Raw genomic sequence first — 144,179 nt, 5'->3', positions numbered from 1 at the left:
TGTCTGTTCTGCTTTTTGAAGGCTTCGTCTCACAACTCAGAAGGTAACATTTTCCTATTTTATTGTCAGAGGTGTTACGGATTAGAGGACAAGCCAACATTTCTTGGTAAGCACGCCCATGTTCTAGTGGCCTGCTTTACAGGCATTGCAAATGCTGCAAACGCTCTTTCTTGAGACTGAAAACAGTACTGCTGGTCTCTGCGCTTTCCTTCTCCAGCATTAGAAAAAAGAGGGGAAAAAACTGGTTTGAGGCAAACAGGTAAATGTGAAAGATTTGGGTGCAGATCTCCAGATGTTGCAGAGCCAGCAAGGAGATCCATGAGAAAACCCACCCCTACCTCACAGATCCCCAGCTGAACGATGGCCTTCAGCCACAGGGGAACACTTCCCACGCAGGATGCCCCATAACCAACCGGCAGAAGCCTCATCACCAAACCACGTCATGGAGGGATCTGTGGGGTGCCACAACCTAAACCCTGGCACGGATCAGCTCCGACAGACAGATGTGGCTCATCAGCAGGCTGGAGAAAACACCAAAGAACAGTGCAGCTGCTGGAGCAAGCCCCGTGCCACAAATGGCCACGAAACCACCGAATTGAGGTGGAGGAGTGAGGCTGAAGCCAACGGTGTGAATGCTCAATAGATGCGATACAACGAGAAGCAGACAAATAGCTGCAAACCTTTCTCCCCTTCCCCACGTCCCATGCTCTTGGTTGTGGAGAAGGAGGTACTTCCTATGCTGCTGGGAGATACTGCTATGCCACACATCAACATCTGGGATTTGTTGAAGCCCATTCTGGATTAATTGGATAGCTGCCCTCACTACGCAATCCCAGAGAAACAAACACAAATAAAAAATCAGGGTTACATGGTAAAAATGCCATTCCAAAATCAAGTTATGAAAGATAAAAAGAAAGGTTTAAATGAATTTCTGAGTTAGAAGCAATCAATTTGGTGGTGTAGTAGAAAAGCTCTTTTGATTGGTTTGGTTTTTTGTTGTTTGTTTTCGTTTTTAATCTGGACCATCCATCAATCTAAAGCTCCGTGCAATTCCTACAGTATCTGAGTGGGCACTGGTGATTCAAAGCAAGGATTAGTAACAAATCTGTGCCACCCCAGAGCCACTAAAACTGCAAGTTAGTGGATGGGAAAAGGGCAGATGCATCTGATAACTAAAATGATCTTTCCTACAAACTTGCATGTTTGATTACCAGTATCTTTTCTGGTTATACAGATCCGCTGGTACACTGTAACACCAGAGCTCTTCCTGAATTGTGGAGATGAGAAGAAGATAGTCTTTACCACCAAAACAGGAGAAGCCTCACACAGTGCAATTCAGTACTGCATATACAGTGCAAAACAGTGCAAAACCACCAGTACAATTTTATTCTTCTGAATAGTGAAGATACTTTAATAAACCCTATTAAACCCAAGCATCAGTAGCAGTCCCAGCATTAAATCGTTGAATACGGAGCAGTCTTTCCGTGGGAAATTTATGACCAGAGGACATGTTCTAGCCTTGGTATTTTTATAGCATCCATTCATTTTTTAATGGAGGAGGGGGTGATCCAAGATTTCAAAGGCTATTCAAAGTGTCCTCTACCTTGAAGAAGGACAGTAACCTGCATCAGGACACCTGCCACAGCTCCCAAAACATGAGATGACAAGTGGGTACAACTGCTGTCACCAAGGCACATTCATTTAGTCAGCTACCATTCTCCTCAACAGACTAGGAAAGTATTTGCAAGGTCTCACTAGATTCATCCTGCCCATTTTGGTTATAAAACCAAACCATCCCGACCTTTTCTCTCACTCCTCTGCCCAGTGTCATTGACGCCCATTGTCAAAGCCATGATGCGCAGCCCCAAGGCCAAATGGCACGCAGCAAGGGGTCCTCAAGCCCTTTCCACGTGCTCGAGAAACAAGGGGACCTTGTTCCTCGAGCCACCCGCTGGCCCGTCACCCCAGCTCTGCCCCCTCCCGCGGGCGGCTGCCTTTCCCCAGGCATTCAAGTGAACATCCCGCAAACTCAGCACACCAGACGAGAAGTACAGACAGTTCGTGAGCTGTTTTCTGGCAATTTATTACCAAATGCAGCATGATCCAAGAAAAAAAAATAAAATAATTAACTGTTATTTTTGTTCCTCTAATTTAGAAAATGAGGGTGCAATTTCCTCCAGAAAGCAGATGCCACAGAATTAGTGGTGGGTTTTTCCTGGTATTTTGTTCACAGCTTAAACATTCAAATTGGAGTCTCAATAAGTGTTTGTTGAATGTTTAGCACAGTTAAGCTCTATTTTTATCTAGGGAAGTATCATTTCAGATGTCACAGTTCACCAACGAATGCTGAGCACCACGTTCGTGCAGGGTGGCATTTCTCCTAGGATCTACAACTCCAGAGCTGTCACTGGAAATGCCTTTTTCTCCTGAGCGGCAGCTTTTCCACTGAAACATAATTAACAATATAACACATCACTGCAGCTCCTCTGCAGCTTCCACTTGCAAACAAACTGGTGGTAATCTCTGTCAGATCCCAGCACTGCTCTCTCCTCAGCTTCCCTTCCTCCTCACCCTCCCCCCCCTAAATTCAGAGACACAAATCTACAGGAAAAAGTGTGAAGACACTTTCTGAAGAGATATAAAATGGAGAACAGAGTGTCTGCTATGTTCCTCACTCAAAATAAGCCTATGTGCCTTTTATACAGTCCATATGCTTATTTTCTTAACAATTTCTGAAACTCCCATACTGATACCAGACATGACCATGTCGTAATATTCCTTCCTCAGCTTCAGGTTTTTTTTCCTCCCGAGGATTCACTCCTCTGAACAAACCCAGAACAGCTCCAGCCGCTCCCAAGTTAGGTACTGGCTGTGCTGGCACTGCAAGCACAGCTCCAACACCCCGAGCCGTTTTTAGCTCCCATGCTGCCTGAGGCTGAGCATCTTCCCCCTCATCACATCCCATTTAGTGAGGAGCCATCTATCCTCATGCTTTTGAACCCTACACTCTCTTGTATCAGATCGAGCTGTAAAAAAGTCTCCGTCAAAAGACCATGTCTCTATGTGTGCTCCTATCAAGGCCTTTGCCCCAAAACATAAGAGAGGTCAACACGGATACTAGAAAATCAGAACTAGGTCTTATCCTGCACGTATTTTATTCAGCTGTCTAGATTGGCTCCTTGTCTGCTGGAGCAGTTCAGACTGGCACAGGAGTGGAGCCAGATCCCCCTGCCAGCTCCTGGTAAGACATCTGAACAAACATCCCCATTTTGGGAAAAATTTAATTTCAGATGGTAATTACGTCTCACCTTCGATGGGCTCCTGCTTTTCTAAGCCTAAACCGCCGGGCTGCCTCACTTGTCACAGACACAGCTAACCGACCGCTGCCATCTATACATCAAACGTGACCCTGTCAGATGGTAGCTTGGGCTGTCAGCCTTGCTTTTCTTCCTCTATGAAATACTGACATTGGAAAGTCTTAACAAGGAAACTGAGATTATGGGAAGCGTCCTTCGCTCCAGAGATGGCAGTGCCGGCTGTTATCTCTGTTCTCCAGTTCTCAACCAGGAATAGAGCAGGAACAAATGTATTCAATCCTACCCTGAATGGTAGCTCTACAGAAAGGTCTGGACTGGAAATCCCAGCTTTTTGATGGCTTTAGTCAAATGGAACAGTATTGGGAGGAGGGGGGGAGTGGTGGTGAGGAGGGGCTGCGCCATCCAAAATTTAAATTGACATTTTTTAATCTGCTTTAATTCACCTCTAATCTTACACACTTTTTGCTAAGTTCTGAAAAGGTACAGAAATGAGACCAAGATGCAGATCTAAATAAATAAATTACTATTTCCTTTCAAAATGTGTGCTTAGAAAACCTACATATTTAAAATATTTACAGTAAGAGCTGATGAAGCAATTAAGTATACTTTAAAAGTTCCCTTTTTAAAAAAGTACATCTCTGAATCTCATCTTTCAGTTCTTCCAGGGTATAGACCTTTATTTAATTTTAATTAATAGAACTTCAGGTTCAGAAATCTAAAGAACAAGCAACTTTTAAGATCATTATGGTGTGAAGTTTTAATTGATTTTTTTGGTAGTCAGAATGAGGAGGCAGATATCATTCCACGCGGACTTACAAAATAGCTCAGCCAGGTAAATTTGTTCAGCTTTCTTCTACGCTCTTTAGACGCTTCACCAACTACTATTTCTTTCTAAAGTGGCATCCAAATTTGTTTGTTCTCTCTTTATATGACATAATTTAACTCTCTACAAAGGATGGCTTGTTAGCCAGTCACTTAATTAACACAGTGAATATACAGTTGAATGTCTGATTATATCCACTCAAGACAGCTAAGTTTCTGTAATAACATCTGATTTCCATGGTAAGATGCAGGAGTTGGTATATCACTCAAAGCAAGAAATTGTCTCCACTTAAATGTGATTATAGCAAGTAGGTTTCCATTTAGGAATTATTTTAATAATCAGTAAAGGTGAATGAATTAGTATCATGAATTAATATATATTTCTTCCACTTTCATAACTTGCTAGAACAGAAACAATTCACTGACTCTATTGGGAAATCTGTTTGAGAAACACATCGTCCCATTTATTCTGTTTTACTTTGAAGTGCTACTTCCAGCTACCTGTAAGTAATGAGAATCTGGAAGGAGAGAAGGAACATAAAAGTGTGTTAGCCCATTAATAAAAGGAACTGCGTGGACAGCAGGTACGCTCTCTTCAAACTCTAAGTGATAAAACTACAAATTCAGAACAGAAAAAACTAGCGTTGCCTTTTCAGTAAGTCTTCTTCCTAAAGGCATCGTGCTCTGGCTCTATGCTATACACCTTCCACACGTTCAAGCGGAGAGCTTCCAACCACATCAATAACAGGATATTTCCATTAGGAATCGTCTGAGATTTAGCTTTATTCAGTTCAATTCCTTCCACAATTCTAGCTTTTCCAGCAAACAAATGCAACTTCAAGGGGAAAGAGAACAAATATTGCTCCAACCCTCACACGCTCATCTTCTTAAGCTTTTTTAAGCTCTGCAAGGTAAACAGCAAGCACTTTTAGTGACAGTTTCTGAGTAATGATGGGGAAGAGCAAGGAGGTGGTTGAAAGCACCACTGGCTTCTTAATGCAAACTCTTTTATACTGCTCAGGGAACACATGTTCAATCACTGCTGATGAAACAGCTTTGACAACACGGAGAGGAGCTTTTTGCTTGATGTTTGTTTAAGTGAGACTATATCTATTTTAGAAGCAATTGCTTTTATTTTACATTTTTTTAACTTTTTTTTTTGTTAAACAGAAGCAACCCACAGTCTTAATAACAGATTAGTGAGTGGCTGTCTTCTCTGGAGACTTCATTATCATGAGGTTTCACTGCACTCCAGCTCTCCTGAGAAGATATTGAGAGAAAACATAAGAAGGGTAGTAGAGAATTTCTAATACCTGAGCTTCGCCCAAGAAGAAAAACAAGCGAGACATATTAGAAGAACCCCATCCCCACTGAGGGACCTTTCTTTAAAATGTCAAAATCAGGCCATTGCACGATGCCTACTTCCAAGAAAGCAATAGGATCAGCGTTTCATTTTTGAGCACAGAACATAAATATCAAGTTAACACTTTAGCAAAACATGTTTACAGAAATCCCTGCATATTTATGGTACTATATTGTGCCTTGGAGAAAGCTTTTCTTAGGTGAACAAAAGCAGCAGCAAACTGCATTAGACTTGGAGCCTGAAACAGAGCACGTGCAGCATTAAAAATTATTTTACAACATTGAATTTAATCATATTTAAGACAGATTATACTGGCAAGGTATTTAAGGCAGGGACTGCAAACCACTAGGCTGTTGTAAGCATCTGTTATTTCTTATTAAAGGTACTGTCACTGGATTACTTTCAGTCTGGGAAATAAGGGTCCCTCTTCCCTGTTACATTTTTCATGCAATGGTAACAAGGACTCCGCAGAAACTTTTCGGAGGCTCAGCTTTGAACTTGGGATGACAGGGTCGCAGGACAGCTCAGGCTGGACGGGAGCTCGGGAGTCCCTGGTCAGCCCTGCCGCAGCAGGCTCAGCGCTGAGGTCAGACCGGGCAGCTCAGGGCTGTGCCCCGTCCCAGCTGGAAGCCCCCCGGACGGAGCCGGCACAGCCTCCCTGGGCAGCCTGCGCCTCTGCCCCGCTGCTGGCCCAGGGAAAAGCCTTCTCCTTGGGTGCCCTCCGAACCTCTTTTGCTTGGTCCAGCTGATGCCCCTTGTCTCTCTGGCTCGCTCCTCTCGACCACCTCCCTGCAGGGACTGGGGCTGCTGCCAGCCCCCCCGGAGCCTTCTCCGGGCTGAGCCAGCCCATCCCTCAGCCTCTCCTCACGGGGCAACTGGTCCAGCCATGACCATTGTGCTCTTGATACTCTAGAAAATGGCTCCTTCCCCAGAGGAAAGTGCATCCTATTTTACAGGGAAACAGGTAAGGTGAATCGCACTGACAGCCCTTGTCAACTCCACACGACTACTTGTGTCAGGGGTCGAGCCGCGTTCCTGTGTCCAAGCCCAGCTCTGCTACAGGCAGGATTACAGCTGAACCAGCGTCTCGTCTTCCAGTTACAAGCTGTCTCTGTAAGAGCATCCCATTCACGCTGTGGAAGAAGTGGCAACAGAAACGCAGAGCTCTGCTCTGCTCCTCAGTTCCAGCGTGGCTTCCTTTTTTTGCAGAACAGTTTATAAAGCCAATCCTCCAAATTTTTATTCATACAGCAGCAGAAAAGCTCCAGCATTCCCACTATATCCTGGATTTAAATTAAGATGAAGTGCCATATGATTGCTTAACACCTTGTTATATCATCTGCCAAAGCTAACAGTGCTATTCACAACTGGCTAAGCCCTGAGAGATGTGTATACTTCAGGTATTAGGCAAACCACATCCTTCTACTTGGTACCACGGGGGAAATTCTGGTTACATTTCAAATACTATTTTCAGAACTGCTTGTCCACTCAGAGACAGAATTTCTAGACATCATCTTCCTGTCTTCTGCTTCCCTTAGTCCTCCTATCTAACCAAACCCTGTCCACAACAGCCAGAAGAGATCTTCCAAGGTCTCCATATAAATACTTACACTATTTAATGGAAACTCTCTTAATTAAGGACTGCAAGATCCACCTTTGTAGATACGAATTGCTTACGAACAAAGCATACCACATATTGCCCAAGAATTAAAGCTATTTCTGATGAGGCAGAGGGAGGGCGTAGACTCACCTTAATGATAATCTCTTTGGCATTACACAGTGATATGTCACAGCACTTTCATTAGTTAGTATGAAAGATGTAACGGCTGCCAACGCTTCTGCTTCTATCTAAGCAAAAGCAAGATACCTTGTAATGAAGAATGTAATAAAGAATGAAGAATGAAGAATAAAGATGGGTGAGGTGCTCAGCTGGAGGATACAAATGACACAGGTTTCAAAACTAGGCAAAACAAAACTTAAAGGAGGGGTCAAGCCTGAGCAAATGGGAATACTTTATCCAGACAGAACGCATAGTTGCGTGAATTTTATTAACGCCTGTCTGGTATCTCAGTCTCAGTCACTAGACATCATACAGAGATCATGAAATACCACACCTTCCAGATGTTTTCTGTAGTGTACATGAACATACACACGGCCACAGAGCTTCCACATAAACACTCTCTAGGATATAGGATAACTCCAAGATGTTTCCTAATCAGAGTATGTTATGTCATGGGGAAAATGTACATGCTTTAATGCAATATTGTGCTGAAAGTACGAAGAAGTAGCACTATTAAAAGCTCTGGGCACACAAACTGAAACTTCCTTCTTCCCTGGTTTTCCTCATTTTCACTTTTGTTGGTTCCTTTTCTTTTAACGCCTATCACACAGGTACTGCTAACCGTTCTGTATTCACAACTAACTCAAAATACTGTGAAGAGTATCCTAGTGACATTACCCTTCAACAAGTCAGCCTGCTCCATAGGGAATAATAATCACAAAGACCAAACGCAGAGATCTGAAGGCATTTGGGTTTGTCTTGTAAAAATGGCTTACATTCCAGTGATGTTCGCTTTAATACTTGTTTTTATTGACCTGCTGGCTTCTCTTTAGGCAAAGAGAGTTGCAGGATGTCAGTCCGATCCAAGGCTGACTCCGAAGGAGGGATTTTCATTGCGGAGGAAGAAGCTGTCCCTACCCAAGAGGTGTTGAATGCAGCATGTCTTCCAAGGACATTTCAACAACTCTGCAGCTGCATTACTGAACGCAGTTACAGGTTACTCAGGAGCCTATGGACAAACTCGCGGGTTTCCCGCAGAATTTTGTAAACTGGTTTCAAAGGTAATGGAAAAAGGCTAAAATAAAAGGCTGCCCATTTCCCATGAAGGCTGGAAAGCAGCATAAATTATTGCCCTATTCTGCATCAGCAGGTGTTTAGATCTGCAAACATAAACAGTACAGTTTACTACAAACCCACTTCACCTTCCTTTGTCGGATGAAATACGTGGGCAGGATGGGGAAAGCCAACCGAGTGGAAAATAATGCGTTGCTGTCATTACGTATGCAGCAAATACTGCTTAATCTGGATTAAAGAAGAAAAAAGCAAGAAGCGCTCCCTGATCTGCAGTTGCTTCTCTAGGATCTTTCTAAGGACACCACAGCAAAAGGGAAAGTTTTTAATTAAGAGCTGCATCCTTGCAGCACAACCTAGCACAGACCTGCCCCCCTTTCTGTGGGGTCAGCACGGAAAGATGTGTGCTACAGACCAAAGCAAGCACATGCAGAAAAGCTGCTGCTGTGTATATTCAGTGCTTACTGCACCCTGGCAAGCTAGCTGAGCACCCCCTGTCCAAATGCCTCAGCCTGGGTACACCTGACACAGCTCCACGCTCAAAGGCTGCTCACGGTACACGTCTTCCCTTACATAGTGCAAACCTGACCCAGCTGGTAAAACTGTCATCTCCCTTCGCTGACACTGGTTTTTTAGGCTGTAGTCAGACGTGCTGCCTCGGCCGCAGCTGAACCATGTTAAGGGCTCCTGCTCTCAGCCCCGCTGCTGGCTTTCCCACCCCAGCCCATCCCCCTGGCCTCCGGGCAGGGGCCACGCTCCCCTCTCTGCAGGATGTCACTGCCCTCGTAAGGGCAGGGGTTTGCACACCCTACCCCATCAGCCACAGCGGTTCAAGATAAACACTTCTGCTGGCAGGGTTTTACGATCCCTTGGATGCATTTTAACCGAAACAGACTGGGTAGCACCCACGTATGATGCTACATCCCGCATTTCTGGGAGCGATGCAACTGCTGGTGAGGTGTGGGGGGTGAGAAACCCCTGTGGGAGTTGCTTCTTAAACCAGCTGGGAGGCACCCAGCCCAGCACGCCTGGCGGCAGCTCCCCGGGGCGCAGGGAGAGCCCTGGGGGGCTGCCAGGAGGGGCCAGGTCCTTGCGGCAGGGAAGGAAGGATATTTGGCTCCATCGAAGCGCAAGAAGAGGAAGCAGGGCAAGATGTGACATGAGCATATGTGCTTGTTCCCAGAGAAAAAGACAATCTTGTGTGCCTCGTTCCTCCTCTTGCTAATATAAACCGGGAGAGTAAAGTCAAATGTAATGGCTATACAAGCACGGCGCTCCCTCTTCAGTGCAGAATGCAGGCTTTAATAATATATAAAAAATTTCTAAAAGATGTAAAGGAGAGCTTCGTGCAACTTGAATGCAGATGAATATTTAAAAAGAAATTAACATTACTCACTAAGCACTCACTAAATTGGTTTCATTTATATACGTACGTTCATACCCAGACAGCAAGTCCAGTTGATATGATTCCTACAATAGGAAAAAAACTAGCAAATCAACTTACTATACTATTAAAGCTTTTTTAAAAAGCAAAACAAAACAAAAAACCACCCAAAGCAATTTTTTTAGGGAGGTAATGAAAGAGAGAAGAAAGGAAGTGTTGTGATGGTATTAATGTTGGAAAGACAAGGGAGGAGAAAATGGGCAATTACCCATAAATACAGCTCTTAACTTTAGTTATGTAAGAGAACAAATAATCAGAACAATAACCACCACTTAAAAGTCAATGAAAGCATCATGTATTTATAAAGGTCTTGCTAGATAAACTCACAATACCTTTTCACGTTTCTCCCCCATTATCCTCCTCCTGTCATGACGCGGGGAGGGTGCTACAGCATCCCGCTACGCAGAGAACGCAAAGGAGGATGTTCGGATGCAGCCGTAACCAGAAGAAACAGCAGTGGCAGTAAGAAGTAAATTAAAGTCTAATCAAAAACTTGTAAGCAATTCAGAGTAACTGATTGCGGAAGAAAGTACGTTTTCTTGTGACGACACTAATCCCGTGTTTGCACTGAGTCAAGGTAACAAAAGAAAATTACTGCGCCATCGGCTATCAACCCTGTATCCAGAAGTATTAAATAATGGGCTAGGAAAGCAACAGGTCAGTTTATGACGTTGAGGAACAACAGCATTTATATATATATCATTATCAGAAATATCTCGGACAAATAGAGCTTATTTTGAGGGGACTATGGAGGAGAAAAGGCATGATCAAAACTTCCAAGACTCTGCACTCCCAAGGAGCAGAGAAATTAAAAAATATAATCACCAACCCTGTGAGTAGCAGCAGCTATGAAGCTCAGCATCCTATGGAGCACCCACACAAATTTTCTCATGTCTGATAAGCTGAATGCTTGCTACAGCTCTTCCCTCAGTGGGGGCATCAACCTCATCTCTCTCATCTCCCTGGTCGCCAGCAGTCTTGAGGTTTGCAAGAATTCTGTCACTTTGAAATCTCTACTCTTCTATTTATATTGGTTGAAATTGATCCCCAGGGGCAAAAAATAACTCTGCAGCAATGAGGGGGTCTATCAGTCTAGATGGCATTATTATTTTAGCTTCATCTCGTTAGGAAAACAGCTTGAAAAGAATGTAGTCAGGACAGAGGGGAAGAAATAACAAACACAAATCTCAAATGGGAAAAACTTCTAAAACCAGAATTATTAAGTCAAGTACAGAAGACATCATTTCACGTGAGGAAAGCCAGATTTTGGAGCTTTTCACAAACAGATCACCATTCCTGACTTTCTAGGATTTCTGCTAAGCCATACTCTTAGGCTGCAATGAAAATCTGGATGATCCCCTTATAAAAATGTAAATGCCAGAGTCTTAATCCATTCTAACACAGATGCTTGACTGTCCAAATACTTCTACCAGACAAGATTGCTTGGATTTATTTTTTTAATTCTCCCCTTTCAGTGCTGGTGGCGATCCCATGGGTCTGAGTGGCCAGCCTGGATGCCACAGAGTGCAACAAATCAAGCCATCAATCCTAAATCCTGCTTACAAAACTGTTTGAGAGAACAAGGAGCACACTAGGGAGACGCTGCAGCGAAAGAAGGCTCTCTGGCCATCAAGATATGGAGAGAGCACAGAAATTTTCCTCACTCTTCCTCCAAAGCCAGTCAAGAGGGAACCATGCCCAGAGAAGTGAGCAAGGTCCTGGAGCATCTTCACCAGAAAGAGAAATCTATGAAGTCCAGCAGAAAGCCCAGCCGGAGTTCAGGGAACGTACAATCTTCCACTAGAGTGATCTTTAGCTGATGGAGAAAACCACACATATGCTTCCTCGCAGATTTTCATCCCAGGTTTTAGAAATCAAAGGAAGCAGGTACATTCTGAATGATTTGTTAAAAACACTCATTGTTATGCTAACAGAAAATATTCTTTGAACAGGATAGATCAATAAATGGACACAAGGGAACAATTTTGCACTTCCAGACAGATTAACAACATGACCTGACTGAGTTTCTCTCTCTGCATTTCATGATTTGCATCAATTTTTTAAAAATTTGTCATGATTTTGAAGCTCATGTATATTTTTACAGCATACAGATGTATGTTACGCTGTTTTGCTTAAATTTGTTACTGTCATGACATGTCTAAGACAAAATAAAGTAGACTGGTCTCTATTCCAACAGGGTGTATTTCAAAATCAACCTATAGAACTAAACCTTCACTCTAATGGTACAGTAAAGTGATTGCTTTTGTAAGTTATTTGGATATTTCTAGTGAATTTATATTACTTCCATATAAGTAGCTTTATCAACCACACTGTAACATTTCATAAACATCGTAACACAAACATTTAAGTTCAGCATTTCAAAAGGAATATTAACAATTGAAGCAAAACCCTCCACATTTCTTCAGTGAGGAAAGGTAAACAAAGTCATGGTGTTTCCTGCAAGGTCTCTGTTCTGATCAAATGTTTCATCCAAACTGTTTTTTCCTAGCGACAAAAGGTGAGGAAGTTACACTGGGTAAGCTAACACGCTGTATATATTTTCACATTCATCGATCCTAACCACAGTGCCCCCAAAGACGGCTAGGATTGTCTTGGAATGACCAAAGTCTCATTATTTTTCAAAATTCAAACCTTTAAGAACTGGGTGTATCTGTACCAACCAAACAGTCAGCCGTAGGTCATTTTATCTATCGCTTCTGGAGTATTTTGAATACTCTTTTTACTTCTTCCTTCACTAAAAGCACTTGCCTGCTCTTTGGAGTCCACAAATAACTTTTAACAAATGCAGAGGAGCATCCATCATAACTGAATTAAGAAACAATTCTCTTACTGCCAGCATTGTTGCAATCAGAAAGAGAAATTCCTGCCTTGCGAGCGATCAAAGTACAAGGACACTCCTTGCAATCACGGAAAGATGGAAGTCAATACTGTATTTTAAGTCATTTTCTAGGAACACCTTTTGCATCAACAAACTGCATGTTAGTTGTTCGTTATCTCGTCCGTGCAACTTTAATTATGGACTTCATGCACAAAGGTTATTTTTCAGAAATGTATTTTAATATAACTAAGCTGTGTCATTATGTAAATAAAGCTGATGTTTTTACTCCTTACTCTTCATGTTCTTACCACTGATTAATTTGACCATACAAACACAATTTCGGAAAGGAGTTGTAGACGAAAATTGCACCTGGAGCACTTCTGATTGCTTTTCTGCTGGAGAAGAAATGATTTTAGCTTTCTTCCTGACGAGCGGCAGTCTACTTATGACACCTATTAACAGTTTCCTTGAGCACTTCCTAAAGGTTAATACCTAACGTTCAGAAACACTAAAGCCGGCCGGTCAATCGTACGGAAGCATCTAGGACAGGCAGGCAGGGACAGATTATCCGTGACTTATCCACGGTCACGCACAACACCTGGGACACGGTCGGACACTGGACCGCACGTCCCCAGGAGCACCCTTCGCAGCTACTTCACCGCTCCTCTCCCGGAGCATCGGGGCTGCCCGTCCTCTCCGGTAACTTCTCCCCGTCGCTCTCCCTCCCCAGGAGCGTGGGAGCCGCTCACAGGGCTGCCCACACCACACGCCCGCTGCCGGGGCCGGGGTCGCGGCGCCGGGGGCCGGGGGGACGCGCACCTTACCTGGGCCCTCCGCCCTGCGGGGGCTCGGCCGGCCGGCAGCTCCCCGCTTCGCAGGCGCAGGGCGGGCGTCCCCTCCCGCGCCCCCCGCCGCGCCCACGCCGCCCGGCACCGCCGCCGCCCCTGCGGGGGTGTCCCCTGCCGGCAGCCCCCCCGGGCGGCCCTGCCGCCCCCGGCGGCCGCGGCCCGGACGGCAGCGGGACGTCGCCCTGCGCCGCTCCCCCTCCGCCCGACCCCAGCTTGCCCCGCCGCCGCCGCCGCCCCCTCGGCCCCCCGCCCGCCGCCGCCGCCGCACTCACCCGCGGCCGGAGGTGCCGCTCCCGCGGCCGGCGGGTCTCTGCCCTCGGCCCGCGCTGCGCCGGGAGCCGCGGCCGCGCAGGGAGGCGGCGGGCTGCCGTGCCCGCCCTGCGGCCGCACCGCCCCCCCGCCGGCGCGCCCGTCCCCGCCGCCCGTCCCGGCAGGGAGCGGCGCGGGGGGGGCCGGGGCCGGGGCCTCCCCGGAGCGCATGAGGCGGCGGCAGCGGGGCACCCCGAGGGGCTGCCAAGCCTGGAGGGGGCGGGCCGCCGGCGTGACCCGACCCTCGGCGCTGGCGCGGGGCACCGCTCCCCCAGATAAACGGGTGTGGGGCGGCCCAGCTGGCTGCCCCCCCGCTTGCCGCTGCAGCCGGGACCTGGAGGGGACCCGGCCGCGGACCCCCCCTCGCCTCCAGCGAGCATGGAGGGACATGCCTCCCGAGGGTCCCTGTCCCCCAGGACAGCGCTGGCCCCGTGGCCCTGCTGGGGCACAGAGCTGTCCCTCTGCAAACTGATGGCGGCGCGGAGAGCAGGTCCCGGTGCCTCCGGGACACGCCTTTACTCAGGAGCTTGAGAAAATCCGATCTGGGCCCGAAATCGGCAGTCTTTGCATTCTTCCCCTTAAAATGTTTCCCTGTGAATAATATAGCAAGTTCTGTGTCTTAATTATTGCATTTCAGTGGGAACACAAAAGTTAACATCTGGCATCTTAGAGTATATCAAGGGACAATCACACTCCCTACAGCTGGATGCGTAAGACCATATTATACCAAACTGGCTCTGAAAGCTTTTTAAAAGATCTAGAAATTTTAGGCATTGATTTTTAACATAGTGTCGTGGTTTAACCCTAGCCAGCAACTAAGCACCACGCAGCCACTCGCTCACTCTCCTGGCGGGATGGGGGAGAGAATCAGCGAGAAAACTCGTGGGTTGAGATAAAGACAGTTTAATAGGTAAAGCAAAAGCTGCACACAAAGCAAAGCAAACCAAGGAATTAATTCACTCCTTCCCATGGGCAGGCAGGTGTTCAGCCATCTCCAGGAAAGCAGGGCTCCATCACACGTAATGGTTACTTGGGAAGAAAAAACGCCATCACTCTGAACATCTCCCCCTTCCTTCTTCTTCCCCAGCTTTCTATGCTGAGCATGACGCCATATGGTATGGAATAGCCCTTTGGTCAGCTGGGGTCAGCTGTCCCAGCTGTGTCCCCTCCCAGCTTCTTGTGCCCCCCCAGCCTACTCGCTGGTGGGGTGGGGTGAGAAGCAGAAAAGGCCTTGACTCTGTGTCAGCACTGCTCAGCAATAACTAAAACATCCCTGTGTTATCAACGCTGTTTCCAGCACAAATCCAAAACATAGCCCCATACTAGCTACTGTGAAGAAAATTAACTCTATCCCAGCCAAAACCAGCACACATAATTTTTCTACGTTGTACCAAAAGGACCCTAGACTATCTATTTTGAAATCCCTTTAAAGTGTTTTGAAAATCTCACTACAGGCAATCCATATTTGTCTGAGCCTTTATCCAGCCATTTCCCTAGAGCCAGTCATAGGCGCATGACAAGGGAATCTGCACAGAGGTTTTCCATTTATACCTGATATTCTGAGTACTGGACAGATTCAGCTAAAGATGGGTATCATACCTGGGTTTTTCAGTGCTTACACTACAAAGTATGTCAAGCTTTTTATCATATTTATTTATGATAACAAATAAAGGGAGTCGGAGAGTTAGAATTTTATTTCATTTTGAAACTGAAGTTGGCGTTCCTGAACCTAAAATCCCTTGGCTTTATTTGTACATTTTTCTGGTGTGACCTAGAACACTGAGGATCTATTTCTAAGACTATTTAAGCCACATTATTACAGTAATCCAATTTACAATGGGAACTTTAAACACCTAATAACTCAGGTGACGGCTTAGAATTGGTTGATTATTAGATCTTTCCAAATGTCCTCTTAAAGTATAAGAGCCATAGTTTGGAGTCATGCCAATACTCCCTTTAAAATATTTTTCTTAGACTATAATTTACTATATCTCCTTTAATGATTAGTCTCTTTGTCATTTATTTTATTATTTAGGCAGATGGCTTGATTTCTTAAAAAGCCCTTATGACTACTACTTTTAGCTTAATGATGAAAATAATTAGCAGATGTCTTTCATTTTCTGGGTTATAACGCAACTCTTTATTACAGTGTTGCCTACCAAAGAGCTTGGAGACATTCCTATCCACACTGTTTCTTTACAAAAAGCAGGTCTGAAGAGTTCTCTCACATTGAATGGCTGGAAGAAAAAAAATAGCTCAGGTAAGTGAAAGGGATAATAAAATCAGCTGGCCTAAGGCCTATTCACCCAGAAGTTCCTAGAGAGGTCAGATATTGAATAGCTGTTCCACTAACTGAAATTAGTGGATATGTGTGATATTAGTGAATTCAAATAGTTTTTGACGTCAGCCAAATAGAAGGTACCAAATCTTAAAAAGGGCTCCAGAGGGTATTCGTATTTGAGGCAATCCACTTTAAAATATCCTAAAGAATAGTATCAGTTGGCACATGAATAACTCTGAACTAATGGGGAAGCACCAACATACCTTTTGTGGAAGGAAGCCATGCCTCCTATCCGCTGAAGGCTTCATCAAGCTCCTTCGTATGTACATGATCCAGTCTATATGGGACTTTTAAATACCATTAATGCTTCTGTGAAGGTCTTTTAGGAAAGACCTATAAAGACCTTTATAAAGAAACTCAACTATCTCGAGATGAAAAGGATTAATAACTACTTAAAGGCCCATCATGGGATATTAAAGACAATGGTCCAGATGCAACTTCTGTCTCACAACACAAGAAAAGAGGCACTGAATGAAATCCTCAGACAGTGGGTTTGGAACAAATAAAAGGAAGTACTTGTTCCAAATGGCACGTTATTAAATGACACTTTGCCCACGTAATCAGAGAATTATGTAGAAACAAAAATCATAAACGGGTTACAAAGTGCAAATTATGGAAGAAATATCCATCAGGTGCAACTAAACACAAAAATTTTCATTTCCAGTTCTTTATATGTGTGAAGCCTCTAATAAATCACCGAAAGCAACAAGGCTTATAATAGGTTACAGAAACAGAAAAGCAAGTGGATCATCTGTGTCTCAGCTCCCCACAGCTTTAACACCTGCAGTCTTCGTGCTTACTTGGGGAAAGCTCAGCCTCTGGAGACATTCAGAAATCTTCTTGGGGAGAATGTTAGTTGGAAAAGCTATTTCAGTAGGAATACTAGATTTTTTATTTACTTATTTACCAGTATTTTTGTTAAAATACTGACAGCATGAGCACTGCATGGAGCCCCTGCTAGTTTGCATAGCACAATTACTCTAAGTGGCAATATCTTTTTCTTGTTACCATCGTCCCCTCACGTGGATCAAAACCAGGAGAGGGCCTCCAACATATTGGCCTCCAGCAACTGGCCTCTAAATTAGTACGAAGCAAGAGTTAACTCCACAGAAGTTGAAAGCAGGTATGAAGCAAAAAACAAGCTTCTGATTCATGAGATTACATGTATGCATCCAAATACATGCAAACTTCCACATGCAAGCATCCTGTCATCTGTGATACAGCATCAGGCTTTCCATCTCGCTGCGACCTAGAGCAGAACTGACAGCTATATATGCACTTTGAATTAAAGCACTCGAAGGAGAAGGGAGCAGATTACATTGCCTAGATTCAGAAATGTCTGCCCAGAGGATCTGCAGCTGAAATGTGTGTTCGTTTCGGAATGACAAAGCCAGGGTTTGAACAGAGATGCTGCTTTTTCAGCCCGGAGTTGGCCCTGACAGGTTGCATGTGAGATGTGCCCTGCAGATATCCAGCTCTTGCCTCCTTCCCTTCCTCATCTCCAGGCTCCCACACACTTTCGTAAAAGGATTAGAGAATTTAAATAGCCTGGTTACAAAATTGTATTGAAACATAGATACTGATGCAAATTGTACAGCCTGTTGGCACTGTATGAATCATGCCAGGCCTAGAATGAGTCTACATTAATTCCAAGTGTGCTGTATTTCCATTTCCAAACTAGTTCTCTTTTGATATTCATATTGCGAGTTGCCTTCATTTAGATTATTTTCTTTCTTTTTGCAATTTTCCTTTGCATCTATTAATGCTCTTGCCAAGGCTCTGTATACATAGCTAATTTTCAAAACTTCCCTCATCCTGTTCTGTGTTTGATCTCCAGTTCTTCCAAAGGAATGTAAACAATGGCAATCAGAAATTGAGATAAAGAAAGAGGCAACTCTTGAGCTAGCTTTAACAAACAAATCCTTACTAGAAACAGAACCAAAAGGATCAGGAAAGGGTCCATTCCCACTGTAAAGTTGCTTTTTTGCGGCCCAGATATACATACAGTTGACTTGTGTCCTATCATTTTGGTCATCCTGACTTCTTTAATATGAAAAACATGTGCTACCCTTTGAAGCCTGTTCCTACTTTCTAAGGGAAAGCGAGCTGTTCCCCTGCGTCACCTCCATGGAGAACACAGGCACACATGGAGCCTCACCAACAGCACATACACCATGCCATCAACAGCATGGTATGATGAATGGCCATATTCAGATGACACATTTGAGAGTGGCTATAAAACACCTGTCATTAAGAGTTTGCATTTATCAAGTCAGACGTAACTTGGGTGAATCTGGTACCCATGGGGATTAACAGGCAAAATACGCGCAACCCTGCACGCTACAGCAGCTACCGCAAAGTCACCACACTGTTGTTTGATCCTTGCTACCAAAAATTACAAAAACACTTGTAACAAATACAGTTGTTCATAAATCTCTGGAACAGCCTGCTGGGTGAAAAGTTCATTAGAAGTCACATTCAATTAACAAATGACTGTCATCGCCAGATGTGTATATCCTGAGGTACAGTTTAATATATGTCAGACACAGCCAAAATGACAGGCTAAATGGTGATTAATGCTTAGCTGACAATCTCACAAAGCATCACACTAAGCAAAGAAATACCTCTGAAATAAACAGCCTAACCTGCATAACTTAAGCTAACTGAGGCGAAAATATGGGAAAATAAGGGAAAAAAGATGATGTCTGAAAAATACAGAGAATTGCAATGTGTTTGCAGTCATTCCCCAGGCTGTGTTTCCATGTTTCACCCAGCTGGGGAGGAAACATCTTTTCAGATCAATAAATAGACAAACTTTTTGTTCAGAAGTGATAAACCACAGCAACAGAGCTCTAACTCTATTCCCAAAAAGACAATGAAGGCAAGGTAGAGTCTCAAATGTGACTTGCTGAGCTTCTGAAGAGAAGCAGCATTGCATACAGGCTCAGAAGACCCCAAGTGGTGGTGTTCATGAGCCTTTCCAGAGCTTTGTGGAATGTCTTCCAGGCCTGACACGTATTACTGCGATGTTACAACTGAAACACAGGCAGCTAAGACTGTGTTTTCAATATATGAGTGTGCTGGCAACAACACTGAGTTAAGGACTTCTTCTGCCCCCCACACCTACTTCACAGATGGCCAATTTTAGCTCCATGAAATGGTGCATCACCTCCTCAGTTGTCCTGTACAACTGGCTCTGGGGTCATGCTGTAAACTGGAGCAGCAAATGGGGTGTAGGGTGGGCCACAGGCACTAATGAATATTGCCAGAGTGGTACTATGAAAGCACGGTCTCCACTCAAGCTCTGCCATACTTGCTACCACCTACGGGTGCTTAACTTAATTGTTGGGTGGGTCCTCAAGAACTGGGGTTGACTATGCAGAGCTATGCATTACCAGATGGAGTGTGCTCAGACACTGCCCTTTGCTGGGGTGAAATGTCCAGTTTATGTATTAGCATTTAAAAAGAAGACACTGATTCCTTTCATCACACAGCTCCAAGTTCGTAGTACAACAGAAGCAGTGCAGAAAAGTTGCCAGGCCGTTACCAGTCTCCTAATAGTTGAGTTTTGCAGCATGAGGCACAGGAAAGGTACAATGCAGGCACTGGAAAATTGCTGCCTGCTTGCTTTAGAGCGGTGAGAAAAACAATGCAAATCGCTTTTGTGTTGTGAAATAGTTTCTTAGCACTCTTTGGTGTGCATGATTTCATCTTGTCTACTCAGTGACCCCAGGCCCTCTGTTGATAGAAATTATTTAGCAAGTTAGCTCAGCTGGAAGGTTTACACAGTTTCTGATCTCTGGGGTATCAGATTTTGATCCAAATACACCTTCAATGCAGCAGTTCCTTTTAAATTTATCTTTTTATTAATTTTTCCTCATTCTGTTGGAAAGGTACATTGGATGATATTTACTTGTATGGCTGTCTGCAAGGTGTTTCTTTATGGCTGAAGTCAGTTCAACATTCCAGAGCTGTGGCTGCTGCAGTAACGTCACATCCTGCATGAATTCCTGGGCTGAGCATTTTCATGTTTTCTGAGCTATCTGTCCTCTGCACACCGTAGCAGTTAGACTAAATGATCATATGGAATGAGGATACCAACCAGTTCCAGCTGGAAATGCTGGGAAATTGTCCTACCAGGAAAAATCTTGTCAGATGTCCAGAATAAGCTGTAATTACTGAGGAAAGGTGCTAAAAAGGCAGAGAACTGAGAAAAGAAAGTTGAATACAAAGAATAACCTCCAGTTTTCTCACTCCAAAAGGGACAGGTTCACAACATCCCTCTTGTCCCCTTCCACGTTTCCCTCTTCCAAGGGTGTTTGACCTGTCCCTCAAAGCTGGCCAACATGCCTGTCACAAGCACACGGTGCCCAAATGACAGCAAGGCAAGTAGCAGCAGGACATCCCTTCTGCCTGCACAGGAAGCACAGATGTGATACAGCACAAAATACAGCATATGCAGTCTAACAGCAACCACAGTCAGCCAGCGCTCCTGGCATCAGATTAACTCCACCAGCAGTAAGGACCTCTTGTATAGCATTATATGGTGAGTGAGTTGCATGAAATAAGGCTGGAAGAGTTACAGTGCCTGATTCTCTCCTATAATCCCCAAATAACACATTTCTTCATTTCCTCATCATATGACTGGACATTGTGTGTTGTCATTTGTTTATGTTACGAGTACACAGAATACAGTGATGTCTGTCAGGTCTTACTTCTCATGCAATTTATAATGTATTTGATACTTCTGTAACTGCTTTACGACATTATTCTCTCTCTTTTTCCTTTTTTTTTTAAAGCAAAGCAAGTAATAACTTCTCTTTCAGCTATAAATTCCCAGGGCTTTGGAGCACTGCTCTTCTCAGAGTGCCAGTCCCAGCTAAGTGAATGCCATGTGAAGGTACCCAGCTTACCTTTGTCGTCTCCAAAAAGCCAGGTTCTTCCTCAGACTTTTATGAACTAGGGAGCACTCTTCAGTAAGCATTGCATAAAGGAGCTGGAGCTTATAAAAGGATATAAACCAGCCTCTCCATGGCTGCAACAGCTAGAAGAAAAAACAACTCCTGAGACTCATTAATGAAGACTTAAGCACAAATCAGTAGAGAGACAAAAGATGAGAGAAACAGTGTTGTGGAAAATTATCTGCATGTTTGTCACAAGGTGATCATAGAACTAAAATTATTACAGGCATTACAAGCACATGACTGTCTATTAATTTGGCATAGTTATTTTAATCTGGTATCTGAGTAATCTGGACTAAAAAGTTCCAAATAAAGACGACACTTAATGCAAGTAATTTGGAATAAAAAACTCAGAGAATAGAATGGACTTGAATCTGAGTTCTCACTTCAGTGGTAGAGATCATTAAGTAGGGATGATTGTCGTGGTTTAGCAAGCAGCAATGATGCAAGCAGCAATAAACTTGCACTGTGTCTTTCTGGGGGGTACTGATTTCATGGCTGGCTCAGAGAAGTCTCCAGGGAGAGAGCACATCAATACTGAAAATCAGCAAAAAACAGTTCTGAAGAGGAGTGAAAGGACATTTTGTCTTAAAAAAAAAAAGCTGAGAGAAGATGTTTCATGAAAGAACCTCTCAGAATGAATCAGCTCTTTGGAGTGCGTCAAGTTAGGTTTACAAAACAGACTGTTTCTGTGTATTCACCATTCAGAAACCTTCAGTGAATCAGTGAATTAATTTCTTTTGGGAAGTTTCTCAAAAGTGCCTCGCCAACATTACTGGAGAATTAACTTCATAATTCATCTGTCAAGCACTGTGACTGATCACCTATAGTCTTATTCTTGCTCCCTCATTAAATGGTCTCTGCTTTAAAAAGACTTTTTCCCCTGAAAAAAAAAATCCTCACCTAGTCACAAAATTAATCTCAAATTTAAGCAGCCTTGAAGATCAAGGTTCTTAACTTTGTGTTTATTAGTCTCAGCCAGAATTATAATTATCTGATAATAGTAGGAAAGCAAAAGTTTTGTTCTTTAGAAAGCTTGGGGGGAGAAGATAACTAAGGCATAGACGATGGATTAGAAGATACAGGCTGACCCTCTTAAATAGCCTTGTACAAGACTCTCTGGGCTGCTGTAAAATGGGAATATTAATAATTCAGAAAATCATTAAGAGAATGATCACTGTGGACTTGGAGGCCCAAAACATTATATCAGGTAATGAGACCGTAGGGGAAGAGATTAAGGACGGACATATCTGAGATTTGATCAGTTCTGAGGGAAGCAGTTTGAGCAAGAATCTAGCCGACAGAAAGACCATCAGTGAAGGGCTGGGAACAGAGATGAGCTTTGAGGAAGCAGAACTGAAGTATTTCTCCCCCAATGGTAATTAAAATGTGGAATGTCCAACCAAAACTACCAAAACAGTTGCAACAAAAAGTCATATTCAAATAAAAGTTGTATGTAGTCAGATGGTACCCATTAAAAATCATATCTTAATCCAGAACCAAAGAATGGGTGTATCTCCAATTTACTCATATGTTATTAGGATGCTACAGCAGCACCTCTGTTTGCAGACTTTCCATGATTGTGAGAACAGCTCTAATCATTCACACAAAAGTTCGATGACTGCAGAAATGGTGCATGTGGCCTTTCCATAATTCAAACTTACTACGAAGTTCCTGCCATGACAATTTAGCAACAGTAAAGAGCTTGGTTATTGCAGAATGCAAAATTTTCAAATCATCACTATGTAGCAGACACACAGCCTGAGGTATTTTCCACTCTCATAATCCCTGAAAGATATGTTTCCTCTAACTGTCCACCAGAAAACATTATTTCCTCCTCAGAGTTCTAGACATACCACAGGACAGTTCACAATATGCAGAGATGGCTGGTCTTCTAAATTCATAACCAAATGATTTGGGGGTTGTCACTGGGAAGTTTGTTTGCTATGTTATTTAGAGGTTGTGCAATGTTTACTCACTTGAATGTGCTTCTAAATTTAAGAGAGCTGCTCCTATAAGTAAGTCTTCACCTGGAAGACAGAGTGGTCCTTGCTGTACGGGAAGTGCCAGACATTGACTTACATTGCTCCTGTTTTGGTTTTGTGCAACACAACAGAATGTGAGTTCCTTCTACTACACTACAGATGTGAAACATAGAAATATTAGCAAAAAACTGCCACTCTGAAAATCTGATTTTTAAAATTATTATTATTTTAGTTTATTTAAGTCAGTTCAACTTGATCATGAGGGAATAATATTTGGAGCCAGAAAGTGACAAGCGCAAAAATCATGAGCCTGGTACTGTAATGTTGAAATATGGTTCTGGGTATAAACTAATTCTAGCACATCATTCACAGAATTGCAGAACAGCCCAGATTGGAAGGGACCTCAAAAGGTGATCTGCTCCAGCCTTTCCTGGGAAAGGGAATTCATCAATTACAATCAGTTACATGGTGCATCCTTTTCTAATTTTCCATGAATGTAAATTTAGTGAGTCCCATGGAGTATATATTAGATACATAAACAAAGCATGCTGTCGTGGTTTAAACCCAGTCAGCAATTAAGCACCACACAGCCGCTCGCTCACCCTCCCCCCCACCCCAGTGGGATGGGGGAGAGAATCGGAAAAACAGTAAAACCCATGGGTTGAGATAAAGACAGTTTAATAGGACAGCAGAGGAAGAGAAAATAATAATTGAAATAATAATGATAAAAGATCGTACATAAGAAGTGATGCACAATGCAATTGCTCACCACCTGCTGACTGATCCCAGCCCGTCCCCGAGCAGTGATCGCTGCCCCCCGGCCAACTCCCCCCAGTTTCTATACTGAGCATGACGCCCTATGGTATGGAATAGCCCTTTGGCCAGTGGGGGTCAGCTGTCCTGGCTGTGCCCCCTCCCAGCTTCTTGTGCACCTGGCAGAGCATGGGAAGCTGAAAAGTCCTTGACCAGTGTAAGCACTGCTTAGCAACAGGTAAACCATCAGTGTGTTATCACATTATTGTCATACTAAATCCAAAACACAGCACTACACCAGCTACTAGGAAGAAAATTAACTCTATCCCAGCTGAAACCAGAACACACACAAAAGCAGAGATTTCAACCACCACTTCTTATGCTTTTGTCTTTTCAGCTTTCATAAGCTAAACAATATGATATCCTTAGCCCATACCTTTACTTTCATTGAAAATTTTCTAATTTTGTTGAAAAATTGTAAATTATGCAAAAAATACAGGTTTTGGGATATTCTGGCTTTGTTGGGGTTTTTTTAGTAGTTGCCTAGAGGCAAAAAAAGTCTGGTACAAAGAAAAAAATACTTTTCTTTGAAACACTAAAACATAGGGAAAAAATATTTTCCAAACTTTTTAGTTTTAGTTAGCACCCATTAAAATACAGCCCCATATGCAAAGCAAAAGTATGACAATATCTTATTCAGAAAAAAAAAATGCTCATGGCAAGATATAACTTCCACAGGGTTTTCCTCCATTTTAAGGAACTTCTAAGGATGTTTAAGTGTGTATGAACCTTTTAATTATTTTGCTCTTAAGTATTAACTGGATAACCAGGTAATGCTACAAATATCAGAAGCTGAAAATAAAATATATGGTACCAAACATAAACACTAAAAACTAGGTGAAGCTAGCTTAGGCTGGGTTGTTCTGATACACATTTTTGTTGTAGGTGGTCCTCCTCCATATTCATTATATATTCTTATTTCATCTAGGTTTTCTTTCCCTCCTAGATGACACAGTGCAAATTAAGGAGGCATTGGTGCCCTAAGACTCCCTTCCACAAAATCCCTGTGAGATGGTCATTGACGTGCCAGCGTAGGAGTACAAAGGATCTATAGTTTGCTCCCTTCTTTTGATTCACCAGGGCATGAAAGTTTCTGGGACTGACCTTTTTCCTTTCCTGCGGTCAGCTTTAAAAATTCTTTTTCTAGTAATGGCATATCAAGCCTTGACACAAGAATGCCAGAATGGTCTATAAAATGGTTCCCAGTCCCATAAGGTTGACCATCTGTGGCCCTTTCTTTAGAAAGATGTGTGTAAACACTTGTACAAACACAAGTTTCAGCAAGAATCAGCATTTATAGTGCTTGAATATGAAAATATCTGCTACTAAATGAAATGCTAGGGATGTTACCTGGGGTCCAGAATGGCATCTGTCACTAGCTAAGACAATAAGCATAAAAACATAACACTGCAAATTCAATTTATAAGCGTGGTATAAAAATATTCATCATGGGCTTAATGTATTTCTTTTGCACTAATGTCTATGTTTTATATATAAAGATACGCTGCATATTTATATGCCCAAACCACGTCACACATGCTGGGACACCAGAATGCTCCTGCTTAGATGTGCAAGTCCAGATTCGCCCCTCCCGATCGCACTCTGCAGGCTGCTCTCCACTTTCATTCTCCATCATCTGAGTTAGGATATACACGCAGGAAGGAGCTCGTCTGCCTCCTGAAACACATCTCAAGTCCTGAGGCTTGGAGTCCTGTCACCAAGATGCCAGCGTCCAAAGCCCTCTCCCCCCGGATTCCGTGTTTAAGTCAATGAGAAAAATATCAGCGGGTTAACTATCGTCCACTTGCTGACCAAGGAGGGGAGCTCGGGGAACCAGGTATTTATCTGGGGCACATCATTTAAGAAAGCATTAAGAAAGCTTTAGAGTGGCCTTCAATTTTGCATGTTGCAAGAGATAGATGAGGGCATTTCTGGGCCTCTATTCTACCCAGGATGATGGACACTGGATAGTGACCTTCAGTCCACTCCCAGCACCACTTGGACCAGCACCATTTGGACTTTTCTCTTTCACCATCCACATCACTCTGAAACCGCCACTGACCTCCTTCAGACCTGTTATTTCATCTGCCTTGCTTGACACACTGCTGTCACAGATTTTTCCACCCTGGAAAGAAGGCAAATTACATTTTATTCTTTTTCTTGGAGCATCAAAATTGGAATCTGCCTCTATTGTTGAGTAGCCTGGAGCTGGCTCTTCTTACCTGGATATCAGGTGGGTAGGCAAGAACAACATCTTTGTCTCTGAGCTCTGATTCACTGCTCAGAGCTGGCAGAAAATCTCATTGCCTTTTTTACGAGACCTTGCATGCCCACCTGAGATAGGTTTGCTGCATGGAAATAGGCAAATGCTATTTGCAACTTGGTCAGCCTTCACCAAATTACTTTGCCCAGAAACAAAGCTGGTCTGGGGGCATTCCAGAAATGGTGGGAGGCTGCTGAAAACCGTAGCGCCAATCCCCACTAGGAGACAGCACAAGCCAGGCCTCACTGTCCTAGCTTTAGCCCTAGAATCAAAATAGGAGTTAATCTAGTTCAGCATTGAAAGGTTTGTGTCAGGGTAGGTGTGAAGCAGTCCGGCTGATTAGGACAAGCTGTGGTAAGACGAGTGCAATGAGGAGCTGGCAGAAGCTGTCCTGGCCGTGCTGCTGACTACTGCAGGTTCTGGAGAGCCAGAGGAGCTGGGAGTCACCGGAGGCTAGAGCCCTGACAGCCCAAAGAAGGAGGGAGGTCAGGTAGTATTTCCTTTAGATGAACACTTTTTCCCTATGGTTGCCACACATTGCTTATGGCACGCGTTGTCATTGAAGACAGATGTTTTCTAGGATAAAAGTTAAGCTACCATGAAAGACAAGAGACAAGGTAAGAAAAATACTTTTCAATCTGGATCTGAAAGGATATCCATATAAAATTAATTATTTATATAAAATATAGAGAACATATCAAGCAAATCTGCCATAATAATGATATGCTGGGAAAGCCTGGAAAACCTAAGAAAGCAAACCTAGACCAGACAGTATTTATGTAATAGCTCATCAATGACTTTTAAAATCAATGCTTATAATTCACTTATGTGAGATAGATGAAAGACCAAAAATACAGTTGCACTAGTATGAAAAAAGTACAAAATCTTGTGTTGGTAGAGAAACAAAAATTACAGTGATTCCTTTTCCTGCCTTAGGTTACAATAAACCAATCTGCAACTGGGATCAGGAAGAAATCAAGAAGCTACTAGTAATGAATACGATATATTGCCACATTCATGGCAGCAGACTAGATAGACCCCTCCTAAACTCTTGCATGGTTAAATGACCCCCTCTCTTGTTTTCAGACATCAGAATTTTTATCTACAGGAAATGGATCCTATAGGGGACATGTTGAATTCACAGTAAACCACGTAAACTTTTCCTGACACCATTATCATTGTATGAGATTTGACCAGTGTCCCTCCTTGTTATAAATGCTTCAAGAAGAAAACAAATCATTTGTCATAGTTAGAGAAAAAAATACCAGTAAAATGACAGTCTAAAGACAAAACAGTTAAAAAAATGGGAAAGAGAAGTCTTAGTGCCCCCAAACAAAAGCCTCCTTGTTGCTAAGTTATATCTGTGAAGCCATGTAGATTGGCCAGTATATTATCCAGTAGACCTCAGTCAAGAAATATCGTTTATTTGTATTGAATTAAATACCGCAAATACATTTTCCTTTAATACCTGCTAGTACTTACATCTTTCTTGATAATGTCTCATTGTCAATGCTTGACCATCAAAGGTGATTATCAGTCATGATTTAGTACCTGAGATGCCATCATCCTTGTGAGCTTGCTGGTCAGATGAGTGGGAGCAGGGCATGCCATCGAGATCCAGGCTTCACCATGCAGTCATGTTATCCGCCAGTTCCACCCACCCATCAACTGGGCTTTTGTTGCTTGCAAACCAAAAAGGGTTCTGCTCTGGTGCCTCAACGGCACTTAAACTCTTTGAAATTAGTTGTGACTCTGCTGATAGAAAGTCTCTATTAAATAAGTAAGGAAAATTACTGAGATTGCTGTGTTTTTCATGACCACAAACTTCCACATGCAGAGTAGTGAACCAAATGCATGCAACAAAACCTTGCTGTGCTTGGTTAATTTCATACGCGTAAAGGGGAAATCAGTGCTGAACGTATTCCAAAGCAGTCATAGAAATACCAATGCTTCTAAAGGATTCCTCTGGCCTGTGGCTCTTCCATCATTATTATAAAGCAACTGCTTCAATACCATTATTCCAGTGCAGAATACCATGAATGATGAAACTCAGATTTAGCAGTGCAAAAACACCGTTCTTCAAACCAACCTGTCAAGCCAGAGAAGAAAAATGGCAGAAGGAAGCTTATATTTTTCAATGTGTTTTTTTTCTTTCATAGTATTAAATCAGTTTAACTTTGGTTTCTGCAAAATAAGTTGCCCATCATCACAAATAAGCAATTGTTAAAAAATAATTCTGGTTCTAAGCATTCTCTCAAGTTTTTTTTTTTAAACAGGGACTTAAAATTAGGCGTGATTTCTGGGTGGCCTGAATGGTCTGCTAGCTGGAGGTCCAGAGAATCAGCAAGTTCAGCTGAAGTTAATGGGATTGCAGAGACTTATTAACATATTCATTTAGGCATTCATCTCTGAAAATGTTGATTTTTTTTCTGTTTAAAAACTATTTCCATATGAAGTCAAAGGATTCAGAAAATAAACACTGATTTACTTCCTTTGAACGCATTGATCAGTATATCTGTGATGTCTTTTACTATTAGGATATACTTGCACACAGGCAATTTGTTCCACTCCACAAAAACAGCAGTGAACTCTTCCAGCTTGCCAAGAGATCATACCGACAGCTTAACAGATTGAGAGAGCAATTTGTCTGTTTAGTACACAGACATAAATCTTTTCTGCTAACAGCTTTGTTTAAGGACAGGACTGCTTGCTTCTACACCTGAACCTGCCACTGACATATATATGGTCATGCTGGGAGAGAAGCCGTAGCGAGGGAGAATGCTTCTATTTACAAAAGTTGACTTGAATAGTGTTGCTCTCTCTTATGTGAGTTTATACAGATGCAGAGTTCATGTTGTAGTCCAAACTTTCCTCGTGTTGAGTACTTCAGTGCTTCTGGCCGTGCGAGTTACTAAAGCACATGTGTACAAATTCCACCTTTGCTTTCCCTGCACAAGGGCAGCTCTTGGGTTGAAGGATTATGGTTGACTCGTGTCCTTGCCGGTCTCGCAGGGCTCTGCTGAGGAGGTCTCTCATCACAACTCATCAAACTGCAGGAACCATGTTCCTTTCTCCAACATCTTCTAAAAACAGTAAGAATGGTAGATTTCTGCATCGCCCCCTATATTGTACTGCAGCAATTAAAAAAATGGACAACAAGGGCTCAAATTTTGTAAGTTTGATATCCTCCATAAAAGAAGCGATTGATGTGGAAATTGTTGCTCTATTTTTAAATAAAATTATTAAGTTACATAAGGAAGATTCCTTTTATCATTAAAAAGAGGAAAATATAGATACTTGTTATTACTCAATGCATAATTTGACACTTAGCTAAGAATATCGGAAAGGCTGCACTAGATCAGGGTAAAAGCCTTCTTGCCCAGCATTATGTCCCTGACAGAGGCCAATAGCAAATGCTTCAGGAAAGAGTGTAAGTGAAGGATAAGCAGGTGGTGATAGCTCTGCTATCCCGGTCCCAGCAATTACCCTTTTAAGGATTTCCTGAATAGAGGTTGCAAGTGGACAATTATGTTTAATAGCCCTTGATGGATCTTGCTAGTAGCTATTAATCGAAAAGGGAGCCTCTTTTGTCATTTCATGACTGATTAGTTGCTTTGAAAGCTCTTAGTGAGGACCTTGTGTAAGGCTTTTTAGAAATCCAGGTATACTGTAGAAGCCAAATCACCATTATTCACATGCTCGCTAACTTGTTGAAAGAATGCTACTAGGTCTGTGAAGCATGCGTTCCCGGGAGGCTAAGCTGTGCAGGTGCACCTGGAGCCTTTGGAAAAATTGGCATCACATTTGTTGCCCCCTGTCTTCTGGGATGACTGCCAGAGCCAGTTAAATAACAGCTAGTGGCTCAGCAATTTCATATCTTCATGTCTTAAAAACAGCATCTGATCCCACCAATGTTATTAATTTCTTCAAAATCAGCCATAGTGCCCGAAATATCAGTCCTAAAGGCAAAATGATCCCTAGCTGTTGCTCTCGTGTTGCTGCAACAGGTGAGTGTTTTTATGGAGCAAATACTAAAATCCTACAACTTTGCCTCCTCATGATTACATTTTAAGAAGATTAGAACCTCTGCATTGCCAGTCCTGACTAGTGAACTTTATGCTTAGCCGAAACACATAGAGAGAAACGTGTCCTCATTGCCTTTGAAAATGAAAGGAAGGTCATTAATAATAGAGACCAGTAACAACTGATGTATATCAGCGTAGCTCCAATAACATCCCTGCAGATTAAAAAAAAAAATCATTAAAAAAATTAAATTCTCCTCTCTAAAAATATATCAGCTTTCTGTAACAGTTTTGCTTTTTGTATGTATGTATGCATTTTAAGAGTTATTTAAAAAAACTTATTTCAATACTCAAATGGCTTCAGATACTGCTATCCAGAAAAGCAGATACTGTCCAGACCACTGTCTTCTTCTAATCCAGGCTTTAACTATGAGGTACGAAACTCTGAGGCCATTTAGAATTAAATTGTCTAATTTAAAACTTGCCTATTAATCCTGAGCTAAAAATATCTAGATTTCTTGGCCTATTTTTAGATGAGACAGTAGTTACATGCATTTGCCAAAAGAGACACAATTAATAAAAATGTTACAGCTCATATAATTGTATGTGCTGCCTACTATATATATAAAAATCATCATATTTTTAGTTAATGTTGGGGCACATACACCTCCACTAAATTCAGTGGAGAGAGGTAACATTGTGCCAGTTAAGGTTCTGGCCCAGAGGTAGATTTCACACAGAAGTTAAGAGGTATTTATAAAAATTCAGGAAAATTATTTGGCTCCAAATTAGCCATTACTAACAAAAAGAAATAAGTAAAAACCAAATGGCTGTGTATCTACAGTGTTGAAATGAAGACTGAAGTGCCAACAAATTCATTGGAGATGCTGGTACAGCGTAAAGATCCATGGCAGTTCATTTCAAGTAACATATTAATGCATACAGGTCCGTATGTGTACGTGTTTGTGTACACATATATGTACATCAGTGTGTAACATGCAGATATGTAATTACACACATACATATTTACCTATATACACACATCTACATGAAAAATGAGAAACAACAAATATTCTGTGTGTGTCTGTACCTATGCAGGCAACTTATACCTATATAATGAGATGGTGATAGCATGGCTTTCAGTTCTGAACTAGTTTTTGGTAAATCTGCTCAGAGGAAAAGCCAAGGAAACCCTGCCTGCCCACAAAAGAAGAAAAAATAATCCAGTGAAGAGAGGCAGTTACCATTTAACACTGAACATGCATGAAAGATGGGTAGGGGCAGCTTTCAAGGCACTTTCTCTCTCTGTTCGTGTTAGGCTGTTGATTAGTGTTTATTCATGGGGCGGGGAACAGGGCACCAGAGCAGTCACAGCCGGCCAGCGTGCACCCCTGGAACCCTGAGCACAAGCCTCCCTTCAAACCTGTGCTGAAAGCTGCCTTTGCAAAGCCACTGTGACCAGGTCTCTGGTCACTGAGGCTTGAGACTGGAGGCAGCCTAACGCAATGCCACTTATGTCCCCTCAGGTCCTTGCAGGCACCGGGGTGAGCCCTCCAGTACACAAGACAGGATGAGTTTGAAGAACACAGATGAACCCAGGTCTTCTAAAATCTCACTGGCTGACAAAAAATAAGGGGGAAAAAAACCATTCCTTGATGAATTCCACGGGTTTCTTTAGACTTATCCCCCAAGATGAATAATACAAATAAAGCTTCTCACGGTTGGACCACTAGGCAAGATGGGAATAGACTGAAAGTTGTCAGTATTGGGTTTTAAAGGCATCCATCACACGCTGGTACAACGCTAGCAGCAGTCTACAAAATGACAATTATTTAGAAACACTGAACCATACTGTGCTACACAAATTGAAGCGCTTTGGTTTTATTACAAATATTTCTGTCTTTTCCTGTTAAGAACATAGAGCATTATGTAGTGATGTGGAACTGTCTTGTTAATTTACCCTTGGAGAGCATTTTTTCCCAGGCAAACAATAACAGTAACAGAGGTAGAAATTAGTTTTCCTCTCTCACTTGCAATGACTGTGATGGGGCTTAATAGGAATGTTAATAACAATCTTGACCCAATCTGCATTTCATCTTCTGTTGCCAGGAATGGAGTGACAGCAATTTGCACAATCTGATGATTTTTTGTTCCTTGCTTCATGACAGTAGCTGTATAAAACAGTTTCACATTATTCAATCTTTTCAAAAAAGGATGAAATCCATACATATTTACAAAAAATATGTATATTGTTCATCAGTTTCTACTCAGGAATGTATTTTTCTAGATGACAAAGCATAATTTTATAAACATACATAATAATGCTTTACCATTTAAATCCATTGCATCATTTGACTTTGATCTACATAAATGGGTATTGTTAGAACAAAAAAACTTGCAAGTAAGAGATAAGGAGAAATATTTATTCTATAGTCTTATCTATTTACTTGAATCAGTATTAGATTTACATCTAGGTCAGTACTTAAAAACTTGGCCTCTGAATTACATTTAATTTCAGATCTCTCTATTAGGAGTCTTTGCACGGTCCATCAGAAACAAGAATTTTATTCTTTTGTTCTCCACTTCTCTCTCACAACAGAGACATAACCCTGGATATCATAATCTGTTATCATAGACATTACTTCAATATTACTTTTCATTTAGAGCGTCAAGGGAAAAAAAAAGGGATTTTTGTAGATTTCACTTAAATATGGCTTAAAGTGAGTAAAATATAGAGTCGTACTGTGTATGATTTATTCCAGAAAAATACATCCCTGTAGACTATTTTTCTGTTAACACTGTCGATATAAAAAACACATCTTCAAATTGCCGATTTCCATTTAAACGCCGCCAGAGAGACATCTCCATTCTTTAAGTTGCACTGCCCTCTGGGGGAGATATCTTCAGATATATCCATGTCGATGTCGAGAGAACAAAAGCCTTCCTCGTTTTTCTCCTTCAGTTTTGAAGGCTGAACATTCTGCTTTCTCCAAATTTTATTCCAATGCTTGGTATGATTTTGGCATCATAGCACAAAGATGAGAGAGGCCCCATTACAGACACCTTTTGTTTGCTCTTTTATTCCCTTACACATGTTCTCTTTTTTGTGTGTGTGCTTGGAAATTTTGTCTGGGAAGGCCTGGAAGTGCTTTTATGTTTGTCTGAGATTTGTGGATGTAAGGTAGTCTATCCATGGTGAAAGGCCTGCTGCTGCTGTACCATAGTGCTGGATGCTTCACGAAGCAATACCCTCGGTTCTGGAGAAACATGCTCACAGCTTCTGCACAACTGAAGGTGGACAGAAAACATGTCAGGTTCAACACTTTTCACAAAATGTTTTAACTTCTGCTTATGCAGTGCGCATTGCTAACACATACGTGGGCACTGCCTAACTATACGGAGAGCTGCTGGGCTTATGGTGCACATGCATGCATGGTCACTGTACGTATACCTGGCATTTCCTGCAAGCCTTCGGGTTTATTCCGTGTATGCCAGGCAGTATATTCTGCGCATTGTGTTCCCCACCTCCTACTGGCTGGTTCCTTCAAACAACAAATGCAATGAATGGTAATTCAATTACTGAGGGCAGGAATTCATGGCAAGAAGTGCAGCCTCCCTCAGCATGAGGCAGGCAGGCAACTTGTCCACCTTCCGCCCAGAGTGATTTTCAGGATTCTCCCTCTCACGCTGTTTACCAGTGTGTTGAACCACTAACAGAGAACTATGGATTTGGAAAAGCCTTGCCTAAAGGATAAGCCTGTTTAGTGTTTCTTGTTCTGTCTAGCTCGCCCTTCCTCTCAGTGGTCTGAGAATACGAATGCAAGAGACAAAATGGTCACCAGGGCTTTTCTTCTGCAGGTTAAAGTGTGCATAGTCATGTTTGGGATCCCCCACAATGCAGCTCTGGGCTCTCTGCAGACATGGTGTTCACTGAAGGAGCTAATGGAAGTTGCTTGTGCAGACCATGGAACTGATGGGTGGTCTCTTGTCTGGAAAATCCTCATTTTCCAATAAGCGTCTGACAAAAAGGCAGTTTTTAGTAAGAAGCTCCCTAACACAAACAAGAAAAAAAAGCTATTTGGGTGATGTTATTTTCTAAAAAAAATCAGAGAGCTACTCAAATAACAGATGACTATGGTTCTCTTGTCCATACAAACTCAAGAGCCTCACAGGGAAGCAGGAGATCACACTGGGGAAGCCATCTGAGACAGGTATCTGGGTATGAAGGATGGCACCCCCTTCAAACTGAATAAAACTGAAGCGCCACAACGAAAATAAAGGACTCAGACCTAGCAATGCTGCAAAAGGCTTTTCCAGTGGCAAGCAGACTGACAGCAACTAGTTAAAAGAAACTCCAGTACAAAGGAAAGTATTTACCATCATGGCTGAACGTAAGCAAACTCCTAAGCATTTCCACAGCAGCATATGAACAGCCAAAATAGACCTCCAAATTCCTGAGGAACAATGGTGAGAAGCTGCTAGTTTCTACACAACCGAGATTTCACAATATGATTTAAAGCTGTCAGGCAAGCTGTATGAGTTGAAAGTGAAATAAAACTCCAGAAGAAAAATTCCTGTAGCAGATAGGCTCTCTCTAACAATTTCTTAGAAAAGATGTGTGATGAAGGAGGAGAATGAGGACTTGGTTCAGTGAAGTGTATGTGGTGCTTCAGTATCTTTCCACACTAGATTCTCCAAATAAGACAGCAGAGAGAATGAAAGAATCAGAGAACAATGATGTGATTTAATATTCTGAAAGAAAAGAGATCAGGTTGGTCTCTCAGAAATAGTCTGTCTTGGCTATCAGAGGTTTTTGTAAGGAAAAGAGCACACTGTGAAGATTGCAGGAATACTGAAGCAGAAAAAATCTGTAACTAATGAAAACTCACATTTGGAAAAGAGTAACAGCTTCTCAAAGGAGAGGGAATGGACTCCTGTTTTGAGAGATTATGAATTCATCACACAAAGCAAGCCACGGCGCTAGCTCTGAGCTGACGTTGAGCCTGCAGGATCTTCTGGCGATCATGGTCATGCTATGCAGAAGACAAACACAGCACACTTTACTGGCTCAAATAAGTGCACAAACAGAAGTGATCATTAAGAGTTACTGTGGTGGATCTACTGGCCGAACTAAAGGGACACCAACATTTTTCCCCACCCCCTGCCCTCCCGTTGCCCTTCTGAGGAGACACGGGATGCAGGAGGACCAAATCCTTGTTCACCGCCAGCCCCAGCCTCGCACTCCTGTGATAGGGAGCAGGAGAGAGAGCAGCACTCGCTGCCTTCCTTTCCCCATGTCTTTTCTCCTCTTTGCCACAGCTGCAAATCCACTTCCATTACCCTGGCTAACATGGGGGAAGGTCCAATTACACTACAGTGAGTCTTGCGGGGGAAGATGGCTCAGGCTCAGACCTCGGGCTCAGACCTCACGCTCAGATCAGAGTTCATCTGCACATTGCTGTCTCAGTCCAGGACTAAGAGGTGCTTATCGGCAACAGACTGAGGAGAGCCTGGTGGCCACTGTCAAGTAGACTATTTAGCTATGGAGCAGGTGTACCCCAGCTAACTGTCGATCCCATCTCCCACCCTCAAGCGCCTTTACTCTACCAACATTTTTACTTTCATAGAGACGTTCAAAACCTTTCTTAACCTTTTGGTAAGGACAAGCATGCCACATTTTATTTCAGTTCAGCACTCAATCTCTACTAATTCTGTGTACTTACCTTTCAAACTAATAGCTATAACCATTTTGTTAATTATTCCCATTCGCTCTTTTATCACTGGGCAACAATCACAGCCTTAAACCTTCAGGCTGCAAAAGTTCCTTCTTAACTTTTTCTTTTCATGTTTGATTTTGAAAATAGGATTGCCTTTAAAATCAATTATAAGTGATAGATTTAGCAACTTTCATAGATAAGTCCAACCTGAGCAGTAGCTCAGTATGCAGTACTACAATAACTTCATATGTTAGTAAGAAGATAAACTTGTGACAGTCAAAAATGTTTCTTAATTTGTAAAGTTTTTACATATTGTTTACTCAATTTGAAATGTTCCGTCTCACACTGCTATTTAAAAATTCAATTTAATTATTTATCCTTCTTAAGTGCTTACTTTTCCATATTAAAACACATTTGACAAATGAAATGGTTGTCTTTTTTCAGCTGAGACAGTATCCTCGGTATTATTATATTATTAAAATTTTCTGTTCCTTGATTGTCCAAGTATTTTATTTATTAAAAAGATTTTTGAGGAATACTTTTTGGACTATTTTCTTTTTTGGACTATGTTCATCTTCTACATAGCACCACCACAACAGCCAGAAGGTCCTGCAGGTTCAACGCTCTTATTCATACTTGTACAAAATGTGGTCCCTAAATGAGATTTGATGTGGTGAAAATTTTGTATGGTTTTTATGGGATGAAGCCTACCCTTTAGCATTGCTCAGGTAAGGGAGACTACAGCCACCCAGCTCCAGCCCGTTAGCTGTTTCGGGAGGTACTAGGAAGCAGCACAGCGAGCACGGCAGCTGTTGCAGGAGACCGGCCTCTCGCCCCTAGCGACATCTTCCCGCTTCTCGGCGCTCCCTGGTTTAGGTACACGCGGGAAGGCAATGAAGAAGGACAGGCCAACTCTTAACCACTTTCGATCCTTTTAACACATCAGCGGAGGTGACCAAAACGCGATGGCGACGGAGGCAGCTACAGCCGGGGGGCCGCCATTCCAGGGGATGCCGGAGGCCGCACAAGGGGCTGTGACCAGCGAGGCCGCCGCCGGCCTAGGCCAGCCGCCAGCTGCAGAGGTACGCGGGGGCAGGCGGGCCGACCAGCGCCTTTTCCCGTCACAAGCTGAGGGACGACAAGCCTGGGCCTGGGCCTAAGCGGGGGCCGGGGCCTGGGCGCGGGCCTGGGCCCGCACTAGGGGCGGGGCCGCCCGGTCTCCGTCCACCGCCGCCCCGCCCCCTGCCTCCCTCCGGAAGTGACGTTGGCATCTGTCGTCACAGCAGCCGGAAGCGCCGTCGGGAGCAGTAAACAACCCCGTCGGGAGGCCGCGGCCGCCGCGCTTCCATCTTTGAGAAGCCCGAGCCCGCCGAGGACCATGGGCAGCGTCCTGGGCCTCTGCTCCATGGCGAGCTGGGTAAGGTGGGGGCGGGCGGCGCGGTGGTTCCCTGTCTCTCCTTGTCCGTCGCAGGCCCGGAGCCGGCGGCCGGTGCCTCGTCCCCCCGCCCCGGGCCTCGCCCGTCTGCTCCCCGGGCCTTTGTCTCACAGGCGCGGGGGCGCCTGTGGTGCTGCCTTCCCGCCTCCTCAAGCGGGGGAGGCTGCAGGCCCCGTCCCCGCTCCCACCCCGGCTTTTTCCGCCCCGAGCGGCCGCCGCCCCCGCTCCTCCGGGACAGGGCTCTCTCCCCGACAGGCTGGAGGAGGCGGGCCCTGGGGCGCGCCCCCGCGGTGGTTCCCCCTCGCGGGCTTCTCCGGGGGCTCCCCAGGGATCTGCCGAAGCCGTTTCGCTGGGGCGATGGGGAGCTTCGTACTTATTCAGGCAGGCCGGCCTGCTGCGGTGCCGGTCGCTGCTTAATCCGCGTTACTACGAGGGAGGCGTTACTGTGTTTGCTAAAATTCCCCCTCCCCAAATCTGTAAAGGAGTCAGAATCTAATTAAATGCTTATAGAGTTCGGCGTTTCTTTCGGGAAAAGTAAAACTCGCGTGTTTACCTGATCCCGACGACTGTATTTAGTTCCTCTTTCTTACGGCTTTGTCTTGAGCAGCTCCACCCTTTGTAGCATCTTTGTCTTACCGAGGCATCGTTTTCTCACTGCACAGTAGTCTGTGGTGATGTTTCACCACCATGCTGAGCATCGTCAGGTGATTTTTTCTTAATGGGAAACAGTAGTTTGAGGTGGTTTTAAAGCTGTTGGCACTATGCATAGAAACATGGTGTAGATCCTGCATGGCAATCCTCTTTTCAGTTGAGGCTTTACTGTCTTATCCTTAAGTGATGTGTCTTTCCAAATCTAGTCCCTCTGCAAATAGACAGAATCAGATGTATTGTGAGTCTGTAGACATTTGGGTTAAAAATATCAGTTGGGTTGTGAAAAGCTGAAATTTCCATACCAAAAAAATCGTATATTTAAACAGGAGTTCACACACACAGTTTAATGGTCTAACAGAACCTCATATTGATTCAAACTATCTTTTCTGCTACCTATATATCAACTTTGGTTCCCCTAGTACAGAGTGATATTTAATTAGAGAGATGATACTTAACTCCTTAATCTCCTGTACAAATTCTATGAAATGATCATAGAAGTAGTAAATCTATATGAGCTAAGCTTCCAGGCTGATATACCTGTAAATAAGTGCCTAGACGACTGATAATATCCTTCTAATGAAGTACTGTCAGTGTTCATTTTGCCTTAATTAACATTTTAAATACTACTTAATGGATTAGCCAGTTAGGCTTTAATTACTAGCTGAATATAGTTAACTTTAACATTTTTAATTATTGTCAAATAATAAGCGACAGTATAACTATAGGTTTTAATTCAAATACTTGAGTTAATATGTACTGCATTTTCAAGTGTATAAACAGCCTTTCTGTTAACTGGCTGGTGTTTGTAGTGCATGAAGAGTCCCTGTATACTTGCTCTTGGTCTTGAGTGTTTGTTTCTGTACAGATAAATTCAAATCAGGTTGTTTTGGTTTTCTTTTCTTCCCCTCCCCGCCTCCCCCAATGGCTTTAAAGTGTTGATTTTCTTTCCACATTTAAAACCACAGCTAATCAGCACTTAAAGCCTATGCAGTAGTTCTTATAGGAGAAATGTGTCTGCGCTGGTCTCTAAGGATATGTCATTATAAACACCGTTTGTGGCTCTGAATGAGAAACAAATTGTGAGGGTGAGGTAGCAGGGGAAACAGATGTAGCGCAGTTTGTGCTAGTGCAGACTGTGCCACGGCCAGGAATACTACTCCTCTTTTGTCTGGAAAGATGCTGCTGCCCGTGCTGCTTCATGTTGTGCCATGCAGAGCTGCTCTGGGTAACTGACCTTGGCATCTGGCCTCATACCTTTATTTCTTCTGGATTTTTTTGTGTGGTGTTACTGTGGTTGTAGCTCTGCCCTACTGTGCGCTGATCAGGCAGTGTTTCAGATAAGCGTTTTTAAGAGAAAAGATGAGCCTGTCGGAGATGGGGGGTGGGATGGGGGAAGGCCTCAAGAGCACTGTCATCTCGCCTGACCTAGATTGATCAGGCAGTACCGTTTTCATGCTGCTGGGTCTTGCCTCTATTGCATTGTTCTCTGACATAGCTCAGCTGCTGTTTTGCTCACTTTAATACTCTATCAAGGAAAAGATCTTGATTGAATTGGTTCCTTTAAGCATATGAGTAGGGATGATGTAGCTAAAACCTGACTAGGCCCAGTGGGGGGCTTAGTGTTTTTTGTGAATGCTTAATTCAGTATATAATGATTTAGTCATTACCCCAGTAAGAAGATTATGTTTGATATTAAAAACTTGTTCTGTGTGCATCAGGGCAGTAACACTTGACTTTCAGTGGTTTTGTGAGTTATCTCTCTGCTTCTCTCTCCCACAATATTCATCTTGTTATGTGTTCCTCCTGCAATTTCCACTGCCCTAGAGAATGAAGTGACTGGTTTAACAGGAATGAATTAACTTGGCTGCCCAGCTGGCTGCTCGCAGAATAGGTGTGTGGATCGTCTTTTTTTATTTTGCCTTAGTGAACACCACTGAGCTGCTTATTTTTCTCAAAAACATGCAGGTATGCGAGTTGGTTGGTAGGTCCAAAAGTTACTGGATGGCAATAGGTTTATGCAGTTGTGACTTAGTAACTGTTGTCCAAGCTTCCTTAAGAAAGCAAGCTCAAAACTAATTGCAGAGTAACTCTTTGTCTGCATCTCTGACTAAGCTGGGCTTCACATGGGGAGTTAATATGAAGCTTTGGTCTGTGTAGTAGTATCTTACTGTTTGTACTGTAGTATTTTTTTTGTAGGAGGCATGCTCTGAATTTAGGAAGAAAGTAAGCGACACAAACTGTCCTTGTCTCCTCTGCTGATAAACTAAATTCCGTGGCCAAATGTTCTTATCTGTTCTTTTTGAAGTCTGTTACTTGTTGAGAAGTGTTTTTGCCAATAGTACAATATTATTTTATTGGAATGGTATATATTTTATTCTGTCTTGCTAAAAGAAAGAGCGACTTGGACTGAAATGTGATTCCTTGTAGAAGTGGCCAACTTGTATAAATAGTATCAATTATCAATAGGTCTCTTGTTCAGAGATGTGCATGATCACAGCTTGTAAGGATGAGCTGTTTGGGGGAAAAATGTTTTAAAAGCTAGTGTTGGAGCTCAGACACTTCAATGAGGTATATTGCCTCGCTTGAGGCACATTGTTTCCCAGTGAGGGGAAGACAGTCATCTTTATTTCTGCCGCCTCTTATTTCTGCCGCAAGCCACCTCCGTGTCTAAAACCATGCGTTCCTCTGTGTTCCCCTTGATGCACTCAGGAGGAAGCTGCTTGAATTATTTAGGTATTTAACAAACAATTTAACACTGGGATTCTCTGGAGAAGTGACTTTTATGCCAGGTGGTTCTTGCACCAAATTTTCGGCAGCAGATGAGCCTAGGCTTATATTCTGCTTGCCAAATTCAACCTTTTATTCAACAGTATCTTTAAAGATATTAATGCAGAGAGAATTAGTTCAAGAAAGTAATTTTCTGAACAGAGAATAGAAATATTATTCACTAGAAAGATTATTTGTGTGTGTGGAGGAAATAGTGTAATACATTAGGACTATAAAATCATGATGCATCCTAAGCCAATATTTGCCATACGTTTCCTGCTTACTAAGCGTAGATGCCCCTGATGTAGTTCCTTGCAGTCATAGAAGAGCCTCGAAGGATCATCTGGTCCAACCTTTTGTGGGAAAGGGAGCCTAGATAAGATTATCTAGCACCCTGTCCTGTTGTGTCTTGAAAACCTCCAGTGAAGGGGACTCTACCACGTCCTTGGGGAGGTTGTTGCAGTGACTGATTGTTCTTGCTGTAAAAAATCTTTATCGAGACGAAACCTCTCTTGGAATCAACACCTTCGTACTCTTTGTGCTATAATGATACTGAGTGGAGGAGGAGGTAAAAAAGGGCAATGTAATATCTTTTACACACTGAAATAGTTATAATGGGAATCTACCTAGCTTCACTTTTTTATCAAGACAAATTTAATGTGAAGTTTGCTAATTTAAAAGTGATTCTGTAGCATAGTGGAGTGAAAATTCTTGGCTCCTCCATCCTTGGAGAGGAACACAAGTACAGAAAGAATAGAAGGAAATTATTTAAAAGACCTAGTTTGTGGATCCACTGTGTGGGTCTGGTTGAACGTGTAAGAACAGATAATCTGAGCCTTTTCCTTAGGGCTTCTCAGGAGGCTGCCCAGAGTGTTGTGGCAGTCTGTCTGTTCTTCCCTGAAAGCCCTGGGGCCTTCCCAGTAGCAGCAGACTGCTGGCATTTTTGTTTGTCATATGACTAAACTTTTAACAAGTTTCTCTGACACATGGCAGTCATACTGGATGATTGACATGCACTGCTCATGTGGCCGTGTAACTAGTCATGTTCTTATGTGACTGGGTGTTTCTCATGCGGTGATTAACACCTATGGCTTTTGTCACATGGTGGAGGTGTCCCTGTGTGTGTGCTGGGGCAGAAGCTGGGTTTTACCGCTGTTCAGTATCTTTGTCAGCGGTTGCATGGTCTGTTGTAGCTCAGATAGAGCAGCACTCGCTTGGTAACTTTACCTTAGCTGAAAAATATGTGGCCTCCAAAACTTAGCTGTTAACTGCTCACTGGGATTTCCCATGTCTTCTATGCAAAATAATTTTTTTGTAAATTAAAACAAAACAAAAATGCCAAAACATTTTTTTATTTCTTCTTTTGGCTTATGTTTACTTGTGAAACCTTGCCCTTCTTTCGTTTCCTGAATTGTCACTCAGCAAGTGGCAGAAAATTGCGAAGGGGTGAAGTACATTTCCTGCCTCTCCCCCACCCCCGGGTGAAATAGCACTATCTGCTCCCTTTCCTTCTTCCCACGATTTTCTGTTTAAGAATTAAATACAGGTAAATTTTGTCCTATTTTTTTTCCCCTCATAGTATTACAACTGTACAACATTCCTATCCACTTTTGCTGTTGATATTTGGTAGCAATGATAGTGTACTGTGTGTTTGCTTTGTTCTTGTGTTTTGTAACTTTTACATTGCATAAGTTAATTTTGCCAGCTAATAGCATTGTGTGATATGTGAGTAGCTGTTAAATACACAATAACTTGCAATCTAAGCTTTAGGCTATTTTACCTGTTTGTGCTCCAGTAATGTTTATGGCCCCAGGGAGGATTGTGGCCCAACTCTGCCAGATGCTGAAAGTGTACCTAGATGCCAGTTGTGCTTAAATTTTTTTTCTGCAGTCTATTTGTTTAATCTCTGCAGCTGTGGAAGGAAGGATGTAGTTGTTAACTAAAAGTAATCCTTGCATCTCATTTAGCTGAAATGAAATAAAATTCAAGAGAACAAATGAGCCTGAATCCAGGCTTTATTTCCTCTGAAGGGATAAATGATTACTTTTGATATAGCACTAATTTCACTGTACAGTGGTGCATTAGGAAGCGCTGCCAAGATTGTTAGGGGCTCTGTAACATGTTGCAGTGACTTAGTCTACACTAGTGATGAGATGCATAGGATGAGTAATCTTCCATCATAACTTCTGATGATCTACACAGCCTGATTAAATATTGAAATCTAGCAATGCAGACATTTTTAAAGAATTTGTTTTATGTTCTGTCTGTCAGATACCGTGCTTATGTGGAAGTGCCCCGTGCCTGCTCTGCCGATGCTGCCCCAGTGGAAACAACTCCACCATAACTCGGCTGATTTATGCATTCTTTTTACTTCTTGGCGTGAGTGTTGCCTGTGTGATGTTAATACCAGGCATGGAAGAGCAGCTGAAGAAGGTCAGGTTACTTCTTTGCTAACATGTTTGGTAGAACAAATGTCACAGATAATTGTAAATGACATCTTGAAAGCATGGGTTTTATTTGGAAATATGTAATTGTCCTGCCACCTGTGCTTCACAGTCACCATTAATTTGATTGTAGATCAAATAAACAAAGAACTGGTGGGACAATCACTGCATAGATGAAAAGCACTATTTAGAAATAAAGTTGCACCTCTTCTTTAATAGCTCAGAGCAGAAAAAATAAAATCTTGTATCAAACAAGAAAATGTAATTTATATATGTGGAATTTTAAATTATATATTATTGAGATGCTTGTATTTGTGGCACTTGATTGATTTTGATTGCTGTTAATAAAAGAAAAAAAATAACCACAGTCAAAGATGTCTTCTAGTTTCATTGTGCTGTACTAGTTAAAATTTTAAAGTCTGCAAATGCATAACAAATGTTTTATCACTAATGATAGTAGCATATTTTTCACTAAAGAAATTAGGAAGTGCTTCTAGGATTTTACAGTTTATTAGTTTTAAGACACGATAGTGCATGCAAAATCAGAGTGATAATTTGAGTTATGGGAGAGCTTATAGGTTCACTGAACTTGGGTTGCATGTGCTTTGGTTCTGTTAGTCTTCGTTTTGCTGTCTTTAATTTTTTTTTTCTAATGGATAGTAACTTCTGTTAGGCATGCTTTTGATTTTCTTCCCCCCAAATGATTAATCTGTAAATGTTTATTTCAGTGTGGTATAGTAACCACATTAGAGCTTCAGTGAAGAGCCATGTTAGTCACCTAAGAAAGAAAATTACAGCCTTCTGGAGCATGATTTGACTTCAAAAAGATTTTGCTCATGTCCTGGTAGTGACTGGAAAGGATGTTCTCAGCTGTTTCATGTGAAAGTTACAGATACTTGTAATTGATGGTGATGTTACTTTTTGGGGGAGGCTGTTTCTGTTTTCAAGAGATGTAAGCAGGCTGCCTTCTCCTAGCTATGTCATGAACCTTATAGTAACTATCAAGTCAAATTTACCAAATCCCAGATCTTTTATTTATCTCCTGATTCAGATCAACAAGTGAAAACTGCATTTCTTTGAGAAGTTCTGAAATTCCTAATAACAAGCTCCCCTGTTAATAAGATTTGTTTTTGTTTTTGTTTAGAATTTGCCTATATGAGATTTTTTCCTTGTATGTGTTTAATATTCTGGTTGGACTGTAACTAACAATACAGCCCTTCGGTATCATATTTTCTAGCAGCGTTAATAGTTGCATAATGTTGTAATAATGAATTGAATATTAGTAAATTTCTAATACAGATTTACTCACAGGAGGCCTTTTACAGATCACTGAAGTGTCTTGTATTTATCACAGATTCCTGGATTTTGTGATGGAGGGATGGGAACAACTATTCCTGGTGTGCATGGCCATGTGAATTGTGATGTACTAGTTGGTTACAAAGCCGTGTACCGTGTGTGCTTTGGGATGGCCATGTTCTTCCTTCTCTTCTCCTTATTGATGATCAAAGTGAAGAGCAGCAATGACCCAAGAGCAGCAGTGCACAATGGGTAAGATGCAGAAATGAGAACTGAGATAGGCGGTGTGTGCATATGAGATACAGCTACTGTGAAAATAAAACCTGTGGCTGACCATGCTGGTCAAATTTACTGTTCTACAAACAAAGAATTTCATAGTAGCTAGAGGAGTGTTGTTGCAGTAGAGGGCATTCAAAGTTATTAGAGTTCTTGGATGTGACAGATTAATTTTTGTAAGAGGAAAAGATACACATGGCTGTCACTTCTCAGAGCCTGAACTATGTCAGTGGATAGTCTGTCCAGAGGTTTCCCAAGATTAGAGATTCTGCTTTTGTCCACAGACAACAAGATTCAGAGATGAATAATGGTACTAAGTTTCATTCCACTGAGATTTTTTTCAACAAATAGAAAGATTAAAAAGCCTCATCTGTCCTCTAGGAATTACATTGCTCTTAACTTTGATGTTTGTAAGGGCTTGATCTTTTCTGAACAGTTTTATTTTAAAGATTATAACAGTTATATATATCTCTCTATATAGATATATAACATCTCTCTTCCCCCTCTGCATAAAGAAGAGTGAGTTATGTATTTAGTTTCTGAGCTTCCCAGTAAATTTTTCTTTCATATTTTGTTATAGTTAGGTTTATCCGATGGAAGATAATAGTGGAATTTCAGCTTGCGGGTTGACCTGAGTGGTAGTTTTCATCCAGGCTCAGCCTCTGTGTAATGTAGCTTCTTGAGCCAAGGAGATGTAAATATTTGTAATAGGGCATGGCACTAAAAAGCATAAAACCATTTATGGTGCCTAGTCTTGGTGATCACAGTGAGTGCTGAGCCTACTACTTTTTCAAGATGCCTATATTTAATGGAAGCTGTGATCAGCTAAGCCATAAAAATGAAGAAGTTATTTTACTTTACATTCAGTATAATAATATTAAACATTTCTAGCATAACATGAGAAAAAACTTCAAACTATTTCTGTAGGAGAAGAGAAGATAATTAAGACTGAGCAGAATATTGCTTTGTTTATTTCTTTTGTTTTGGCCTAAAGAAAAAGAGGCTGGGTACAGTATTAAGATGCGTTAGCAGCACTAACTCAGTTCAGCCTTTCCCTCTGCCCTGCTTTGTTCAGGAGAGCACACTTGTTAAAAGCAAGAAGAAAATGGTTCAGGTACATTCTATATCAACACTTTGTGTTTTTTACAATAAAAGACACCTTTTATATGATGTGGAATCTTTTTACCTAAAACAGCTTCTTAAGTGTTTGGGATCATCTTGATACCCTTATCTGGAATTGTGCTCTCCAGTACAAATTTTGGTACTATTTATGCAACCCATAGCAGTTTACTCTTCTTAGCCAATCTAGTGTCAGCACTAGGATAAAAGGTAAAATTATACTTGTTAACTGTTACTGGTAAAATATTTAATAATGCTACTTCCAACACTTCTGTAATAACTAGTTGCTTCAATAGTATGCATTACAGGTAGCTTTATGAAAACCTCAGATTTGATTTTTGAAATTGTATGTATCTTCAGTAATATTTTGCAATGTAATCTTTCTGTCAGTGATTTGAAATATTCAGAATATTAAGTTTTCCCATGTATGTGTACTAACTTTTTCATACTTGCATGCAAGTTAAGCCCAGTAATGTGGTCCAGTGCCAATGTTTACCTTCTTTGCTTTTGTAACAGCAGTCAGAATAGTTTTTTGCCTCAGGTTAATAATAATGATGGAAAAAATCAGTTACAATGTATTCACAGGATTGTTCCTGGCTTGCACAGAATGCATAGCAACTGTAGGTGTTATTTCAGATGACTAGTGTTTTCACTGTGATGCATGTTATATGAGTAGAGTGTGAAGATCCCTTAAAGTCTGGAATTAGAGATGAAATGTATACAAACTTGAACCTGTTCTTATTTCTGTAATTGAGAATGACCTTGATTAAAAAAAAATAAAATTCCACATGTGGATTCAAAAACTAGTTTTAGTGGGGTCTGTATTACCCCATAAATATTATAAGTTAATTCAGCTTTCAAGCTGGGTTTAGTCACTTCTCTGTATCCCAGTGAACTAATCCATTTTTCCCATATTCTGCACTTCTGTCATCTCACATAGTTCCCCTCCACACAACTGGAATTTGTTCTTCTGGTCACCATCACCTGATTGTAACAACCAGAAAGACAGATTAAACTTGTTCATTAACATGTACATTAAAGTATGGGAAAAAATGGGAAGGGATAGAAAACTTGAAAACCATGCAAGTGTGACATTGTGTGGGTGTAGTACATGTCTTTGTGCTATATTCAGTTTGAAGTATGTATAGATGGTACTGTGCCTATATTTGGAGCTGCCTGTCACTGTAATCAGAAAAAATAGTCTTCACCTGCTTACAGTTTGGCATAACTTTTTGATTTGAAGTTCCTATGCAGGGTATATTTGTACACAGTCTGCATTTGGGGTGAGTTTGGTGAATCTTTGGTGGAAGGTGTTTCCTTGTCTGCTTTCTAGGAAACATCTGATCTGTTTTGTTTGTCCATGAGCGCGTATCTTTTACTGGGAAAAAAAAAATCCAATGCTACTGCACTGGAACAGGGACTTAGAATTTGATTGTGTCCTTTCTGTGAAGGATAAATCCTTTGCTTTTGTTGTTGTGATAAATCCTCATCAGATGTAGGCCTAAAGAGTCTGAAGGTAGGTGGGAAAAATCCAGGCTTTTGCACATCTCTCTTGTAGGAAATGAATTGAGACTGGAAGGGAACTCCAGCATAATGTTTTCTGTCATTGTAGGCACCAACCAGATCTTCTACTTTTTTGGTTTTGATATAAAAACAGGTGGGGATTTTTTTAACCCATTGTTCTGATATGCAGGCAGTTCAGTAATCTCACTGCTCTAGTTAAAAACCTTCTTTAAAAAAAACCCCCAAAACCTCACAATTATATTCCACCCTGGCTTCCTTTGTAATACATGAGTGAGATATCTCTGGGAAATGTGTCAAACGCTGTGTCAGTCTAGCAGAGCTTAAGCATAATTTTCTGGAGAACAAAAATCTTGGGCAGATAAAATAAGATTTTTATCCTACTTCAAAAGAAGTGAGTTAAGAATGAGTGAATTAAAAAAAAAAACTCTTAAGGATGTGCATTTTGTGTACTTTCAAGTTTTTGTGAATTAGATCAGACTTCAGCAGTTGCCTGACTTTTTTTAATTTCTCTTTAGATTCTGGTTCTTTAAATTTGCAACAGCACTTGCAATTAGCGTTGGAGCTTTCTTCATACCAGAGGGACCATTTACAACTGGTAAGGGAATATTGTCTTCCACTGCATCATGGTGCAATTATAACTGGTTTTAAAACAAAACTAAGTGCATGCTGATGTCTTAAGTTTTAGTTGTAGCTGTGTAACTATAGAACTTTTCTGTGTTTAGGGACATTAAGACAGGGTGGTAAATTATCTGTGGTTCTGAACTGGTTTTGTTTTATTTCTCTTTTAGTGTGGTTTTATGTAGGTATGGCTGGAGCATTCTGCTTTATTCTTATTCAGCTGGTCTTGCTTATTGATTTCGCCCACTCCTGGAATGAATCTTGGGTTGAAAAAATGGAAGAAGGAAACTCAAGATGCTGGTATGCAGGTAAAGGACTGTACTACAATCAAGTTTTACATTTCATTGTGCATTATGTTAAATAAGTTATTCACTGAGTAGTGCATTTTACCAGAGTGCAGAAGGGGGCTGCTTTGTGCATAAGTATCACTTTCTCAGACGGTGTAGTTCAGCTCTGTTGTTTTGCTGTTGTTTTGATGTCAAGTTAAATAACGGGGGGGGCAGGGAGAGGGGCAGCAGCCTCTGAGTAATAAGATCTAATCCCTGGGAGCAGAGCATCTGTTTATGGTGGCAGAGAAGTAGCAATTGTAAGTTTTTGGGTTTTTTTCAGCCACAGGTTTTGTTACACCGTAGTGCTGATTAAAAACGAACTAGCCTGTTACTGCTTTGTGTTGAGCATAAGCATCTCAAATAATTATTTTTTCTTTCTGTCTGCCAGTCAGTCATTCTTTGAAGGTATATGCTGAGTGAAAATGCAGGATAGTGAAGGAGAGTACAAGTCATCTCACTGGAGAAATGATACGTTAATTTTAATAAAGAGTTTCAGATGTGATAATTTAGGTGTTTCAAAAGACAGCACAGCCTGGCTTCATGCAATGGCCACTTCACTCTTTAATGTTTTTAATACGATGGAATTTGGAAATAAGATTTTGTTTTTCCTTATATTGCAGAAATAGTTCTTCAGTTTCTTTTTTAAGCTTTTAGCCAAAGTGTATGTAGTATAACTGTATTCCTTCATACTTGCTGCTCCTGGTTGCTGTTAGAGCACTGGAGAATCAAGTATGGCTTCAGGCTTCCCATTTATGATGATCTTTCTTTTTAACACCTCAGAGTATTGAGAAGAACTTATTTCCTTTACACTTCAGTGCGTAGAGCTGCTCTCTAATTGTCATTGCATACCGTATCCAAAACCTGATAATCACGCAATATTTCAATTTTAATACTCTCCATTTATTAACCAGTTTAACTGTTTTTGTCTCTTTTTCACAGCTCTGCTGTCAGCTACAGCTGTCAATTACCTGCTGTCTCTAGTAGCTATTGTCTTGTTTTATGTTTATTACACTCATCCAGAAGGTTGTTCTGAAAACAAGACATTCATCAGTGTTAATATGCTGCTGTGTATTGGTGCTTCTGTAATGTCAATTCTGCCGAAGATTCAGGTATACTTTTAATTCTGTTACCTTTTCACGTTTTTTTGTGTTGTCGCTCCCAGAAACCTATAATATAATTGTGCCTGAGACTTTTAATTGCCTAACTGTGCTGTTTCATGACTACTTTGTATAGGAATCTCAGCCAAGATCTGGTTTGCTGCAGTCTTCTGTGATCACCATTTATACAATGTATTTGACTTGGTCAGCTATGACCAACGAACCAGGTAAGTGTAGTAGCAATATATGGTGTTTTGGGTAACCGGTTCAGCAGTAAATTGTATCTTCACCTTTTTGCAAGGCAGTATTAGAATGCGGTACTGTAATGCATGCAAGTTAGAGGCAGGACTCATTAGTTTCTGTTCTCTCCCCCCACCCCAACTTTCTGTAATAATACCAAAGAAATAGTTCTTCCAAAGATAACGTGTTTTTCACTTGCTCTTATGTTTATCGTATGGAAGAATTTCTACCTATTATTGGCAGGATTGCAGTATTCTAAAGCTTAGATTTTGCAGATTACCACAACTCTTCCAAGGTGTCTGGCAGGTTCATTTCCCTACCAAGTTTCAAGTTTCTTACCTAGTGACTGAGATGCTACTGATTGTATTTTTCTGAACTGAGGATTTAAAAAAAATGTATTAATGTTTTCAGTGTTTCTTTGTCTGAAAACAGCTGAGCATCTCTAAAAAATAAAAATAAATTTAAATAAATTCAGAAATTCTGGTGATTAAAATAAACTGCCAAATACTGATTTTGGTGTTTTTAATTGGGTCTCTGGCCCTTTTATCTTAATTATGGACAATCTTCTGTGCTTCTGTGTAACAGCATACATATGAGTCATATCTAATTCCTGCAGTAATTATGGGGAAATAAGATTGTCTGCTACTTTCAGCTGTTTCATCTGTGCTATCTGTGGATGCTGTGGGTTGGGAACTGTTGACACGAAACTGACTTTGTATCATTCTTTTCCAACTCTGTGATGACTCTGGTACCCCATCTATAGAGTATGTTTGTCAAACTTATCTAGAGGTAGAATTTCTAAAGCTTAATATGCAGACCACTTTTATTTTGTTGCATCTAATTATATGAGATGGAACAGTAAAGCAGTGGATGCATATCTTACATAAATTTAAAATCCTTTTATCTGCTTAGAGACTGATTTTTATGCCACATACTGTCATTTGCCTGCTTTAGAGAGACTCCATAAGCTAAAATTAGATTCAAAGCTTTTTTACTTCAAGACTGTCACAGTCACAAAGTTCCTTTCTATTACTGTGCATTCAGTGTGGAAATGTACTATTAAATATTTGTTCTGTTCTTGTTTTATGTAAGTTCTAATGTAATTTCCCTTGCAGACAGGCGCTGTAACCCAAGTTTGCTGAGCATCATTGGTTACAACAGCACCACCATTCCAACCCAAGGTCAGGTAGTTCAGTGGTGGGATGCACAAGGAATTGTAGGACTGGTTTTGTTTTTGCTGTGTGTTCTCTATTCAAGGTAAGATTCCTTTAAAAAATTCCTATTAACTTGCATTACTTCTTATTGTCAGATACTAAATTGTATTTATTTGGGTAATGGTGCTGTGTCCTTTCCTGTCAAATACAGCATCCGAACATCCAACAACAGCCAAGTTAACAAGCTGATGCTCACCAGTGATGAATCGACACTGATAGAGGATGGAATGCCCAGGAGTGACGGCTCCCTTGATGATGGAGATGATGTTCACCGAGCCATAGATAACGAGAGGGATGGAGTTACTTACAGTTACTCCTTCTTTCATTTCATGCTTTTCCTGGCATCCCTGTATATCATGATGACACTTACCAACTGGTACAGGTATTTACATTTGATAATATATTGTTCTAATCACCAGCATACAAGATGTTATCTTTTGCTGGACAAGGCGGTGGAAGTTGTGTGCTGTGAGGAATGTAGGTCTTGAATGGGACTTCTCAAGGGAAGTATACTGTTTGATCTATATTAAATGAATTGTATTTGAAAATTGGAGTAGCCAACCTTGTTCACAAGTGCCTGTCTTATTTTCTAGGATAATTCTCATGATTGACTGGACTGCTGAAATATGTCCTGCTGAAGTGAACAGGATAGAGTCTTAAATTCTATAACAACTAAAAATAACAAAACACCAGGCCTATGTCTGGTACAGAGAGCTGGAAAAAGGAGACGTAGGACATGTTATATCAGCAGGTTGAGGGAGAGGTGATCCTTCCCATCTACTCGGCACTGGTGACACCACACCTGGAGTATTGGGTCCAGTCCTGGCTCCCCAGTATGAGAGAGACATGGACATACTGGAGAGAGTCCAGAAAGGGCCACAAACGTGATGGAGGGACTGGAGCATCTTGCACATGAGGAGAGGCTGAGAGAGCTGGGACTGGTCAGTCTAGGGAAGAGAAGGCCCAGGGGGATTTTATCAATGCATATAAATACCTGAAGGGAGGATGCAAAGAGGACAGAGCCAGGCTCTCTTCAGTGGTGCCCAGTGACAGGACCAAAGGCAGTGGGCATACACTGAAACACCAGAGGTTCCCTCTGAACATCAGGAAACATATTTTCATTGAAAGCATGATGGAGCACTGACACAGGTTGCCCAGGGAGGTTGTGGAGTCTCCATCCCTGGAGATGTTCAAAAGCCATCTGGGCATAGTCCTGGTTAGCTGGCTCTAGGCGTCCCTGCTTCAGGAGGGGGGTTGGACCAGGTGACCTTCAGAAGTCCCTTCCAACCTCAGCCATTCTGTGACAGGGTCTGGTGGAAGGAAGTCAGGTTGTCTGCTCCCTGAAAAAATCCTCACAATAAAATAGTCCTCCTATGTGTGAATTGTTATTACGTTAACAGCTTGAGCAGATGTTCTTCAGAACTTTAAAATATAAATTATGGTCTCTAATAATTTGTTAAAGGACAATTTGTGTCAAAATAGCAACACTAGAAAGGTGTTTCCTTCAAAAGTAACTCTTAATAGATAGTCCTGCTGTGGATTTGATTTGTGGCCTTGCTTGGGTCAATATGACATCAAGGTTATTAATTCTTCTAGGTGGTGTCTTTTGGCAAGGTAAAATGCATTATTTGTATCTGTAAATGCTACCCATTTCCTGCCTTTCCACGGATTTGCTGAGAGATTCCCTGTAACTATTTCTGCTTCTTGACAGCTTCTCTTACTAAATATTTTTTGGGCTGCTGTTGCTTTCCACCTTCCTGTGACACCAACTTACAAATGGTGTTCTTGTACAGATGGTGGGAACTGCCTGGAAGAAGGGTAGAGATGAGATGTCCTTTGAGGTGTGGAGCTGAAGTGAAAATGATCCCCTGTGAAAACAGTGTTGAAGAGTGGCTTACTACACAAGTATGTCATATTGAAACAAAAATTGCAAATTACCTTTTTTCTTTTCCTTCTTTCACAGTCCGGATTCTTCTTACGAGACAATGACCAGCAAATGGCCCTCTGTCTGGGTGAAGATATCTTCCAGCTGGATTGGCATCGTGCTGTACGTGTGGACTCTGGTTGCTCCGCTGGTTCTTACAAACCGTGACTTTGACTAAGCTGTGCTGCTCTCTAGGGAGATTGTGCTAGCTTCACCGTGTCTTTGAAACAAACAGTATTCCAGATAATAATAGTGCAGTTGTAAATACGTGTGTGCGCGCGCATGTGTGCGTGTGCTATCCATGTAGTATACCCTGCTTTACTCTGCATGATGACCTTGAATCATGTCTTTTGTCATTTCACTAAATGACTTTTTCTAGCTGAGCTCAGTGACAATTACTATAATGATGGTTTTCATAAGATTACTCCTCGATTGAGTGCTTTGGGGGCATTAGATGCAAGATCAAGACCTTTTGGAAGTAGGTGTTTTTCCCTCAATTGCATTAGTTGTAGGAAAAAAGGTGCAAGTGTTAGAGTAACAAGCCAGTATTAGATAAGGCTTTGCAAGCAAAGGAGGGGCTGCCTTTGATGATCCCTGTTGCCTTGATTCCGAAGTAAGTCTTGAGCAAGCACCGCTAGACTCAGGATTGTGCATGTTGGAGTTTACTGGATGTCTTGCACCATTTTGGCACTAACAGCCTGACCTTTTCCTGTCCTGAGGGCAGCAGTACCTTTTAGCATAGATGTTAAATGGGGAAACTTGCACCTGAAGCTGCAGAGGAGCCGATGTCCTCCTTGGTGCTGTTGGGTCTGGTGTGTCCCATTGCAGACAGGAGGACAGACACCCTGGGGAAAAACATCCTGGTATCAGATGCTCGGAAGCATGTTTTTAAGGCACCTGTTTACAATGTGCATCTATGTATTTTTTTTTAAAGTAGTTTAAGTGGGATAGCTGTGCTGTAGTTTATTGCTGGTTTGTGTGCCACTTTCTTTCTTGGCTAAGCTACAATCACAGAGTTTGCAAGGAGCTGAGCGGTGAAAACTGTGTAAGCCCTTTAGAGGAATTTTTTGAGTATTGTGGTTAAAAAAGAAGTGGAAGAAAAGGAGCACTGAAATTACAGTAACTAAAGGAGGCTTGCATTAACTGAGGCTTCAACAAAAGTGTTTCTTAATATATTTGGGGCTCTACATTTTGAAATCTTTTAATGTATTAAGTATTTTGCTTGTTGTCCATTGCCAGAGATGGACGTGAGCCTAGAAAGTCTAAATCTAGGCATGAGGGAAGACATTAATCTGTTTGATTAAAATACTGTATAGTTCCTGTGCAGTTACAAAATCTTAAATGCTTTTGTGCTTGCTGCTTTGTAATTGAAGTATGTAAGCTGCATTATTTATCTCTGTTACTTGCTACAACTAACTTGAGACTAGAGCAGCCTGACTGGGAGCGACCTTAGAGCCTTCAGCAGGTGTCATGCTGATCTGTTACTGTGGTGGTCATACTGTTACTTCCTGTTGCTAATTATTCTCTAAGCTTTTATTTTAATTTTGCACCTAAACACTGACATTTACTGCAAGAGTCTGACATGTCAGTCAAACTTGAGATGGTAATGGAAGGATTAGTAATGGCTTGTCATAATTTGGAATATGTTGTTACCTTATTAATAAATAAATTTGGATGAAGATGTCCAATGACTTTTGATGACACATACTACTGCCAGACATAGATGGTGTAGGGTTTTATATTGACCTCACTTCTGTTCCTGGGATGTTTTATAGTACTTGTCATCTGAGAAGTAACAGCTGACAGCGCTGCAATGTACACCTGCAAGGCAGTTACTTCCTGGCTCTTTGGGAGATCACAGGTAACCCCGTGTCAAGGTTTCTGACAGTTACTTCTCTCTGTGCCCTTTGCATCCACCTCTGAAAACACGAACATGCTTCACACTTGTAACTGCACTCCTCTTCATCAACTGCTGCTGCATTGTATTGCACCTGTGTTTAAGTTTGGGTAGAACACCTGAGCACCAGTTTAGTCCTGTAACAAATAACTGGTCACTGAATTAGGAAGCTCTGTCCATGGATTCAGCTCCTTGTACAAGTGGCTAGACTACTCCTTAAAAAAAAAAAAAGGAAAGCCTGAGTGCAGTGCCAGGGTTGTGGAAGGTGTTTTTCCTGTTGCATGTATGAAGTTACTAAAATCCAGTTTCTCCCTTCACTGGAACATCTTATACACTGGAGCTTCTCAAAACTTCTGATCTATCTGCAGCTTTGAGGGTAGAGAGGGAAGAAAACTTTTATCTTCAGTTATGGTTTAATGTAGTGTTTATATTAAATTAGGAGCTTGTGGTGAGATGACTTAGTAAAGTGTGTCAACTGCACCTTCACCTGGTGTTGCAGTAACCCCTCTGGCATTCAGCTGTGTAATACAACCACAGTACGTTCACTTGAATAAACATGGAAGACTTTGGTAAAAGCAACAATGGGAACATGCCTTTTGAGTTAGAGGTAGGGCTCTGCCACTGGAAGGAAAGCCACAGTTTTCAGTAAGAAAACAAAGGAGAAAACATTCTTCTGTGTAGTACTAAAGGCAAACTAAAGAGTTTGCAGCATCAGCCACGTGTTTTGGAGGCTTATAAATAAACCTTGACGATTGGAGGTAATGAAACTATTTTCCAATAAGTGTGCATAGAAGCAGACCTCATTGCACAGCTACCAAGGCACTGAAAACACAGGCTGTTCAATCCACATCCACTTGGCACAGAGTAAGAGCCAACCCTTAACAAGTACCACACTTAAGTAACATTTATTTTATCAGAGTAGATGGTCCAAGTTAAAAGTACTCATGCAGTCAAGGGGCCTGGTGGCTTTAAAGAACTTTTCCCCAGTTTGTGCTATGTGTGAGCACTTCCACTGAAGTGAAAGTAAGGCAGAACCAAGATTTAGCAAGGTACAGGCACTTTGTTCCCAGTTCAAGCAGGGAAAAAGAAAGCCTACATCAGGTCCTGGTCCCCCCCACCCCAAAAAAGCCTCATGTTTGTTAAACAAAATGTTGTAAAAAATAGAAAAAACCCAAGCTACAGAAAGTCAGTGCTCCCTAACTGTACACTACTAGTTTACGTCATCATATGTAAGACCAGAAGTATAAGAAATCATAAGTCAAAGCTTACTATTAACAAGTGTTCAGTTACCTGGGATACTTAGTGATATGTATAATACCAAGTATCTGACAGCAGTACAATACCAGTCTGACTTGGTATTGCCAACCGTGTGTAACAGCTTGTCTAACCATGTAGTTAAACAGTTGCTTCTAGGAAGTAGCATAGGAAAGGTATTTTAGATTCCACGTTATCTGGTTACATAAAACAGTGATTTACAAAAAACTCATATACCAAACAATATTCTAAATAAATAGTTCATCTTCATAACTATATACAGAGTCCCCATTACATTAGTTGTCCAAGAACGGCATGTCTGTGTCCATGGGTGCTGGGGCAAGTTCACATAGATAGAACAGCGTGGCTTCGCTCGCTTCTGCCTCTGTCAGCGGCTCCAGCCGCAACAGCTTGCTCTGGGTGGGCTCAGGATCCAGGCTGCTCTCCAGGAGCTCATCCACTTCCAGGGGTTTGTCCACAGAGGAAGGAGTTCCAGCTGCAGAGCTCCCACTCTCAACAGCAGAGCCTGGGTTCCCATCGAGGAATGCAAGGAGTGGAAACGCAGTGTACTGTATGAGCTGCTTATCTAAGGGGAAAAAAATTCCCAAAACATTATCAGTCCACATGCCTTTCTACATGCAGAAGGTAGAAACAAAATCCAAGCCACAGAATTTATTTAAAGAATAATTAATGAAAAAAACATGATAGGTGTTTGTTTTAAGTGAGTGACTAAAGAATTGTTACATTCATGTATAACACTATTTGTTCAGATTCTCCTGCAAAAACATCAGTTTCTCTGCACCTGGTGCAGTGCCAAAAACCTAAAAAGCAAATATAGTATTTTGTTTTGGTTATTTGCTTATGAGCATGACACAAAATCAGACGAAGAGCAAATAACTGAGATGGTTTTTAGAACAATGCTTGTTCAACTGTTAAAACTGTTTCAACAAAACACTACAACTAACCTGATTTGGGCTTAGAAACTTGTGTTTCCTGTGAAGCCGCTGGACCAGCATTACTCTTGGTAGTTTCTATTCCCTTTGTCTCCATCTGGAAATGAAAGCGAAATCTTAAACACATGCTTAAAGCCTTTTCCAGTGCCACTAGAACGCAGCTGACCAGCTATTAAAAAAAATTAAATTTTTATTTGCGAAGGGATGCAGTGGTATCAGTTACCCATACTAAATGACCCTGGCTGAGAACACGTGAAATGGCAACACAGGCTTACTCAAGCAAGAACCAAAACTAATGCTGATAAATGAACAGGACGAATTCAAAGAGCAGGATCTTTGCTCCACTCCTTACTCTTGTGTTTCTTTTCCCACCAGACAGTACAGCTGAAACCATTCTGACAAAGCGTGTATGTTTGCAAGTATGTTTGTTTGCAACGCTTGCAAGTCCTGAAATCTTAGAGGATACAGAAGTTAAGAGACTGGTACAATGTGCAGGTATTGGCCTCAAGGTAATACGAGTTTTACAGGACATTATTAAGTAAGTAGTGTGCTTTTCCCTTTTCTGTCTAAAACCTAACAAACAGGATTAATTCAGCTGCAGCCTTCCTATTCTCATGGAAGCCTTCAAAGCCAGAGCATGAAAAAAGTGCTATTACACCAGTAAAGAAAGCAGTAAAGGATGAATAAAGTTTGCATCTCTCGTGACTGTGTACACTGAGTAATGGATTTAAGACTTACTTTGGTATTAGTGATATGATCTGTGGGATTCATCTGCACGGAGCTTGTAAAAAGCTGAATAAGACAAAACACATCAAGTTTTAGGTATCTCGATGTTGCTATTAAGAATACAAGAACATCGCATCTGCATGTGTGAGAATAATCCCTGTACTTAATGTTTTCACCCTCTATCAGGATTAGAGTTTATTTACAGGTAGTTACCACTTTTGCAAAGAAAACCTAGCTTTGGAGCGTAATGGTTCAGAATTCCACGAACCTCAGTCACAAAGGAAACAACTACATTATGTCTAACTTAGACTAGCATGGTTTGCTGCAGTCTTAAAATACCGATTCCTTCTTACGTTGCTGCATGGAGAACTGTGTGTAGAGTAAGGAAGAACACACCTTGATCAAGTGTGCAAGTGACACCAAACTGGAAGGAGTCATTAATATATGGGAGAGCAAAGCTGCTGTTAGGAGGGATCTCAGCAAACTGGGAGAGGGGCCAACAGGCACTCCATCAGGTTCAACAGTCAAAGGCATTTAGGACACAACCACCTCATGTGCTGGCCCGGGTTAGGGAAAAAACGGACAGGGCGCAGCTCCTCAGAAAGGGGACCGGGGAGTCGTGGTAGACAACACCCTACCATGAGCCAGCAGCATGGACTTGCTACAGGGAGGCACGCTCTGCTACAGGCAAAGCACAGCCAGCAGGTCACTGGAACCAATTATTTCTCTCTGCACAGCACCTGAGGCCACTTGTGGAAGAGTGTCCAGTTTTAGGCCTCCCAGTACAGGAGTTTTCAGACTAGAGGGTGTCCGGAGGGCCACAGATGTTTGGGGGCTTATGATATACAAGAAGCTGAGGGAGCGTGACTAATCTTGTCCGGAGAGGGCAGACAAGGGAGGATAACTGCACTCTTCCACTGCTTCTAAAGAGGTGTTATGGGGAAGACAAACTCCACAGAGGTGGACAAAAGACAAGAGGCAAGAGCTATAAGCTGCAGCAAGGAAAATTATGACTGTCATAAGGAAATTCTTCACCAAAAAAAAAAAAAAAAGAGTCAAGCACTGGAACAGGCACCCGAGAGGCTGTGGAATCTCCCATCTTTGGATATTTCAGAATTTGAGTCAAGAAGGTCCTGAGCAACATAGTCCAACTTTCAAGCTGGCCCTGCTTTGAGCAAGGGGGCTGGACTAGATGAGATGCACAGGTCCCTTCCAACCTAGACCATTCTACTTGACATAAATCTGAAGAGAAATTGAGAACATACATATACTCCTAAGAAATAACCTAAAATGGCAGAGAAACTTGTAAAATAAATGCCAAGAACCTTTTTAACCCCAGTTCATTAAGAAGACCACAGATGATGTGCTGGGCCATTTCAAAACAAGGGTATCAATCTAATTGGTGTCTGAGTTCATGTAGCAACAAATATAAGCATTATTTCATTAAGAAAGCCATTCTTCAATCAAAAACTTAAGCATTCACTTGAGCAGTGGCATAGCACTGAGAATTATACCAGTGCCCCAGAAACACATATTCACAAATATTTATAACTTTCCTTTTTTAAAGGGAAGAAAGGCAAAAAAAACCCCCAACCTGTTGTGTTTTAAATCTATTTTAAACAGTAACAATGCACACAAGTATTTTCTGTAGTGTATTACCAAAATACTTAAAATAAACAGTGCAAATTACATCAACCAGGAGATCTGGATCTATGCTGAACTGTCGTCCTGATAACATAGCTTGGAAGTCCTCTAAACTGCAGTCGATACTGTCGAGATAATCCAGAAGTTCAACTCTAGAAGACAAACAATATTTTATTGCTGTATCCCTTAACAAAAGGAAGAGAAATCCAGAATTAAGCTTTACACAGATGTACTACATGCATCTAAAAATCTTCACCAGAACTAGAATGAACTAAGTCTTTCATTATAAACAACCTCTGGAAAAAAAAAAAATGAAAACTTTTAACCTCTTTAGAGGAGAACCCAAGTAAAGCAGACAAGTGCTCTGAAACAGATACCACATCAACATAACACCATGACGTGACATTAGCAGAGATGCGATTCTTGCATCCAGGTAGCCCTAATGGGTCCCAACCACCTGCAAGAGCTACGCAGATAAATCCTGACAGTTTAAACAATGATATCCATAACATTATACTGTCAGATTATGCACCCTAACTCACTCGCTTCACTATGAAAATCAGAGGTCCCATCTTAAAATACTTAAAATAGAAGGATCTTTAGAAACCAGCTAGAATAAAGGTGACCTATAAATTTGAAGTTCTCAATAGAAACTACTATTCAGTTCTTTTTATTTCAGTCAAACAGTTCTAATACGTGAAAAAAACAAAAGACCAGGCTACTCACTTTCCAAGAAGATTTATATTCTGTGAAATTACTCCATTCTCATTGAGTATGGAATCCATCATTGAGACCGGATCTTCTGCAGTTAAAGTTGACTGGTTATTCAGCTGTACAGCACTTGACATAAGTGGGCTTGTACTGTCACTGACAGGGCTGAGGGGATCATTAGCTGGGACAGCAACTGATTCTGTGCTTTTATCCCCTTGAATTACAGGGGCATATTCTTCTTCGTTATCATCTTCCACAATTACAATATCGGGAGAATGACTACAGCTGTAATATGAGACAAATTAATTAAAGCATTTCATACGCTCATTTAAATTGGTACTATTCCACAGGTTTAGTTACTTCTCATTTTAGTCATGCTACTATAAGGAAGTAAACTTTCCTACTGCTTTTTAATACAAAATACAGCAAGATACTCTAAATATCTATTTTCCACTGATATGGTGCTGTAATGCTCAATACAGTTAATGCAGCTCAGCTAGCAGACACTGACGTGCTAGACTACAATAATAACTACTAAAAAGATATAGGAACACTGATATTTTTTGCATTAGAACAACTATAAGCTCACATATAAATGTAAAGTATGTACACAGTGGACCAAAGCATATGAGGCCATCAAACCAGACAGACAATATATATTTTGCATCTTTCCTGTCGAACAGAATCAACTCTGGAGCTTCCATAACATAAACGATCTCTGTCAACAGTGTTGTAGTTAATTAACCTTGTTATGTATACTAGGAAGGCAGCCTAAAAACCCAGAAAGAGTCTCAAATAATTTGCTTTCATCCATATTCTGGTTTTCTTAAGTAGCTGTTAGTTGTGCTGCCTCTCTATCACAGCCTTATCTTCATGAAGCTTTTCTATCAGAGAATGTATTCCCAGACATCAGCTGAACAAGAACAATGGTACTAGTTCAAGTATAAGCTAGAAATATCTAAGTTTTATTCCTTGAGGCATAATACAGGCCCTATCAATACAATGCAACTCAGGAAGAGAGTTGTATCTCAATCCCTGGACCAAGTTTCAACTGCTCATAGCTGAAAGATGAAGGAAGGAACACAGTCACAAAACACGGGATTCAAAAAAACCCTCTGAAATTAACTGGCTTAATAAAGTTCAAAGACCACACCAATGCCTGACAAACAGGCACATGCAAATTATTCTCCATAAAAAAATCTATAAAAACAAGGGAAGTCATTCCTGTCTGTATTCATAACCAAAAGTAAGAAGACATCGCTTACTTGTCTTTTGACAAGTAGTATATTTAACAAGAGTGCAATAATACAGATTGCTTCTCACTAGTTTCTATCATCTGTATATTAAAACTCCAAAAGCCAATTAACTATTTGGAACAAATCCAGAGGTCAATAAATCAGAACCTAGTGTGAATTCACAGATGAAGCTTCTATATGTGCAGGAGTACTGAATAATTCTGACCACTTCATTAAAAAAAAAAATATCTAAGACATCTGAATTATTGCATATTACACAACACTGAAAGCCATTCATCTATACAGACTTCCAGAGACTTCTTACTTGGAAGAATCTGAAGTGGTATCTTCATTTGCTTCTGGTGTAATGGGAAGATTTTCTTCATCACCCATGGGATTTTCTTCATCACCCACATCCTCAGTGACATCATAAATAATGATGTCATCTGAAATCTGTTCCCTTTGTTTTAAGCCCTCATTTCTGTTGAGAGGTACCTGAGAATTATTTTAAAAAGAGTCAGGGGACAGAAGGACAATGAGCTTCAGCATTCTGACAGTTATCATTGTATCTTACAATGCTTCAATTCTAAAGACGTGTAAGAGCTTTCCTACACCTTGGAGATTACAAGCTGTTTCTATAGATCTACATTTAATAGAAAAAACATACAAATAAATGAACAAGCTGGAGAATAGCAGCTACAGAAAAAAATGTTTGGCAAATTCTACAGGCATAGAAATACAAATACACTAGCACTGTCAGCAAAAGCAACAAAAAAGCTGCAACAACAGGACTACACAGGAACTAAAAAATATTAAAACCATGACTGCTGTTTAAAAAGTACTTTGTTATAAAGTTATTAATTCTAGTACCACGCTACAGCACTCATTCTAATGACTCCCCCACCAACCATTATTTGGACAGCAGAAAATAACTTCCAGTGGTGTGACACATTCAAATGGCACAGGAACTTGACATGATTTTGCTGGGTTTGATGCTGCCTTGCAGAGCAACATGCTGGATCCTTGTCCCTGTATGGGGCTAGCGGCATCTAACTCCCAGACATAACAACACAACATACACATGCTATTTCTAACAGTACTATTATTAAAAGCAAACTGCTTTCAGTAGGATCACATCAAGCTGTATTTAATACACAGGTAACTGGTTTATACATGCTTATATTGAAAAGTGAATGGTGATTATCAACACACTTGGCTTCTGAAGGAAACACAACATAGCATATCGCTTCTAGAAGTTGATAACTCTCAGTACACAGCTATGTTTTATTCCCCATAAGACAAGCTACTTGATCAGTCTGCTCCTCTCCACTCCTTCCTTCATCATAACAAAGAGTATCCATAAATGAAAACTTACATGGTGGTTACTGTCAGCTGGTTCTTTCACAATTTGTTGAAATACATTTGACTTTGTAGGTCCATTAGTGTTCAGAAGTAGAGGCCTAAATCAGAAAGAGTAAAGGAAGAAAGCCATCTCAAAACCAATTCTTTGGTTTTGGTCAACAAAACATGTCAGTATATCGACTGGACAGCATGTTTTCAAGACCATATTTACCTCTTGCGTTTTAGGCTCACTAGTTGGTTATTCTGCACCAAGGTTACAATAAATTGTACAATCTGTAAGGAAAAGAACACTACCGTTAGTCGCTCTACTCTGCAATTGTTTCTCTCAGAGTACCAAGATACCTTATAGCAGAAGACTTCAATAATAAAATCTATATATAAACAGAAGATCACTTATTTTGTGTACTAACTCTCATATAGAACTGTTCATAAAAGTTAAAAATCGTGGTAGAATAGAAAACACTGCTGGTAATATCTAAAAAGAATAGAGTTATTCAGTTGTCTGAGAAAGGCTTTTCACATAGCAGGCAGTAAGAGTAGACTTTTACGCTACATCATGTAGTACACAGAAAAACATCCAGTAACTCAAACTATTAGAAGAACTCTAATAAGCAATGACAGAAGGCACATAGGGATGTTGACTGTATACATAACCTGTACCTGTAAATACTGGTTCTGGTGAAAGGCATTTTTGTCAGATTCAGAAAAAATTACATGTACACTTAACAGTATTCATCAGCTGCCTTTCCTTTTGAAATGTTAGACTTTGTTCCCTTATGTTTTAAATTTAAGGATTAAATGTACGTGTCTGGTTTGAACAAACTGGAAAAAAATAAATCAGTAAGTCTCTCCTACAAGGCTGCTTTCAGTGTTGCTGTTTCTGATACATTAAAAAAAAAATAAATTGTAAACTCTTTGTATTTACATCAGGTTTGGTAGATCATAGATCTAACTGTTAAACTAAGCTAAGCTAACATATTATCAGTGGGTTCCACTCAATAATCTATTCTTCTGATAACTGGATTCACTGACTATATTTCTGAAGTTAAGTGGGACAGTAGTGAATTTCCAATACAGAACTTTGTAATTCTTGCAGTGAGAGAATTTTTCCTGAAATCATCCAACACAGAATATTAGTCATCCACTTCCTGAAGTAATAAAAAAATGGATGGACCATTTTAAGGGTACCTCAATGAATGATGTATGATGTTCTTGAACCTCTTTCTTTGAAAGTGTTTACAAGAGTTTGGCCTTATCTTCTGCTTATGCGGTGAAATACAATGAATGTTTGTTTCACAAAGATTTGTTCACCATACACCACCCTGTTGTTTTTTCTATTAAAAAGACATTTCATACAGCACAAAAAAAAGAGTGAGCGCAAAGTAAGGTAACATGTGGCACAGTATTCCTAGTTCAGAAGCACTTACTCATCCACATATGACACTTGAATGAAGCCTTACCTTCCGAATAACTTGCTGTTGCTGTAAGTGTTTTGCTCTCAGTTCTGCCACTTCCCTCCAAAGGGATTCATTCTCCCTGTTTGAAAAGGATGATTTAAAAGTCAAACTAAAATTAAGTTTTAAAATATTTACATTAATCATTTTTGTTAAAGATTATTTGGCTTCATTAAAGTTCTTTGAAATGTGTTTTTAGATTGGGGGTGTGTGTGTGTGTAAGTCACACAGTCAGCAGCCTTGGCAAATAATTATAAAATGGAGACCCAAACACAACAAATAGCCTGCAGAGAATTTCCAGCCCCCTTAAAAAAAAAAAATTAAAAAAAATCCCAAATTTGGCAAGACTTATTATATTCAGCATTTAAAAATTAACTATTTTGTTTCCTTTCCCATAACAAAGTTACCTTCTCCTCTTCCTTCTAGTAATTAAAACCTAAAGAATTAATTAAAAAAAAAAAAGGCAAGCATACAACTGGTTTCTGGCAGCAGCGAAGGACCAAACAGTGTAAGAATGCAGTTTTCTCTCACCACTAAAAACCAGAGTTCTTCATCTGTATCAAGCCTGTTTGTCCTCCCTCACACACCTCTTGCTAGATGCAAGCCACCTGTCAGCCACAGTACATCCACCTTGAAAGCATCTTTACAGAACAAGCTCTCAAGTCACATGTGCAGCTGTAGGTCATCCTAACAGTTGCCTCTATTAGCTCCAGTAAAGGGGCATGTTAGGTGCTAAAAAATAATAGAAGCACAGCAGAGATGGCAGTTTTCATGAAACACTGCTATTTTACAATCCTTGGTTGTTCCAGTACTCAACAGGAGTCCAGTTACTGAGACAGTATAAAATCTGCTGTGAAGTGGCCCTTGTTATCGTATCCATGAACCTCGTTGTTTCCAACAGCATAAAGCATATTAAGAGGTAGATAATGAATACTGAAACCTTCAATGAATAAGGAAAGACAATGTACCATCCTCCTCTCTTTTGCAGTTTAGTTTTCAACACAGATGTATGCCAAAAAAAGGAGGAAAATCCCTCCACTGGTGTTTGGGTTTTTAGGAAACCTTAAGCAAAGTTTTCAGAAACAGGTGTTTATAAGCAGCGTGATGAAGCTTTTTACTCACTCCTCAAACTGCTCCTATGTCCAACATACAATTTAACAGTACAGTTCCATCACAAATTTAACAACTGAGGTCAGCGATTCTGAACTTTCTCAATTTCTCACCAGCTTTATTAACATGTCTTGTAGGACTAGGTCTTCTGATTTAGCTCCAGTTTCTACCTCAATCATTTTAAATTCATGGGACAACAACATGGATGTCAAAGACCAACCATTCTATCTTCTCATCTCTACAAATTGTCAGGTCGTTAGTCACTGGATGTCATTTAAGCCAAAGTCAGCCCTGCTCTGGGCAGGGGTTTGGACCTGATGGCCTTCTGAGGTTCCTTTCAACCCAAATTCGTCTATGATTTGAAAAGGCTGAATATGAACGTTTGTACTCTAGACTGGCCAGATTCTAATAAAGACTCTTCCTAGACAAAATAAGTTTGCCTCTGAATATTCTACCACTCAAGTAATTACAACTGAAGACCAGAAATGAAAGCATTTACTTCTTAAAACTTGAACTAATCAGTGACCTCTGCCACAGAGGTACACAATCATTTACATTCTCAAGTTAATGTAAGTTAAGGAGTCCTGAGACAGAATTACTGTTGAGGTGCTGTGACTTACAGTGCATAAGCTCATGCTCATATATCCTGTCTGTATGTACATATGCTAAAGGACTAAGTAATTTGTGACACAAATCCCTCTCATTGCTGAGAAGAAATTGTCATTACTAAATAGGTAATAATACAATTCTAAAAATACTCTATTTACATTTGGATTTTAGATTCTGTGCCTGTCACTGAGGTAACTAATGAATTTCTAGATTACATGTCTAAACAGATTTTCATAGGCATTAACTCTTCTGCAATTTTTAGCAGTGAGGGAATGAAGACAATAGGAAAATAAAAAGCAATGAGCAAAAGCCATTAATTGTAGTAAGAAAGTATAATAAGCAATTAGCACAAACCAAACTCTGCCTCAAACTAAACACAGTAACTACTTCAAACCTGAAGATGTAAAACAGCATACTTTATGCTAAGAGCTGAGCTGAATATTCAGCCTCAGCAGCATTATGGAACTATTATTAAAGGCGTTATTTAATTGCCCGCTACTAGACAGTTCTTCAAACACCAACATTGCCTATTACTTTTAGCCGTATCAGAATATTCAATTTTTAATGCAATTCTTTTATTGAAATTTATTTTCCTAAAGCAATATTTAAAGTTAGGCAATAAGAAATCAAGAGACACCTAAAATTAGGTCTTTGTCCAGTATCTATTATCAGAATTACTGAATTTTAAGGATCAGTTGCTGATGGACCGACTTACCTCTTCAAAGCAGACAATCGAGATTCAATAGTCTCTTGTTTAATTTGCACCTTTTGAGCACTACTGATTATTTTGGAGAGATCTTCCTGACGTATCTTGTTTTCTTCAGGTCTCGAAGAAGAAACCTTTAAAAGATTAGAATCCAGAAACAATACTTTCCTTTACTCATTGTTAACTATTATTTTCTTTTGGTGATCAAGTATATTTTCTTCTAGTGTTGATAAACTACGCATTTAAGTTAATAATAAAACAAGCATCAAATAAAAAAAATACAGAAACACACAGAAATGTCCTCTTACAGCTGTCACCACATTAGCTTTAGTTGTTACAAACATTTGTGTACATTCAGATTCTTCAGGCATTCTCCTAAGCACTCTACTTCACCGCAACTGCTTCACAATAACCAAATGTTAGTAAGTACATCCCTCTCATCACAGTTTAACTTGCCATATTTCTATTCAATATCTATATTCACCTGACTCACAATAACAGCAGAGCACATTTCAGAATCACTTTTAGCAGCATAACAAACATGTTTATAGGTTTGCCCCCTGTTCTCTTTGGCGGAAAGTTTAATGCTTACAGTAGCTTTGTTCTGAAACAAGCTACATAAACAAGCAGATTGTTATATTACTGATGGTAAAGTCAAAGCATGCTCTGCACTTCTTCTAATACCCAGTTGCAAAATGTCATATTCGCATAACTCACTTATTTTTGCCACCTGTGAAACTTACTATAATGACAGCAAAGCAGGTTAGATAAAGGAGCCTAGTCAAATCCCCAAAATATCTTTAAACAAGTTAAGGTATATACAAGAGCAGCGCATTTTGCTTCCTCAAACTCCAAACGTATTTGCTCTCACAATCCTGCAATTAAACTTGACGTGAACCTTGTTATTCATTCATACTTACTAGTACAGGTTTTCCACATACTGAGTTTTCACTAACCTTCCTTTTAATGTGTTCCAACAAGTCCTCCCGGCCCTGCTTAAAATACGGGTGCTGAAACTCTACTGGACCATCTCTCTCCTGTTTGACAATCCCAGAATCAACATGGACAACTTTACGGAAGCCATCTTTAAAAAAAGAAACAGAAAAAATAAAAAAAAAACCTCTCAAAACCCACATTAAGAAATTTGAACTACGCTGTTTCAACTATCGTGATATCATTTTTGAGGATGAGACAGTATCCTAGTTGCAGACAACACAGGGCCACTGCTCAAAGGAAATTGTCTGTAACTAAACATGTATAGGATCTAGAAGTATACTAGAAAGCAAAAAACCAAGAACTTACACATGTTTAACTGTCTGACAAAGCTTGCCATGTTGTTGTGCTTGAAGTACTTGGGAAGAATCTCTTTTGCAAATCTCTGTTCATCCAACACCAAGAAACTCTGGCCATTCTAAAATGAGAAAGACACATTAAGCTACTTAAAGACCATTGTAGAAAACATGCTGGGCTTTTAGAATTAATCACCAGATAGGAATGTTTCCTTTGTGCATGCAGTACGTAACTGATCTGCTTGCCTACAATTTTCCACAACAAAAAGTGTACAAACCCTGCAGTTGCAAAGCAACAGAGTATTATCAATTTACGTTGCTATCCATATCTGAAGGGGAACATCTCTATCGTTACTCGTTGCTTCCTCAAGAAATGAATTAATTGTTTACCAACAATTACCACAGTTTCACTACAGGACAATATAATCAATTTTGTATGTAGCTTCAAAGTATTGGGAAATCTAACAAAGAGACTGTGCAAGGGAAAAAAATACAACAACCAGCTGAGAGTCCCTTCTGCTTTCCAGTATAAAAGCACGATTAGTTTGATAAGACTTGTAGAGCAGATGGAGCCGTCAAAGAGCCGAGGGTGTCCACTGGGTTTTGGAGTTACCAAAAAGGTAACCACGCAAGGCAATATCCCCCTCCTCCTGGGATGCCAATTGTGAGGGAGGACGGATCTTTTATTTCATCCACAGGCTCTGACTAAAATAGAAGGCTCAGCTCTTTGTTCTTCAGTGACTGTGCTCCATTAACTAAAGGACAAATAATTGGCTGAATCCAAATTAGCTACTTCAAAATGGTTTAGGTTTTGTCTGTACATCCACAGTACTCATGCCCTGTATTTAATGAGAAGCTTACCATCTTCGACAAATGTCAACACTGATACTGCATCTTCTTAGAAGCCCTTTAGTTCAACGAGTGACACATGTTTCTTACCCCCAAATGCCAGCAGTTCTATGATGCCAAGAAGCTTGAAGAGCCAACCATGAGACCATGTGAAGATCCTTGCCCAAGAGCTTGTTTCTGACAAACCATCAAGGACTGTCAGAAACAGGATTTATAAATGGCTCACCACTGGATGAGCCTAGGAGCTTAGGACTGAGAGGAGGGTAGGAAGATGAAAACTTCCCAGTAATGCCTACCTACCTCCTGCTGAGAATCAGTCTGTGGAAGGAAAAGGGAAAGCAAAGGAAAGAGCAGGAGCAGACCATTTTAGCCAATGCATTAATGAACCTCACCAGCTGAAGGTACTGAAACAAGCAGCACTACAGTGACCTGTGATGCCAACAGACAGCTTTCATGTGCCACCTCACTTTAATGTCACTTCGACATTGTTCAGGTCTAGCGCAGAAAAATCTGGGAAACACATCTACTAGTTCTTGTTGCCCTGACAGTCGTTTACAGCAAAGCTCTACAGACGTTAAGGCCTGACTTGAACGCACTGAAGCACTACTACATAGCTAAATACAGTTTTCAAGTCCTAGCATTACTGACTGCAGCATACAGCAATCTTCCAAGTACTTCACCTGGTACTCCTTGTATGTGTTTCCATGGACAACACATACCTGTGGCTTCACCGAGATATGTATGCAGGGAGACAAAATTTGGCTGTTTGGTTTCAGATGGTGTTTATCCTTACAGCGTAAGGCTATGGATTTGTATAGGAGGAAAGTGAAATATTATAGTAACTGTACTCTTCCTCCCCTGTTACACTCGGTACACTTTCTGTAGCCCATAACATTGACATAGTGTATTTTTAAAAGATGTCACCACTTGTGTATCAGGTGATCCCAATACCTTCTCTCACATAAGAACTGCTGGATGCTGATAACATCAACTCTGATTAGTGGATCTTCCTTCCACAAACAGCCTTGCAGAATCTCAAACAATTAGTCTTTATTTTTAATTAAGAAAATAATACAAGGATACCTAATAATAGCCTTGGTGTGCTTACTTGAGATAAACACAAGCAATGAATTTGGAAAGTCTCCATTAAAAGTGTAAGGTGGCAAAACCGGCACTTCTTAAGCTAAACATCTGAATCTTCATATAGCCCTTAGCATCTCTCTTCCAGAAAAAAGAAAAAAAAGTTAGAAGGAAAAGCTGCCGTAATCTACTAAGTCTACTTGCTTCCTTCTTCAGGAAGTTTTGGCTGAAGTTACTGGTAATTCATTACCAGTAAAATGTTTAAGACACTTCATCATTGCTTGAGCATTTAGAATAAATTCATCTGAGAGATGCCATCTCAACACCACTTGAAGATGTTGATACAGTTTGAGAACAGGATTTTTTAAATATAAATTATTTTAACAGCGTCTAAGATATAGAGAAAAATGAAGTTATTATTAAAAAAAACTGCTTAGCATTTACCTCAAGAGTTAAGATGCTTACTGCAGCGAACTTACCAGCCCTTCACTACATTGTGAGAAGGTGGTTACTTCCTGCCTTCCGATATTTTAAGGTACTTACAAACTTTGTGCTATGATAATGCTTCTTTATTATTCACTACAACAGCCTGCACTTGAATATAAAGGATTCAAGATAAAAGGACACCCAACTCAGGTTTTCCACTTTTTTTAAAAACAATCAGAGTAGATGTATATCAACACAGCCACTGTACACGTTTAACCTGGAGTTCCCAGGAAAGGGACTTCAGTTACTGAAATAAGCAGAGGCAGATCAACGCCTGTGTCCCCCCCGTCGCTACTGACGGGTATCCAGTTTGACCTTCTCCAGAGGGACGCCCGTGATCCATCCCCTCCCAGCACACGGCCGGGATGGGGTGGGGGGGGGGGGGTGCCCGCTCCAGCAGGTGGACACAACACCCGGGAAGACGCCACCCGAGCGCAACAGTTGCCGGCCCCACGTGGCCGCCCGCCAATGAGCGCGCGCCGCTCCCAGCCGGCCCCGCCGCCCCTGCGGGCGGCACACGGCGGCGCGGCAGCCCCCGGCCCCGGCCAGCCCCGCGACAGACGCCGCTAGATCCGGGCCGGTGGTGTCACACGGGGGAACAGCGGTCCTGCGCGCTTCGCCTACAGGAGACGCGAAGACCCCCATTTCCCCATCTTCTTTTACCCCGGAGCAGGACGCTGTCACGCAGCCCCCAGCTCACTGGAGGCGAGCCCTGTTATTTAGGAACTCGCCAACCCGCGGTGGAAAATCCCACCGCAGCCCTGCGTGTCCCGTACTACGGCTTAATAAAAACTGCGTGTCACCGCACCGCAAAACCCGACCGGTCCCGGACCCCTGCCCTCCTCCCCAAGCTCCTCGGCGCCCGCCGACCGCCTCCCCCCGGTGGGCACCGGCACTCGTACTCCCCAGGTACCCGCAGCGGGAGACGAGGCAGCGGTCGAGGGCCGGCGAGGCGAACCGGCTTCTCCCCAGCAGCCCCGCCCGGGCTGGGAGACCTGCGACGGCCCTGAGCCCCGCGGCGCAGGGGAAGCCCAGAGCAGCCGCACGCCGGTCTCGGCCGGGGGACGCTCCCCCGGGTCGGCTGAGGGGAGCCCGACCAAGCGGAGCGCGCGTGCCCGGTTTTTCCGCCCTCCCTACGCGCGCCGAGGCCCGCGGCTCCCCGCCCGCCCCGACGCCGCGGGCCCCGCGGAAGGCCCACCGCCCGGCCCGCCCTCCCTCCCCAGCAGGCCCCGGGTGCCCGCCGGGCGCGGGAGGTGCTGCCGGGCACCGCCGGAGGAGGGGTGGGGGGGGCACCTCCCGCCGCCCCGCGCACGCGGGCGGGGCGGCCAACCGCCGCGGCTGGCGCGCGCCGCACCTGGCTCCAGGTGATGAGCTGGTTGCTGGGGGCCTCGCCCACCAGCGCCCACAGCTTGCTGAGGAAGGCCGGGACCCCCGCGCTGGCGGAGGGCGGCGGCTGGGGCTGGGGCTGCGGGGGCTGCGGCTGCTGCTGCTTCATTGTCGCTCGGGAGCCTCCGCCGTCTGGCCGGGGGAGGGGCGCAGGGGGAGGAGAGCCAGCCCAGCCTTCCCCCGCCCCTCCTCGCGCGCGCCTGCGCACCGAGCGGCCCCCGCATGCGCAGCGGCCCGCCGCACGTGCGCGTGCGTGCCGGGCAGCCGCCGCCCCTCCCCTTCCCCCTGCGCTTTACATAACGGCCCCACGTGCGCCACCCTCACGTGCCACAACAGCGCGGGCCCGGCCGCCCGCCGGCAGGGACGGCGCGTGGAGAGGGCGGACGGAGGCGGGTGGGTCCCGCCCATGCAAATGTGGAGGAGCCAGGGCCAATGGGGGCGTGTGTCTCCCGTGGGGGTGGGGCCACGCGGTGGGCAGGGCGCCCGTTCCCGCCGGGGCACCGGGCTCGTGGCACGAGGCTGAGGAACAGCTGACGGAGACGGCGGGGGACTGAGGAGAGCTCTCGGTCTGCAGCCTCTAGGGAAAGGCTTTCCTCTGTCTTCAGAGGTCACGCAGGACAGAGCAGGTAGCCGTAATTGCAGGTACTGGGCTCCTCAGCATCAGGGCACGCAGAGGTCTGCAGCCGCTGTGACAGCATCTGCTAAGATGTCCATCAGTCTCCTGCCCCGCCCCCGCGGCCCTATACACATGACAGAATGAGCCCCTATACACCATGTGTTAATAGAATGTTGAAGACAGTATTACTTCCTTAGGGGTATCCCTCAGCTGAAGAAAGATTAGGCAGTCTCTTCCGTTCAGAAAGTATCAAACGTAGTGGAGATGAAGACTGTGGCTAGAGCCTCAGCACCATCCCCTTTGACCTACTCCTTGACTTCCAATGTAAGCATAGCTAGAGACGCCTCACCTATCATCCTCAAGCTTCTCATGGTTGCAGTAATAAAATAAAAAATAAATCTGACTTCCAGGTTTTCAAGTTCCTCAGTTTGATGACATTTTCAATGAAAATAAATATAAAATTGTTCAGGTTTTAAAAAGCTAGTTGAAACAGTCACTTCTGCTGCTAGTTATCTCTCAGCAGTCTGCTCTTGCCTGTCACTGGGATCCAGGGAGGGCAGCAGAACAGGTTGGCAAGGTCTCAGCAGCAAATTACAGGTGCAGAGAATGTGCCTTTTTAAAGACTACCCAATCCTATGTTTTTGGAAAGGTCTAGTAGAAAGGTTAAGAAATAGCTAGTCAGCTGAAAAAACACAGGCACACATAGTACAGTAAATCTTTATATACATGATCTAAGAAAAATAACATATAATGATATAAGCATATGCACAACAGAAGTATCCAAGCTAACTCTCTAGAAAAAAAGTCAGGCAGTCCCTAAGGAGACCTCTCTCCAAGGCAAGTTGTGTTTAGATTTCAGACCTATTGGCTACAGAGACTCTGAAAAACCAATTTAAATCAAAAGGCTATCTCTAGGAAAATAGTTAGCCTAATGAATGGTAAAATGCAATAAAATGAAATTCTTTCCATACTTTACCAAGTATTTTGCAAAGCTTAATCACAAACTTAATTGCAAATAATTGTAAAGAAATTGTTCTACGGAACTAAAACTAATATTTTCACAACAAATCCTCATCAATTGACAGTGTTACCGGTGTTTTATTTTGTTGAGAGTTCTCAAAAAAGTCTCAGAATCAAGGTCAGCTTGATCTGCTTCAGTTTGCAGTGAGAATAAAGCACAATGGCACAGGAAAAAAATTGAGAACCTTTAGCCTGGTAGCCTTCAGGAAAATGAATTTAAATATTTCCATTTCAGGCTGTGTAACACACAGCTTCTCTCTTCTCATAGCATTAGCAGGCTACAACAGCCTGTAACAAACTCATTGACTGACACTCGCTAGACCATTCCTGAGGGGAGAAGTCAGTTACTCAGTTTATGGCTTAGCTTGTCAGGGTCAGTGTTTGGAATGATAAAACTTAAAAGAATGCGTTTTAAATTTAAGCACAAGTTTACAGTAATTGTCCAAGCAATTTTTCATCCTGGCATGTATGCAGCAAACTCCTACCAGGTTCCACTTAACTAGCTAGAAATGCTAGATAAGCAGAGAGAATATGGTTGTGATTTAATATGGACACAGTATTGCTCTCCACCTTACATTTTTTGTTTACAATATACATTTGAAAATAGGAGTTGATTTGCAGAATTGTTGGACAGTATTTCAAATTGTGCTTGTAAATGCTGAATTGTTTCTAAAGGTAAAATGCTATATCACTATCTTTTGCTCAGACAGAAGTGGAACCATGGACTTAATTTTTTGCGTTTCACTAGTAGATTGAACACCATCTTGGTGAGAAAGACCATTATATAACTCGATTTCCAGCATCTTACAGTTGAGGGAAGTCTTTTAACCTTTGTTGCTAAGCCTCAGTTTAGGAAAAAAAAAAATTTCTTTCAGCCTTAAGGCTTAAGAACTGGAAGTTATTAATTTAATAAATTAGCATAAAATGTTAGCAATGTACAACTCAAGTAACCCTTCAATTATTTTTTTATTATCTTACAAGGTCTGAGCACAAGGTAATTGCTTGCCTATGTTCATAAAGCTTCCTGTTACATTATTTTACAAGTCAGCAATTGTAGAACTCACCAGTCTTTAACCCAAGGCTATTGTACTTCCCAGTATCTTCATGAGCCGCGCTATCAATCATCTTTTTCCACTCTGCAGTAAACTTTTCCTCCATTCAGCTTGCAGAATCTGGTAATTATCAGTTCTGAGACAGGTCAAGCTATTTAAATCTTTCACAAGACAGTTCTTACCCTTCCCTCATCAGAAAAAAACATAACACTGTAAAACTTTTTGGGTATTGGGAAATGTTGGTAGTTCAGAAAGAACAGATCTCTTCCCATATCCCTCAACTAACCCCTCGAGCCCCAGCAGATGCTGTTCCTCCCCAACCTTGTTCCCCCTCCCTAGGGCCCACAGTCCCCGCACATGCAGGAGTTCCAACTAAGACCTAGTGCTTGGGGACTAAGAATGCTGCCAACAGGGAACATCTCCCTTCCAGCGCGCTCTTCTTACAGCTTTCATAGAGAGGCTATACAGGTAGCAGCCCCTCAAGTCTGGGCAGAAAGCCAAGGGAATAAAGCCAGTTATCTGTTCATATCACTACCTATTTATTTTGACATCACATATGCTTAGAATCACAGCCATCACTGGTCTCCTCCTCTCATGCTAGAGCAGCAGGCAAGTCCCGCAGCAGTCCTGTACTCTCTTAAATGAGCTTTGGCCACTGACAGTCCAGTTTTGATGTGGTTTAAGAAAAATAATTTGGCATAGGGACTCTTTGTTTGACAGCATACTTACAGAGGTCACAAAACAGTCCTCATGTAACAATACTTTTCTGACATGAACTTCACCTATCTTCTCTCACTTTCTATTTTCTTCCCCCTTAGTGGAATATACAGCAAGGGTCAACAGCCAAGCTTTCCTTACAGGCTGTTGCTATGGCTCTTGCAAGTCTGAAGTGCAACCTGTGTGAATTCCTGTTACATCAGACCCTGAGTAAAGCCTAAGTCAATTCCCCAAGGGATATCGGTCTATAGATTTTCCTTGAGACAAACAGCATGATGCAAAACAAGCGACTGAAAATGCCAAGGGAGCCAAAAGCAGGGTGACAGATTAAGGCAATACTCTTCTCTTTTTGTGACCACTATTTGTCCTGACTGAAGTGCATGACATTTGAAGCTTCTGGCAATGATAACGTAGTCAAGAACAACACAGTTGTCCTGTAACTCTCAGGCACACAGTGATTTGTGTTTCAGATCCAGTTATCTTTATTGATTTGTCTATATTGATCCCTGTGAACGAGACAAATCAGTCACTGAGCTTGCACATATATTGCCCCTGGAACAAGCACAGAAGGCCACAAGTAAAGCATCCTGAAATGTTTGTAGTATCAAAGACAGTGCACAGCACTTCACAGCCAAATTTGATGCAAGCCTTCCATCTTTAAAAAAGGTATTATGCCACTTAAATCACCGAAAGTGTTCCTAGGAGTCCCAACTGTGACTGTGTGTTCCCCCCCTGCCCCCGACCTGACCTTTTCCTGTAACCCTGCTCAAGCGATAACCACCCATGGCCATCATGATGGATGCATCCAGCTCGAAGTGGATTCGGGGGAGCCAGATAACACCACAATAGCTAAGGGCTAATTTATGACAATGAGTCCACCTAACCACAGTGCTGGTCAGTGTCTGACTTAAGTCAAGTTTGGAAGAAACTAACATTTGCAGCTGGTATGTAAATACGACTATGAGTCAATCATCTTACCCCCCATAAACAGTGAGCAGCCCAAGAGCCCTTTGAGCTCTCCTGCATGGCAGCAGGCTGCATGCCAGGATCTCCCCTTGAGCAGGGACGCCTCTCAAGGTTACTCCTCGAGACTGAGAGATCCCTTGCCACAACAGATCCTTGGTAAGTGACTAATAGCATGCTAAACTTTGAAATCCTAGCTAAGTGATATAAAGGATTGATTGTGCACATATAATCCTTTAGACATAAACCGTTGACCAAGTCTGGGACTAGGACTGGATCTAGCCACACCTAGACTCCTTGCTGAGAAGGAGTTTAGAAAGCAAGGGGATCTTTTTCTGAACCTCATGACTCAATGGGGAGGGTCTCCCTGACAGTTTTGTCTGACCTGTCCTCTATGCAGTAAATAATCAAGCGTACCTTGCCATCAAATCTTGTTAAAACACTGTCACACTGAACTTTGTTAACTCCCTATTCTATATCAATAAACTATATTTTTACTTCTCTCTTACAAGTGAAGTGCACTCTCACTCCATCCACAACACCAACTCAGCACATATTAGGATCTCCTTAAATTAAAAGTGGCCCTAAGACGCCTAGCTTTAAGTTAATCCTCCTTGAACCTAGGACAGCCTTTGAGATTTCTGTGTTCATGATGAAACTGCCGAGAGCAGGCAAGGTAGATGAAATTTCAGAGAGCTTCTAAAGAGATTGTTCTTCCAAAGCCAATATCCTTTCAGTTATAGTTTTATGCTGTCGTGCATCTGATTCAAGTACTGTTCAGTTTTTTGGATGGGTAAGCGATCATTTTCTTCTTCTCTTCTCCACATGCCCTGCAGGAAAGGCAGATGGCACAGCCAGCACACTGGATATCTAATAGACAATGATACAATAAAGACTGGCAGTAAGTTTTAAAATTAAGCTATGATAACTGTTCCCCACAGTATATTTAAAAATTAAGCTATGATAACTGAAACCCACTTCTGTTTATGATCAATGGCTTTTTTTCTTGAAAGGAAGATTCAGACATACATTTATTACTAACCCTCAAGGTAACTTTCTATGGAAATGGCACAGAAGTGGTATCCGTTTCTTATTTGCTTATATATAAGGAATACTTGGTTTAGGCTTTTCCTAATTAGGCAAGATCTTCTATACTCCATGAAAGTGCTCAGTGTATCTTAAAAGACTATTTTCTCATACGATGAGGAAAAGAGTTACAAACTTGAAAAAGGTATATTTTAAACAAGCTAAGATAGCATTCAATTAAATGCAGTCAGTTTCTTTAACAAATGCAGTCTTAAAATGCTTAAAGCCATAAAAAACCCCACCTTTAAAAAGGAGACAAAAAAAAATCTGAGTCTAAACCCATTTCTTAAGAACAAGTTCCAAATTCAGGCCAGATTATCTGATCTTCAGGCCTTTCTGCAAAGTTAATCTTTTTATTGAAGCTTTTGGAGGGATGGTAGATTTGGGAAAAAAGGGACAGAGGCTTCATGGGCAGCATGCCTGGTAGAAAACTTTATAGAAGTTTTAGAGCAGTTTGCTGTGACCATGTGTTAGTAATTGTGGGAAAACAGTTCCTGTGGTAAAAAACCCTAAGCATATGTGCTCATTTGGTCATCCAAACTTCACACTGTTTTATTCCAAAACAAAAAGTAGATACAACAAATCGTTAGCACAATTTCCTGAAGATTTTGTTTCTTCAAGTAGGATTTCATAACATAGTAGTTATGAACATTATGGCAATGAAGGGCTCATAAATCAAACCGAGTAAGGCATGAAAAGAAGCTTTTATCTAACCTGAAGTTCAGCAAATGCATACTACATCAATGATTTAATTATTCAAAGGCCTCCATTTCATGCTATTTCACATTCCAAACATTAGGACCTCCATAAAATAACTGTTCTGCGAGCTCAATTCCAGAGCATGGGAAAGCTTTCTTCAAAGAACATGCCTTGCATTGGTTTACTCTTATCAAAAGCACAAAGCACAGTAGAAATTCTTCCCAAAGTACCAGTGAGCAACTTTAACCATATACTTGACATGTAAAATTAACGGTGTTCTTATGAAGTTTTAAAGTTAAGTTTATTTTCAATAATAAATTAGATTAGTCTGCTGCTTAAGACCATTCAGAGATATGATTTGAATGGACAAAAACCACCTGCTCTGTGGTAGTAGAGTCTTTCATGTCATGTCTGCCCCCATGCTAATGGCCATTTAACAACTCTCTTCAGCCTGTTTAAACTGGAAAACCCTCGACTGAAAAATAGAACAAATCAAACTGGTTAATCTCTATCTAATTTACCTGAATCTAAACAGGTGGAACTGTAATCTTCCATGTCTCTGTCTAATCCACAGTTGTTCATTGCTTGTTCAGATCCCTGTAAGTTTTTATAAAGGAAAAAAAAATTACTTGATGTCCACATTACTAGTTTTCCTGTATTGTGAGATGCTAGAGAAAGTAATGACTTGCTGTAGTTTTCACAGGATCTGCTATTTCCTTCCCAGTTTGGTTAAAACTGCTGCTGTAGCAGCCACACACCACAGTTCAGTGGACAGCTGACGACTGAAATGTTATCTATGCTGCAACTGCAATTGCAGCTGTCATCACCTTTGTTAGTTAGTAAAATGTAATCAAGCTATTTTTGAATTTGCATCAATGTTTTTTCCTTGCTAGGCTGCATATTCTTCCCCACACAAATTGGCCATTATGTTGAGAGTGTACGTTAAAAAAGACAAAGCTGCAACTGGTAGTCTTCTGTATTTTGCAGATGCAGGAACTACATACAGACAGAGCATCTGGACTTCACAGTTCTGGCAGATTCTGTCTGTGGTTTGCACATGTTTGGTGCCTTATCCTGAAACTTTAATGCAGTCTTAGCAATGTACCACTTCCTCCTCTAGATAAGACCTAAAATCATATCCCAAAGTCACCTTCTTTAGGGACGTTACAAATAACAATTTAAGATTTCTTTCATTTCCCTACTCATCATTAAGGCCCTCCACTCAGTGCTGAGGAACAAGCCTCAGGCTATGGTGCTCTGTATTAGTGACAAATATTATGAACCAGAATCTGTACTCTAAAGCTGTATACTAAGTTGTTCTTTTACCAAGCCAGTTACAGGGAGGACCTCTAGGACATTCAACCTGCAGATTTACTAGTTATATTACTAAACAAGCCCCATAAACAGAACCATCTTTTTTCCCCTGAGGAAACAAAGCTTTTTGCCCATGTTACTGTTCAGAAACTGCTGTCCTCCAGTTCTCTTCAGCTAGGTGCTGCTCCTTCAAACACAGACAGAGAGAACACTGCAAGCAACCTCAGGACATAAAAGGCTGTAGTTTGGTAACATTTTCCCCTCCCTACCTCCCCCAACAATGCCATGTTATTCAATCCTTTCCACTCCCTCCGTGCTGTGCTAGCTCCTGCACTATGCTGCAATAACTATTAGGTCAAGGCAAATTGGATGAAAAAAACCACACACACACAAAAAATAATTCCTTAAACACCTCAGGGAGAGTAAGTTTTTAACCTGTATCAGTTCTATAATCCAGTTCAGGTAATTCAGATGCAAAAGCAGTTGCATCATCCCAACTGAAAGAATGGTCTAGGAGTGGAAGTGAAGAGCTAGGAGGCTTGAGTTAAGGCATATTATACTTCGAGATTCTCTCCTCCCAGTGAAGGATTTATGAAGAGCGGTAGACTACAATAAAAGCAAGACAATTGTTTTCTAACACTTTAAATCACAGGATGAAGCATAGGTTAAACCATATTCCAAGTGCTTGGTCTTTTCCTGATCAACACAGACAAATGCCAAAAAAAAATTTGTGTCAACAAGAAAAAGAAAGTATTAGAAACAATATAGCCTTGGGTTATAAGAAATCTCTTTATGTAAATAAACAGCAGGCAGAAGAATACAGTATTCTTTCTTACTAGATGTTCTTGATTTTCACAGCTTCTATTCCAATGTCTGAGTACCCAATCTGCATTGGATGGATGTATTCTAGAAGGAGAAGGTAAACCTGGGTGTAAGCTGTGTGTGATAACACAATACATAATTTCAGCCATGGAAAAAACATACTTTCAGACCAATTTTCTTTAAGTTTTTTCCAACAGTGAAAACAAATGTAGGAATTAAATCCAAACGCACAGCAACTCTTCCTCTAGTTTTAGAAAACACCTTAAGTTGCAGAAAACATCAGGGATACTTTCTATAGAGTGTACCCTTGCCCAGCCTTAAAATACCACTGGTGTGCTGCCTTACTCTCACTTTCTTACTTGCCTCCCCTACCATTCCCAGGGAAGTTGCATCTGTTCTGAGGCCAGAAGAAAGATTAATTTTTTAAGAGATTTATCCAATCCCATAAATTGCCTCTTTAGCAAGCCTTTACACTTAAGAGATTTTCTGCCCTTTTAGCTTGCCAGTTGCCTTAACTTTTCAAAATCAGTTTCCTGAGCTTTTCAAAATCTTGGTTTGTCAAGATACTCCTTCCTAGTTAGTGAACTTGAACATTTTTATTGCAGTTTGTTTTATTCTGACCCTGACTAAAGCAGATCTCAGGCTTAGGAACTTCATTATACAGACTAGTTTCTTTCCACGACTATTCAGCAGAGTACACCAAATCCAGCTGGCTTCAAAAATTTTCAAAAACAGCTGAAAGTTTTATGATTACTGCCGTAAAAGCTGTATTTTTAAGAGGACAATTAAAATGGTATTATAAAGCTAAGACTAAATCCTGTTTCCTGTATGCATTTCTATTGAAGCCTGTAGGAGATATCGTGGAAGCAATATGAAAGCATTGTTTGTGTAATAGTTTTAACACTATACTAAAAGCAAAACCAAAACACAAAATGTACTCAAACATGCAGCCAGGGTAACCATCAACAAAATACAGAAAAACAATGTTTCTCTCTGCCTATAGACCTAAAATTACAAGTCTACTGATATTTCATTTAAAATTTACAAAAACCTGCTGTTAGAAGTGTGGAGTTTCACTGGAAAACGGAAAAAAAAAAGTATAACCTGACAATAGCAGTTTGTAACTACGCCTAAATCAAGATGATGCAACTTGAAAAAAAAAAATCACTCTCGTATTGTGTACATAGTTGCCAGGTGACCATGAAGTGCAGAGCTCTCCTTTCAAAGGTTCAAAGGCAGGGAAGGCCATAAATCTGACACATGGGCTCTAACCATGGTTTGCACAGGATGACTTTCTGTAAAGTCTTTTTTACCCTCATTGTGAGGAGTTGTGTTTCTACTTAATATCCATAGGACAGCACTACCAAAACCAGCATCAGGTGTGTGTTCAGTACCCCCTGGCTCCTGACCCCTGGTAATGTGGTTAGCATAACAAACACCATTTTATAAGACAAGCAGCCATTCTCTGGGACTGAGCAGGTCATGTATTCGTTCCCTTGCCCTCATTATCAGGCCCTGAAGGTCCTGTGAACCAAGGAGACAAACCAAACAGATTTCTTCTTCCCCTCCCTACCGTCCTCAAGGTTCCTGGGCGCCAAGCCGATTACTCCCTTCCTTGCTGGCCTTGAAGGTGCCAGGCACACGGCCAGCCAGGTGCTGTTTATGTCCCCATCACAGAACAGGGAAGCATAACAGCACACAGAGCACTGTCTGTAAAATCAAGCAGTTACAAGTCCTAAGAGGGGAACTTGGACCAGAGGTGCTGCTGGACAGTGAGACCCGTGACCCCCCCGGTGACCAGGGACGCTCCGCTGTCATCTGCTTCCTCCGAGGACTGAGGGAGTGACTCGTATTCTTTTATACAATTTTTCGAGTCTAGATTATGATTGTTATATTGATACAGCAAACCACGTATTAAGATTTGACCTGACCTGCAGAGGGTCCAGGTGATTAGAAATTATAAGTTCAGTTGTATCACAAATGCTGTATTATGCTACTTACAAATTGATTCTGCTTGTAGAAATGCTGTGCCATTCTAATCATAAGTTCTGTGCTATACTAATCATAATATCCTGTTAAGAAAATAAAGCTTTAATTGTAACTACAGCTTAGTGCCGCCATCATTCTGCCAAGGATCCCTAGAAGAACCTGTCTGTCCCCTTAGTGTCAGCTGACACAGATGTGGATACATCAGGACTGAACACATGAATTCAGTTTGCATGTATGCCATACATATCTCTTCTAAACAGTAGGGATGTCCAAGTCTTAACGAAGACCTTTCTGACTGGGCCAGCCACCTACTTTCTCTCAGGCTCAGGGGGACTGCAGACCAGTCACCTCTTGTATCATGCATGTGCTGCAGGTTCAGCACATGTCCTCAAATACCAGACCTACTGTTTCTGCATAGAAAGTGAATAAAGTGTTCACCATACAACCAGCCTGAGAAGTTCCTATGAACAGTCCACAGTCAGGTCAGTTCTCCTGGAAAATACTGTTTTCACTGTCAGTGTAGAATAAAACAAAGGACCAAGAAACTTTCCTCTCTTCTCTGAAAGATGTGGCAGCACTCCGGAAAGGCTACTGTCACCTCTGTAATGCACCAGTCTGCATCCTGCCCCAAGCTGCCAAATCAGTTATGCTAATGGTTGAGCCTTCCAGATTTAGTGAGTGTTAGTTGTAGGACTCCAGCTTCTGACTCATCCTCACTGACAGGACAGCTGGAGAGGTTAAAGACACCCAACAAAGGCATTTTGAGTCACCCTGCTACCTAAAGTATAGAATCAGTGGGATTTTAATCAGAGCTGAACCCTTTAAATACCCATTTGAGATAATTCACATAAGCTAGACACTGCCATACTTCACTAGTGTGAGGGTTTGAAGAAAAGGCTGCATGATAGAGGAAGTTAATATAAAGGGGGGTAGACAGACATGCTTTTACAAACAAGTTTGGGTAACCCACCAAATTTGGGATACTGACATGCCAGAAGTGGCATGTTATCCACTGGTATTTAAGACTTACTTTACTGAGCATTCTGCCAAAGAAGATCCAAACCTGGATACAATGCTCATTTGAGTGTCGAAGGGTTCTGACTTAGTATCTGCCTTGCTGATCCAGATAAAGCAGCATCAATTTTGCCTACTTCTTCTTTCTTGATGGAACCTAGGTTTGCGCCAGTGATATGATGGTTTCTGCTCATCCCCGAGCAGCTGTTGATGCGAACAATATACCCATTTACTAGTACAAAGCTGTCTATACTGACTCAAACACAGCACAGAATTCTCACCTCAAAACCTTTTTTACCCTGGGGAAAAAAAAAAATAAAAGTGAACTGTGTTAAAAAATGCTGATATTAAATACAAAAGTATTACTACATACAAGACTGTGGGTGTGTGCTGCTCTACTATTTAGATACTGATCTGGAACTGGTAAAGAATACAGAGATATTGCTATGAATCAACTGTTTACTCAAGATGTTTTTTCAAAGTTATACATAGGCGTTGACAGACAACACTAATTTAACTACAGTGTTACTGAATGAAGCATGTCATATACTGACAACAAAAGATTTTTTTTTTTTTTTAAGAATAAAATTGTTTGTTGCTGCATAAACGAGTAAAGGACCAACTCTTAAACCCAAGGATTTATACTGCAGATGGCAGGAATCAGAGGCTGACAGGCACTGTGTATGCCTGACCAGTTCTATTTACTATTTTACCTCTTTTCTAAAGAGAAAGCTTCCTAGGGAAAGCTGTCAGAGCACTGGTAAAAATGGAAGAACCATTATATCTATCCCTACCACCTGCTTCCCCTTTTTCAACTGTGGGATCACAAGATCTGGGACTCTTGCTTAACAGTAGTTTAAGTTCAAGGCTCCGCCAGAGCAAGCATTACTCCTAAAGTACATTCAATAATCCTGAGGAGCCCACTGTGAAAAATGCAACTTGTGAACTATAGACAACTAAGTTTGTTAGTATTTTTAAATCAATAACCACTGAGGTGAAGCAAGAAGAGGTGGCAACCTCCGCTGCTTTGCAAATATACAGCATTTTATATCACAACATCCCAAAATAATAGTTTTGTCTTGGATGAGGATTATCGAATGAAAATCGCCCACCTCTAAGAAAATATAACTTTCTAGCTGAATTGTGTCTAACAGGCATGTATCCTCTTTTAGGCTCCTTCATTTCACAATGACTTGGAAAAAATACTCTGATTCTCCCCAAGTCTGACAGAACTTGTTTTACAATGCCTGCCCTAATCACCAAATAATCTTCTGATCTTTCCTCTCTGCAAAACACTAGGCATTCTACAGGAGAAAATTTCATATTTGCTCCCAAAGATGCTCTCAACAAATGTGACAAATGCTGATTTTAGATTAAAAGCTTCAAAATAAGGTTTTAGTTAAAAAACAGAGGCTACTTGATCTTGGGGTGGTGGTGGAATGTGTTCGGGACAAATACACCACAAAATTTTATGTTTGATTTTTATTGTTAATGACTTAACACATCAGTATCATTTGATGCACTCTAAAAATGTTTATAGGCAGATGGACTGCAAGGAATGTGAGCAAGGAAAGCCAGCTCATGCTGTAGGGAGGAACACACAGTTCTGGCATACTAAAAATAAAAAGAAAGCATTAACACACCATATGCTGTGCAACAGCAAATAGCGTTATTTAGAAATGTTCCAATAAAAGATAACGATGGCAAAAGTTCAGACCTACTAAAAAAAAAGGTGACTTAAGCCAGCCACATGCTTCACTGCATAAAATAAACATGAGTTTTATCTAACAATTTAGTTTCTTTCATTTTACACAAACCTTAGGATAACATACCCAGTTAAAGAGTTTTCCTTGTTAACAAAGTTACTAATCATGCCAGACAGGAGTTGAAATACAACTGGTGAAGCAGATTTTAGTTTATACACAGCCCATGACTATTTTTTCTTAAATGACTGACTTATCTTGCACCTCAGCTGTAGTATCTTTCTATGGAGTAAGTTCTGCTTTAACCTCTGCATTAGTATTACTATGCAGATGCACATTCTCTCAAGCTGTAAGAGTGAAGCAGTAAGAAAGGGAGAAGGTCTTTACTAAAGCAAAGTATTTTCTTGTAAGTAAAATTCTTTGTTATCACAAAACCACGTAATTTCAACTCAAGTAATGTTATTTTCAGCATTTTTGGAAGCCACAGGCAACATGGGTGCAAGAACATGGGTGCCTCTGTGTGCATGCATAGTGAATAGTCAAACAAACAAGCAGTTGTTTTCCGTAACTTTAAACTGATGATAGCAACCAGGACTGCATTATTTCTTAGAATGCGTCAGTTAATGATCTTGCAACTGGGGAGAAGCCTATGGAGACTTAGGAGACACAACTCTTTTTAAGCAATAGAAACACTTCAAACTGCCACACAACAGACAAGGTCTACTGACTGTAGCATGGAACTGGGTGAAAACCTCTAAATTTAATGACACCACATCCTTGTGCAAACCTTAATGTAATTTTCACTGCGTTTATAAAACAGTGGTAGCTTCACATACCCTGCAGCAGAAATGTGGAATCAGTTAGTTACACTCTGAGAAGCTTGCTGCCAGTTGTGAAGAACTCAATCTCAACCTTGTTGAAGTGCTCACTCATACTGTTAGGGGAAGGACTTGGGGGTACTGATGGACAAAAAGCTGGACATGAGCCAACAATGTGCTCTCACAGCCCAGAAGGCCAACTGTATCCTGGGCTGCATCAAAAGCAGCATGGCCAGCAGGTCGAGGGAGGTGATTCTGCCCCTCTGCTCTGCTCTGGTGAGACCTCACCTGGAGTACTGCGTCCAGCTCTGGAACCCTCAGCACAAGAAGGACATGGAGCTGTTGGAGCAGGTCCAGAGGAGGGCCATGAAAATGATCCAAGGGCTGGAGCACCTCTCCTACGAGGACAGGCTGAGAGAGTTGGGGCTGTTCAGCCCGGAGAAGAGAAGGCTCCAGGGACATGTTACAGCAGCCTTCCAGTACTTAAAGGGGGCCTACAGGAAAGACGGGGACAGACTTTTTAGCAAGTGCTCTTGTGACAGGACAAGGAGCAATGGTTTTCAACTAAGGGAGGGCAGATTTAGACTGGATTTAAGAAATAAATTTTTTACCATGAGGGTGGTGAGGCGCTGGAACAGGTTGCCCAGAGAGGTAGAGGAGGCCCGACCCCTGGAAACATTCAAGGTCAGGTTGGATGGGGCTCTGAGCAACCTGATCTAGTTGAAGATGTCCCTGCTCTTGCAGAGGTTTGGACTAGATGACCTGTAAAGGTCCCTTCCAACCCAAAGCATTCTATGATTCTATTACTTATTTGGTCTTTTGCTTTGTAACAAAGTAGTTAAAGCATGGAATTAAAACAGGGCACCTTTAACTCCAGCCCATCAGAAAACATGGAGAGAAATGCAATAGACTTAATCCATACTAAAAAGCTTCAGTAAATTACCATTCTGCAGTTGAGCCTGTGAGGTAACCTGACATCAGCGAAAACATATGTCAAGGATTAAAACACTCTTAAGCATATTATAGAAAGGCACATTTAAAACAAAAGATGCATGGTTCAAGTTCATTAGATTTTACCTGACAGGTCTCAAGTATTACTGAACTGTCTGAAAGAACTACAGTTGATTCAAGGCAGCAAACAGTGACTTCACATGTCTGTTTTGTTCCAGAAGATATATCTCATTAGCATCTCAGATGGAAGCTTCAGAGTCCACAATGTATGTTTTTTTCTGGTATACCCATATGCTGAATACTACTTAAATTCCCTTTTAAAAACATAACTAGAACATTTGTTCTTAATGCAACAGAGAAGTTGCACTAAGAATTGGCATGTGCACTCTCATCAGAAACGGAGCCGAAACAACAACATTCCCACCTCAAACTAACACTGAACCCAAGCTGTCATTCTGAAGGCTTTGCTTTTGTATGTGGCAGAACTCCATTCACATTCAGCAGCAAGAACTAAAATACACGTGTCTGACTGCTCATTCGGAGCAACTGTTGGACCACAATAGCTTACATCCACTGAACACTTTCCCCTCACCACTGCCTGCTTCTGCTTTAACTCCACTTCCAACACAAACAGAAAACCCAAACAAACAAAAAACCCCAAGACTCACTTTTCAACTCATAACCTGCCAACTGAAAGGGAATAATACTCTGAGAATCAGCAAGCCTGTAAAGAAGTCTCCACAGAGACAGAAAAAGGGTCCCTTTTCTCACCCTTGTTCCTGTCAACATAAGGCACTGCTCCCAGCCCCCCCCATGGAGCTTTTAGAAGCTCCATTTCTTCTTAACTCATGAGTAGAGTAGGCCAGAAAGGGAAGGGAGGTGGCAAACTTTTTTGAGCAATCTCATTCCTCTTTTCCCACATTCAAACATATGGAATGCCTACTAACCCTTCCCAACATACACTCCTGCCCCACATAATAGTCTTCCTTTCTCCTACTACCTTACCCATTTTATAGTTCAAAAACAGGTAACACAAACCAGCTATGACGAAAAGCTAGAACAAGCTGAACCAACTGCCATGAACTAAAACAACTTCAGCCACGGCTGAAGGCAAACATGAAACAAGGAGGAAGGATGTTAGTTCGACTTGCTTAGAGCAAAGCAGTCCCCTCATTGTTACACAGAGACCAGCAATGCTCAACTTCAAGATCACTCTTTTTCCTTGCTTAGACAGACCTAAGAATTCTGCTACTGTTTTCCCCTTAAAATTAAATGCACCGCTCTTACTCTTCAGCCATCCTTTTCTATGTCCGAGATGTGTCTGCTCCAACTCCTCATTGATCAAGGCCACCAACTCCAGCTTGAACTTTGTTTCTGCTTCCTGTCCCATCACACCAATTTTTCCAAACTCTGAAAGAAAAAAGGCAACTCAGTGATCGCTTGTAGGCAAAAAAACCCAAACCTTTGTCCTATACCAAGCTGTAGGCAAAAAAACTCAAACCTTTGTCCTATACCAAGCTATCATTTTCTTTGAAATCTTTATTCAGTGTAAAACAAACAAATTCAGTCACATGGTCCTATTTAATTTATTACACAAGGAATTATCCCAGTTAAGTTTAGGTTATTCAAAGAATGTGAGGAGGAGACTGCTACAGGCAAAACTAGGGAAATGAGGATACCTAATGACAATACTGAATAACCTCCAAGATATCCTTGCTTCAGCATTGCTAAAGGGACAGAGTGGATGGATCTCCAGTACTTTGCTCGCTCTAAGTATAGGTATTACACAGTATGAGGGCTTTGAACTTCAGTCACTGATAACACAGATTTGTTGATCAACATCAACAAGGATCAAGAATAGGCTTCCTAACACTATTTTCAAATTCAGAAATTTCATACACTGACTTTACCAAAATTCCTTTTCAAGAGAAAAGTGAATTATCCATGACATTTTAATCATAATCCCTACATTTAGCTCAATCATTTTTGTCCTCTTAGTTGTTTAGTGTTTTTATGGGAACCTTTGTAGGCAAGCTATCAACTTCATTATCCAAACAGCTTGACCAGCAACAGCTTAATATCTGTCATGGAAAGGAACATGGTCCTCTGATGACTACAGCTGTAAGGCCATCAAGTTATTTTTCTACTCTTTCAGCAAGGCACACTATTTTTATACAGTCCCTCAAAACCCTCTCATCTCTGAAGGCTCCAAACTCCATTTCAATCAATACTTTAATTGTACCATGAGTTTTCAATAAATAAAGCTTTTCAAATGAATCCAGAAAACACATCTGGCACCTTAAAATTCAGTAGGGAACTGAATGATCTGAGGTAACAATCCCAAGAATATATTAAAAAAATAAAAATGTTTTCATTTAAGTACATTCTATCCTCGCTTGCTAAGTTACAGCCCCATACAACTAGTATGTGAAAAGATTAAACTCAAGTTAAACAACATTCTTTCTTAGTATTTCAGGTAAAGCATTAAGTAGCATAGCAGTACTTAATGTAGTATGTCTTTCAGGAAGTTAATATTTTCCAAATGAGTCTAAAAAAAGCTAACTCCTCAATTTCCATGTATTGAGAATACTGTGCTAACAGTATAGTGTGACTACTAAAATATTTTTCTACTGCTTTGAGGTTCTTCATTGCAAGACTGAACAAATGCCATTTCAACACTGCACAATATTAACTTGAATGCTTAAAAATAAACATTCTCAGGAACAGCAATTTAAAATGACCACATGTAGGTAGTAAGAATTACTGTCAAGTAAGGCATAATTTCAGAATGCCATGAAGAATGTACTTTTTTAAAATCAGATATTTGACCCTGAAAAATACACATCACATTAGAACTGACTCAGTTAAGCTTTTTTTTAAAAAAAATTTTAAAAACCCAAAACATTTAAGACTACCCAAAAACTGCACTGGTACTATGCAGAATGGGTCAAGAGCACTCTTACAGTAACGTCCCAAAAGTTACTCCATACTTATACAGCTGTATACATTCCTTACTGCTTTCATATAAAATTATTTACAACTCACATTGGTAATAAGAAAAATAAACACACTGTAAAGACTCCATTATCTGTATCAGTGTTGTTCTGTTTTAAGACCATGAAAAGCAATGATGATTATTACCAAGCTAAAAAACTAGCAAGAATTAGACCTCAGGGTAAAATGAAAAATCTCTAAGGGAATTCTTTCTCTACACCCTTCGGAAGTGCTGAGTAGTACTGACTCTATACTAATTAACTACTGTGCTCATTGTAACATCTATCCATAAGCTACTAATTCAAGTGTAGACCGAGTGTAGCTCCAGCTATGACAGATCAAGTATGTGCTGAACACCACCAGTTACTCTAGAGAAGAGCTGTAAGTTCTTGGGGTTTGTGGTAGAACAGTTACTGGCTAAGAACATGGAGGGGGGGAAACATGAGAAATTTTATGGGAGTTTGAGACCAGTTGTTTAAACCAGTGTCTCAAGTGTGTGGATCATGAAGCACTTTTAAGGGACCTGCAAAAGATAGCTGGTAAAACCAAACCTAAATCTGTTAATATTGCAAGTGCTATATGTCTATGTTCTTATCCATCACAAATTTTCCAGGAGTTCCGTTCAGAAAGAGGCTTGAAACAGATTTAGACATAAACTACAAACACTACGAAGTTTACTATGTTAAAAAAAGTTCTGAAAAAGGTTTTCCTCGTTTACAAGCACTTGTATAGAAGTATACAATTTAAATCACTCAAATAGCTATGGAGCAAATCCATTATTTGTAATCAAAAGGCCTTTTAAGTAATTGCTTATCTTCTTGAGTGTATTTTGCAAAGGGGATAAAAAACTGCTACTCTCACATTTAGATTACTTCAGTATCAAGAAAGGAAGCATTTCACGGACTGGATCTGACAAAAAGAGACTAGAATTCTAAGAGAAACCTATAGGAGATACCATTTTAATGACACAGGTCAATGCAGAGAAACACCTGAGTCAGTTGTTTTCAGAAAGTTACGTTTTACCACCTGTTTCACTTACTGCTTTTGTGGCAGGCCTAGAGTTTGACTGTAAGACTGTAATGCAACATTTGGGGGGGGGGGGGGGGGGGAATGTGAACTGGAGAACAGACCACCTGCCACTCAATAGTTATATAAAAAAAAATCCTTCCTACATCAGTTTAACTCTAGATGTTCATTCACAATCAAGGCAAGCAACATGTCAGAGTTATTGTTTGTAATCACAAGACAAAAACTCAGAACCACGATGTGGCATTAATTATATTAAACTCCTCTTTCCTAAGATTAAGGATGCTCTAACTTCCAAAACAAAAAATACCTTGAAGACATTGTGAAGTGAAGGAAGAGTCAGAGTACTGACATCCAGTGAAGGTAAGGATAATCTACTGGTAACTGACCAAAATTCATTTAATGTATCACCTTCAAGAGCCATAATGAAATCCTATAGCATTTGGAGAAGGCTACAGCTAGAGGGATATCAAATACTTCTCCATTCTTCTATTAATTACTAAAAGTATCATAATTTCAATAACATTGAAAGTACATTGAAATCTGGCTTCTTCAGATAATCATTAGAAAGCTTGGGGAGTGTTTGTACATTTGGCTAGAAAAGTAAATGCACACAGTTTATGAAAATGTATACATGTTGGAGCACTGGCTATGTTTTCTGCTCTTAAAAAAAGAATCAGTTTTCTCAGTAACGAATTAGATGGCAGTAAAAAAAAAATAATCAACTTACATACTGGAAAGCCATTAGCCATTACATTGCCAGCACAAAACTTTTTATTGCTAATGGAACAGATGTACTAAAGGGATTGTTAACAGTATAAAAACCATCACGGCAAATACCCATGGCAAAGGAGCCTTGCTGGCTCCATCATCTTGATCATTGTAGCTGCCTAGATAGATATGTCATACTGATACCACTTATACACACACACACTTTTTCATGGGAAGAGGAAAGACATTAAATAGTCCACCTGAAGTACCTCAGAGTAACCAGGTTTAAGTAAGGGATTCTAAAGAGTAGTAATATAAACCATTGCTAGATAATTCTTATTTATTTAAACCAAAATATGTCTTAGAAGTCCATACAGCTGGCAATTACAGGTGGACACCAGTATGCTCCTCAGTGTCAGAGGTATATAAGTAAGTTGGACATAATCACACAATTTTAACCTATCTAAAGTTTTAATTTTTAGCACCACTCAGTAGCTAGGGTTACTCACTGCCTCAACAGAGCTGTCAATGCCTCATTTGCTTCTGTTTAAGATCAATAACTTCCTTCCAAAGTGTGTCGTGTCATGTCATGTCCCGTCCCCCCTGTCCGTCCACCCCCAGAAAATTCAAGGGAAATATTTCAGTAGATCTTAAAAAGCCCAACATTGACAGAAGGGGAGGGGAAACTTAGGATTTTGTAAGTAACACTAAACTCCTCAAAACAATCATGGAATGCTTCTTTCATCATGAAGTAAAACCTATTTACATGAAAACAGAGATGATCTATGGAGATAACACAGGGTAAGTGAAGAGATCACTACTGACACATCCTAATACCTTATTAAACTGCTTTTACATCCTGTGTAAAGTAGGCATCATAAACAAGGTTCTAGTATCCTTCACTTAGTAACTGAAAGGCAACAAAAATATGTCATCCCATGAAGCATTGTGTTGCTCATGAACACAAACAAGTTTTAAAGCAAACAAATGTGACATAGTGACAAATTACACATGCTTATACATGAAGCATGGATGACCTTTAGGTTCCCAGAATCATAAACCTGGGTCTCATTTATTAAAAACATGCACTAAAGTGATGTTGAAAGATGCCAGAGGCACTGCAAAGTGAAATTTTCCATTTTGATTTAGATGAATTAATTTTGTTTCACAATTTACTTAAAGAAAAGATCACATTGATTAAAGAGGACTTCATCACATCTTGAGTATAAAAACCCTAGACCTGAAAAGAAAATTGCATATAGCAAACAAGAGAGGAGGGAACTGGAAATAGCACACAGAAGAGCATGTTGGTCAGCCTCTGTAATGGTTGCCATGTTGTTGCATCCTTAGATCACTAAGGCTGCAAGTCAGGCAGTGTTTCTATGGAGAGGTAATACCTTTTATTAGACTAACTAATATAGCTGGAAAAGAGACCTGATGTGCATCTGGGCACATAGGCCCTTTGAGGTCACCGTGTGACCAAAAGCTTGCCTGGCACCCTGTCCCATTATAAGCCAGTCTAATAAAAGATAATTACCTCCCCTCCACAAGCCTCATCCGATATATATTGTTATACCACATGCAGTCTCTGCAAAGAGATGATAGTGAAAAACCAGGATACTGGTTTAGCAAGAGTCATGTACCATCATAACACATAATCTCTCAATACCATCTCAACACAATCTCACAGCACCTCATCAAAATGTCACGAACAGCAAAAAAACTACGCCAAACAAGCAAAAAGCCCTCATATACAGGAAGACAGTACATTCAGGAAACTCCCTACATTGAGGGAGCAGCACTCTACATGCTTATTTTACGTCTGTAATGCAACGCTATGGAAAAAGGCAGCAGGAGGAAATTCAATCCCTGGGAACAGGGAAGAACTTAATTATCGCAGTGGTATTTATTAAAAGGAGTTCCTGTATTACAGGAGTTGTTTCTCTTAGAAAAGAGCAGCAACATGGGGAAGAAAGTTAGCCAACAATCCATCCTGAACAGATGAAGCTTCACCTGGAGAAGCAGAGATTATGCAAGTCCAAGCTAGTCACCTTGACAACCTCCTGAATTAGCTTGAAAGGTCAACTCTTCAAGAAAGTACTCAAAAGCCCTGAAAAGGTCTCAGGGAGGTACCAGCCTTCAGCTGGCTCCCTGGCTTTCACCACAGAGTTCTCTCAGAAAAGCCTCAACTTGCACAAGAACACATTAGGCAATTTAAGTTTCCCAACTTTCTTTTACAATACAGGATTTAAACCTCTGCTTAAGAAACATGTTCTCATAATACAATTGCACATCAGACATAACTGAGTAACTCTCCAACAAGCATAAGGCACTCCAGGCATACTACACTGTTAGCCACCTTCAGGCATCTAAAAAGATGTCTAAGCTAATGACTCTAGATTCAGGAAGCCACACACATCTAAAAGGAAATTTATCCCATACTAAAATAAAGTGACTTAAGAGAGATAATTTTCAAACTAGAGTTTCTCAGTTTAGCAGATAGCTTATTTCTTGAATTGTCTACCCTGCTAGATAGTTGCCTAGCTGCTCTTTACAGGGAATAATCTGTGGAACTTTTCCAGCTAGACACTATCATACTAGATACATGAACACAAAGAATATTATTATTAATTTGGCAAGTACTGGGATCCTGAGGACATTATTTGAGAATGCGGGTCAACATTGTTAAAAAATGACAATGCTTTACATAACAGATGCAGTAGCCCAGCCTACGAAATGCAGTACATAGCAGGCTGTTGGCTACCACATTTCATTACCAGATCAGTCCAATCCCATTAAGCAGGCCCCCTGTAGCAACCGACAGATGCACAATTTCATAATGGAATAGTTTTCAGCAGTCAAGAGTAAAACTGGAACAACTGTTTCACAGCACTACCCAAAGAAGGATTTTGACTCTTGAGGATAGTGGTACAGAAAAGAAAACAAAGAACCTCCCACCCATAAACCAAGAAAAAACCCATATGCTCAGGGTCTTGATACATACCAGCTTTAGAAGGATTTGACATATTGTTTTAATGATTGAAGTGTGGAATCCATTACATCCTATTTTCCTTGAAACTGATGAACAACAGCTAACACCTTGTTGACCTCCTCTGGATCATGCTTACCAATTTCTATACAAGGTAAAGGTCTCTAAAACAACCAAAACAGAACACTGAATAAAAGCAGTGAGAAAGAGACAAAACGACTGCTTAAGAAGTTCTTTTATTTAGCATTCCCCTCACATTCTCAAAAGGTTCATGAAAAGGAAAGAAGGATGTGTATGTGATCGGTACCCCCTGGCTCCTGACCCCTGGTAATGTGGTTAGCATAACAAACACCATTTTATAAGACAAGCAGCCATTCTCTGGGACTGAGCAGGTCATGTATTCGTTCCCTTGCCCTCATTATCAGGCCCTGAAGGTCCTGTGAACCAAGGAGACAAACCAAACAGATTTCTTCTTCCCCTCCCTACCGTCCTCAAGGTTCCTGGGCGCCAAGCCGATTACTCCCTTCCTTGCTGGCCTTGAAGGTGCCAGGCACACGGCCAGCCAGGTGCTGTTTATGTCCCCATCACAGAACAGGGAAGCATAACAGCACACAGAGCACTGTCTGTAAAATCAAGCAGTTACAAGTCCTAAGAGGGGAACTTGGACCAGAGGTGCTGCTGGACAGTGAGACCCGTGACCCCCCCGGTGACCAGGGACGCTCCGCTGTCATCTGCTTCCTCCGAGGACTGAGGGAGTGACTCGTATTCTTTTATACAATTTTTCGAGTCTAGATTATGATTGTTATATTGATACAGCAAACCACGTATTAAGATTTGACCTGACCTGCAGAGGGTCCAGGTGATTAGAAATTATAAGTTCAGTTGTATCACAAATGCTGTATTATGCTACTTACAAATTGATTCTGCTTGTAGAAATGCTGTGCCATTCTAATCATAAGTTCTGTGCTATACTAATCATAATATCCTGTTAAGAAAATAAAGCTTTAATTGTAACTACAGCTTAGTGCCGCCATCATTCTGCCAAGGATCCCTAAAAGAACCTGTCTGTCCCCTTAGCGTTGGGTGACAGAATAGGAGAAGGAAAATGAGGTTGAAGAATCAGAACAAGCAAGCTTGCGCACTTCTAACATTCACATTAACCGAAACGGGAGATTAAATGAGTGCTGTTCATACAGCTTTTTAGACACAGATGTTAGATTTGCAAGAATTGCCAGCATTTCAGGATCAGACACGATTGTGCATTCTGAGACAGGACAGTTTGTGCCTTTGAGTCTTTTGACATTTTTAACTGCAGATAATGTATTAGGTTGCTCACCATGAAAAGTTTTCTTGTACCACAGTGCAAATACTGAGGACTACAGAAGCTGTAGTCGTACTGTCTGCAACCAGAATAACTTAATAGCAGCAATGCTAACTGATGTTCTCCAGCAACATTTGACAAAGGCCTCTCATACCTTACAAGGTGATTATGACCAACCAAGAGTCCAAGATTAGAATGCATCCACATCTGTGATTTGTGAGATATCCTAAGACTAAGTATAATATTTAAAACCAATTAACAAACTCTGGATATTATTACGTGGAAACATAAACCGAAGTTACTTATTTTCATCTTTGACAGCACCTTTTCCATTTTGAAAAAGGGATGTTGGTGCTTGCCAGAACCATATTGTCCTTGCTTAGGAAAGCCCAACTGTCCTGGTTCCAGCTGGGATAGAGTTAATTTTCTTCCTAGTAGCTGGTATAGTGCTGTGTTGTTTTGGATTTAGGATGAGAATAATGTTGATAACACGCTGATGTTTTAGTTGTTGCTAAGTAGTACTTACACTAAATCAAGGACTTTTCAGCTTCCCATGCTCTACCGACTAAGAAGGCTGGGCGTGCACAAGAAGCTGCAAGGGAGCATAGCCAGGACAGCTGACCCAAACTGGCCAAAGGGATATTCCATACCATATGATGTCATGCTCAGTATATAAACTAGGGGAAAGCTGGCCGGAGGGCCGCTGCTCTGGGACAGGCTGGGCATCAGTCGGCAGGTGGCGAGCAACTGCATAGTGCATCACTTGCTTTGTATTTTTTTTTTTATTATCATCATTACTATTTTATTTCAATTATTAAACTGGTCTTATCTCAACCCACGTGTTCTTGCTTTTACTCTTCCGATTCTCTCCCCCATCCCGCCGGGGGGGGGAGTGAGTGAGCAGCTGCGTGGTGCTCAGTTGCCAGCTGGGGTTAAAGCACAACATCAACTCATATTGCATAACTTCATGAAAGCCATTTAAAATGAAAAACAAACAAAGTTTGAGTTAAGTGGCATCTCTTTGTGTTAAAATAAAAAGGCAAAACAAAACAGTTTAAGACTTGCATTAGCAAGGACAACAGTATGTTCAGCTGCCAAAACTGGACATGGATGTGGCCAAAGTTCTTATGACCTTCTGTGAAAAAACAGACAGACTTAAGTTTTTCCCCAAAATGTGACTGGGACATGGGGAGAGAGGGGGAAGGAGAGATTCAGAATTTGAAGGCCCTTTACAAATACCCTAAAGTTTAAAAGACAATTGAGGTTTCCAAGTTTGGATAAAACCCCAGAGTGAAAAAAACAAATGCTTCCTGCTCCCCCCCCAACCCACAAAAGCATGCCCCCATAAAACCTTTGGGCTATATTCTCAGCTTCTGTAAGTAGATACTGCCCAGATGCTCAGTTCAAGTAAACTGCACTACACATCTGATACCCATTGAGAAACTACTATAAACACAAAGTCTCAAATACATAAAAGTTCTTCAGCGTAAGACTAAATAACTCAATCCTTAGAAAAGAACAACTCCCCTACACACCCTTCCCCCAGCCAAAAAAACCCAAACTTACAACTGAGGAACTGAAAAAGACAGCAGTTCACAGCAAAGAAAACTTTCAGAATATTATTTGGTGGCAGAAAACAGTAAGAGGAGAAAGTTAACAACGGAATTGAAAGAGGAATATATGACAATTGTATTCTGCCAAAATCTGAAGAGCTTATATTAGCTAATATAAACATACACATACCATCTTTTTCCTCCCCAAAATTTTATTTTTTTGTGTATGAAATTTTTGTAAGTTTATCTTAAACTTTATATCTGTTTCTGATGGCTGCCACTGAATTACTAAGCATAATAGATAAAATAATTTCTCCTGTTAATTCTTACATTCATCTTGGCTTAAGGACAGAAGTAGTTGAGTGCAAAAAAACACAACCAAAGACTAAAACTTTGTTGCTGTTTAGGATAACTAAAATATTTATGAAACTTGTCACAATATTTGGAACAGGTTAGTTTTCACTAGGATGTGACAGACGGATTACTCAGACAATTTGAGCAAAAAGAAAATAGAAGGAATGACAGCAGGTTCTTGGAATGCATCTATAAAAGAAGTTAGTAAAACAGTTTTGCTGGGTTGATTTGCCACTTAGATATTTTTGAATGCTTTGGGTTGGAAGGGACCTTTACAGGTCATCTAGTGCAACCCCCCTGCAATGAGCAGGGACACCTTCAACTAGATCAGGTTGCTCAGAGCCCCATCCAACCTGACCTTGAATGCTTCCAGGGATCGGGCCTCCTCTACCTCTCTGGGCAACCTGTTCCAGCGCCTCACCACCCTCATGGTAAAAAATTTATTTCTTAAATCCAGTCTAAATCTGCCCTCCCTTAGTTGAAAACCATTGCTCCTTGTCCTGTCACAACCAGCCTTGCTAAAAAGTCTGTCCCTGTCTTTCCTACAGGCCCCCTTTAAGTACTGGAAGGCTGCTGTAAGGTGTCCCTGGAGCCTTCTCTCCTCCAGGCTGAACAGCCCCAACTCTCTCAGCCAGTCCTTGTAGGAGAGGTGCTCCAGCCCTCAGATCATTTTCATGGCCCTCCTCTGGACCCACTCCAACAGCTCCATGTCCTTCTTGTGCTGAGGGCTCCAGAGCTGGACGCAGCACTCCAGGTGAGGTCTCACCAGAGCAGAGCAGAGGGGCAGAATCACCTCCCTCGACCTGCTGGCCATGCTTCTTTTGATGCAGCCCAGGATACAGTTGGCCTTCTGGGCTGCGAGTGCACATTGTTGGCTCATGTCCAGCTTTTTGTCCATCAGCACGCCCAAGTCCTTTTCCACAGGGCTGCTCTTGATCACATCATCCCCCAGCCTGTATTGAAACCAAGGATTGCCCCGAGCCAGGTGTAGGACCCTGCACTTGGCCTTGTTGAACCTCAGGAGGTTCACATAGGCCCACTTCTCCAGCTTGTCCAGGTCCCTCTGGATGACATCCTGTCCTTCTGGCCTGTCAACTGCACCGCTCAGCTTGGTGTTGTCTGCAAAATTGCTGAGGGTGCACTCGATCTCATTGTCAGTGTCATTGATGAAAATATTGAACAGCACTGGTCCCAGTACGAAAACCTCTCGTCACTGATCTCCATGTGGACATTGAGCCGTTGACCACTACCCTCTGGATGTGACTGTCCAACCAATTCCTCATTCACCAAACATTCCACCCATCAAATCCATCTCTCTCCAATTTAGAGAGAAGGATGTTGTGGGGGACCATGTCAAAGGCTTTACAGAAGTCCAGATAGATGACATCCGTAGCTCTTCCCTTGTCCACTGATGCGGTAACTCCATCATAGAAAGCCACTAGGTTGGTCAGGCAGGACTTGCCCTTGGTGAAGCCATGCTGGCTGTCTCAAATCACCTCCCTGTTCTCCATGTGCCTTAGCATAGCTTCTAGGAGGATCTGTTCCATGATCTTCCCAGGCACAGAGGTGAGGCTGACAGGTCAGTAGTTCCCAGGGTCATCCTTTCTACCCTTTTTAAAAATGGGTGCAACGTTTCCCTCTTCCAGTCACCAGGGACTTCACCTGACTGCCATGACTTTTCAAATATCATGGAGAGTGGCTTGGCAGCTACATTAGCCAATTCCCTCAGGACTCTGGGATGCATATTGTCAGGTCCCATAGACTTATATATGTTCAGGTTTGTCAGGTGGTCATGAACCTGATCTTCCCTTACAGTGGGAGGGGCTTTACCTCCCTCTCCCCAACATGTTGTCCATTGACTCGGGAGGGGTGAGGAGAGCGGTTGCCAGAGAAGACTGAAGCAAAAAAGTTGTTGAGTACCTCAGCCTTCTCCTCGTCTGTTGATACTAGGTCATCATTCTTGGTCATCAGTGGAGGTTCACTTTCTTTAACTTTCCTTTTCTGGTTGATATACCTGTAGAAGCCCTTCTTGTTATTCTTTGCTTCCCTTGCCAAGTTCAGCTCCAGCTGCACCTTGGCCTTCCTGACCCCATCCCTACACAAGCGGGCAGCGTCCCTATACTCTTCCCAGGTTACCTGTCCCTGCTTCCACTGCCTGTACAGTTCCCTCTTGCTCTTTAGTTTGATTAGCATGTCTCGAGTCAGCCATGCTGGTCTCTTCCCTTCCTTGCCTGATTTCCTACATCTGGGGACTGAGAGCTCTTGTGCTTTATGGAAAGCATCCTTAAAGATCTGCCAGCTCTGTTCTGCTCCCCTGTCCCTGAGGACCATTTCCCAGGGGGTCCTACTGACTAACTCCTTGAAGAGCTGGAAGTTCGCTTTCCTAAAATTTAGGGTCCTGGCTATACTCCTCGCCTGTCCCATATCCCTCAGGACTGTGAACTCCAACAATGCGTGATCACTGCAGCCTAGGCTGCCTCCAATCTTGACGTCACTGAGGAGCTCACTTGCATTGGTGACCATCAGGTCCAGTATCACATCCCCTCAGGTAGGGGTGTCTGTTACCTGGGTTAAGAAGTTATCCTCAAAGCACTCCAGGAGTCTCTCAGATTGCCTACAGCTCGTCATACTACTTTTCCAGCAGAGGCTGTGGTGGCTGAAGTCCCCCACTAGGACAAGAGCTTGCAAGCATGAAGCCTCCCATAGCTGGAGGAAGGCTTCATCAGTAGGCTGTCCTTGATTGGGTGGCCTGTAGTAGACACCAACCACAAGGTTCCCTTTGTTGCCCCGGTCTCTAATTCTTACCCATAAGCTTTCGACTTGCTCATGGCTATTCAGGGACAGGGACAGCTCTTCACACTCTATCCATTTCTTGATATAGAGGGCAACACCTCTGCCCCTCCTTCCCCGCCTGTCCCTTCCAAATAGCCTGTAGCCATCGATAGCCACGCTCCAGTCATGAGATTCGTCCCACCAGGTTTCAGGAATGGCAACTAGGTCATAGCTTGCTAGCAGCATGGTAGCTTCCAGCTCCTCCTGTTTGTTGTCCATGCTGTGTGCATTTGTGTAGAGACACTTCATCTGGGCTGTCAGCCACGTCACCTTCCTAGTGGAACACCCCTTGTTTCCCTTAAGGTGTTCCATGGAAGTTTCCTTGTTGGCTCCTACTACCTCAGGAGGCCCCAGCTCATCTCCGCAAGACTTTGACTGTGGTGCAGTGTCCCCAGCACACCGCTGGGCAACAGGTTGAGTGCCCATACTAGCACCCCGTCCCTCTAACCATTGTGTGTTCTCCTGCGGCTTGCCACAGGCAAGCCTGATATGTTCCCCCTCCCCCTTCGCATCTAGTTTAAAGCCCTGTCAATGAGCTCTGCAAGCTCCTGGGCAAAGATCCTCTTTCCCCTTTGAGAAAGGTAGCTCCTATTTGTCACCATCAAGCCTGGTGCTGTGTAGGCCACCCCACTGTCAAAAACCCGAAAATTGTTATGTTGATGCCACGCCAGCCACGGAGACATGTATTAACAGACTAGGTCTGCCTGTTCCTTCCAATGTCACTGCCCACAACGGGAAGGAGGGAGTAAAAAAAAAAAAATCACCTGTGCCGCAGATTCCCTCACTAACCGTCCCAAGGCCCTGAAGTCTCTTTTAATCTCCCTTGGGCCATGTACTGCAACTTTGTCACCTCCCATGTGGAAGAGCAGTAATGGGCAGTAGTCGGAGGGCTGTACCAGGCTAGGAAGTTTCCTAGTGATGTCTCTAACCCAGGCTCCTGGGAGGCAGCAGACTTCCCTATGAGAAGGGTCTGCCCAACATATTGGACCCTCTGTTCCCCTCAGCAGGGAGTCTCCTACAACTATGACGCATATATTTATGAGATGCTTCTAAATCTCACAATCAACAAAGAGAAACCAGCTAGGAAAACTAAAGTGGAAGGAAACTCTAGTGAATGTTCATAAAATGAAGTTAGTCTTTTGAAAGCAGAACACCAGGATAAAAACCAAGATAAAAATAAATTCAAAGAATTGATAAGACAGATCTCATCAGATGCAAAGTGACCTATAATGCATTAACAAATTAGACAGTAGATAATGGTGTACTGTAAGTTAGCAAACACTAAATTTTTCTGCAGAAAAATAAGAGGAACAATCATCTGATTGACAGGTTCACAACTCGAGCCTTAAGACCAAAGCAAGTACTTTTCAAACCAAGGGTATGTATGCTTTAAGTCCTGGGCTTTGAAGCTAAAAAGATTAATCCTGCCTTTGCTTCTATTAATCCCTGCTGCTGTCCTCCGAGATACTACATTGGACAAGATAACCAAGCAGATATAATACAACTACAGTAAATCTGATAGAAATGCAAGCAAGATGACCCAATGTATTTTTAGGGGCATGCATGAGCTTAATCTTTACACAGGAAAAAAAACCAGCTTGGAGTAATCGAGAAGAGAAGCAGAGGAAGTAGCTAGGTAAAGGCTAACATATATGGAAGACAGGGTAGAGAGGACAGATTTATAGCAACTCTTAATTAATATAAATTATTTGAAATACCAAAGTAATATAAAATTTTAAATGATGCTAAGCAATTTACAAAACTGAGCTAATTATGTATTTTCATTCCTGCGCTGCACTTGTCAAAAAGCTTAGAGCAGCTTTCCAAACAACATGTTGCTGTTCCTGCCAGTGGAATTGCTGAGCTAGTACTATAAATGCCCAGAATGGCACAGTGCTAATGCAACGACTTGGGCCTTTATTTGAGATCTGTTTTAATAAACATACACTGTTTTCTGTCTTTTGAGTCACAAGAACAGGTTTAGGCTTGTACATTTTAGTTTCTTAAAAAAAGTATCAATCACCATTCAGTCCAATAGTCTACCCATGCAACTGCATTCAATTTTTCATTCCTGTCCCCTTGGCTTACAGTTACATAGATATTACAGGCATCCCCTTCACATGAATAATTTCTCTTGGGGCAGGTCCTCATTTCTTAAAAGACAAAAGCAAACTAATTCTCACCTTTTCAATGTGGAAGTGAAATTACTAGGCTGTGCTTTCAGTCTTCTTGACATTGTACGCCAACTCTAGATGATTACTTCCACTTTGATTTAGCGCTCCAATTGAGAATGATGGTGTAGAAGCACTGAGTGCTTTGGCTATGTTCCTTCCCATGCAAGGGAGTCAGACGATAAATACTAAGGCATCCTGTTAGTCTTAGACTGTTCTAAAAACTGTTATGTACTGAAAGTGGAGGGAGTGCATAAAATTGAAAATCTGTTTTTTAAACTTAATCAGTAACGCAACCAAGAGTCATGATGAATGTACTTCAAGAACAAATCAAGTCAGTAAGCATATCAGTTAAGGCTTTTGTAGGAACTTCAGATTTTGTAATTCAGTAATTCATTTTGTAATTCTATCATTTTAAACCTTCACAGACATACGTACTACCATCACTAACCTTTTTTATTGTTTTGTCTTTTTAAGCATATTCTCATAGCAGAATAATTAACTTAAAAAAGATAGCCCAGCCAAAGAGAGATTGTGTGGAGTTAGCCCAGATCAGCTCCCTGACCCACATCCCTGCACAGCTGGCAGACCCCAGAAGCCAGTGTAGGCTCAAGAAAATGTACATCAAGTAATTTCACTTGTGACTCACCTGCCTGCTTCTCAGCTCATTAACATCAACTGGCTACAGGTCAGAGTCCTTTCAGGGGCTGGTTCTCTCACTAAGAGGAGCCAAGCAGGTTCTTGAGAGGTTAAGAGATGAAGCTTTAACTGATCCTGTCATCATAAATAGGGAAATAATAGGAAAGTTAACTCCAGTCCCTGAAGCTCATTTGGAAGATGCTGTTCTTAAAAAAAAGAAAACCAAAACCAAAACAAAACCAAACAAAAAACCAACAAAAAACCAAAACAAAAAACCAAAAAGACATACCCACAACAAAAAAAACCCCAAAACCACCAAAAACCAAAACACCACACCCACACCACAACCCCAAAACTACAAATAAAGAAAAAGTACACCCATGAAGGAGAAAGGAGTGATGGAATAAAGATTCAGAGAGGTGTCAATACAAAAAGGATATTCTAGGCAACTTCTCCATCTCTCTTGAAAGAGAAGATTCACATTTATCCAGTGGATCTGTTACAGATCACGATTTTCTGTACTTGTATTAGCGTGCTGCACTGAAACTACTACAAGACCACATCAGACAAGAGCTTGTAAACACCACTAACTTGTAACAGACACCTTATTTAAAAGATGCACTGAGGGGCCCAAATAAATTTCATTTACAAAATAAGCCACAAAATTAACATTTTAAAAACTGAAAAGCTTTTACTGACTCAGGATTTTACAACCCTAGCATTTTAGTAATGAATGACAAATTCTTTTTCACAATTCTTTCAGAATTCCTGATTTCACTTATTTTAATGTAAAACTGTTAATATTACTCAAATCTACACAATACTTCTGCCATCACATGGTATGGTTTCTGGAATCAGTGTAACTCCATGGCAGCATTCCATGAAATACCTGTTGGTCAGAAAAGCCTTTGTCCGCAGCTCACAACTAAACAGCCTCTTAAAAATGAGGGGAAAAAAGAAAAAAAAAAAAGTCTTTTGACTCTTCTCCAGCATACAAAAGTCTGTAAAGACAAAGATTGTCCCTTGGTTTTTTAACTATCATCCTAACAGAAACAGTTAGCCAGCATGACTTTTGAGTTCAAAGTGACAATTCTGAAAGTTACCGAATCAAATAAACCCCACACAATCTAGCCGAATAGACAGAGATACACTCCTCACTCATTCTGTCTCAAAGACATCAAAACAGGAAACTCTCATACTGGACAGGTTTGGGGTTTTTTTAAGTATACAGAGAAGAATCAAGTTTCAAACCTTGACATCTAAAGCACCATAAAAAGCTCTCACAAGCAGTTATCAAATTTCTTGGAGTGTGAGCAGCAAGTCCTCTGTGTGAAGTCTTGCTCAGTGAGCCATAAATTCAATACTATCCTAAAAATAATAAATGCACAAACCCAACGTAATGTATTTAATTAACAAAACAGTGATACACCACAGTGAGATTATTTACTGATACAGTTGTCACACTCCTGCCAGGCATGGATTAAAAAGTTGTTTTCAGCCAGGGCTGTCAGTTTATCACTCAACAACCTAAACATAACACAAACCTAGCTTCATGTAAATACAACTCCCACATCTTCTCATGAAGGCTACAGTCCTTCCCAAGAGGACCCTCAGCTGAGGCTGTCCATTCTGTTGCACTGTTCCAAGTCATACATGCTGCAAAAAGAACTGTGCCTCCCAAGCATACACAGCCTCTTCATCATATCTCAAGTGAGCCAACCCACACATTTAACAGATCAAACAGAAGCCATGCTTTTGTCAATGAGGCGTCTTACAAGAAGCTCCTCTCCAGGTTTCTACTCTTTCTCTGTCCCCTTTGCTTTGCCAAAATTCCTCTCCCAGCTCCCAGTTTCCCTTATCTATCCACCTGAGTTACAGGCAAGATGTGCTGCACGTGACTTGAAGGCACTGAGACACTGGAAGTCTGACCAGCATGCTCTGGATGACCACCCAACTGACTACTGCCTCTTGCAACAGATAAGCTGCTGAATTCCTTCCTTGTGTGGTACAAGTAATCTGTGACTTTCTCTTCCACGAGGGCACTAAATCTTATAAGATTTGGAGGACCCTATCCCTTTTCAGGTGTCACAGGAGTGAAGATACACACACACATTGTATAGACTTCATAAAGACACAGGACCTTTACAGATGAGCTGTTATCCATGACAGCCAGCAGAACTGATCAGCCACTGAAGCCTTTAATACTGTTGACCCTAACGAAGTTGTGAAAAAAAATACCAGATTGAGAAAGACACAAAGATCTATATTAAAGAGTACCAACTGCTGCATTTCATCCCTAGTACTTAAACCCAGATGTCCAGATTATAGTTAATTTGTTAAGACACAGCTGAAACCAACAAACTCCCCACCACCACCCACCAAATTGCCTCACTTCTATCTTTTCACCTGAAGAAATCACAGAACAACACACAGGGCCCTTTGCTATTTAAGGCATTAGAAAGCAATATTTTATTTTTTTAAAAAGAATCATCAATGTGGGGTTATTAAACTGACATTTCACCAAAGGTAAGCAGCAGCCTCAAAAAAAAAGGCTGTCTTGTTTCCATATTAATTAATTAATTAATTTTAATGCTCTTTCAAGAACAAAATAAAATTGACAAGAAACAATAGCATATGTCTTTCCAAGCAGCTTTTGTCAGCCTCAGCCAGAATCACTAGGTCATTGCCAGGGACACTTTAACTACTCTCTGTGATGCCTTAAAGTGTTGGTTTGTCCTGAGACACAGGCACATACAGAATCCACAGCATTACCTGAAGACAGGCATTATTAAATACTGTGGTATTCTTGCACAGCCTTCCTTTCAAAAGCAGCTCTTTCTTGATTTGGGAAGATACATCCTAGTTTTAAACTACAGCCAATCCTCACAGCAGGCTGGTAAGGATTAACGCCAGGCCCTCCTACATACATACCCAAACCACCACGAAACTCTGCAGTTGTCCCAACTCAGCCAGGCGTCACCTGGGGCCGCTCTCCTGTCAGCCAGACGCGATCTAGACACAAGGCAGAGGAAGGCTTCGTTACCAACACCGAGGTACCAATGGCCAGACTCCCCAACACCGAGGTACCAATGGCCCCAGCGCGCTGCCCCACAGCTAAGCCGGACACGCCGCGCTTCAAGCTCTCACCTGGCTGAGAGCCCCCGCATCACTAGGAGTTACTAAAACCCCGCGGGCTGGCAGAAATAGCGGTTTCACTCGGGCAGGGCAGAGAGGCCGAAGCCCCAGCTCTCCCTCGCCGACGGGTGCCACCCGGGACGCAGCAGGGGTGCCGCAGCCGGGCCGGCCGCCTCGGCCGAGCCCCCCTCACCTCACGGGGGCGGGCGGGGAGGGGGGAAGAGGCGCCAACAGTCAGCCGCCCGCGGCGGGGGGCACCCCGCCGGCAGAGCCCGCGCTCCCCCGGGCCGAGTCCTGCGCCCCAGCCGCACCGCGCTCCCCGCCCGCGGCACTCGCTGAAGCCGCTGGCTCGGGGAGCCCCCACCAGCGCCCACAGCCCCCCGAGGAGCTGGGGCACGGCCAGCCCCCGCCTCCATGCCGCGGCCGCTCCGCCCCGCCTGACCGCGCCCCGGCGCCCTCCTGCACCATGGACGCCAGGCCGAGCAGCAGGGTAGAGCGCCGACAGCTCGACGACGCTCCTTCCCGCCCCGCGCAAACCAGGGAAGTGGAAGGGGCGGCAGACATATTGGACTGGGGCGGAAGTCTAGTGACACCGGCCTCCTCGCTCATTCCCGAGCGAAGGAAGGGGTTGCCCTTAACCAAGATGGCGGAAGAGCGCCCCTGGGTGGCGGGAACACCTCCCGTGTTGCTCTGTGCTCGGATCGGTGTTTCCCCATCGCTGCCTGCTCGCAGGTGCATGCAATTGCTGGGGTTTCCTTAGTTTCCCATTTAAAGAAGCCCTTACTGTTACCCTTAATAATTTATTTTAATTGTTACTGTGGTCTTCCTTTGTGCCCTCTGTGGCGGGTGGCTTCGAGAGTGGCTGTCAGTTTACCCCTTTTCTGTCTGTCTGCCTGTCTGTGTGGCTTGGGTGGCTCGTACCACCTCTGCATCTGGCCGTACGTGATCGCTTGGTGGCAAAAAAGTAATGCAGGAAAATCCTGGAGGATGTCTGACACAACACTTCCCTCCTCGTTTGCTGCTCAAGGGCGGCTGCTGGCCAAGCCCTGCTCTGGTCTGTGGGCCGGCCTGAGGCCCGTGGGGAGGTTTGAAGGAGCCCTCAGTCAGGCCCGCCTGCCACAAGGTCTCCACCCTTCACGCCCGAGGCTGAGCCCCCAGCGGAGGGCCAGCAAGCTGCTGTGGTGTAGGAGAGTTTGGGGGCTGGGAGAAGCACCTGGTCTTCTTCCAGCTTGTGTTGCACCCAGCAGTGGACAGACAGACCTGGCGGTGTCACCCGTCAGCGTCCTGCCATGTAGTGGAGCTAATACGTGTCTAGGCTGCATTAAAAATTAAACGTTTGTGAATGATGGTGTCACAACCTCAGTGCTAAGAAAAGAGATGCACAATCCAGCCAGCAGGAAAACTGTCCGTGCCACTGTTTTTCTGAATTTAAACACTTTAATGTGGCAGAAAACGGCACCTGTATATAGCAATTAGGAGTTTCAGTCCTTAAGCTTTATTTGGAAATGAGGATGCACCTTGTTTTGTTTTTGCAGAGCACAGCTGGTGGATGTGTCCGATGGTGACAGTGAAGTGAGGAGAGCCATTGAACTGGATGACCTCCGTGTTTCTATGAGTTAATTTTTCAGGATTAAGAATCCTCGTATCACATTCTTATCTTTATTTAAATAAAATATATATTTTCTGGGGCCTGGAAGAAATGTTTAACTATGTAATGTGTGTTTTCTTGCTTAAGTCAATTCAGGAAAATGCTAGCACACGAAGGCACAGACAGAGGCTTCCGATGAATACCTGTGTGACTGTGTGAAGTATTCAAGTGTCAAAAAGGGTACATGGTAGACTCAAGCTGCTTCTATCTATTAGAAAGAGTAAGGTCACAAGGAGAAAGAAAATTACACTGATAGCAGTCAGACAATACATGTAATGAAAGAATTTATGCGTGATGCAGTGTTGGGATGTTGGATGAGATTAGGAAAAAAAACAAAACTGATAATATTTTCGTACTAATGCAAAGGACTTGAAATAATCGCAGTAAGATATAAACCTGGATCGCAAAGAAATAAAATGGTGGAATAGCCATAGTGAAATCTTAAGTTATGACACAGAGTAACATCATGACACACAAAAAGCTTTTGCTGTTCAAGGAAGTCGGGAATAAAGGCACTGCGCAATGGTGAGATACTGCAGTATATTGAAGCAGTGGCAGACTTTAAAGGGAGAGGAAAAGAACTGAGTAGGTTCGAACTCGCCTTGTAGAAAAAAAATAAAAGAGGCTCTGTTGTATCATGTTCGGTATCTGCTAAAAACTTTGACTCTCATTTGGTTAGAGGTGTCTTGAGTACATAATATTATTAGAAAGATAAATTCTGTGGTTAGTCATGACAGCTGGATTTCATTCCCCAGTATAAGCTGGAGAGCAAAATTATATTAATAACAGTGGGACACAGTTGTTCCTAGTGAAAGTTAACAGACTTCTTCATCAAAGAGTCTCTGACCTGAGAAAAATAGTATATTTTATTAAACAAGCTTTTAAAAAGCAGTTAGGACACTGTAGAAAAGCTGGATATAGTAACTATGAATTTATTGGTAGAAATAAAATACAGTAAGAAACAGAGAAGTATTCAAGGTCTTGTCTTCAAAAGGGTATGTTTTGAGAAATGTAGGAAACTATTCAGAGATGAGAATAGAAACCTTTAAGTCATCTGTTAATGACATTTCTGACAAAAAAGGTTTGGAAACTTGAGAGGATATAGAACTGGGACATTGTACTAGAAAATGAGAAAAAAAAGTACTAGAAAAATTAGGTAGTTTTGAAAAATGGAGTGATAGCAAGTCTTTGCATGACTGAAAACCACAGTCACGTACTAAAGAGAGCTGAGGGGAACCCTGGGAACATTTCTCTGGGCAAAATGAGGAATTTCTCTGGGAGTCCCAGGATGGGGAGGGTGCAGATGAGGCATGCAGGCATGCATATGGTCAGCAATAGTGGCCCCTCCTGCAGGAATGTTTGTCCCAGCTCCTCCAACAATAGATAATTCCTGTCATTTCCTGGCATGAGGAAAAAAATATGATGAAATGCAAAGTCATGTATTGAGGGATCAACTGCAAAACTCTCCTATAAACTTAGAACTCATCTGTAGGAAATGAAGGACCTAGATATACTAGACAAGCACAGGATGACTGGAAGTCACTGACATGACATGGGCCAAGGAGAAGATGGCGGCAAGCAGCCGAAGTGTTTCTGAGCCTTAAGGAGATGCTGAAGGTGGTTATGTACAGGAATATTCTCAAGGGAATGAGCTCACTTAAAAGACAGATCTGATCAGCTGTGTTCAAAATCAGGTGTACTAAGATTGCAGTTTTAATAGCATTTGTTAATTTGTTTAAAGACAATAAAACAGAACCATTGTGCTTTTTGTCTGTTCTTTCGTTGCTGAGGAGATTTTGCCCATTTTAATTATACGAAAATAAAACTAAATTAATTTTCTTTCTAGGTTTCTTTCTTTCAAGGTGGAAGATAAGCAAAGAAAACATACTTTTTAGCAATTAAAAATCTCATGTTGGATGAAGACGTTGGAGTACAATTTTGTATCAGAAATAGCCCTCGAAACCATAGGCCAAAAGGAACCTCCTTAAACTAAAGAAGTATAACATACAGACATCAATTTAAAATCCTTCTGGGTAACATATAAGCGTGGTTTTAACGTGTGCCTCTAGGTGGTGCTAACGTTATTCCAGTGGTCAAAATCGCAGTTCTAAGAAACATTTCAAATACCAGGGAAAACATTTTGCGCACAGCTTTTGAGTAGAGGGAGGCACATCTATTCAACAGACCACATACTGATGATTTGCAACTAAGAAGAATTCACACACTTAATTTCTGGTAAATGAATCACCCATAAATCTATGTTCAAATAACATTTAAAGGTCTTGTTTGAACACACAGAAGCTAATCGTTTCAGAAATGGAGTTGAAAACCCATCTTTAAGCAAATGTTGAATCACAGAGTTGTGGCATGTTGGATATTAGTTTGCTCATTATTTGGAGGACCATCTTACACAAGCTCTACTCTAATGACTGAGCTTATGTTTATACCATGTTACAGCTTGCAACATTTATTTTACCTATATGTAGCATATAGTAATTCCTATGTTGTAGGGTCTGTAGCACTGTAGTCTGTAGCGTCCCAGCTCTGTCTACCAACAGTTCTCAAGGCCTTTGGGAAAGCAAGCCCTTGTAAGCCCTTAAGTATTTTGGTGAGAAAGCAAAGCAAAACTTTCTACTGGAAGAGATTTGTGCCCAGTTTGCAGACAATGGAAGGAGCTGGCATTATTTTATGCCTACTGTAAAACAGTATCTGTTCTTTGATATTAAATAAAAGATGATTATTCATCCAGCCATGTTTCCTTTGGACTGTAGTGTAAAATTTCTACATAGTTCAAGATACTTTTTCTTCCTATTGCCTCATTCACACATACTTCCCTTGGCAGCCTAGGTTGCTTGGCATTCTGATGCTTACTTATAGCTTTTGGATACCAAAAAGTGGGAACTCACTTCTGAGTCATTGTTGCTGACTGATAATTTTCTTTTTTAGCATTGCAATTTCCAGTTGAGGCCAAGTCCAGAGACAGGTTGTCCTGTAGCTCGCCTCAATGCTTTATTAAATTAAAAGGAAATCTATTTGAAGCAGTGGCTCATATGGACATGATAGGTGGGCTGCACAGCCTGGTGAGAGAGGAGGCGGCTGGGTGGTAAGGATGGGCTTTAAACTGGCCATGTTCTAGCACCCCAGGAGGCACTTTGTCCTCGGTACCCTGCCTGGTTAAGAGCAGCGGGGACGGGCTGTGAATCCGCTCCCTTCCTGGTATGCATCTCGGTGCAGTGCTGTGCTACATCTGTTTTGGGTCAGGGTGAGCACCAAATGACCTCATGGATTCTCCTGGGACTTGGGAGTACAGTGATGTCAAGGGAGGTCTTGGTTTCACTGTGGTCAGTATAGTAAAACTCCACAAATTTCTCCAAATTTAATCAGAAAGGTCTATTTAATAAGGGGTAGCCAACTCTGCTGACCTACAAATTGCATGTGGAAGTCTTTGTATGACTGAAAACCACAGTCACGTACTAAAGAGAGCTGAGGGAAACTCTGGGAACATGTCACTGGGCAAAATGAGAAATTTCTCTGGGAGTCCCAGGATGGGGTGGGTGCAAACGAGGCAAGCAGGCATGCGTACGGTCAGCAGCAGTGGCCCCTCCTGCAGGAATGTTTGTCCCAGCTCCTCCAACAACAGATGATTCCTGTCATTTTATGAATACTGAACAGACAATAAAGGAAAATTATTATAACTAGAACAACAAATATTTCATTTTGCTCTGGTGGGGCTCAGTTACTTAAATTTGTCTCTTTCTTTGCTTTTCTTGACTGTTTTATTTTCTAAAGTACGTTGTCCTAGGGCATCTGATCTGAAATCCACCACACATTTGTCATCCCTTAGGAATCTCTTTTGAATTAGGTGTTGTGCACTACTGGAACAACAATAGGACTTGAGGACAGACAGTGCCTTGCAGGGTTGATCCTTTAATTTGTAAGGCAACAGAGACATGTGCAATCAGCATGGGTCTTGGTGTGGTGAGCTAACCACATAGGTAATACAAATTACTCACTGCTTATGGGTAATTAACCTGCTAATTATTCACAAAACATTTTGCTCTGTGGCGGTTTCATAAGTTGACAGGAATCACCCAAGCTGAAACAAAACTTTAAAAGTTCTTTTTACCATTGCCTCACTTCATGTCAAATCACATCATATCTCAGAACAACGTTTTTGTATATACAATGAGGTAATGGTGAAAAAAGAAACTTCTTCCTTCCACGTGAATGCCAGCTGTCATTTTAAGTAACCAGAGATACCCATCTATGTGAGGAATAAAGGAGTGCAAAGAGTGTGCCTTTGAAGACCATGTACCTGTTCCTGATTAGAGTTTCAGTATTCAGATAAGTTTTAGATAAGATCTGTTTTAGATAAGATCTAACACAGATTCTGATTCTACAGTTTTATGCCTCAACATTTCTTTTTAAAAAATAAGAGAGTTTCTTAATGTTTGTGTTTTCTCTAGTCATTTTTTTTCTCATAATATTCTACAAGGGTAACCTGTGTGCCTTGTATCAGTGCACTCTTGGTACATATGGGTGCAAAAAATGATGGGCAACACCTGAATCTTCTATTGTAATGATCAAGAAAAGTATATAGCTGCATTAAATATTGCAAGCTACACCATGTTCCTGGGTGCTGGGATCTTTGAGGCTGTTTGGGCAGTTGAGTCTTGTTTTCTTAGGACTTCAGACTATGGTGGAGACAGCAGCTTACAGTGGTACTGGGATTGCTGGGACTTCCATTTTTCTCCTGCACCCTGAGGGGAGGTAGGTTTCTCTCCATCATAACAATCCCCCTTCTCCTCTCTGCTGGAATATAAACATTTGCGACAACGTTCCCCAATAGCTGTTTTATGATAAAGGACATCCTAACCCAGCAGACCTTTTCCCTTACTTTCCCAGAATTACCACCTTTTCTGCCTCCACTGCTCCAATATGTAGAACTTTCTCTAGTCCTGTTCTACTATTTTAGTTGAAAGGAGGAAGAGCATTGACAGCCACGAAAAGGAATGAGAGAATGCAGGCCATCTCCAGTCATCAGGACCATTCTTCCTCAAGATAAATGGCATACAGCTATGCCATACCTGATGGACTTTTCGTAATGGGAAATGCATAGTCTCCTCTGGCATATTTCAGTGTTTCACTGCATTATGATTTTTCTCCTTAATGTCTTACCTGAATCTTCTTTGTTATGTAAACCTTTTGCTGCTTGTTATATACACTGAGAAATTCCATAAGCTCATGGTTGTACTCGCTACGGACATCCTGTTTGTGAAGTAATTTATCTAGTTGAGTGCTACAGTTGAGTATGAATCCTCTCCTCTCCTCTCCTCTCCTCTCCTCTCCTCTCCTCTCCTCTCCTCTCCTCTCCTCTCCTCTCCTCTCCTCTCCTCTCCTCTCATGATGAAGTTACTTCATGAAATGGTTTCTCTTAAAATTTTGTTTTAAATGGAATATGCTTAGTGATAAAGCCAAAACCCATAAAATTAACCTTTGATATGCTCATCCCTTTTCAGGAAATAAATTGATACATAAAGAAATAAAAAATTCTTGTGAGACTTTAGGCTGGGATTATCCAGAGAATCTAAGGGACCTGGAACCTACTGAAAGTCAGTATGGGCTGTTTTGAAACGCTCACCTTTAGGCTTATTAAATAGATGGCATAATTATCTCAAATATGTCACTGCTTGAAAAATAGCTGTACTTTGAAAACCACCATTCTTTCCCTTAAATGACAGATTGTGAATATGTTTGAAGATTTCTAGACACTGAAATGGTACATGCACTGTAACTAAGCCATAGGGACAACACAAAAGCTCCTTTCCAGAATGGTGAATGGCGGACAGGGAAAAGCCTTTTAAGATTTGTTAGTTCATACTAGACCATTTGTCCATCATTCGTCTGTTGCCTTTGAAAATGGCTATTGTTCTGATGTGCAGGAATAGGGACACTCATATCATAATGCACTTGGGCAATTGTGAGATGCAGCGAATTACCAGCTACAAGGAGAAAAAACATCTTTCAAGACTCTGTGCTCATTACATTTTCTGTGGCACTGTCAAAAGTACTAAAATTAGCCAAAGTATCCTGAATTTGTTGGATGCATGTGCTTGCTTTATGCTGTTTTGGTATATCAGGCAAGTGATGGGGATCATATTAAATGCGGTTTTGTTACAGTCATGCTGATTGCGTGGCAATGCCTTTTATAAAAACATGCTGATCAATGTCATTGATATTTTATTGTTTAAATTGCTTTCCTTTATCCTAGATTTGGAATTGCTGTTCAGTTAGGGATTGTGATGAAAATTTCAGAATTATCACCTCCGTGCTTTCTTCTTAGTGCCAAAAGAATTTCCATATATGAAATGGAACTGAATTTTAACTCTCATTTTGATCCTGTCATTCTTTATTTATTTATTAATTTGTTTTTATGCTATAGTGTGCTCTCTGAATTATGCATTCAGGTGAGGAAAGGATTTTGGCCCGCTGTTTCATGGATAAACAGGGAAAGGGCTAATAAGATTACTTATCTTTACCTTCCCTACTGGTTTTCAGCATTAGGAATGTAGAGATTCATAATAGAAATGTTAAGACTGACATGAATGAGAGTGTCTAGATATGAAAGTACCAGAAAAATTAATTAAAAAAACAAACAAGAAGAAGGGATGAAAGAATGGCATGTGTTGATGGCACCCAGATTAGCAGCTGGTAAAGAACAGAGCACATTTACTTCCACCTTCTCAAGGCATCCCGACAAGGAAAATTAAGGACAGGCTAAGGTAAAGTACAGGCTACATGTGGAAATAGAGTCCAAAGAATAATGAGGAAATCAGCAGTGTTACCTAATGACTTACAGAGTTGTTACAGGATGGTAAAGGCAAAATATCACCATTCCTGTCAAGCCCTAACGGGTACAAAAGGCACATCAGAAAACCAGCACATGGTTGCCAGTCTAAGAAGACAGATGATGTGATGAATAACCAGTGTCCCTTGTCCTCCTTGTCACTGAAGTGACCCTGGCCAGACTACTTGGACACATGGGAGCATGTGGGTGTGAGAGAATCCACGTGAGTGAAATCAGTTTTGTTTCCGTTACCATTGCTTATTATACAGTTTTGCACTGAGCTTTGTGCAACCAGAATATTGCGGAAAACCCACCTAGTTTGTGGCTGTGCTCAGATCCACAGATATCCAAGTGATATAACTGAAGGACAGAAACTAGTATGCACAGTTATTTGTACATTATTTTTTCCATCATATTATGTGACCTTTGTAAACACTAGTGTGAACATTTCAGCTGCTTTCTGAGTTAGACACAAGTTATCTCAGAATATCACACTGCCTGTGGGATCATGTAGAGAGTGGAATTGCAAAATTCAAGTTAGGGTCTAAAGGTCTAGAAGATCCTGAGTCTTTTTACTGCACGTTTGGTAGGGGTTTGCATGCATAATCCATTCAGTTTCACTTAATTTCTTTGCTTGTAACCTTTGCTTGTATTTATGCTACAAGGATCATCAAAAATATTGTAAACTTCACCATTTAACATGTCAGAAACTGAAGATGGGACCTCAACAGCAATTTATTTCCTTCATAAATAAGTCTACCAAAGATGCCTCAAGGAATCAAAGAGCCAAGCCAGTTGATAGCTTACAGATGTGTACCCAGGACAAGTCTGTAGTGCAGTCCATTCCAGAGATGTTTTGCATTGTGCTGCTAAAGGACAGTGAAAGTTTCCAGACAATAAAGGTGATTATTTTATTACCAAAGTCCAGCTTAAGCAAATCAGGGTCACAGAAAATTCGTTTTTTATGTACACTACTTTGAGAACTTCTTTGAAGAAGTTGTTGCTAGTAGCAGTTTGCATTTGCCAGGTATACCGGGTTTTATTTTCTTGAATTGCCAGAAGATGAGAAAAAAGTCACAGCAATGGTCTCACCATTCTTTCATTTATACACCGTCTGACACAGAGTAAACAGGTGAGATGGGAAAGCTGAAAGCAAATTTCTGCAGAGAAACAATAGTTTTTTTTCTTTTCTATATTCTCTTCCCTCCTTCAAGACAAAGATGAAACTAAAAGATACCAATTGGGAATACTTTGGATTATTTCTTGCTAGGTGGATGGCCAATTACTGTGAATGAATTTGTCCATTTTCAGAGATGGAAAACATTTTGCCTTTTACTGAAGCTGAAATATGGTCTCCATTTGATCTTCTTGAAAGCATTTGACAATGAGGCTCAAAACACAATATAGAGATAAGATACCAAGCATAACCATATTACAGTGCAGTTGTTGACTTCTCTGTTGAATGAATAACAGCTAAAATTTCCCTTTCTTTTGTTTTGAGAAATTATATTACCTTCAGAGCAGGCATGCTATTTTCATGATTTATGACCTCTGTAGTGTGCAATGGTGATTCTTATCAGAGTTCAGCAAGTTTAGTGGAACACTGTACAGAAGGGTAGGGGTTGCTCATGCAGAGTAGGTTATAAGAATAAACAGGGGATTTACAATCTGACCTTCTTTTTAGCATAGGTCGTAGAACGTCAGTCCGTATTTCTTGCGTCAAGACCATTAATTCTGATGGAGTGAAAATATTGGATGACCTGGGAGTTAATATTTGTACAATGGGGGGAAATTAATCTCATATAACTGTAGATATTTACAGTACACACATCTACACCTGCCTTAGTCGCTCTCCCGTTGTGGAGAATGGAGGCAAGTAAACACTTCTAGAGTGCAAGTCGTCTAACTTATTTCAGACATAAGACTTTTGGATAAAATGAGTCATTCCCAAAATGAATGGAGCGTAGGGAGAAGGCACGCTGCCCGGTATTAACTTAGCCTTGAGGTCTGTTGCCCACAGCATAATCTGTAGGCCAGTCATCTCTCACATAGGAGAGATTGTTGTCAAAGATGCCTAATGACATTTTAGATGCCCTCTGGCATCTCTGGAGGCTTGTCCTGTTTGGAACAAGTCCTACAGGACGCTGTCCTGGACAGGCAGCTGAGGCCAAGTGGGATACATTAGGGCATCTAAAATGACATTAGAGAATAAACTAATCCTTTCCTGTTTATTTCAGTTTATTCTTCTTTTGAAAGATTTACTATGTCTACTCTGTTTCTCTTCTAATTTTGTCCATCTTCCCTAGCCAAGGGTGTTTTGTAGCTCTCATTGTTCTTGTTGCTCTGCTCTATACTTGTCTGGTTGTTCTGCATCTTCCTTGAATTATGTTTGAGAGCTGTACTTTATACCAAGGCTCTTTTTGATGTCGGACAGAACAGAAGGATCCCTTTATAAATCTTCCAATCTGTAATCCTAATTAGAAGTCTAGTGTGTTGTTTGCCTTTTTTTTTATTTATTATGGCAACAGCACGATGTTGTTAACTGGTGTTTAGCTTGTAATTCTTTATAACTTTCCAGTCAGTTTCAGCAGAACTGTGACATAGCCAGCGGCTTCCTATTCTCTATTTCCAAGAAAGTATTTTTTGCATTTTTCATACCTGAATAACATTTTACTTTTCCTGAACAAGATCATTCTTTAATTGTTATTTTGTCCTCTAACATGGTTGCAATCCCTTCCAGCTTTGTGTTGCTGGTATTTGTATTAAGTGTACTCTGTATTGTCAGCCTGACCTCGGTACCGGGGAAGCTGATGGAGCAGATCATCCTGAGTGCCATCACACGGCATGTAGAGAATAACCAAGGGATCAAGCCCAGCCAGCATGGGTCCAGGAAAGGAAGGTCCTGCTTCACCAACCTGATCTCCTTCTACGACAAGGTGACCCGCCTAGTGGATGAGGGAAAGGCTGTGGATGTTGTCTATCTAGACTTCAGTAAAGCCTTTGACACGGTTTCCCACAGCATTCTCTTGGAGAAACTGGCTGCTCATGGCTTGGACAGGTGTACTCTTCACTGGGTGAAGAACTGGCTGGATGGCTGGGCCCAAAGAGTGGTGGTGAATGGAGTTTACTCCAGTTGGCGGCCGGTCACAAGCGGTGTTCCCCAGGGCTCTGTGTTGGGGCCAGTTCTGTTTAATATCTTTATCAATGATCTGGACAAAGGGTCCACCTTCAGTAAGTTTGCAGATGACACCAAGTTGTGTGGGAGTATTGATCTGCTTGAGGGTAGGAAGGCTCTACAGAGGGACCTGGACAGGCTGGATCGATGGGCCGAGGCCAATTGTATGGGGTTCAACAAGGCTAAGTGCAAGGTCCTGCACTTGGGTCACAACAACCCCATGCAATGCCACAGGCTTGGGGAAGAGTGGCTGGAAAGCTGCCAGGCAGAGAAGGACCTGGGGGTGTTGGTTGACAGCTGGCTGAATATGAGCCAGCAGTGTGCCCAGGTGGCCAAGAAGGCCAATGACATCCTGGCTTGTATCAAAAATAGCATGGCCAGCAGGACTAGGGAAGTGATGTACTCAGCACTGGTGAGGCCGCACCTTGAATACTGTGTTCAGTTTTGGGCCCCTCACTACAAGAGACATTGAGGTGCTGGAGCGTGTCCAGAGAAGGGCAACGAAGCTGGTGAAGGGTCTAGAGCACAAGTCTGATGAGGAGCGGCTGAGGGAACTGGGGTTGTTTATCCTGGAGGAAAGGAGGCTGAGGGGAGACCTTATTGCTCTCTACAACTGCCTGAAAGGAGGTTGTAGAGAGGTGGGGGTCGGTCTCTTCTCCCAGGTAACAAGTGATAGGACGAGAGGAAATGGCCTCAAGTTGTGCCAGGGGAGGTTTAGACTGGATATTAGGAAATTTTACTTCACTGAAAGAGTTGTCAAGCATTGGAAGAGGCTGCGCAGGGAAGTGGTTGAGTTGCCATCCCTGGAAGTATTTAAAAGACGTTTGGATGAGGTGCTTAGGGACATGGTGTAGTGGTGGTCTTGGTAGTGTTAGGTTTACGGTTGGACTCGATGATCTTAAAGGTCTTTTCCAACCTATACGATTCTGCGATTCTGTGATTCTGTGATTCTGTATCATTCAGGTGGTTAATTTAAATACTGAATGTATTGCATTCAGGGAAGACCCTTACAGAACTTTAATCGCTACATCTTTCCAGTCTCTGTGCCACAGTAGAAAATACTCTGTAGGTATGGTTATCTACCAATGCTCTTCCATCCTATGGACATTTCATCTAGATTATGTTTGGTAGGAACAAGTAGGAAATAGAGGCTTTGCTAAAGTCAGGTATTACATTTCCCTAGAAGGAAACTAGAATGGTTTGAAAGAATGTGTTCTTGGCAAACTCCCACTCTCCTCCTTTTCTTTTAGGTACTTAATTATGATCAAATTTTGTTTGATTTCTGGAACGGAACTGAAGTTATGTTGACTTGAACCTTTATCTCCTTTGTAAAGATAGGCACTATTTTTTATTTTCTAGGCCTCTGGTGCCTCCCCCTTCCTCCAGAAGCTCTCAGGAATAACTGCTGACATGCTGCAGCAGCCTGCTCTGCTGGCATCTTAGAAGCAACTCTATAAGGCCAAGCAGATTTGAAAACATATAACTTGTATGAACATAATTTCAAGGCTATTTCCCCCCCTTTTTCTTCCTCTTTCTTATTCTGGGGATTGCACGCTTTGCCTTTTCTTTTCTTATCTACCAGATCTTTTTGATCTGTGGTGTCTTTGATCTGATGGACACTTCATTGGGAGTAATTCTGGAGCAGTATTGCTAACCTTGACATTTTCTGCTTACAATTTTGAATAAGTAATATTACCTTCAGGTTCTTCTGTTTTCTGACTTTTCCTTTCTTTCTATTACCTGGCTAAGGAGACTCCCTTGCTAGGTGTGTAAGGTTCAGTGTTCAAAAGAGAGACTTTGATGAATCCTGGTAGCTGGGGGTCCTCCACATTTACTTTTGTAGAAGGCAGAAACTCTTCTCCTCCAGGCAGATGCAAATAAGAAGGTAAAGATGATCTGTTTAGATCTTCAGCTGGACTTTCTGAAAGATGATCAGATAAATTTGCTTTACCTCAGAAGTGCATCTTGTTTATATGTGTAGGGTTGGCCTCAGCACGCGGCCGAGTACCCACACAGCCGCTTGCTCACTGCCCTGGCAGCAGGATGGGGGGAGAAAATAGGAAGAACAAGAGTGAGAAGACTGTGGGTCAAAATAAAGGCAGGGAAATAATTTACCAATTAATCTAAATATTTGAGTACTGATTTGGGTATTGGGAAACACACATAAAAAAGACAGACATGTAAAACACCTGTCCTCCCTGATTCCCAGGCTCAGCTTCACTCCTTCAGTCCATACTCCTGTTATCACTGCAGGTCACGCTCCATCCCCTCAGTGAGGCAGCGAGCAGTGCAGGAGGCAGTTGTGGTCAGGACGTGGCGGTTTCCCTCTGCTGCTCCTTCCTCCTCACCCTTCTGCTTCACTCAGGTGTGGGTCTCCCACAGGCTGCAGTCCCTTTGGGAGTATCTGCTGTGCCATGGAGTGCCTCCTCCTCCTCTGACCTTAGTGCTTTGCCTGCTGTTTCCCCCGATCCCCTCCTCATTTGCCAGTTCCCTCATGTTCCCTCCTCCTGCTCCAGCATTGTCTGCCCTTCCTTACACACACATTCCCCAAGGTGCCGCCATCTTGGTTGCAGGGCTCAGCTGTGCCCTGTGGTGGGTCCATTGGAACCGTCTGGAACCGGCTGTGTCCGGCACGGGGCAGCCCCGGCCTCTCCTCATAGAGGCCGCCCTGCAGCCCTCCACTACCAAAACCTTGCCACATGTACCATGGGTACACCATGTACACGTTTTATTAGATACTGAGGGGCCTAATGCAAGTGTGTACAGCTCAGTGAGAGAAATGCTGTCCCGAATGGGGCACTGTCCTGTCATGGAAGCTGTTTTCTGGTTAACAGACTCCTTGGACATCACAGCATCCATTTCATGCCATTATACCATTGTACATAGGGTTGTTCTGAAAAACCCTACATGGAGTTTTTGGAAGACCAGAGACTTGGGTTTCCTCTCAGATTGGTTCTCTTCAGGGATGACACTTGTGACCTGCACTGGTGTAACTGGGAGCAGAAGTAACTCCATAGACAAAAAGTTAGGATCGCTTTGCTCAGCGAGAAAAAGGGTGAGAGGGGATGTTTGTGTTTCCTATAAAGACAACAGGCCAGTAAATATTAAGAAGGAGAAAAAATGTGTAAGATGAGTGCCAAGTCTGTGGAGGAGCACAAATAGACTCATCCTGGAATGGAGAAGGCAGCTTCCCACCGTCAGAACCTGATGCTCTGGAATAACCTGCTAGGACAAGTAACACAGACCAAAAACCACACTGCTGCAGATTGCATTCCTGAAAAGAATAATATGGCAGGGTGTGATAGCAGATGTTTGGACCCCAGGCTTCCTTTCCCAGCTTTGTCTTCTATTGGCTTAAAAAGACTAGGAGTTAAAGGAGCATCCCACGGCTCTTTTTGCACAAAATGGAGTTTTCACAGTCATTAAATATAAATAACTGTCTAGATAACGCCTTTCCAATGCAAGTTTCTTTTGTTTCGGATTTTCAGTCCTGTCATCATGATCTTTCAGGTTTTCATAATGAGCAGCTGTTGCATTTTTGCTTAGAACTTGTTTCTATGCAGAAAGTTTCTGATCATGCAAGCTGCTGTCCTCTGCTTGGTTTCAGTAGTGAATCCCTGAATGGGATTTCATGTAGTGCTTACTAGAAGGAGGTTTCAGTTGCTTGGTGAACTGGCCGTCACATTTCACAAGTGATTGATGTATCTATAGCCAGTCCTTTAAGGCAGACTGGGCTAAACCTGGACATTGTAAATAATAGGACTGCTTTTCTAGTCATGTTGAGAGGACAATTTCTAGCTGAGATTTAAATCTATTAGAAGCAAGAACAAAGTGAACTTAGGCATGTCCTTGAAGAGCTATAGGTCGTACATGAAGAGTTCGCATTTTGGTTGCTGTTGCCACAGCTGAAAGAGTGGGAAGAACCTAAAAGTCCTGTAGATTCAGCCATTAGTGTCTCCGACCCATGAAAGTTAAATTATGTCATCCATTTGCCAGATACCTAGTGTAGCTACACTGAGGAAATGGCCAGCATGCTGCTAAATTATAATAATTTCTTGCACTACAGGTTGTACAAGTTGGAGAATTGCATTTGAATTTATCCCAAGTTCAACTTACATCTGATTAGGGCAAGAGCAATGAGAGTTTAAAGGCTGATAAATTAGGTTTACTGTATCCCAGAACCTTAGACCAACAGCTTCTAGTTTCCCAGGTGAATCTCTATTAAGTTTTGTTTCAGTGCGCAGACCTCACTCAGTGGAGACCCTCAAAATAGAAACAGTGTACGGATATTAAGATTGTTCTAGTTACGCTTTTATGGTGCATAGCTTTGCTTGTAAGCACTGGCCATAATTTACTTCATTTTATAGTTGCATGGCCTTTTCACATACCATTTGTTTAGCTGCCTGCCTTCTTCCAAGCCAAAGGGGCTGCATTTCAGTGGTGAATATTTTCCCATTTAAAAAAAAAAAAAAACGAAAACATTTTGGGATCATTCATGCTGAGAAACATTGTAAATATAAAAGTACTTTCATGACAGCTAGCTGGCTGTGATGAGAAGCTAAACAAAAACATTTGAATACAAAATATTCTCAGTGACATAATTTCCTTTCAGTATTTTTTGGAAAGATTTTATGAGGACAAAACTAATTTTTGTGGTTAGTTATATGCTTTTATTTTAAGTCTAACTGGATACAGAATTATGCAACAGAAGTCCTTCTGTCTGATTCTTCCCAGACTTTGGCAGGAATAGGCTTACCGGTTACAAATTTTCAGTGGGGCAAAAAATCCAGTGAAGGGAAAACAAAATGCTGCACCTATCTACTGAGTACAACGGATTATCAATAAATAAAATAAAGCAGGCCCCTTTCTGGGGAAAAATATGGAAAACATGGTTTGAGCGTGATTGACATTTCTTTGCTCCTGTCTCCTCACTGATTTCAATGGAATTCAGCAGAGCATGTCACTCATAATGTGTCACACTTTCATAAATGAAAATGTTGTAATACATGGATTTCCTCCAATGGTGCCTACTGTCGCCCCAGTCTTGCTTCTTTTCCTAACTCTTCTAAATATCCAGTATAGATTCATCTTCATCCTTCCCAAGGTAAGAATAACCCATAATAAATTACATCCCTCAGAATAATGTGGATTCACAACTTTTTTTCAGTTGTCCTGGACCTTCCTCAGGGCTGTTGTAAACTTTTCTCCCAGAGTAACTTCCAAATAACATTTAAATTATAATTAAGAAAAATCCACACAGCTTCTTCTCCCCCTGATCTTGACGTTTTGGTCTTTCCAGCATCCTTCCCCAGATCTTCATCCACGCTTTCCAAAGAGTTTCCAGCCATTCGGTTCTGGTTTCTGTACTCTTCCGCATGACGGTCACTCTTACCCTGATTTATGGTTACCACTGTTGATGAAGACGACTTTTATCCCCTGAGTTTCACTACTACGAGCAGAGAGATTACACTCCATTTTATATTCCTCAGCCGTGGGTAGGTGTGCCCAGTGGGGTGAACAGAGCTCTGAGGACAGTGCTCGGGTCAGGTTTGTTCTTCCCGCCTTACCCTATATAGGGTTCAAAGCTAAAGAAGCAGAGTGGAGAATCAACCCGCTCCTATCCTTCCCACACCAAGTAAAAAAAACCCCAAACAAATCTGTCACTTGGGTGATAGAAGCAGCTCTGAAGAAAGCAGGCACACTGTGACTTTGGCTCTTTTTCTGAGCCCTGCTATTTAGATCATTGCCATTTTAAGACCCATATGGAATGAAAATCATATTTAGGACCATGTTGTGTAGTCTTTTTTCAAGACGAGTTATTTTGGGGAGTAAAGGTGTTAAAAATAACGATGATAATGATAAACTTGATGAACTCAGAAACAGTGTAGCTTCATTTTCAGAGAAATAAAATTAAGATCCCAAACTCTCCTCGCACATTGCTGGATCCTTATTGCAAAGCCCACAGCCCAACTCAAACTCCACGCTCAGTGAATCTGGTCACTGGAGAGAAGAGTTTCACTGGGAGAGGGACAGCGTGTCCTTGACTTCAGCTTACTCCAGTGGGCTGCTGGGGTGGCTTTCACTGATTTTGATGACCAGGTTCTAGGACGGGGGCCGTAAATAGCTACAGAAAGAAAATGTTTATGCTTGACCAAACTAAAACTTTGCACAATGGGTCATCAAAAAGGCTGAAATATACAGCTACTTATATTTTGATTTTACTTTTAAAACTAAAATTGACAACGCAGACTCTCAGGACACTGGGCCGCTATGCAGCAGCAGTAGCAGCAGGAGCAGCCACGTTTTAAAGAACATTAGGGAAAGCAGTTAGGCAGAGATTTATTCCTATACTCAGCCTTGTTCCCTGTCACCTTCTGTTCCTTCTTATATAAGAATTGTCTAATCTTCATCCTGAAGTGTTCGTGCTTTTATTAAGGTTTTATGCTGACAGATCTCAAGAGTTATTGGATAACTCGGCAAGACATATGTACAGTTAATTAGAAATGAATGCGATATTACATCAAAAGGCTTCAACTGTTAAGTTTTAAATGGTTATAATTAACTTGCTCTTTGATTCTGAGCTGGATTGACTAAAGAGACAATGAAGGTCAATTTCCGTTCACTTGAAAAAATAAAAAAATAGAATAGCCATTAATTTAAAAAAACCCCAGACCCTCAGTTGTGAAGCTGTTCAGTTATGCTGTGCTGCCTTGATGTGAAGGCAAGGCAATGAAAATCCTTTTAATAGGCACTCCTGTTATCCTTTATTATAAAAATACAGAGTCCAATTCACTTGATATGGGAAGGAAAAAGGAGAGTCCGGTCAATGTTATTTAGTCACCTTTATGCAGATTTAGATTTGATTTTAAGACCCCCAAGCTAAGGAAGACAGTTGATTTTTAAGTAGTGCTTTTTCAGGTGAAAATCCATAATAAACTTTTAGAATTTGCAAATATAGCTAGTGATAGTGGTTGTATTTTTTAAAGATTACAGATTTTCAGTATTTCAAAACATTACTATTTTATTATTGAAATAAACTTATAAAGTAGTTTTTAAATATGTGTCTAAAATTGGAACGCCTCCACCCTCAAAAGCCTTCTTCACCAGACCCTACATGCATAAAATTCAGTTATTTCCACCAGAGGAAATAGGATGCCTGGCCTTTTGCATTTTTCTACCCATCTCTTTTGGATATATTTATTCCCAGAGAAGCAGCTACCTGCGTTTGAGATTTGCTTACTGCTTTGTTTAATCCTGAGGGGATGCCATTAGCTCCTTTGACATCACATGAAAAGGGCAAATGCAACGCATAATCACATCATTAGGACAAATACAAACACAATTATCTCTCAACAGTGCAGCAGAAGGACAATACAATGTAAACACTAAAATCCTGACTGAATGCTTATCAAAGTCTGTGGTTGGCTTTGGATCTGGCAGAAGAAGCTTGGCTGTGCAACCTTCTTAGTTATTCCTGCTCTCCGAGTAATGCGACAGCCAGAGCATCTCTGTGGGTGGCAGCAACACTGAAATCAGCAGCACAGGCTGATTGCCCGTGCCATGAATATTTTTAAGACAGTGCCCTTTAAAACAGCACCAATAAAAGTTTGTTCATGCTGCAACAGAAAATGGCTGCACTCCTGCCATTGCTATCAAAGGTAAAAATGAAGGAAATGGAGCCTATAACTTCTGGTCTCTCCCAAACCCCACATCCCATAGTACGATTATCCTGTATATAGCGCTTATCGTCAAGTAATATCGCAAGGTACTTGGAAAATTCCAGTATCAACTTTGTGTTGGATTTTCATGAGCAGATTTGCTAGGGCTTGAGGGAGGGACTCGCAGGAGATGAACGACTGCAGCCCCAACCCCTTCCCAGGAGAGGAAGCATCCAAGTCGGGAATTTTTTGTCATAGGTTTTGGTGCTGTGGAAAGGTGACTGTAGATACAGGAGTTCATAAAAAACCATGCTGGTATAGCATTAAGATCTATAAACATTTCTGGCAGTAGTCTGTATGTTATTAAAGTGAAGGTACTGCTAAAAAAATGTTAAAGGACACAGAGCAACACTGTACAGCATTGTAGGATAGGAAATCTGCAGTACTACTATGAAGGAAACAAAGTTTTAGGAAAACAGAATACCATAATTATCCAAACTGGAATCTTGCCAGGACACTAGAGTTGACCTCTTTGCAGTGGGATATTTTTATGACTACTAACAAAAATTGTTTCAGTCCTATGCCTCATCCACTAGGCAGCACCGGGCCCCAGCTTGAAAAGCACGTTCCTAGTTTCTCTATTTAATATGTGAGGAAAGAGTGTTGCTGATGATTTGACTAATGTTTCCTTTGATGATCCCATTTCAGTTTTGAGACCTGGCAAGAAAGAAACCTGAGCTAATACAACCACAGGTTTTTATAACTTCTTTGCATATAATTTTCTCATGTTTTAAAATAGAGCTTATTGCACCTGCATTACAATTAAAATACCTTTATTTGGCTGTTTTGTAGATACAACCTGAGATTTGTATCTAGATCCTTATTTAGATATCTGCTTTGTATCTCAGAAATAAGCAGTGGGAAAACTTGAGCATTCAGTGCTATTAATGCTGAACTTGTGGGATTTCTGTATTCAGATCTGAATCTAAATGAGAGCTCAGTGACCTGGGCCAAGTCTGACAACACAGAGCTCAAGCTAGAAGGAGCTGTTAAATATCAGACCATTCCCTTTGTTCTCACAGGAGTGTGCCTTATGAGTTCAGGTGAGACTGAGGGCTCCCTGGCAGTGGGCTTTCTATCGTGGACCTTGAGTAAAGTTTTGATTTTCAACTGTGTGCCACCAGATTCACTCTGATTCTTACCGAGGCAGGTGCCACAAACCCAGAACTGCAAAGCTCTCTGACTGGGTGGGCAGAAAGCTGGGAATAACACCTGAGGGAATATCTTGAGCCATAGGGAGTGTTAATAGGCAAATAGATTTCCTCTGGGAATATATGGTTTTTTTTCCTCTTTACTTGCTCCAAAGAGGTTTCTCTCTAAGAAAATGCTTCATGGTACTTGGCAGATGAGAACGGCCCTTAGGAAATATATCTTCTGACTGTGCCAGCCTGCACATATTTGACTTCACACGTTTTCCTAGGAGGACCAGGGCTGGAAGGAGAAGGCTTTAGGCAGCATATTTGCATGCTTAACAGAGGAATACATCAGAATATTTGCAAGAGTTTCTAAATCAGCCTCATCCTATTATACTTTTTCTATTTTCACTCTGGAGGTCTCTTCTCACCTGGAAGCTGGGGTTTTTAAAAGGTTAACAAATAAAATGATGTGGTGTCAGTATTTTGTTTAACCGGCAAAAGAAAATACAAAGCTGAGGATTAACTAAGTTTAAATCTTCATTTAAAAAATGGTAACTAGTTGAAGATTTTAACTTTGCACAGCATTTCTGCCCCTTTTTTTGTGTAGATGGAAGTTTGTACAGCATCCTTTTGAATTCTTCTGTCATGCTTTGTGTGTATATGGTGTGTATGTATATGTGTTTATTAATTTTAAAATGTAAATAGCTATTAATATTGGAAATTGTAATGAACTGTTCATATTTTAGATGAGTTTAAACCCTTTTACTTATTTTCTTGTTAGTTGAGTACATTTTAAAAGATTTTATTTCAGAATTTATTGTTTCAGTACACTTTAAAATCCAAGGTAGTTGAAAATGATAGAGTGGATTGTACAGTGTATAGTGTGTAGTCATCTGGTGCTCTTAGCGGTCTACATGTTTTAGAAGAATAAATCAACTAAATTGTTTGTAACTTGTACCCGTGTTACAAAAACTAATTTGGATTGTAAACTGTTCTGCAATTTTAAAATCAGATTAATTCTTTAGGAGCTGTGCTTCTTATGCACCTTTTTGCATTCCTCACTCTGTATTTACTGGGCAGTAATTATAAAATGCATGCTTTTTTTCTGTCCTTGTACATGTATATAGCACACTATACAGCAAAGACAAAGTTATTTTGTAGAATGAGGAGGTTGGTTATAAAGCTCATTACACAGAGCTTGCTTTCTAAAGTAAAGGAGAGAACAAGGTAAGAGCTAAACTCCTTAGCTTAGGATCAAACTCTCTTTAGGTGTATGCTTATTTCTAAATGATATAAACCAGAGATAAGCCTTGTGTAAATTGAAATGACCTTTTGCATAGCTTTATCAGTTTAACTAAATAAAATGCAAACCTTAAATAAAAGCATATAACTTTCCATCTAGACAACTCTTGGCTGAGTATGTTAGCAGATATTTACTACTTTTCTCAATGTTGTCCTTAATTTGTAGCATATTGTGTAAATGCAATTTATACTTACATATCATATAAATAGCTTTTGTGGTCTAGCATGGCATATACAAAGCAGTATGCATGCTAAAATAGATTATCCATGTGTGGCTAACTGCAAGAGAGTGCAACACAGATATATCGTTGTGTGCTCTTGTAATTAAAGATAGGAATGCAATGCACAAGTAAAAAAGAGTAAAGACATACATTCAACATTGATTTTATATATTTTGTATTCTTTATTGTGTCCTCTTAATATTTTCTAGTTACTGTAATCTGCTAAATATTTTAAAGATAATTAATTTAAGCAAGTTGTTAATCCTATAAAATGCTGTGGAAATATTTTCATGGGTCTTCTTTGCAACCAAAGGCTTACTTCGAAAAAGGTGATGTGGGACTGAATCTGAGAGCATTCTTGTAAAACTGCAATCATATAGCTGCATACCACTCTGGAACTACATAGTTCCAGGTTGGAAATGATAATTCAGTGTTTCTATGATTGTTTCAATAAATAAATTTTACTTGCTCAGTTTTGTTATGTGTAATTCATGTTCTCTGGATAGGCCTTGACTTTTTCACAGTATTTTTAACTTGCCTACCAAGCCAAGGACAGAAATCTGCAAACACACTGATGATAAAGAAGACTCTTTACCTTGGAGATTATCAAATACAACAGTTTTTTTCCTGCAGACTAGATTAATCTGCTTAATATATACAGAATTTGCAGACAGAATTATGAAAATAATTGGTATCAATTATCACACGGGCATTACAGCAGAAAGATTAAAAGGCAAGTGAACACAATGTCCTGGCTGCTGTTACTACGTTCCTCTTAACAGTTTCGTATTTTCTAATAACCTGGAGTAAGAGGGAAAAAAAGGAAGAAGAAAATCCTCCAGCTTATTGTGAAATATCTGTGATGATAATTTCTCTTGCAGTGAAGCTTTTTAGCTGTGCATAGTTCATGACCGTTAGCAAATCTGAACTGTAAGATAATGTACAGATTAATCTTTGATTTAGTTTTCATTAAATTAAAAACATGGTGAGAGAGATTAGTACTGCAAATTTGGTCACTAAGAAAATTAATTAAATGCCCCCCCCCCCAAAAAAAAAAAGGAAGGAAAAAAACCCCCCTTTTTCTCTTAGCTGAAAAATGTTTGGACAGCAAACTGTCTCTACAGTGGAGAGAGAGTCTTCTGTGGGAGTTTTGGCAGCCTGTGGTATGTGTCACTCCTCTCAGCAGAGCCAACTTTAGATGCTCTTTGAGCTGAAAAGTCCGTTCGGGAGTCACAGAGCATCTTTCTGTTCTGGGAAGCTCCCCAGAACAGGAAAAGGGATGACGTGGATTCACCCAGTCCCGGCTGCGGTCCTAGACCTCCTTGCATATCACTGCTTCTTCCTCTTGGCCTCCCTCATCCCTTTCCATGCATGGGGAAACCTGCAGAGAAAGCAGGAAAGCATGATGTCTTTTAGGTGTGCAGCTGGTGGAGAAAATATGGATATTTACAACATGAAAACTAAATATCTCATGACACAGAAGGTCTAATGCATGTACTGCCTGCAGAACAATGCAGAAAACCTTTCCCTTTGCTATCATCACTTTACCTTTGACTAAGCTGATGATTTTTCAATATTTAATTAGGTGTGCAGAGCTGTTAGCTGTCTATTAGTGTCCGTTTCAGTGTAACTTTGGGTTGTGTGTGACAGTTTGCACATCTTTTGCAAAAGTTAAGCAAAAAAAAATTGGCAGCTAATTTTACTAGAGATGCAACTGCTAAAGTCTTTAATTGCCCATCAGATAAAACTCTGTCACTTGGAAAATTTTTCTAGACTAGATGTCAGTGACAGATGTCAGTGCTGTGTGTGCACTTGTAGAGAATCCATCAAAATATTTTATCTACTATTGAGAATATGGTTGGGGAAAATGCATTTAATGAAGTCAAAAGTCTTTACTTACTTTCTCTTCAGGTATGCAGCCTTCTAAAATCCCTACGTTTATGTGGTCACTGACTGTACTGCATCTCTTCCTTGTTGGGGTGGTGAGCAGGTCTCACAGGCTAACAGCCTGGGCTTGAGAGGATGAACCCAGATTGGCAATGGGTCCTTTTCTGGCTTGGTGTCTGCCTTTTGTGGCTGCTGCCTTTGGTGGCTGCTGACACCACCATGGAAAAGATCAAGGCCTGACATCTACAAGGGAAGGATGAAGAGGAGCCTCTGATGCAACTGGATGACCAGAAGCTGGAATAAGCTCAACACCACATGGTGAGGGTCCTGGGGGAAAATGATTTCAAACTCTCCAAGACACATGTGGTCTCCAAATCCATTGCGAGAGCCATGGCTGTTATCAGTCAATACCAGAAGGAGAACTTGAGGAAATTTTGCAAAGGCAGAAGGCACAAGCCTCTTGAGCAGTGGCCCAAGATGACACATGGTTGGAGATACATGCAAAACGAGCACAGACAGCCTGAGACCAAAAACCATCAACAAAAGGAACAAAAAGCTATACCCTACCCAGAGGTTCACTGTTGGAGCATAAAACTGCTGTGTACTAATGTTCTTAATTATATTGGATAAGTATTTCCTCATTAAACAGAAGTTTGCTTTGGGGGAGAAAAGGATTTTCCCGGCTGGTTCGTGCAGCAAGGAGAGGGAAACTATGGCTGCATAGACCCACTGAGGAAATCTGCAGAAGGACATTACCTGATTTAAATGCAAAATGGGAAAAAAATCTTGTGTAGGGAAGAGAGAAGGAAGAGATAAAACTTATAGGATTAGGCAAAAGCCTGATTAACAAGAAGAGGAGAGCAAAACTGACTCTGACAGGCTGGAAGTCAGGGAAGAAAGGGCAAGTAAGATCACAGGTGAGGCATATTTTGGAAGAAGATGCTGGGTTTTGGAGCTTGGGGAAAGATGTCTGTAACTGGAAGTCTGAAGTCTGTAAGATGACATCCAGACCAGAAGACATTTAGCAAAGGATAGGGATTGGGAAAAGACACACTTCTTGGAACAAGGTGACTGAGGAAGGCTTAGAGCCAGAGAGACTGAGACTCCCTGGATGAAGAGACAGGGATTGGGAGACCTGAGGAAAGCAAAGCAGTAATGGCAAGGATGCTCCAGATTATGCCTCGAGGAGCTGGTTAGTGGCAGATGTCTGTAGGGAAAAGCAAGAGGTTCCAGCCCTGAAAAAGGCACATGTGGGTCTAATTATGGAGCTGCATGCTGGAATTCGGGCTGGTTTCTTTTCAGTGTTTGTGGTGTGTTGTTTTTCTTTTCTTTTAATCTGGGGCATTACACAAAAATAAACTGTCAAAAAACATTATTGAAGTTGCAGTTTCCGCTAGCTCAGGAGTCTCTGTAACACGAATCTCTGTAACCTGAGTCTCGCTGGCACAGTTGAGATGAGCTTACAGTATCCCCGTACCAACAGACTGCTAAGGCTTTCCCAAGGTAGCAGTTTATATTACTACTTGCTGCTAAAAGGGTACCTGGAACCAAAGAAAATCACGGCTATCACTTTTGCGTGAATGTGTATATGTATATACATACATACATATATACATATATACATGTGCCTATATATGTGCATATATATATATGCAGAAAGGGGAAATATATGATGATATAGTTAATATATTTTTTTCATTTACATCATACACGATGGCATAAAGGGGTTTGCACTCATTCAGACTAAGGACCTGTCTATCCTATCAAAGAGCATCTGCTCCTTGACAGTGGCTGTAGCAGATGCCTATAGAAGAATAATCAACTATACAGTCATACTATACTGTCTCCCTCCTTCCCAGTTTTTGGGTTCTAGTGATCTATGGCTTAGAGATTTCCTGTGCTGGAGGTGATATCTTAGTGTTTAATAGCCCTTGATGGATTTTTCTTCCCGCCCTCAATATCCTGTGACAATGAATTTGAGAGTTTTATACTGTGTGAGAGAAAGGATCTCCCTTTACGTGTTTGTACTTGCTGCTTGATGTTTACTGGCTCCTGTCATAAGAGGCATACTGAAAAATTGTTCCCTGTTCACTGTCTTCCTGCCGTGTTTCAGGATTATTCAGATGCTTGTCACATCTCTGTCTCCATCACCTCTTTTTCAGGCTGAAAAGACCAAGTCAGTGTACCTGCTTGGTACCCTCTCATTGTACTAGTCACACTTTTCTGTGAGATATTATCATCTTACTGAGAAATAAAAAAATTACATTTGAATTACATCAGGTAGCCTAAAAAAAACCCCAATAAATTCTTTAAGTTCTGCCACAAAATCCTTTTTTGAGTATATACCACACAGATACCAAAACATGGTAAGAAACCTTCTTGGCATACATGCAAGAAACCCATGAATGTTTCTTTACAAATGAGATGAGCCATGCCTACAAAGGAAAAGGCTAACAGATTTTAAGTCATGACCATTTTGTATACAGAAAAAATACTCTCATTGTTATAGGAACAAATCTACTAATTTCCAGTCTTTACTTACATGAATCTGGGGGCACAGATTTCATAATGGAAAGAAAACAGTAAATATTCCTAATGCCAGTTTGATTACATTCATTTATTCATTAATGCATTCATTTTGATGTTCAGTCTTCTTGAAACTGTGTATTTGATTTTTCCAGTCATGATTTTAGTTAAATGGACAGGGTTTGAAGGTAGTAGTCTGATCAACACTTGCAGAACTGGAAGAATTTGTAGATATGGGGAATCTCTGAGATAAAATAATCGTAAAAAAGGGAAAACTACTACGATTATATCCCAGGAAAATAGCACTATACAGTTCCTACAAACAGTATGTATCTATGGCTTTTCCTTAAGTTTTAGCACAGGTAACGCTGCCAGGATTTTTAAAAAAATTCTTTTCGCTAACTTACTTTTCTCATAGCACCTTCCTTTAACATGCTGGCCAAATACTTTCCTTCCTTTGCTTTGAGGCAATCCACTGTTCTCTAGAGAAGGGCTAACCAGAGCCATTGCATGTAATTTGAGTCTTACCCCTAGGATCTTGCTTTTATTAAAAATCACTGCAGTGATTTTAAAAAGTAACAGTAATGGTAAAAAATCACTGCAGTAACTCTTTTGTAAACTGTTGTGTTTTCTTCTGTGTGTGTCAGTTACAGTCTATGGTAATTTTATTGTAAAATGGAATGAAGGCAAGTGGTCCTATGAAGATGTTAGGTCACTGGTCTCCCTCTTCATTTTCCAGTCAATAAACAAGGGGAAAAAAACTTCCTTGGAGCAGTTCCTCTCCAGCAATGTGTCTCCCACAACTTGGTTCAGAGGATGTTCTAGGAAAGGCTCAACAGACAGCAATCCAAGATGCACTGGGGTAGGGAGAAGGTGCTCAACACACTGAGCAGCTAAGCCTGAAAACAATATATGAAGCTTCTCATATCACTCCTCAAACAGGTGTGTTGATAAACCCTACATATACTTCTAAGCTGCATGCAATCCAACCCAGTCTTACAAGTATTAAAAGTTAGCGCTGCTGGAAATGCTTAATCTTTAGACAGATCACAGCAGAAACATTAAAAATGTTTGAGAATTAAATCCAACAAGAAAAAAATCAAATTACGTTTTCCTTTAAGTGGTCTGCCTACTATACTGGTATTGTGACCAGTTGTGTGTTACTGGAAGTGAATGCAACAGGATTAACAGCAACTCTAGAAATATTTCTATACTACTTGATAACCTGAAATTTATACTTTGAGAAATGACTCCTTCACATCTCTTTCTAATTGTAGCTGCAGTTTTCAGCTGAGTACTTGTCAGGCATTCTTGGTGATAGCACTTGCAGGGTAGAATTATCTATGGAAATTTCCTCTAGTTTAATTCCGATTTGCCTAGTCTCACGCACATGAAACTACAATAAGCTACCTATGTGCACACACCACCTTTGTATGTTGGTTTGTATATAAATTAAAATCACACATGATTTTTCCATGGAACAGGTCACAGCTACCAAAATGTTTTACTGTAAAGTACAGGGTGCTTAATGTTCTTTCTGCAGTAATAGCAGCAGCAGACAGAATTGAGGTATCATCCCCCAGCAAAAAGGTACATACTTCCCCTGAGGTAAGCTTTGCTGCATCATAGGAAAACGACCTTTCTTTTAGGTTGCTAAGTCTTATTGAAGCCTGGGGTGCCATTACAAGAGTAATTTATAATTTGTTGGGGAGATGTATTAGGCAGGATGTCAATATACATTTAGGTGGATTTTATTCTCTGTCATCATGAGCTTTACTTGGTAGAAATGCCTGTTTCCTAGACAGATAAGGAACTTCTGACTAAGTAGTGTAGAGCACCACCTAATCCTGCTTCCCATCCCTGGTGTATGCTAGTCCATTTTCAGTGAGATGTGGAAAAAGAGGAGGCAGCTCAGAAGCTGATCTGTTGCAAGGCTGAATGTACGGCCCTATTGATTTTGCTTATCTTGACTGGACTGTCTCCTTAGGAACTTTATTTAAAAAGACTTTGAAATTTGGTTCATCTTGAGTAATGCAGAGTTAGCATCTGATGAGGTTACAGCTGCCCAGAATATGCTGATATAAAAACCCCATAATTTTGTTTGTCTGAATGAAATCAGACCACTGTGTTTGTGTAACTCCAGCTTTGGAGCTAAAAGGGGTCCAAGGGCAAAGAGGACCGAGTACAGTGAAGGAGGAAGTCTTAACAGGAGAGGTATAGGAACCACCAAGCTTTGGGAGAAAGCTCAAGTTTCAGTGTTTAAGTTAACAGAGAAGGTGAATCACAGGCAGGAGTAAGTTTGGAGGACATTCAGCATACATATTTTTTAGTCATAGCCGGATGAGAATGCTACCTAATTCTATTGTGTTGTTTGCCTCTATTTTAAGTAGAAAAAGCTATCCACAACACTGATTTGTTTGTGTCTGTTCACCTTGCGTGTGAGTTCCTGGGCAGGGTTAATTGGGAATAATTAGGCCACCTATTGTTCTGATTTCCCATACAATTTAATTAGGTTTTCTTTTTCTCTTGTATGTCAGAAGCCTTTTATGGACTGAGATTTTTGATGCGAGAAAAAAATCTCTGATTGCTAAAACATACTTTGGTATTTCCTAGTATGTTCATGCCAGCAGTGCAGTTTTATCACCTTTATTAACAAAGGAACTTTAGCCTGGGTTTGAGCAGCTACACAGCACAGTAGTATATTTACTATGTAGCCATTACTATTTTAAATGTAGTGCATACCAGGGAGGATGATAGAGCTTCCTACTCACTTGTATGCTTTGAATTTTAAATACGAGCTCTGATGCTTATGCATTTGTGGTGCAGGTTTGACTGATTCAGGCTGTTGAACACCCTCTCTGAAGCTTCATTTCCCACTTTCTTTCTCCAAGCTGGGGGTGGTCTTTGGGTATTCCATAATAAGCACATTTTTGTATTTTAAACTGCCTCTGAAATATAAACACTATACTCTCTCCACTGGCTTTTTATTTTGGAGTTACATGATGAAACTTACTTTTATCTGTGGTGCATGGACACGGGTAGTTATCAAGCACAGAGAAGGCTTACTGGGGAAGTCTTTTAGTGTTAGATGTTAATAAATGGGTTTCAATTCCATCACCATTCATATCTCTTAGCCAAACAGACTAGAAATTTGGAGAAAAGCCTTTGCTTTAACTACAAGTTCAGAGTCACCAGGTGTGTACCCAGACTTGGACTCAGTGGCTACAGTTGTACAGAGTTTACTTATTTACTAGCTCATTGTCACTGAAATAGGAAAAGTCTCCTTCACCTCCTACTTCCCTTCCTTGTAGCTTTCTGTTTTAGGCTCCCATTGCCTACCTTGTTCTAGCTCTGGGTCTCATGTGAGACACCTTACTAATATGGCAGATAAAAATGGCCATTTGTCTTAATGAGATAGATCAGATCATGGCAGGGTCCAGTGGATGCCACAGCCTGTGCAGGAGACACGGGGTCTTCATGGCTAGGAGCAGAGGAGGAGAGGAGGAAGACAGGACAGAACAGGAACAGGGCTGCAGCCTCCTTAGACTCATTGCTACCTGTGAAGCCATGGTCTGTGGGGAGCATGTTCACTCCTGGCTAATCTGGATGAAAGTTGAGGTCCTTCTCAGATCCTCAGCCCAGGCTGACACATTCTCCTCACATGCTCAGATCTGGACAGAACAAAAATCTTGGCGACACTGGCTGAATCCTTCCTGCTGGACTCCCTAGTAATAGAAGAGGGGGAGAGATGAAGTGTGAGGTGGGACAGATATCTCACCTACAGCATAAAGTGCCAAGAATGCAAAAGATTAAAATTTTATCATGAAGGGCAGCTCTGGTTACCCTGCGTCATGTCTTTACCAGTCCACATTGCATTCTAGGTTGAGTACTTACTCGACATCTCAAAAGCGCAGATGTTGAGATCAACGTAGACATCTGGGAAGTTGTTTGTGGGCTACACAGAGGTGCTTCAGGTATCCAGCATTATCAGGTGCTGCACACCTACAGCTTCCCTGTGAGGACAGACTGTATGGAAAATGGGGCAAGAGTGCATCCCTCAGACACATCAGCTGGTGCAGTCATACTAGCAAAACCGAGTTTGCAATGATTCTTTGCTCAAGTGAAGAACATTTACTACTCTTTGTGGGAACAGATAATTGGGGAGGAAGTTGTGCATCATTAGGGGCGTTTCTGCGAAGATTCTTGGATATGCTGTAGTTGATTTTCAGGGTGGTGCTTAGAGACCCAAGTTAGCCTAATGCTATTCTTCTGAAGTTTATAGAAAGCATATTCAGTGATTGGGCCAACATGATATATTGATTTTGTTCATGTGTTTCTGTTTATGGTGACTGAAGCTGGGATTGTGGTGATATAGTTCCAAAGATCATTAATCTTCTAGCATCTTTTTTGTTCTTTCCCTCTCGTTCAAGTTATAGATCCTAGCTGTAGATAGAGCTGGAAAATGGCTGTCAGAATGGAATACGATAGGGAGTTGCTGGAAAGGAGCCATTGCTGTGCCTTATTACAGATTCAGAGCAAAAGCTTTCAAAGAGCATTCATCTGGCATTCCTACAACCACAGTGTGTGGCACTCCCGAAAAGTGTTTGGAAGAAGGCATCTGGCCCACCTACTTCACTTTTTAAAGCACATATTGACTACAGAGTTAAAGCTGGTGTAAGCAAAATAAACCAATGGAGGTTAATTTTTACTTTTGCTGGATTGAAACAAAATCGAAAGGTCCTTTTGCTTATTCAGAGCAATTAAAACACAGTAAGTCAAACAAGGCATAATGAGGAGTAAAAAGAGCTGTTAACTTGTCAGTGATTTGATTAATTTGTTATAAGAAATGGAAATAAAACTGAGAATCCACTTAGAAAGTCAGACATTTAATTGTTCTAAAAAAATAACTGCTAAAGCAATCATAAAATGGCACGCATCCTGTGAAGGACTCTAATTCTAATTGCTGTGTGTATAACTCCAGCTCTGAGTGTGTGAGATAAATTCAAGTGAAAGCAGTGCCTCTGAGTGGAGTGTTTTGATCCAGGTGTAGAAAGGGATCCAGAGTTATCATCTGTAGCTGTTTCCTTGCTGATGCCTCTCACAGTGATGAGATTGCTCTCTCAGACTGCTGTATGACTGCAGCTTCAGGTAGATAATGATTTAATTACTCAGTTTTTGGATCGTTGATCAATGTCATTGATCTAGAATGTGCTTTCAGTAACTCCGTATATCTACTGGGTTGGTAGATATATGCTCATGGGCTGAACTCTGATCTGTTCAGCTGAGATAACAGCATAATATCAGTCTATAATTAATACAATCACTTGTGCTTACTATCTGACTATAGAGAAAAAAATAAATACTGTTCCTGACAATGTTAGTATTCATTCTTCTCTCTGAAATTCTTTGAGTAATTTTGTAAAGCTTATGTTCTCAGAAAGCAAACTGCAAGGAAAAATTTAAGTTATTTCCTAAATTATGTTCTTTAGTTCATAATATAGTTAAAAAGTTTTATGGAACAACTAGATAGTGTTGAAGAACTTTAATTAGTTAATTTTTTACTTAGCAGTTTGGTTATTTCTATCATTTGGTTATTTCATTACATGTGTGGCAGAATCCAGTTACAATCTTCTCCTTCCAAAGCAACATGTTTGTGACTTTGGAAAACTCCTGGGAGTTGTGATTTCAGTATGCTTGAGTATGTGAATGGATACAGCTGGCCACGCGGCCAAAGGACTGGTTTATTCACATTGCATTTAATTATAAATCTATAATCTACTCAAATTGTCAATGTCACCTCTGCTCATGGTGGCTGTGGAGGTGCTATTATTGACAGGAGACGGGAATATGCTTGCAGTATAGCTGCTGTGCATAACAACTACTTTGTCTTTTTCACTGAGAAGAACTTCATAAGCGGTGGCCCAGAGAAAGGTCGTGCCATTGACAGCTTCTCTCTTGGCATTTGGAATATTTTTACAGGCAAAGTGGAAAATGATATCTCCAAGCTTTTGGCAGTTTATCCAAGTATTTCATTCAAGGTCACCCAGGCAGATCTTGTGCACGTCATACCAACTCATTCAAGCTGAAATCACAGGGAGGCCCACCTCTTCTCCAGGTGCCTCAAGTGTACCTTCTTTCTGCTGTGATTTAAACCATCAGGGCAGTTGATTTCTCTGTCTTCCGTAAAGAAGTTGAGTGAAGATACTTCTGCTGTGTCTGATATGGTATATGCTATTTCTAATGTCTGCGTTACGACAGAACAGCCAGCTTGGAGTGAGTGGTTCTGAAACATGTTTAAGAATAAATAAATGTTCCCATGTTCAAATTAATGGCCTGGAGCTTCTTTCTTACTCTGAAACTGCTTTGATCTCCAAAAAAGGAGTAGCCAATAAATAGGTTTGGTGTATGGCACCAAAGTATAATATGGCAATATGGCAGTAAAATGTGGCAGAGTATATGCTAACAAACACAGTATCTACAAATGATTTTTTTTTTATTATTATTGCTTACTGTAAAAAACTTCTTGTAAAGAGACAGGCAATGCTTTTGTTTCATTTTGTTGTTACTATAAGAATGGATAAGGGACAGAGGGCACAGCTTGGCATTCAGGGACTGGTAGCTCTTTGGCTACCTCCTATGTGAGCAAGAGGCAGGACCAGCTCTGGATAGAGGCAAAGCAGTCAATCACCTATAACAGCAGGCTCTTGGCAAAATGCCTGTGGATCTATAACTGAGCTTATCTGTGTTAGAGACAGGGAAAATCAAATTTGCTGGTGCCAGACAGCAGTGTCAGAATGTGTGAGAAAGCAGCTGCTTGGGGGAACATTTATTATTCTCCAACCAGGAACAGCAGGATCACAAGCCCAGTTTCCTAGAGTTCCCTGACAAACCTGTCTCACCTCTCACCTGCCAAGGCTGTAAGTACTATTCCAAGCAACTCAGTTTCAGATGATGGGGTTCAATTTTTGCTAAGAAACTCTGAGAAGCTAACTCTGGGTTAGGATGATGTTTGCTTGTCAAGCTGGATGTGACACAAGCACGAGCATGTGAGCACACAGGAGTAGGAAAAAAAAAGATTCTGTTCAGAAATCATTCTCGTTCATCTTGCTTATAAATGCAGGCAAAAGAAGATCACTTGCCATGGGCAACAGGAACCTCTAACCTTCTGGTTAAAGCACCTTTCACAAGGCACTTTGTATAACTGATACAACTATATTCCACTCATAGAGTCATCACAATGCATTTGTTTCAGAAATCTGTTCTTGTAAAGACATGAAAATTGCCTTGTCTAAAAGCTGACTCTAAAGTGACTAGAATGCATGTTTTTGTCTAATAATATATATCCTTTAAAATATATTTTTCCAGAAGAATTCTGCAGAAAAATAACTTTATTAAATGGGATTTGAGACTGTTTGGGTTTTAAAAGTTGTTTTTTAAAAAAGAAAAGTTGTTTATAGTTAAACTTCTAAAAGAATTTTCTAAGTTGACTGTAAACCCCAGTCTTTCCCTTACTTTAAAATAGAGGTTGTCCACATGCATTTTTTTGAACTGCAGCATGTTTCATACATAGCTCAGGTGCACCTTCAAGGCACCTCTGTTTTTACTAAGGGAGGAAATGAGTCATCAGGTGCTATCCAGCAAACACTCTGTGGGCACTCTGAGGATGCAGTGGCATTCCCAGCCTCCCAACCTAATCTCACAGTGGTACCCTATGGAACCATTACCCTGTGCCATTTGTGAACTATTCCAGGAGTTCCTCCTTCTCACCACTTCAAAGAGTGTGGTATATGTCTTGTGGATGTCAGACAGATGAAGATTTTGTTATATGGCTCACAGAGCAAGAATATTTGTCAGCCTTCTTTAAAATATTTTAGATGTAATGGCAGGAACTGAACTGCACAACTTACTGGCTTTGGAGCAAAGGTTTTTTTGTACATGAATTGTTCTGAACCTCACTTTACATACGAAATAAGCTTGGTTGAACCCTCATGCACACTTTTTGTTGAGACAGCTCAAGATATTAGCAGAAATGCTGAACTGAGTAACTCAAGACTCATGGGTTCACATTTTTTACTTTGCTTTTCTTCAGGCAGGGAGAGGAGAGAAGTCTGCAGAAGCCATACTATTTTCTTCAGCTGACAGTGAAGTGCAGATTTCTTGGTTTCGTGCAAAGGATATTGGTATGCTCTGCAAAACTTTTAGCTTCACTTGACAGGGTATTGATACTTACACAGATTTCTTCTTGTTATGCAATTATGGAAATGAGCCCAAAGGATGCTTAACCAATGACTAAATAACAGAGCTGAAATAGTAGTAATAAGAGCACAATATCCTTACTAAGTGAACACTGTCAGAGAGAAGCAATGATATTCATGAATTATAAACAAGTGCTCTAGGGTACCACATCATTGCACATTTTCATACTAGAAGAAAACAATCCTTTCATGTCCAAAATCAAAGATACAACAGAAGCAACTGTTCTTAAACGGCAATCCTATCATTGCCTGGCTTCATTTTTTGGTAATCATTGGATTAGCATGTTACTTATTTCTTGGGACAATAAGGACTTCAATTCATTTATTTGCAGCAGAGATAGCAGTTTTAGTAATATTTTCACAAAGGGTCTTTTGCATATTACCCACCCGCATAGCCTTCCTTATCTGCAGGTTTTGAGTCTGTATTTATGAATTTATTTTAGTCTGCATCTGCTTATGTATTTTAATAAGAGGTTTTCTAGATGTATGTTATTTTAGGGCACTTCCTTTACTCCCTTCTCCAACATATGTACAATGTGTGATTACATGAGGTATTACTGGAGAAACAAACTTTTGAGGACAGAAGTCATGTCTGTTGCTTATCATGTCCCAGTTTCTACATTCATCCATGCCAGTAGATCTGAACTCATTCCTCTGACAGGAAGACAGTATAATATAAAATTGATGTTTCAATCTGAAAATTCAGTATTTTTTGCTTTGGAAAGAAGAGAGTTCCTCTGAAGTGGGATGCTATATTAGCTGCTGGGTCTCACAAACACAGCATAAATGGCATCAGTCCTTGATGTAGACCAAGCTGAAAAGAACTGAAGGCAGTTTTCATCCTAGCTATGAGTTCCCAGCTGTGCTGTCAAACAACTACTACCTTTGTGTGAACTCTAAAGACAACAGTGAACTACTAGACCTGGCTTAAAGGCAGGCAAAAGTACTTCTTGCAACATACAGTCTTATCTTGGTACTCAGGGTATTGCGGAGGCCAAAAATACAAATGGTTTCAGAAACCTACTGGAAGAATTAATGTAAAAAAATTCCCCTAGAGGTATTAAGTGCAAAGATGTGGGTACAACTTCTGGCTTATGATGTCAAAAGGTACATGTTTTCACAAGCTGCAAGTTTAAATATCTCTGAATACTTTTTCCTTATAGTCCTTTCCTAGTTGTCACCACTGATCAGTTAGAGGTGGGACATGGAGCTACAAAGAGCTAGGCTGTGTCTAGGTAGACCAATATAGCCACATTTACTTGAGATATAGTTGACTGCGTGTGTCCCAAACATTCCCTTACATAACAGTCTATGTGATAGACCCTGATTGTCCAGAGCACGGTAATGATAGTAGTTAACTAGAGAAAAGGAAATTCCACTCATTTCCTGGACAGTCAGTAAAAAGCTGGAAAGTATGGGAAAAAACTCCAGCATGACACGGTACCAAAGGAGAAGAAACAGTTATTTGCCCTGTTCGCCTGGAAGGTGTTTCCCGGTGTCCTTGCTGCAGGGTGTCCTGTGCCAGCCCCTTCCTCTGAGACTCTCGCCTCTCACCTTCACCCTGAGGAAGAGGGATGGGGTGGCCCGCTGGCGGGCTCACCACCAGGCAGGGTGGTGGGGAGCTGGAGACTGACCCTGCTGCGGTGTTGCTGGGGCAGGGGCGGGTGGCTGAAATGGGGTCCTGGGCTGTGGGCAGGTGGGGGAAGCCCCAGGGGCCAAGGCAGGGACAGGCAGGGCTGGGGGTGCCCTCGGGCCCCAGACAGACCCTTCACACCTTTTCCACAGGGCAGGTCAGCTCTGGACTCCACATGCAACACTTTCTCACTAGGAAGCGAAAGCATTGAGTTTAGGCCATTTTAATGGGTACTGGCCGACTAATGGGAAAAAAACATACTAATAAAAACCAGTATTGCTGAAAGAAAAAGCAAGAGAAAAATTCTTGTTTTCTTGTGTCCTTTTCCAGAAGGCAGAAGGAAAAGACAGAATGGAAAAAAAAATGAATTATAAACAGCACACTAAAGATCAGCTCAAGGAGTTGTTGAGAGAAAGGAATTTGAATTATAAAGAACTAAAAAAGCTACAGCCCACTTACCTGAAGTGCTGGAAAAGCCATGTTGTTCTAGGGTCAGAGGTGGCCTCAGGCAGGAGGACACGTTTGCTAGTGTGATCCACCAAATTTGCTGGACACCTGGAGCTGGAATGGGCCACCAGGATGTCCAGGTGCTGGGGAGATCCCTTCATCCCATACAGGGGTGCTGGTGACTGACCATGCTTGAGGTTAGACTGAGGTTTTTGACTCAGGGAAGATGTGGAAGATGGGAGACTTCTTGAGAGAAAACCAGGTGACCAAAAAAGGAGCCGTCTATACAAGATGAATTAGAACAGCTGCCTACCCCATGCATAATTCCTCAGGCAGTATGGATCCTATATTTTTTACCTCAGGATAAAGACAGGGGTGATGCTGAGATATTTCAAAGTGCTTTCAAGAGGAAGAATGAAATAAAGTAGGAGACTGATGGGAAAACATAGTAATATCATCTTTCCTTATTCATGGAAAAGGTCCCTAGATATTGCATGGCTTGAGAGTGTTATGGAATATAGTAATGGACTGCTTAAACTTCCCTTACTTAAAAAACTGCAAATGGCTTGAGATAGCACCCATAACATTTACGAGGAAATTTTAAGGAACTTAGGAAATAGGTTGATCTTGAAGTATTTTAAATTAGGAAATTACTTAAGGAAATGGCTTCTAATAACGATTTAACAGCTCCTAAAGAGGTCTGCGTGCTATCGGGGCTTCAAATATTTATGCTTTATGCCCATATTAGTTAAATTCTGTAACAGACCATGAACTAACATAGAAGTAGCTCATAAGATGTCCAGAAAATACTTAGAGCTCATTTCCATGTTTTGTACCCAAAGTAAGTAAAGCATGTTATCTATGCAGAGGTCGCAACAAACAAAACCCAGTAATTCTAGTGTCACTGTGAGGTCCATAACACATAATTGTCATCAGCAGGCTTACCCACACTAAAATGGAAGTGCCCACTTCTGACTCTGGTTTTGCTGTAGGATAGATAGTTCACAGGCTTTAGTTACCCAGAAAATGGAAATCACACACTTTCAATAGTGAAGATGTGTTCTTAGAAAATAAGCATGGGAATAGTAATAACTAACTCTAGATGCCTAAACAGTAGAGACTCACTTTAGTTGCATAAGTGTAGGCTTCTATGCAATTTGTGATGGTATTCAGTGTGGGTGCTGGCTACCACACCAGAACGGAGTAGGCTTCTTATACATCCTCTGTCATATCTGCCAAAGCCATAGGATGTGTTAGATACCCTGCGGCAATTCAAGTCTCACTAGATGCCAATGTTTAAGCAACTGAATTCAGCT

The 144,179-nt window shown here is 41.4% G+C and overlaps 2 protein-coding genes, 1 long non-coding RNA gene and 1 pseudogene across 4 annotated transcripts; 2 read left to right on the top strand and 2 right to left on the bottom strand.

Moving 5' to 3' along the window:
* The first annotated feature begins 37,153 nt into the window (after positions 1-37,153).
* SERINC1 (serine incorporator 1) lies at positions 37,154-54,507 on the top strand. Its single transcript, XM_072855775.1, has 10 exons — positions 37,154-37,312; positions 43,019-43,180; positions 44,546-44,739; positions 47,922-48,001; positions 48,195-48,332; positions 49,293-49,462; positions 49,587-49,677; positions 50,806-50,947; positions 51,056-51,286; positions 52,868-54,507. The coding sequence occupies exons 1-10, from the start codon at positions 37,274-37,276 to the stop codon at positions 53,004-53,006; spliced, it is 1,386 nt and encodes a 461-aa protein (XP_072711876.1). The 5' UTR covers positions 37,154-37,273; the 3' UTR covers positions 53,007-54,507.
* A 1,104-nt stretch (positions 54,508-55,611) lies between these two features.
* HSF2 (heat shock transcription factor 2) lies at positions 55,612-103,053 on the bottom strand. 2 transcript variants are annotated; one of them, XM_072855774.1, is made up of 14 exons: positions 102,944-103,053; positions 87,631-87,753; positions 67,792-67,900; positions 67,446-67,573; positions 66,499-66,623; positions 64,071-64,146; positions 62,822-62,883; positions 62,624-62,708; positions 61,574-61,743; positions 60,029-60,298; positions 59,349-59,454; positions 57,671-57,724; positions 56,945-57,029; positions 55,612-56,565 (listed from the first exon to the last, which is right to left on the bottom strand). In XM_072855774.1, the coding sequence occupies exons 3-14, from the start codon at positions 67,820-67,822 to the stop codon at positions 56,276-56,278; spliced, it is 1,482 nt and encodes a 493-aa protein (XP_072711875.1). In that variant the 5' UTR covers positions 67,823-67,900; positions 87,631-87,753; positions 102,944-103,053; the 3' UTR covers positions 55,612-56,275. The 2 variants fall into 2 exon arrangements, with proteins under 2 accessions (XP_072711875.1, XP_072711874.1); XM_072855773.1 differs by lacking the exons at positions 87,631-87,753; positions 102,944-103,053 and adding an exon at positions 71,548-71,786.
* Positions 103,054-104,505: 1,452 nt separating this feature from the next.
* Positions 104,506-106,424, bottom strand: LOC140649089 (uncharacterized). Its single transcript, XR_012041463.1, has 3 exons — positions 106,081-106,424; positions 105,865-105,945; positions 104,506-105,146 (listed from the first exon to the last, which is right to left on the bottom strand). It is a non-coding gene; the product is annotated as an uncharacterized lncRNA (long non-coding RNA).
* Positions 106,425-130,221: 23,797 nt separating this feature from the next.
* Positions 130,222-130,594, top strand: LOC140650027 (large ribosomal subunit protein uL29-like; annotated as a pseudogene).
* Positions 130,595-144,179: the final 13,585 nt, after the last annotated feature.

This window comes from Ciconia boyciana, chromosome 3 (genome assembly GCF_034638445.1).
Source record: "Ciconia boyciana chromosome 3, ASM3463844v1, whole genome shotgun sequence".
Classification (NCBI taxonomy): Eukaryota; Metazoa; Chordata; class Aves; order Ciconiiformes; family Ciconiidae; genus Ciconia; species Ciconia boyciana.
Note: the sequence above shows the minus strand (reverse complement) of the source record. Positions and strands in the feature narration are given on the sequence as shown.

Excerpts from the sequence above, each read along its gene's own strand:
- SERINC1 (XM_072855775.1), top strand. The coding sequence starts at position 37,274 with ATGGGCAGCGTCCTGGGCCTCTGCTCCATGGCGAGCTGG. Across the intron at positions 48,002-48,194 it reads AGAGGGACCATTTACAACTG|TGTGGTTTTATGTAGGTATG; the intron begins GTAAGGGAATAT and ends TTTCTCTTTTAG. Across the intron at positions 49,678-50,805 it reads AGCTATGACCAACGAACCAG|ACAGGCGCTGTAACCCAAGT; the intron begins GTAAGTGTAGTA and ends TTTCCCTTGCAG.
- HSF2 (XM_072855773.1), bottom strand. The coding sequence starts at position 71,688 with ATGAAGCAGCAGCAGCCGCAGCCCCCGCAGCCCCAGCCCCAGCCGCCG. Across the intron at positions 62,709-62,821 it reads GTGAGCCTAAAACGCAAGAG|GCCTCTACTTCTGAACACTA; the intron begins GTAAATATGGTC and ends TTTCTGATTTAG. Across the intron at positions 59,455-60,028 it reads AATATAAATCTTCTTGGAAA|AGTTGAACTTCTGGATTATC; the intron begins GTGAGTAGCCTG and ends TTTGTCTTCTAG.